General features: G+C 39.1%; 1 protein-coding gene and 1 pseudogene across 2 annotated transcripts; both read right to left on the reverse strand.

Moving 5' to 3' along the window:
- Window positions 1-43,501: 43,501 nt before the first annotated feature.
- Window positions 43,502-88,191, reverse strand: LOC127622806 (trehalase-like; annotated as a pseudogene).
- Window positions 88,192-89,952: 1,761 nt separating this feature from the next.
- LOC127623206 (probable ATP-dependent RNA helicase ddx6) lies at window positions 89,953-120,702 on the reverse strand. Of its 2 annotated transcripts, none has more exons than XM_052097535.1 (14): window positions 120,583-120,702; window positions 108,968-109,530; window positions 108,824-108,887; window positions 108,574-108,678; window positions 103,253-103,382; window positions 102,908-103,054; window positions 102,709-102,803; window positions 102,451-102,573; window positions 101,337-101,465; window positions 101,092-101,208; window positions 100,818-100,881; window positions 98,803-98,904; window positions 98,441-98,625; window positions 89,953-90,049 (listed from the first exon to the last, which is right to left on the reverse strand). In XM_052097535.1, exons 2-13 carry the CDS (start codon window positions 109,168-109,170, stop codon window positions 98,450-98,452), a joined length of 1,455 nt encoding a protein of 484 aa, XP_051953495.1. In that variant the 5' UTR covers window positions 109,171-109,530; window positions 120,583-120,702; the 3' UTR covers window positions 89,953-90,049; window positions 98,441-98,449. The 2 variants fall into 2 exon arrangements, with proteins under 2 accessions (XP_051953495.1, XP_051953494.1); XM_052097534.1 differs by lacking the exon at window positions 89,953-90,049 and adding an exon at window positions 92,468-94,146.
- Between the last annotated feature and the right edge of the window lie 19,973 nt (window positions 120,703-140,675).

Raw genomic sequence — 140,675 nt, forward strand, 5'->3', positions numbered from 1 at the left:
TTCTATATCTTTTACCCAACATCTTGTTTCATCCATATGCACAGGAATTGATGTAAACATTACCCGGCTATTCTTCCTCTTCAACATACCCCACATATCTCCAATACAAGTTTATCAACCAATAGATGAACAGAATTCCCTCCAGTAAGTCCTTTTGGCTATTTTAATTGTATACCAAGCTATTGCTTTCAGACTTTTAAACAGAGATATTTTAAAACATTATTTACAGTCATATTTCTCCTGATAAACCAGAATGCTTGATTCCGCTTCACTCTCCTGTCCATTATGGGACTCTTACCTTTTCTTTTAACTGAGCTTTTCAAAATACTACACTCTGCTGCATTTAACATAAATTTTGCAACATTTGGCATACCATCTAACTGACAATTTAATTCCCAGTTTGCCTGATCATAGCATTAGTTCCCTCCCCAATTATTTTCCATGTTAGACATATTTACATGAATAGTTCAGCAGACCGGAAAATGATCACTGCCCATTGCAAAGATGCAGACACCAGTGTAAGATGTAAGAATGAGGTCCCACCAATATTCGCAGTAATTCTGAGTTAGTTTTTTGTCCCATCATTCAAGCACAATAGTTCACGATCTGGAGAGACTGAACATGAGAGACTGAACTTCCACAGAGTCTGCCAATTTCTCATTGGCCTTTTCTCATGTTCAGAGATCCGTTCCCTCCATCAGGGAACGGAGGTTACAACAGTAACCTAGACGATTTGTATCTGAGTGATAGAGTTTACATTTGTATTTGGAAGAATAACATTATTATTATTTACATTATTATAGGTGCTGTGAAACAACGTTTAAACAACGTTGTTTATTAATTTCACAGTGTGATCAACAAATAAAATATGTGCCACCAGAAAACACCATCTCTTCTGTGTATGCAACATAATCATGGAGAGCCAGCCAGGAGAAGCTGCTGATTGGATGGCAATGTGAGAAAGACAGCTACTCCTTGAGACAACCCTAGAAAAAAAGTCTAAATCAGAAAACACTGTCAAACACAGAATAATGTACATCAACAAGGCTGAGATCAATCACATTCAAAGAAATGGAGCAACTTCAGGACTGTGTGAGCTCAGAAACCTGAGCTCATCAAAGTGTGTCTCTATCTAAAGTGCAGCAAACCAGCTGGTGAGGGATTCCAAGGCAAGCCGAGGTGAGCGCTTAAAAGGCTGGCAGAGACAACATTAGAGGAAATTGAGGATGATGAATATGTAGAACAGTATTCAGAATGTCTCAATGATCTTCTGTGTTGACAGAGTCTCTTATAAAACCCACAGAGCCAGAGGACCCACCTACAGGCCCTGATGAATTAGAGAAACTGAAAAGAGCATGTAGAGCTACAACAGGCACAGATTGATGCCTGCCGCACACTGGGAGAACAGATTGTTGTGCTGGAGGAAAGACTTAAGAGCAACAAACAATGAACAATCAGGAATGAGGCAATGAATTACGAATCTTTGGACAGATTGGAGGAGCGTAAAAAAACTGTCATATACCAGTCTTACCAATCAGTTAGAGTTAGGATTGAAAAGGGGCTACTCAGAAGCTGAAATCATTGAAGCAGTCATAAGACCGGTGAGACCATGCCTCAACCTAAGATAATTGCTTTAGATAAAAAGAGACCTCACACTCCCCACACTGAAGACCATACTAAGAGGGCATTGTGAAATAGATTCCTCATCAGACTTGCTGCACAGGCTCATGAACATCTTATAGCAACCCAAAGAGTCTGCCAAAAGTTTCTTGTTTAGGGCCATATAGCTGAGAGAGAAACTATTGTGGAAGTCTGGGGATGAAAAAGATGGAGAACATTTAGTCCCTGAACTTATTTAGCAAAATATCCTTCAGTAAGTTGAGACTGGAGTTTTAAGTGATGCAGTCAAGTTCCAGATCAAACCTTACCTTAGTGACCCTAAAGTAACAGATGGGGTGCTAATGGGAAGTTAGGTGAAGCTGATAATTTAGAACTATAAAGACAAACCAATCTGGAAAAAGCTGTAACTCAAAAGCCCCTTAAACTAAGTGAAGTCCAAGTGGTTGAGCACTCCTGTAAAGTTTGGCAGCAGTTTAGAAATGAGAGTGTGTCAGTGATTTATGTTGTTTCAGTTGGAAGTGTTTAAGTTGTGATTAAAGTTTGTTGAGTGTTCAGCCGGTTCCCGCCTCCTTGCCCATCTTGTGAACCTGTTATATTAGGCATCTCTACTGGGGCTACAGACAGAGAGGACAAACAGGGAAACAGGAGGGGACTGCTGAGCCAGGACCCTGAGTAGTCCACTCTTTCTCCAGGTCCCATCTGAGTCCAACAATGCTGCAAGTGTCCAAACCTTCGCAAGCCGAACACTGTAGTAATACAAATTATGTTTAGCCTGTCACGCATACAGCAAAGACAACATCCACCGAGAACACACCTGTAAGTTTTCTGCTACTCAGGAACCTGAGTTAAAAAGGAGGTAAGCTTAGTGATGTGGCAAAGCAGAACATGCTCATCAAGTATTTATATGTGAATTTGATTTGAACCAATATGAATGCCATAAAAATGAATGCTATAAAAATATCTGCATCAGCGCTTCAGTGGCTGGATGTGGCTAACTCCGCCGATACCCATGCAAGGTACAGTGAGTGTGTGTGACACAATGTACAGTCCCTCCAGGATTTTGCAAACTTGCGATCTCAAGAGTTATTGCAAATTCAACAATCTCCACATTATTTGCAGTAGCTTGCAATTTTTTAATTACATTTTTCAGAGGGAATCCCAACACTTCATCTTTGACAGTGGCAAACAAATGCTTGAAATGGTCTCTACATATCCACATGTACAGCTGCCATTGCATCATCTCCATAGCAACAGTGTAAGCGTTAGGGTTAGGTCAGGGTTAGGTCTCAGCTTCCTCTCCTCCACATTGTGCATTCACTTTCAAAATCCTTGTCTAAATTTTCACCGGACCGCAGACAGCACACATCACATACATCACAGCTAGTATTTAATCTTCAACCTGAGTTCTGTGAATGAGACACAGCAACCCACATTTATACAAAGAATCCCAAACATTCAATTAAAAACACAATTGTTCCGTAGTAAAATGTGATTAAAATTTGAAGTGCTTAATACAGTAGGCTATATGAATATGAAACTGGCAATTTATTCTGAAAATAACTGTTCATACATGATTTTTACTGATATAAAAAGGTCACATATATAAGCAACATATATAAAAATTGCCACTTTCATATATGTAACATATTTTTTGAAACACTCGAGGAAATAAAATTTGTACATAAATGCTCAAATATAGGAACTCTAATTTTATTTGTTCATATATGGTCATATATCAGTGTAAAGCAGTTCAATGGAAAGGAGGAGGCGAGAACTAGCCTGGCGATATAAATTATATTTTAATGAACCTGTTAGCGTTCCTGCAAAATTTGCCTAAAACGCCTAAAAAAGGCCTACCCAAATTAAATTGCATGCTGTTCTTGAACCATTTGGAGTATATGCATGCTTTTGGTCTCTTTTGAAAGGTGACACTCAGAGGTTTGTTCCTAAATAGTCAGAATCACTGTAAGTCTTACTGGTATTGAGTAATATAACTTTGAACACACTGAAAAAGGACCAAAAAAAATTCCGCCTACATTTTTTTTTGTAAACAGATGCCTACAGATAACTACAGCTGGGAGCTATTAGCTGGAAAACACAATGGGATCACAGCATGAAGCCTTACCAAACACAGTTTAAAATTTTATAACAATACCTTAGAAAATGAGTGTGTTACACATGTTTATCTAAGTGTATGTCTAGGCGCTTCTCAAAAAAGGCCACTTGGAGACTCCAAATGACCCTTTGTGACCATAGACACATAAAATGCTGCCATTCTTGAATGCTTTACTCTACAGTCATAATTTTGGGCTCTAATGAAAGGTTACACTTAGGGCTATTATATTCCTTATCCAGATTCACTGTCAATAATTGCTGACACAAAGTAACTGAAGCATAAACACATTATAGGGTTGTTTTTTTCAATTCCTGAAACCAAACTTTCTACAAAAGAGACAAAACAAGTGCTTTGGTACTAAAACACTTTAATATTTGAACTCACACTATATATATATATATATATATAAATAAAATCAATAATAAAATATATATATATATATATATATATATATATATATATATATATATATATATATATATATATATACATACACATGTATTTCAAACTATTTACAAATTATTCTTTTTTCAGAATCCAAGGGGCACATCTGGTACTAAAACAAAATTATGCGTGCTCTAAAACAGATTTCCACCTAGCTTCTGCCAGTTCTCCATCTGCCTCTCCCTCTCCCCCTCCCCTGTGCTCTGGCTCTGCCTCTCCCCCTCCCCCGTCCTCTTGTTGTTTTGCTGACAGAACCTCTCTGGGAAGGTGAAGGATCATTTTCAGATGATGGTCTGTGATATAAAACAACAAAGAAATAAGTAATTTACAAAACATTTACATTGTTTCTGTATTCACAAGCATATAAACAGAACAACATGCACACAGACAATCAGGTTATATGGTTCATGAGAGCACAAACACACACACACACACACACTCATACACACACACACACACACACTCATATATATACACACACACTCATATACACACACACACACACACACACACACTCATATATACACACACACACACACACATATACACACACACACGTGCTTGAGCCCACATAAACAAACAATCCTGCACAAGCGCACACGAAAGAAGTTAGCAGGTAACGTTACACGTAAAGAACACATACACTCGACATAAAACACCAAACACACGACATAAGCTGACAAATACACCTCAAAACAAACACATACCTCAGTATATACAGTCAAATATGTTGTATAATATAATAAAACTTACTTGTCGAGAGTGACGTCGCCACCATCCAAAAATATATCCTCTGCTACAATGGATGAAACATCGCTCTCTTCGTCAGAAATGTCATCCTCCGACTCGCCACTGTCACGGCGAGTACATTGTTCAATCACTTCTTCGAGTAAAAAGTGTGTTTTACTAGTCCTCTTTGCCATTTTACACCAGTTAGCTACTTTCTCTCGTCAACTCGTACAATGCTGTGTTTACGCACGGGCGCATGAATCACTCTGGAACATTGCGCATGGACTTCTGGCATGACCTGAGGAATAGACCCACTAAATCTGCATATCAACCTTTACAGAAATTCATTGGCTATCAGAAAAGACTGTCATTTCCATTCAATATTGCAATTGGGTCGATTTACTGTCACTCAAAGAGAGGGAGGTACCATTCTTCATCATTGCGCTCGTTGGCTATTGAAACCAAGTGACACCTATGTCATGGACCGATTGGCTCAATTTACCTGTCTATCAAAAGTTCAGGGATCAAAGGCCATTTTGATATCACATTTTCTTCAATGTTTACTTTTCAAATGAAACTAGATCATAGAATGCGTGGAAGTTGTGATAGTGCTGTCGGCTAACGCGAAATGCTACTACTATATTCCGTGGATGTTTATTGATATATAAATGTGTTATGGACTAAATACTTCATTGAATTGGATTGTATGGACCCTTTACAGTGTAACCAAACCATTTTTGTTGGAATGTAATGGATCAGTGGACTTACAGGAGGCATCATGGGTGAGTTTCTTCCAGTTTGGATTTGTTTATTTGGCTGTTGGTGGTCTGACAAAGAGACAGATTGTACCCGCTGTGTTGATTGTATCTTAAAAAGGTTTACATCGTTCGAATCACGAGTATCTCAGCTTTCCAAATATATGTATTATGTTTACTTTTTTTTTTTTGTAGTTTTATCTTTAAAAAACATAAACCTCTGAAACACAGCATGGGTCGAGTTCGGCACGTCGGATTAGTAAGTGTTAACTTCAACAAAAGACAAACACACGGACATGTCCGTAAACGATCTATCTATCTATCTATCTATCTATCTATCTATCTATCTCTCTCTCTCTCTCTCTCTCTCTCTCTCTCTCTCTCTCTCTCTCTCTCTCTCTCTCTCTCTCTCTCTCTCTCTCTCTCTCTCTCTCGTCGCACCACCGTCCACAATCAGCCTTTATCCCTCTCGGAGGCTTAATTAGCCTGATAAGGGACCAGGTGTGTATAAACACGATCCGGCCCCGCCCTCCACCCTGTCACAATCAGATTTCAATATCAGACAATGTAACAGGTATAATTATTTAATCCTCATTTGTGTTTTTAGATTACAGATTTGTTGCATGTCTATTTTAACCTTGGATATGTTTTCTTGCATTGTCTGAGCAATTTTAATACAAAAATATTTAAGGGTCTTCCAATACCCAAAGGCTTCACCTAAATTTATGTTAATTTTTGTGTAATTATTTTTCTTTATTGCTTGCTAACTGAATATTCAGTTATTGTGCACTAAACTATTTACAATGTAATTAACACAATTACAGAGGTGTACAGTATAATAATGATTTGCAAAACAACTAAATAAAATTCAGCAAATTGCATTACAGAATTTGAGAATAGCTGCTGCAAATTCAGTCATTTTGGGCTGCAAAATGTCTTTGTTATCTGAAGCGTAACCCCGGTTCCCTGGGCGGGAACGAGATGCTGCGTAATTGCTATGGTGACTCATCCTGTGTCACGTGGTCTGAAGCCCTTATACAATCCCTCTAATTTATTGGCTGATGGCGATTAAACGGCACCCCCAGGGAGCTACGTCACAAGCTCCTTAAAGGCACTCACTTCGTGCCATCGCATCAGATATTCTGCAGGAAGGCACGAGCCTCTGCATCTACTAGGGAGTATGGCAAGCTTATCTAGCATCTCGTTCCCTCTCAGGGAAACAGGGTTACACTTCATTTAACCAAGACGTTCCCTATCGAGGTCACTCGAGCTGTGTAATCACTATGGGGAACTATATAGTGTACATTCACACCATCCCAACAGAAGCTGCCAAATGTCTATGCCCTTGTGGCAAGCATATAGCGGCGCACAAGTGAGCTAAAGTGTCTGAATAAACAGAGAAAATTACGAGCTTACTCTTGTTCAGACAGAGAGAATATGGGAAGCAGGAGTCAAACCCTCATCCAAATGTATGCAGAGAGGACCTCTCAGCCACCATACAATTGTCTTCCAATGATGCACATCTAGCCAAAGCCCATGAGGATGCAATGCTCCTCGTAGAATGGGCTTGAATACCCAAAGGTGAATGTAAACTGCATGCTTCATAAGTACTCAAAATTGTATCGATGAGCAAATAAGACCGAATCACTACTGTTGCGGCCACCAAAGCACACAAACTGCTCTGACTTACGACACTGGCTAGTGTGGTCAACATAAACTCGCATTGCCCTAACTGGGCAAAGCATGTGTAATCTTTCATGCTCCTCCGACTCAAATGGGGGAGGATAGAAAGACTAAAAATCGATAGTCTGTGAGTGAACGGATGTAGACAAGACCTTGGGAAAATAGCCCAAGCTAGGTCTTAACACCACCCTTGAATACCCTACTGCAAAATCCATACATAAGGGATTGATCGACAGGGCATGCAAATCACCAACCCTTTTATACTATACCATTGCCACCAGCAGGGCCGTTTTAAGAGTCAGAAATGTATCAGTAACTGTGCCAGGGGCGAGAGGGAAAACCAGAGGTGACAGTGTAAGGTCTCGCTCGAGGCGAACAAGTCCACTTCCGCTCTGCCGAACCTTCTCCAGATTTATTTCACAATCTGAGGATGTAATGTCCATTCTCCAGGCATCAAACCCTGTCTGGACAGGAGATCCGCCCCCAAATTAAATCGGTCCAGGACATGTATGGCTCGTAGAGACAGCACATTGTTCCATGGACACAGAAGAATGCACCATGCCAGCCACAGCATGGCATGAGTGTGTACCCCTCCCTGGCGAATATCATTCTGATATTAACCGAAGGGCAGATAGAAGAGAAATGGATACATCTATACAGTCCAATTTCGCTCACTGAATGGCCTATTTCCTTTGCTACCCAGTAAAACTGTTGGCTCGCATGTAGATATATTTTATATTACGTGTGCCGAGAGTCTTTGTCATGGAGGCAGAGGCAAAACTCAAGCTGAAAATATTTAATGCCAGCGTAATTTACGGGGGAAACTGAGCTAAATTAATGTACTGAAGAAACGGGTTAGACACTAAACTGGTCCCAGCATTTAATGGGGGAACAACATGTAGTACCGGATTGCGTGAAACATCCTCACGGAATAAAAGCATTGCCTTGATCAACTCGTTCCCCAGCGCAAACCGCAGGGGGAAACACAAGGGAAATTCTAAACAGAGCCGATATTAGCTCAAAGTCCTTCTTTTTGTTTTTTTTTAATTAACATTTTTTATTGATTCAAAGAAAATAACACAACAGAGAAAACACAAAATTTTGCTACGCAACGGAACCCCTGTCAATAGGCAGAATAAACACAAACATTCATTAACAGAACTGTCTTGAAGGTGTGCTCCTCCTCAAAACAAATTCCAATTGATATAAAGCCATTCAGTTTCCTTGGACAGACACACAGGTGTTCAGTGAGCAGGCTGTTTATGAGTGCAGGAGATAACATAATCATTCCAATGTCCCGCAAAAATACTCCACAAAAACAATCTCCAGACAACAGAAGGCATAAGCACAAAGAACGAACAGATTCATCCACAACTGTCCCGAAGCAGTGTTAGTCCACAAAATAAGTTCCAGCCGCTAGGCAGACCCAACACAAAAAGAAACCAAACAGTCGTCCCGGTTCCTTGGATGGTCAAGAGTCAAATTCACTCAGAGGCCCCATACAAAATACACCATGACTTACTCAGTCCATCAACATTATAAAAGACATCCTTTGTGTGGGCATGTGGATATTTTGCAGTCATCCACAGTGTCCATTCTCAATCTGGCCAGGAACTTCAGTGTAAAAGCAAAGTTCCGTCAAAACAAAAGTTTCTTCAAGGAAATGTGTTATTCCACAAAAAAAACTAAACTTTTGCCAAGCCAAAAGAAACAAAAATTGCTCTGCGAGCAATGCGCTTCGAACGGGGAGGGGATAGAGAAAGGCAGAGGCTGCTCCTCTATTGCCTTATTCATGTGCATTCTCTCAGAATGACACAGAAAAAGACAATAAGGACAAGGGGCAAATTATTCCTTACCTTCCAACAACGAATTCATTGCATAGCGTTTTGTAATCGTGACAGCCCAAGATGCACGTGGTAACTCTTTCGCACGCTTTGTTCATCAGAAAATGGCCGCCAGAGCATGTTTGATGAGGCTTGCACTTTCGCTCAGGGGGCTCCAACTTCTCAGACACAGAGCTGAAAACCCCAAACAGCTCCCGCACATGGAGCTCCAAATCTGGAGGTCGTGGAACTAGAGCAGGTGGGGATAAGACCTTGTGGTGAGAAATTAGGAGCCTCGAAAAGTGCTGCCATCTCCCTCGGATCCCTGTAATGTTTAGAAAAACATTCATTAAAATTTACTTTGAAAATGTCTACCCTGTATAAAAACATCTTTACGTGTTTTCCTCACAAAAGGAAGAATAAAGGTCGTTTTTACAAAAAGTCATTGTTACAAACACAGGCTTAGACAAAATTGTGCACTGAAGAACAGAAAATCTGATACGATGGCACGAAGCAAGCGCCTTTATGGAGCTTGTGACGTAGCTCCCTGGGGGCATCGCTTAAGCGCCATCAGCCAATAAATTGGCATGATTGTAAAAGAGCATCAGACCACGTGACACGGAATGTGTCCAATAGCGTTTACGCATCTCGAGTGACCTCGATATGGAATCAGAAAAAAGTGCTGCGAAATCCTGTTGGGACTGGATGTATGACGTCGCCAATGGCTCTAGTTACAGAGCGATATATCTTGATATTAAAGAGAGTTTACTAAAGTCATGATGCACTCAGTTAATGTTTTACTGACTATTGCAAGGCTGTTGACTGTAGAGTACATACTCATAAGTGCTTTCAGAGTAAATGCTTATCAAATGCCTACTATCAGTAAGTAATATTGATTTGAGTGTTAGAGAGTTTACATTTGTATTTGGTAGAATAACCTTATTATTTTCCAATTTTCCTTTACATTATATGATGCATGTATGTTCTTATTAAATGCATTAATGAATTGTGAATTGAGTGAATTGTCTAATGTGAGTTTATATGCACACAGTATTTTTCACATTGATATGAAGGTATTAAACTGCCAGTAATGCTTTAACATGCTGTGAAACAAAGATTAACACATGTCCACAAATGAGTTACTAGGAGTGCTACTTGGGTGTTGAGAGATGTGTTCCTTTGATGCTCTTCAGTTTGGAGATCCAAAATGTTTCCCAAATAAACAGAAAGTCTGAGGCACTCAAAAGGAATATAAGTTTAAAAAGCCTTTATTTAAACTTGGCTATCCATTAAAAAACATATGCCAACATGTTTCGGCCTCTTTGGCCTTCCTCAGGGCAAATTCAAAATGGCAGTCCATAGACTGCATGCTATATATCTGCATATGGTCACATGACCTAGAAGTACAGGTGCTCATCTGCACATATCACCTGATAGAGAGCAATTACAACAAGTTACTTTAGATAAGACAAGTCACATTTTCGCATCAGGATAGTTTAAAATATCAATATAAATAGATACATATAGCAAGAGGTTACTTTATATAAGACAAGTTACAAAAAAAATTACATTGTAAAACATATTATATTTCATTTCATGCTCTAAAATATGTGCAGTCTCAGATGATGAATAGTTTCACACTTTCTATATTTTACCACTTTCCACATCAAGATACAATTTGAAATATCAATATAGATAGATACATATAGCAAAGCATTGACATGTGCATATAGTCAGTTACAAGAAAGGAGAAAAATCAAATTCCAAGTTTAGACCAGGGTATTGATTAGCTTTTAAAGAATAAATCCAAAAGGATTCTCTTTGTAAAATTTTTTTGAGTCTATCTCCCCCTCTTGGTGATATTTTAACATGTTCTATCCCAAAGATCTTTAGAGTCTTGCTACTTCCGTGGTTCGCCTCTTTATAATGTAGAGCCATAGGATACTGGTGGTTGCTTGTTCTTATCGCATATTTATGCTCTGCTAATCTTTCTTTAAATTTACGCTTAGTTCTTCCAATATAAAAACATCCACAAGGACATTCAAGTCTATAGACAATGAATAAATGAGTGATATACCAGAGACATTAAAATGTCTGTCAACTAACAACGAAATCATCATCAAAAGAGCAGATAAAGGAAGAGCAATGGTAGTGTGGGGCAGAGACCAATATATCACCGAGGCCATGCGTCAACTGGATAATCGTGAGTACTATCAGCCTTTACCATCTAATCCAATAGAACAAATTAAGAGTGAACTAGACGAGATGCTTAAACATGCAAAAAGTGAAGACTGGATTTCTAAAAAAGAACATGATTTCCTACAATGTAAATGCCCAAGAATTGCTTCTTTTTACATGCTTCCGAAAATACACAAGAACTTGGAGAACCCACCAGGAAGGCCAATCATAAGTGGCAATGGGTCAGTGACTGAACCGACATCCAAGTTTGTTGATTTTCATATTAAGCAATTTGTAATAGACTTGCCCTCCTTTATCCAAGACAGCACATTTGTGTTAAATAAGATCAAAGAAATGAAAAATATTGGTACTGCCTTTCTAGTGACGATGGACGTTGAGTCATTATATACAAACATTGATCACAAAGAAGGTTTAAAGGCATTGACACATTATTTGGAGAAGAGACCACCAGAACAGATGCCCCCAGCAGAGTTTATCTTGAAACTAACAGAATGGACACTAACTAACAATGTTTTCTTATTCCAAAACTAATTCTTTAAGCAGATAAAAGGTACAGCAATGGGAGCTTGCTTTGCACCAAATTATTCAAATTTGTTTATGGGTCTCTGGGAAGAAACATTTGTCTATTCGAGTTTGAATGTATATGTTAATAAGATTGTATGGTGGGGTAGGTATATTGACGACGTTCTTCTTATATGGTCTCGGTCACAGCAAGAGCTGCTACAGTTTCATACATATCTTAATAACACTAATCCCAATTTGAAGCTGAGTCTAGAGTTCTCATTAACAAATATCCATTTCCTAGATCTGGAGATATCAAAAGATGACAAAGGTGAATTGCATACGTCCGTGTTTAGAAAACCCACTGATCGGAATACCATACTGAGGGCAGAAAGCTACCATCCACCTTGGTTAATAGAGAATATCCCTTTTGGCCAATTTCAAAGGATTAAACGCATATGTGATTCTGAAGACGTGTTTGATAAAAATGCTCAAGACATGGTTCAACGGTTTAAGAAAAGAGGTTAAAAACACAAGACCCTAGATATAGCCTATAATAGAGTTAAAGAAATTAGTAAAGAACAGCTATTGGTTAAAAAACAGAGGTGACAAGAAGAGTCAAACCAAGTTTATTTTGTTACACAATACAGTAGTCAAGCTAATAAGATAAAGCAAATAATCAAGAAGAATTGGTACATAATAAAAAGTGATACCGTTTTAGAGATGTATTGCCGGAGGTACCTACTATTACCTTTAAACGAGCTCCTACTCTAAAAGATAGTCTTGTGAAAAGCTATATGCCTCCTGTACAGAATAAAACCTGGCTAGGCACAAAAAGAGGTAACTATAAGTGTGGAAACTGTAATCACTGTAGCAATATGGTCAAGACCAATATTTTTACAGATGTGACATCAAATCGTGAATACAGTATACACTCATTTATTAATTGCAATACCTCATTCGTTGTCTATAGACTTGAATGTCCTTTTCTCCTTTCTTGTAACTGACTATATGCACATGTCAATGCTTTGCTATATGTATCTATCTATATTGATATTTCAAATTGTATCTTGATGTGGAAAGTGGTAAAATATAGAAAGTGTGAAACTATTCATCATCTGAGACTGCACATATTTTAGAGCATGAAATGAAATATAATACGTTTTACAATGTAATTTTTTTTGTAACTTGTCTTATATAAAGTAACCTCTTGCTATATGTATCTATTTATATTGATATTTTAAACTATCCTGATGCGAAAATGTGACTTGTCTTATCTAAAGTAACTTGTTGTAATTGCTCTCTATCAGGTGATATGTGCAGATGAGCACCTGTGCTTCTAGGTCATGTGACCATATGCAGATATATAGCATGCAGTCTACGGACTGCCATTTTGAATTTGCCCTGAGGAAGGCCAAAGAGGCCGAAACATGTTGGCATATGTTTTTTAATGGCTAGCCAAGTTTAAATAAAGGCTTTTTAAACTTATATTCCTTTTGAGTGCCTCAGACTTTCTGTTTATTTGGGAAAGTTTAACACATGTTGTTTATTGTTTTCAGAGTGTGATCAACAAATAAAATATGTGCCACAAGAAAACACCACCTCTTCTGTGTGTACAATACATGCTTTGACTTTCTCAGCATATCGTCATGTTATTTTATTTACAATTTTGTAGTTTTGAACCACTTGTGCCTGTTTTTGTTCTGCACATCCCCCATATGCAGCACTATAATGTCCTCCACAGTTACAACAGTATGTTTTTGTCAGCATTATATTTATCATAGTAACATTTGGCACATCTCAGCTTTCCCTTGCAAACTGCTGCAACATTTCCTGTGCTCTGATATTTGAAACTGTATTCACATACCTGATAGCTTATCAAACCCAAGAACACTCGATCAGGCATTGGTCCTTGAAAATGTAGCAGCACACTAAATCCTGATTTCATGAGTTTGCCTGCCTATGTAATCTTTGAGTAATAAAAGGTAAATGTATGTGGCTTGCTGTCAGTAAAGGAGGGGCTCGAGGAAGAGGCTTGACTCGAGCTCTAAATGTACCCCCCTAAAAGATGCTTAGAATAAAAGGTCAGCAAGCATGTAGAAAGATCATAAGATAAATATTTTAGATAATATTTATAGATTATTATATCCTTTGTCGTGTATGCCACCATAACAAATAATGCTGTAGTAGAACCGTTTATTATGCCATTGTGCCGGTAGAGGGAAAAACATTGGACTGCTAATGATTATTTTAGGATAAAGCATGTGGACTGCTAATGCTTATTTAAGGGGGGAAAGCATGCAGCCAATGTTTCAGGGACATGAGTCTAGAGAAAGAGAAAACAAATATTAGTGACAAAAGGATGGCACAGCCACCGTTGCAGCCGCTGGGTCAACACAGAAGGAAAAAGCTTGCTGCATTTGTGTTGAATGGTTCTTTGTCTGCTTATGCCTTATGGCTGAGATGGAAAAGTTGAACTAGGGAATTTTTTAAATTATGATGTTGAGTAGAATTTCTGGGCCATCTGAGTAATAAATATTTGCATGCATATAAAATAAATACACCCCATTATGCTTCTAAAGATTGTGTAGTTTTAGGAACAATAATGTGAGTGACAGAAAAAAAAATATCTGGGAATAAAAGAGCTGTAGCTCCTTGCTTATCCCAATAAAGTTATACATTATGTGGCAGGGCGGAGGGTGGGGCTGGGTCGTGATTATACACACCCGGTCCCTTATCAAGCTGATTAAGCCACCAAGAGGGATAAAGGCCGATTGTGGGTGGTGGTGCTGGAGAGAGAGATTGTTTACGGACATGTCTGACATGTGTGTGTGTGTTTGTCTTTTGTTTAAGTTAAGCATTAAAATATTATTTATATTGACAAGCCGGTTCTCGCCTCCTCCTTTCCATTGAACTACGTTACACTGGTGCTGAAATCCGGGAAGGAGGAGGGATGCCCGTCGCAGAGTCCTCGACACTGCTGTCCACCCGGGGGAGTGCCGCTGCCATCCGCCAGGGGAGGGTGTAGCCTGACCACCCAGAAGCGGGTGGTCGGGCCATCCGTGAGGCGAGTGGGGACTGGACTATCCGACCGCCTGGAGCGATGGAGCCGCTGCCAGGGGCGGAGGAGTGCCCTGCCATCCCCCAGAAACGCGGAGGGGTCGATGCCAGGGGTGGAGGAGTGTCCCCAGGTGTCGTCGTGAATGCGGAGGGATGTTCTTTCCGCCGGGGTTCATGGATCTGACTCCGGTCCACCCAGGGAGGAGCGGCTGTCATCCGCCTGAGAGGGTGGAGGAGTGATCGAGGACCATGCAACGGTGTATCAGAGAACCGGCGAGTACGTTTATGTTTTGTTTTTTCATCTCTCTCTCCTCTCTCTCTCTCTCACTGCCGCTCCGCATTGGCCTTTTCCCTCTCGTTTAAATTTTACAGTGTTTTTTGGGGGTCACATTTTTGTTACAGGAAGTACCCCCCTATTTAATTATTTCTGTTTCCCTCCCCTTATCCCCTCCCTCGTCCAGGTAGACAGGGATGACCTGCCGGCAGACGGGGCAAAAGGCACGCCCCTGATGTCAAATGTTTGTTATAAATCCCCATTGTTTAGAAAGGTCCCATTGTTTAGAAAGCTTCATAATCCTATATTAATAATTAATAGTTAAGTAACCCATAAAATACAAATCTTTAAACTGTTATGATGCCGGTATGACTCTAATAAAGTGAAACATGTAAAATCAGGGTCATAGGTATTCTGGGGCCCCTGACTGCATATTTGTCAGGGCCCCTTTCCTATAAAAAAAAATTAAGTTTAGAAATAGTTCTGGGGCCCCCCGGGACCTGTGGGCCCCTAGAATCGTTACCACCTTTCACCCCACTAGCTACAGCTCTGTGTAACAGCTAGATATACGTAGGAATTAGTACCTGGATTTAACTTGAATTAGAGCAGCAATCTTCATTGTGCTGTTAATGAAATACAGAAATATAATGAGCAATGAGGTGTCAGAGAGCACACGGCAATGGATAGTACTTCTCCTTGAGAATAGTGTAGACATATGAAGTCAAGAAAAACACATTGTGATTTGACGAGCGATAGGAGCGACCAGCAGAACGCAAAAAGTGTCATCTCAATTTAATGGATGTAATTAGCCACTTTACACTGAAGAACTTATGCAACATTACATTAATTAATATTTGAACCTGATTCCCATTGGAGGAGTACATTCAGGCATGCCAACACTTTGGTAAACAGATCAACATTGTGAACCAAAACTCGGTCAACTGCGAGATGCAGCCGCTATGCTGGAGAGAATGAATGATCACCTAACATGATCGGTGAGAACTGATTAATCTAGTAAAATGAAATGTTGCTACTAGAAAAGTGAAATTGATGCAGTATGAGGGATATGATGAACGGATAATAGAGAACATTGATTGCAGAAGCCTGAAACCCCATCCGCTACTGGTTGTACAGTATTAACGACATCCTGGGATTGCAGCTTTAGGAACAATTTAATGTGAGCAAGGAAATCAAATTATATGAGAATAAAAAGTATTGCACTGCATACGGATATGCAGGGGAAATGTATTTGCGATCATAATTGAACGGATTGACTTGTGTGAGGAGTTTTCTCTGGAGCCGTGAGAGTGAGAGACTGTTGAAGCACAGTAATTAAACCACCTGTGCGGTTAAACCGGATTGAAGCACCGGAGTGTGTGGGAATAAAATGCCTCCTTAAATTGGAGCTGCAATTGGAAAGACAGGTTAGAACACATCTGTTAAAATGGCAGCTGCCGATGCTGTAAAGTATAAAAATAGAGAGCTGCTGTCGCAGCCTCTGTTGAATAATGTGATTATTTGCGATGGCGGAGCTTATCTGAAAAGGGCAAACGCTTCACAGCAGAGTAGCATCCAGGTTTCTCGCTGCATAGATCTATTGTGGGCAAGCATATATAGCGCTTTTTTAACTTAGTGGTATTCATAGAGCTTTACACTGCATCTGATTCATGACGGCAGAGCTGCCATGGAAGGCGTTACCCTGCCATTGGGCGCAACTTGGGGTTCAATGTCTTGCCCAAGGACACTTCGGCTTGTGGAGTCATGTGAGCTGGGAATCGAACCACCAACCCTGTGATTAGTGGACAACCCACTCTACCACCTGAGCCACAGCCACCCCAGGTGGAGCCAGATGCTGAAAGACTGTCGCTAGAGTCTTCTCTTCTTCTACTTCTATTTATTAGTGCATTACCACCACCAGCAGACAGCTTGGATTGTCGTGGAAATTCTTTGAAGAATCTCTCTATGATGCAAGAAAACTCTCAGAGTCCAGGGTTCCAGATGCCAAAGTTGAAGTTTATTGTGTCACCAACAAACTCGAGAAGGTCAGCTCTCCGTTCTGAATACACAGCTCTAAGTTCTCATTTATATACCTTTTAGTTATCTTTCTTTGACCCATTAATTTCTCAAGTCCACTATCTCTGACCAGTGGGCCCACACTCAGCATTTTTCTACTTCGCCACCATTATCTTTCAGGCCTTCTACTTTTTATCTAATGGTGGAAAGTCCTTCGCTTACCTATTTTTAAAAAAGGTTATCTTTCTTCCATGGAATATACTGTTATCTGTTATCTATTTTCCATAGAATGTCCTATTTCACACCTAATGTAAGGGACTTTTCCACACGTGGTCTTAATGGTGACCCAGATACACATCTGTCTCCTTTTACCTTATAATAACATTATATTGGTTACCTTCATTTGTTTACACATAATATTAATCAATTATTTTTAGAAAATATACCATAGGATCAGAAACTCAACTATTCTTAACTCTACCCCTCCCTGACTATGTCAGATCCGAAAGTTAAGCCAGCGCTGCATTTTCAGCTCCTCTGGCTTTACTCCCAGTACAGTTCAGAGAGGAAGAAGCTCACCAATAAATTGTTAATGATATAAAACACCTTAAAATCATCCTACATTTCCTATAAACTTATATATCCATAAAAAAGTATTCTTCTGCACAATCTCTGAGAGATGGGCTTCAAAGTTATCCATTTTAACAACAGTAACCTACAGTAAGTAACAACTCCTCAGATGGCATGTGCAATTGTAAATAAATAAATTTACCGTCCAAACCCCACCCACAATTAGTTTTAACCAATCATCAACACTCTTCGACCAGCTGAGTTCACCTTGGACAAGAATTTCAGAGATGAGCGCAAACAGGAGACATATCATCAAATTAACTCATTGGCAGAACAAAAACGTTACTGCATTTTGTCATACTTTTTATAAGTATAAATTAGCCTTAAGGCTCTCTTGCGTTTTAGAATTGCAATGTGTCATGAGGCATCTACAATCTTGTACTACTGCACATTTTAGATAATCTTTCAATTCCTCCATGAAACTTAGTAGTGGTACACCTGTAATGACCCCTCTCACTGCTGTGCCTGACCAAGCTAACTTGGCAGTAAGTTTTGCCATGTTCAGTGCTTAGCATTTCAATATTTGCCTGCTGAGCCTTATTGTTTGCAACAATAATCATTCTGCCACCTCAGAGAGATCTCAAGTCAAGTAATTTATATTTGTATAGCGCTTCTCACAACATACATTGTTTCAAAGCAGCATTACAGATAATCATGCTATAACAGAAAATGAAACTGTAATATCTATATAGTCTTAGAAAAATAATTGTGCATTTCTATAAAAATGTCAGTGTATATTGTATTTTAAAATAAGTAATTAAATAAGTATATAAATGTATTTTGAACTGAAGGCAACTGTGGCAAGGAACACAAAACACCATAAGATGTAGGTTGATGGAGAATAATAACCTTGGGAGAAACCATGCTCGCTGTGGGGGCCAGTTTCCCTCTGGCTAAACAGCATGAATATTTTGCCAATATTGGTTATTTATGTGTAGTGCAAGTCATGGTTTAAAATGAGTAAACCAAGTAAGTGTTAAGGGCCAATGCTTAAACAACAATAGCTTGTATGAACTGTAAGATTAATGACTAATATATTTGAGGTCCATCCTGGATTAACTGCAGAAGTTCAAATAGATGCATTGTCCTTTGATAGTTGGCTGATGTAGGCGTTTGTTGGCAATTCATTGATTGTCTATGTATTCCATTTTAAGAGTGTAGTCCATCATTAGACCAAGGTGATGGAGGCAGAAATGGTCTTATGTTTGGAGTTGGCATCAGATCATCCTCTGTGAAGTCCATCGCCATAGACTGTAGTGGATTTGGCTGGCACAGGCTGCAGTTAGTCATCATCACTTAGCGACATGTAGCAATGCGAGTCGGACACCAAGCGAGCTTGATCAGGCAGGCATCGTAAACCTCGAGACAGGGAAATAAATATTAGTGTGGATTTCATTCTATTTATTGCAGAGTTAAAACATATTAGAAGTGTTTCCGGTTCCGGCTGACCTAACTAATGGAGCATAACTATGAGATGATGGATAAATTAGGTGTATGCCTGGCTGAATAGATGAGTCTTTAATCAAGACTTAAACTGAGAGAGAAACCTATCAATTTCCCTTTTAATTATACAGTGGCCCATTAGCTGTTATGTACTGTATGTGTGCATGTGCTGATTGCTCTCTCCTCTTCCGTTCACTCTCCTGTTCTCGGGAGGACATTTTCAGACGGTCCCTTACCACACCCTCCACAGCTCATAAGGTCCCTTACCCACACTGGGCTAAATTTTCAAAGAATAGCAAGGTTAAATTAATGATCTTTTACTATCTCTCTGTGGAACCATTGGACCAGCTTAAATACGGGATGATCCTGCATTCTTACAGGACAGGTTGCAACCCTATGTGCTCTATTTTCCTGAGTTGGGGTACTCAAGTTTGGACTCGGACTCGAGACCGAGTCACAAGTCCAATTTTAATGGACTTGGACTTGTCATGGACTCAAATGCATTTTTACTCAGACTTGACTTGGACTCGAGCCTTTGGGACACTGGATTTTTTTTCATGCAATGAAATTGCATTGCATTTTTGTGATGCAATAACAAAAAATGAAATGAATGATCATCTCTGTCTGCATACAGCTGTATTAGCCACTGAAGTCATAGACATAGCTAGAGTTGTTTCACTGTGTTTAAGCATACACACACACATACACACACACACACACACACACACACACACACACACATATGCATGTGCACAGGCTCACTCATTTGTCAACCAATATGCTTGAATGTTACTACAGAGACTACTGTATAAAATTGACTAATGAGTTGGCTGGCACAACGAAAACACAAAGACGGGAATGTAGCTTATATAATAGAAACAAATCAAGGCAGTTTCACATGACATGGGACCTGACAATTGGCTAAATTGCATGTGGCATTTGTGCACAATCTGTGCACAGCAAGTTGTGGTTAAAAGCTTAAAATCAAGAACTTAATTGAGTCAAGTTACCCACATCATGTCTCTCACAGTTTACTAAAAACAGCATAATGAAAATAAGAAAATATAAAAATAGTTTTAATATTGGGTATTAGGTCATTTTAGGTGTAATGAATCCATAATAGATTGATGAATTGACTGTGTAACTTTTTAAATAGTCTGAGCATTATTGCTAAAGCAGAGAGCAACTCTAAACAGATAAATAGCACCTATTTATTATTGATTAACTCTTTTCCAAGCATTGACAAGCTGCTTAAAATGCATTCTTTTACAGCATTTGTTCACCTTTCACAACATTCAATTCTATTTTTTTGTAAACCACCAGGTAACTTATGCACATCTTTTTTAGCCTATATTTCTGACACTTTTGAAGGAGAATTCTGTTATATGTATGACTCAAATTATTATTCTCCATGTTTTTGTGGTTGAAGAGCTCAATGAAATTTTCTTTGTTTGGCATTTAAAGATTTCAGACTGATTGCAAGCCAACGTGTCTGCAGCTCAGAAGATTTTTTTTATCTTCTGCGGCAGCTGCAGCGAGATGCACACGGACGCATCAGGGATTAAGGGTACATGAGAACACTGAACTACCCTGCAGTGTGGTTTCCCGCAAATTAACTAGAAAATCATGTCCGTGACAACATGGCCCTAATATTATCAGTGGGCTTTTCCAGTGTTTTTGGATGTAGCATTTGTGGTTAAATTGTGAGACGCAACTTCTTAGCGAGTGCTAATTACTACTGTGTTGACTTATTATATGCATTTTCCCAAATCAGTCGCAGATAGAGAAAAAAGTCATACATGTAAAGCATATGCTTTCATTCTGAAACCACTTTGAAGTCTGTTCAGCAGGATACTTATCATAATATATACACTCACCTAAAGGATTATTAGGAACACCATACTAATACTGTGTTTGACCCCCTTTTGCCTTTAGAACTGCCTTAATTCTACATGGCATTGATTCAACAAGGTGCTGAAAGCATTCTTTAGAAATGTTGGCCCATATTGATAGGATAGCATCTTGCAGTTGATGGAGATTTGTGGGATGCACATCCAGGGCACGAAGCTCCCGTTCCACCACATCCCAAAGATGCTCTATTGGGTTGAGATCTGGTGACTGTGGGGGCCATTTTAGTACAGTGAACTCATTGTCATGTTCAAGAAACCAGTTTGAAATGATTCGAGCTTTGTGACATGGTGCATTATCCTGCTGGAAGTAGCCATCAGAGGATGGGTACATGGTGGCCATAAAGGGATGGACATGGTCAGAAATAATGCTCAGGTAGGCCGTGGCATTTAAACGATGCCCAATTGGCACTAAGGGGCCTAAAGTGTGCCAAGAAAACATCCCCCACACCATTACACCACCACCACCAACCTGCACAGTGGTAACAAGGCATGATGGATTCATGTTCTCATTCTGTTTACGCCAAATTCTGACTCTACCATCTGAATGTCTCAACAGAAATCGAGACTCATCAGACCAGGCAACATTTTTCCAGTCTTCAACTGTCCAATTTTGGTGAGCTCTTGCAAATTGTAGCCTCTTTTTCCTATTTGTAGTGGAGATGAGTGGTACCCGGTGGGGTCTTCTGCTGTTGTAGCCCATCCGCCTCAAGGTTGTGCGTGTTGTGGCTTCACAAATGCTTTGCTGCATACCACGGTTGTAACGAGTGGTTATTTCAGGCAAAGTTGCTCTTCTATCAGCTTGAATCAGTCGGCCCATTCTCCTCTGACCTCTAGCATCAACAAGGCATTTTCAGCCCACAGGACTGCCGCATACTGGATGTTTTTCCTTTTCACACCATTCTTTGTAAACCCTAGAAATGGTTGTGCGTGAAAATCCCAGTAACTGACCAGATTGTGAAATACTCAGACCGGCCCGTCTGGCACCAACAACCATGCCACGCTCAAAATTGCTTAAATCATCTTTCTTTCCCATTCTGACATTCAGTTTGGAGTTCAGGAGATTGTCTTGACCAGGACCACACCCCTAAATGCATTGAAGCAACTGCCATGTTATTGGTTGATTAGATAATTGCATTAATGAGAAATTGAACAGGTGTTCCTAATAATCCTTTAGGTGAGTGTATATATAATGCAACAGATGTGTTTTTGTTACATTTTATATTGTCAAACTCTTTTTCTTATTTGTGAAGTTTAAAATAAGCTTAAAATATTGAATGTTGAGTGTACGGTTTAAATTTGTATTTAGATTCATTAACAGATTCATTCAGACTCAGCCCCTTTTGGACTCTGACTCAACTTGGACACGATTGGTTAAAGACTCTGACTTGACTTGGACTGGATGAAGGTGGACTCAAACCCAACACTAAGACTTAGTATGTAGAAAAAGGAAATCCAAGGCACTCTTCTTAGGAAAATAAAGAAGCCTTTATTGGACCTGAATGACAAGTAGCCTGCACATACAGAGAAGGTCCACTGGGAGGTGGTTACAACAAAAAGAAAAAAAAAAAAAAATCACAGAAAAGGACTGAAATCTATTTCTTCATTTAAACCAGGATATACTGTGGCCTGTAATTACAGGTTTAAATGAAGAAATAGATTTCAGCCCTTTCTGTGATTTTTTTTTTTTTTTTGTAACCACCTCCCAGTGGACCTTCTCTGTATGTGCAGGCTATTTGTCATTCAGGTGTTTCCAATTAGCATCTATAAAAGAGGAAATTGTTTGTTTGGAAAATATACCCTGAAGAAGGCTGTTTGTGCTGCTACGCGTGGGTTGTATCTTTTCCCCACATGTTTTAATTATTTTTTCTATCATGATATAGCCAGTCCAATAAAGGCTTCTTTATTTTCCTAAGAAGAGTGCCTTGGATTTCCTTTTTCTACATGACATTGAACTCTCGACCCCAAAGAGCACCTTCATATACTTTTTTGAACTCCTTGAGCACCCTGGACATTTTTTTCAAGACTTAGTACTTCAGAGCTTGATTTACTAAGGAAGTCTATAGAAAATATGGTTTCTTTCACAAAGTCTTTCCAAGAATCTGGTGTATGTATCTGTAGACACAGAAATCCCTTTTCAACACACTATCTATGGTAAAGTGCAGCCTCATACAATATAAATTGCTCCTACTCCCCAGACAAATTAATCTATTTCTGTCTTATGACAGTATTTTTACAGTTCTTATAAGTCTTAATGAGGCAACAGAAAGCTGAATAGTTTTATAGTTTAAAGAATGTACACTGACAGTCAAACATTTGGACACACCTACTAATTCTTTAGAATAATTGTTTTCCACATTTTATTCAGAATAAGGATAAACCAATTGTGGCAGGGCGGAGGGTGGGGCCAGGTCAAGATCCTACACAAGCCTCCGAGAGGGATAAAGGTCGACTGCAGAGGATCGTGCGGGAGAGAGAGATTGTTTACGGACATGTCCGTCATATGTGTGTGTTTGTCTTTTGTTTAAGTTTTATATTAAAAATATTATTGACAAGCCGGTTCTCGCCTCCTCCTTTCCATTGATCCCTTTACACCCTTAAAAACTTCACAGATAGAAATATAGGAATTATGAGGTAATCAATAAACCAAAATGATCTTATATTTTAGCTCTTTAAATTGTCCTCAAAATATTATGGTTACAGACACATATCTCTTGTGACAACTTCCCTTTGTCAACTAGCCCGGTCTTCTCTCGATTTCAAATGGTTTAGAGGTAGAGGCAAATAAACAGTTTACATTCAGCAATCATCCTGCCCTGCAGCTGAGAATTCCCAATCCGCGATGGCCTCAGAATATCTATAAGGAATAAGTCTTTCTATCTCTATCTGTGATTTCAAATGTAGCCTATCTTTCTCTCCGGGCCCCGCTGCACCATTACTTCACTGATATTGTGAAAATACATCTCAGTCTTTCTCCGCTAAGCAAGGCAAATAGCATAGCAGCTTTGTGGTGCGTCAGTCTAATGGTGCTTTCTGTCACTCTGACACCACTTCATGTCTAATCTTTATTGAGTTTTATTTTCTACTACCATTAAAGTGGGGACACGTGAGCTGCAAACCAAAAAAAAAACTCCAGTGAGATTGAATTGCCTTTTTTACATGGATAAAAGCGAGAAGATGTGAATGGAAAAAGATGACTAAAGCAGAAAAAGCTGCTAAATGTGTTGTGTATGGTTGGCAGTTATTTGAACCCTGATCGGCAGCATACTTTTGCCTATGAATAACAAATGCAAACACTTCTACGGCAGTGGTAGCATGGCCCCCATCTTCAGCCATTATTCCAGAATAAAACACACATTAGCTTTCCTGCTTACTGGCCCCAGTGCTGAAGATAAATCTTTCCACATCGTATAAAATAATTTACCAACATAATTTGTACCCATGAATAATTCAGTTGCCATTCACAAGGAGTGCCTTACAATTCATAAGTTAGCCAAAGTAACGACCTCATTGTGAACATTGTGGGACAGACAATTTACGTTTAATAAAAAAAAGAAAGACTTGAATCTTCAAGGGTTTCCTGGTGTCAGGTGGGTATGTAATAGGTCAATAACACTCATTATTTCAGCTGTTAAATGCCATAAATAATGCAGTCTGCACGTGTTATATTTAAATCTCGCTATTTTGTTCCCATGATAGAGATGTTATTTCCAAAACATCTTCCTTGGAAATATGTGCTCTGAAAAGTTTGAATGTCATTAGACACTTTTCACTTAAGATATTCAAACTCCTTGTTTGAACTTGGAAACACTTCACATGGAAACAGTCGCCACTTCCAATTTTAACTGTTGAAACATACCTTTATTTACCACCCTGTCCATGGGGCTGTTGCTTGAGAAGACAGGAACCTATGATTTTCAAATAAACATAGATACAGTGTTGGGCTACTCTAAAAAAATAAAACAAGCTAAGCTGCTTACTAGCTAAGCTGAAATCTACACTTCATTACCAAGATACACTACAAGCTACATGCCAAAAAAGCTTGCTATAAGCTACTTATTTTTTTTTACCAGATGCAAAAGCATATTGTCATAGACAAAGCATCTAAAAGACTTATTCATATGACATCTATCAAAACCATGGCACAGTAAAGTGCAATAGAATATAAAGGTATGTGCATGGAAAAACAAAGTGTAAATTCATATTTATACACACTACCTATGCAAACTCATGTTGTATTTCTGTATGTAACAGAATCTTCTGCTCATAGGCCAAATTCCTTGTGTGTGTGAGCACATCTGGACAATAACCCTCACTATCAGATGGTATCATATGGTAATGCCATGGTACGTTTATATATATTTACTATATTTATGTCGGTAACAATTTATAGTAATGGTAAATATGCAGGAATTAATGCAGGAAAAATTAGTATTACTACATTAACACTTTAGTTACTACTATTAACTAATATGGAAACACGATTAACTAATAAGTAAGTAAAAGCGAACTGATGACTGTGACCCTCACATTAGAATAATGGCCAATTCCTTCATGTTTATGTGGTAACACTTGACTAATTATTATGATTTACCAAAATTATTTAAAAAACACCTTCATCAATATCAAACATGCCAAAGTTAATAATTTTTAATGAACAGAAGTGATATCACAAGGAATACACAGGTTGGGCAAATAGATCCCTATATTTCTGTAAGGTAAGCTGACTATGATTGAGACAGGGCAGAGGGCAGGGCCGGGTTTTGATTCTGCACACCCAGAGCCTTATCAGGCTAATTAAGCCTCTGACAGAGATAAAGGCTGACTGCGGATGGTGGTGCGACAGAGAGAGGTCGTTTACGGGCTTCTGACCGTCATGTGGGGGTTTGTGTCTTTTTGTTCAGTTTTATATTAAAAATATTATATATAGTGTCAAGCCGGTTCTTGCCTCCTCCTTTCCATTATATCCCTTTACAATGATACTCTACTAGACACTGTAGCCTTGATTTAGGGAGCTCTTACATTCATAATTTCCACAAAGAACACACGTGAGGCGTGTAGGATTATCCATGAATGAAGCCATCAAATGAACACAACACCACATTCCACAGATCAGAGAGATCCCCCACCGAGCCATTACATTCATAAAATGAATCCATTGTGCCTAAATTGCTGCAGGACACTGTCTCTCCCATGCCTGCTTAATCTCAAACTAGGTCTTGAAAATGACAGAGCTGACCAATAAAGATGATCCTTCTTTGTTCCACTAATGTATACCCTCTGTAAGACCAAATGGAAAAATAACACCTTGTGACCTTTTTGCATAAATCCGCAGCCATATCAGGAAACGGAGACTCGTGAAGACAGTCCCAAGGTCTGAAATCAACATGGACCTAAAACAGTGACATCTGTTTCTCCCCCGGGACACCTCCTCTCCCATCTGCATATTCCAAAGACCACGTGTATTCTACTTTTATGGTAGCTGCATTAATCACCAGTAGTTGCCTTAGATATATCTTATGTATCATGTATGTTTTAAATAACCTGTGATTCATTTTATAACTGACAAATTAATGATTATATCCTGATGTACCTTTTAAAATATGTGTAGTGATTTGTACTCACTTATAACTGACAAATCGTTGATTATAATCTTTAATCTTGTATGATTCATCTCATTAAACTAAGAATGGTAATTATTCAACTTAATAATATACCCCAACAATCAGGTTTCTCATATCATGTAATGTATTATCCAAGTTGTAAAACCAATTAATTAACCAGTATGATTTGTAACCAGGGATTTCCATGTTTTGTTACTTACACATGTTATATTCATGAAAGCATGTCACATTTTGTATGTAAATGCTTGCTTTTTTACGTAGAGAATGTTGATGACAACGAATGTCATATCTCTTGCACTGTTTTCAAGATATAAAAGTTCATGATTAAACATGCACTATTTTGAGCGGGAGTTGAAAGAATCCTCCACACAAAGGATTGTTAATCAACTTTGAAAAGGACAGACCAGTCGACCATGTGACTCTGAAAAGCCACTTCTGATTGGCTCAGGACACATTTGGGGTGCGGCCAATTTCAGTTCAAAACTTTCCTACCAAGAAAGAACCCTCGTGGATCCTTCTGCTCTTAGAATTCTATCTTGAAACCGTCTCATCTCTTCGGCTCACTTGCTTCTTCCTTATCCTCCGTGCCTTGTAGTGTCCAAGGAAAACAGTTCACACACCCAACGGGAGTCTCGAGTCCTCCTTGCAGAATGCTTTGCTTCATCCAGACAATAACTATCCGCGTTTATTACAGAGTCCAAGATATCGACGAAAACATACTTTCTACAAACGCCAAAGAACCAAGCAACACTAGGAAATGTAATACAAGGAAACGCAATGACACGCAAGTACATCTCCAGACTTTAGCTCAAAGTGCTGGTGTATTAGTTAAATACTTTGATTAATCCGATTGCAAATCAATTTAGACTCAAAAAGGATAAATGGTTCTTAACCCTCTGGGGTCTGAGGGTGTTTTGGGCCCTGGAGAAGTTTTGACATGCCTTGACAATTGTGCTTTTTTCAATTGCTTAAAAACATATTAATGGCTAAAGTCTGATAACACTGTATTCATCACAAACTGGGCTACAATAATATGTGAGCAACATGTGTGTACAGGTTTGTATTTTTGAGAAAATAACCTTTATGCATGCTTTTTGAAAAAACAAAATGTTTAATCAAAATAAGGCCATATAACACATATTAACATTTGTCCACAAGACTTTTGATAACTGGATCTTGTAGCCTAGAGTTTTTGCTACGAAATGATGTGAAAATCATCCTGATCACTCATTCATACAAAACAATATAGTAATTTAACTTTTGTAAGACAATTTTAGTGTTGAATGGTCATATGTGAGGAGGCATGAACTATCACGAATTTATGTGATTCACACCTGAGAAGACAAAAGACGCCACCCCTGGGCCTATCAATGAGGAATGTGACAAAGAGAATGAATGTGAGGAGACTTAATGATCAAAATCAAGTTTTAAGTTAAAAAAAGTAATCTGACTATATATTTTCTTTACATTACCTACACTACAGTTAAAAGAAGTCTCTTCTGCTCACCAAGACTGCATTTATTTGATTCAAAATACAGTAAAAACATTGTGTGAACTCATTTTACAATTTAAAAGAACAGTTTTCTATTTGAATATATTGTAAAATGCAATTTGTGATCAAAGCTGAATTTTCAGCATCATTACTGCAGTCTTCAGTGTCACATGATCATTCAGAAATCATTATAAGATGCTGATTTTCTTATATGGGCATATTTAAAGTGCATTTTACTCATTTAACCTGAACACATATTTGCAAGCAAAAGCTTTGTTGATGACAACGAGGCAGCATAAACACGTTAAAATATAATCTAAACATTCATATTATTTTTATATCATATTACATATCATATTTATATCATACAGCATACAATGTAAATAACAACATTTACATGTAACTAAAACTTGCCTATTAGGACATATTTCAAATGTCAATACTTTGAATCCTGTCTGTAAACAGTCCCACTAGTAAAATATGTACATGTTTATATAAAATAGCATGTCAGCTAATGAAAACTGAAGGACTTACTCATCCGAAATTGTATCCTCGGCTGGATCAAGTCACTCTTCAAAATACAAATGTTCATCTGAGTCCTGCTCTTCTTCTGAGGAAAAAGTTAACTCATCCTTACATCCAGGAGTTTACAAGCATGCAGAAAAGTTGAGTTGTGTTGTGTTTAAATTAAATCTCACAGTCGGGGGCATGTACATTTCTCTTGATCGTCTCAGTACATTAGTGTATGAATGGCGCGCTCTGCTGGTGGGTAGGATCACATTACAGATTATGAGATGGACCGGTAAAAATTGTACATCACTTTGTTTCATACAGATTACATTGCAGGAGAATATTTGTTTTAAATTTGAATTGTTTTATTTAAAAGTAGACATTTTAAGCTTTCTTTAGACATATGTTTCTCATGTTTGTGTTAGAAGAATTCACAGAGTTTAAGTTCATTTTAGTGACGTGTTTCTGAAATATGCTCGTGAACACAGAGACTGCTGAAAGCTCACCCTTTTTATATTCTTTATTTTACAAAAGCACAAGATTTTGTGTTATTGTGAGTGTACACAAATAAAAGTAGACCCTTTATAGTCTCTAATGATGTCTTACACTTATCTGTATACCCAAAAATTACAGAGTATTTTAAGTTGTTTCTGCTGTAATGACGAAAATATCCAACAGGACGCGCCGGTGCATCCGTCGACCCCAGAGGGTTAAGTTCTTGAGTTCAAAACACAGGAACACAAATGCGATCTTTGGGATCTCAAGATGTGTTTAAAGATTGAGTATTAAACTATATTTAACTTGACACAGTGACCTAAACCTGTTATGTTTATGACACAACACACCCGAGACGCGACACAAACATGTCTGACGTATGTGTAAATTGACTTGGTCCTTAAACAAGCCCTCATAATAAATTTCAAACTGATTGACAAATTCACTTGTGAAATGGATTGCTGTGAACTGTATGCCAATGATTGACTTATGATCAATAATATGTAATAAACAATACTTTGTTTTCTAAAGCCACTTTTTGTATTGTCTTATCAATGATTAACTCTTCTGCTACAGGAATGTAATGCATGTAATTATCTGAATATTTTTATTATATATATATATATATATATATATATATATATATATATATATATATATATAATTTTTTAATATTTAAATATATATATATATATATAATTTTTTAATATTTAAATATAACTATGTATAATTATATATTGATATAAATATGTATAATCATTATATATTGAATTATTTTTATATGATGGGCTTTCTCAGCAAATATTTGTATATGCTATTAATCGCGACGAATTAATCGGGACACCATGTAATTAACTTGATTAAAAATTTTCATCGATTGTCAGCCCTAATATAAATATATATATATATATATTGGTATCTAATTCCCTAATTTCATCTGTTGTTGATTGCTCAACTGGAAACATTTTAGTCTCAGATCACACCCTGGTGAGTTTAGAGGTGTTGCCATATATGGAGAAAATGTATCATATAGTTGGCGCTTTAATGTATCCTTTTTGCAAAATCCTGAATTCCAAATGTTAAAGGCTGAAATCAGTGTTCATATGGAAACCAACTGGTCCTCAGTATCCTCTTTGGATGTGGCTTGGGAGGCACTTAAGGATCGTATAGTATGCCTCATTCATCAAAAAATCCAAAGCATGAGAGCTTGTGGAGTTGGAAAGGAATATTAAAAGTGCTGAGGCAGAGCTGAAGCGCCGAATGTCATCTGATGGCCTCAGGGAATTGACCCGATTGAAACACAGATATAATACTATTTTTGATTCTGAGATAAACTGAGGAGCTTGACGAGGTACTTAAGGCCTTGCCTACAGGCAAGGCTCTGGGGCCAGATGGCTTTTCCGCTGAATTTTTTAGATCTTATGCTACAGAACTTGCTCCACTTTTGTTAGAAGTTTATACAGAATCATTAAAGAAAGGAAAGCTTCTTCCAACCATGACACAAGCCCAGATAAGTCTATTTCTTAAAAAATACAAAGTTCCAATTGAGTGTAAGAGTTATCGTCCAATTTCCATGATCCAGCTAGATATTAAAATATTGTCAAAAATTTGGGCTATCCGATTATGTAGTATGACATCTCTTATACACATATATCAGGTGGGGTTTATTTGGGACCACAGCTCTTCTCATAACATTAGGTGTTTCATCAATATAATGTGGTTAGAGGTGAAACATCAGACTCCTGTCGCTGCCATCTCTCTTGATGCCGAAAAGGCGTTTGATATGGAAGAATGGGGTTATCTTTTTAAGATTTTGGAAATATACAGGTTTGGGAATACTTTGGATTAAGTTACTTTATAGAGGCTCGGTAGCGATGGTACAAACAAATTGATTAATTTCAGATTATTTTACACTGGATAGGGGTTGCCCTCTTTCCCCATTATTGTTCTGTCTTGCTCTGGAACCATTTGCAGCCGCGATAAGAAAGGAGGATGATTTTCCAGGGGTGATGGTGGGAGGTGTGGTGAATAAGATTTTGCTACACAGATGATATATGCCTTGCCTCCACAGAATTATTATTTAATTTTATAAGGTCTCAGGATACAGAGTTAATTGGTCTAAATCCGAAGCTCTGGCTCTGACAGCATAATGCACAGTAATGGTTATCCAGCCAGGCACCTTCCAGGGGCCCAAACTGGGTATTAAATATTTGGCCATTTTATTCCAAGCAACTTTGTCTTATTTAGTTAGTTCATTTTGATCCCTCAATAAAAAGTTTCTCTAGCAATGTGGGCAGGTGGGCTTCATTACATTTATCTATGATTGGGAAGGTTAATGTTATTAAAATGAACTGTATCCCAAAATGTAACTACCTGTTACAATCTCTCCCTATAGATATCCCTGTCTTACAATTTCATAACATAGCGAAGTCCTTCATTTGGAATGGTAATTGTGTCCCAGATTAAATTTTAACAAGTTACATAGACCAATTGACAAAGGTGGGCTAGGCCTACCCAAGATTTTGTTTTATTATTATGCATTTGGTCTCAGACATTTGGCTTACAGGTCGCTTCCACCTGAGAGAGCCCCTCACTGGTTTTGTGTTGAACAGGAATTTCTTGCCCCTATTTCGCCATAGCAAAGCCTTTCTATCAAAATAATCTGAGAAGTTAAATTACACCCTGTTATCTCACATTTGCACTCAGGATGGACAAAAGTGTCCAGTGTGTTTAATTTGAACATTTATTTTAATGTTGCCTCAAGCATATGGCTGAACCCAAAATTATGCATTGATAAACCCCCTTTCTGCTGGTCAGAGTGGATTGTGAGGCGTTTTGCTACACTCAGTGACCTATATGAGAATGGAGTGTTGAGATTGTTTGAAAATTTGGTTCAACAACCCACATGGGACTGGAACCCACAATCCTCAGCTCTGAAGAATTATGCCTCTTAGTCAGATGTAGTACTTTTAATGTTGTTCTAAACATCAAATACTGTGATGCTATGAAAGGGCTCAAACTTTTAAAGTGTCTTTTGTCTTTTTTAAAGAAAGATTACCATTGACTTTAACAGAATAGCCATACTCTTGTCTACATGGGAGTTGAACCCACAATCCTCAGCTCCATAGAATTGTAATTTATCCATTATGCCTGAGTCAGATAGTACTTTTGTTGTTGTTCTTAACATTACCTTAAGTACTGTGATGCTATGAAAGGGTTCAAACTTTTCAAGCATATTGTCTTTTTTCAAAGCAATATTTCCATTGACCTTCTATCAAGAGATTATGGAAGAAAGATTGAAACTTGGTATTGGAGGAGGGAGTGTGGGCTAGGATTCTAAAAATGTCAAGTCTGTATCTAGAGATGAACGGATTTGCCTTATGCAGTTCAAGATTTTGAATATATTCTATTGGACCCCCTCTAGATTTTATAGGCTTGGTCTTAAAGACACACCCACCTGCTTGCAGTGTCAATAGGATGATGGAGACACAACACATGTTTTTTGGGGGTGCATTAAGATCCAAGGGTTTTGGTTGTGTGTTCAGAATTTTGTATGTGACATTTTAGGCACTCAGGTTTCGTTTTGCCCCAGACTCTGTATTTTGGGAGATGGGGCAGTAATCAATGTGGAGAATAAACATGTGGAGGATTGGGTCCTAACCTGTATTATGGTCACCAGCAGGGCCGACCCAAGCCTTTATGGGGCCCTAAGCAGAATTTGATTTGGGGGCCCCTCGGTGCCGCCAATATGATTGAATATGGTCAATGCTTGATTATTCGCACACTATAAATCTAACACACCCCGTATAAATTGCATTAGTTGTAGCTGTGTTGCTTACAACATACCAATGTCTGCCTGGCATGATTTTACCCTTCTACGGTTTTAAATGTAACAGTAGCACACCTATATTTACCCAATCCTGTTGATCCTCTGTTACCAGTTTTGTGTACTTCCTAGAGAACAATTTGAAGCAGAAGCTGTAGACAGTATCATTTCTTTTTGAATAAGTGAGCAGCTCCACTTACATTTTTTCCCCATTAATTAACTTTCTGTAGGTGTAGTGGAAGCTTCGGCCATCAGGTTTTTCAGGGAATGTGAAGTTTTCCTTTATAGGCAGTGGCCCTCTGCTTACCAGATCAGTCCTTTCTGAGTCAGACAGGATAGATGACAACATCAGTGGATGCACGTGCTGGGAAGTGCTCCTCACATGCAGAGGATGGACCTGATGAAAGATGAAAATAATAATAAAAGCTAGCCATGTTAGATGTCATATTAGAAGGTAATGCAACTGTCTGTCAAAAACAAAGGCATGGTTTATCCATATAAATATACTGACCTGGGATTGTTGAAAAATCATCATCAGCTGTAGCACTGGAACTTGGGGCAGGTGGAGTTGGTTGTGCCCCACGTCCAAAATATTTCAACAGTGCTCCTAGGGAAGTTTCATAAGAGTATATATTTGACAGAATATTTGACAAAATATGTTATTTTCTCAACACAAATTATTATACACAGCAGCAAGCCATCTGTACTCCTAAAACAACAACTGTTAATCTATAACTAGCTAATTGAGGCATAATGATATTTGAAATTAATAGCAAAGACCCCAAAATGGTAGACTAATGTAAATAATGTTAAGTTGTCAGTTATCAGTACAAAGTTTATGGAACAGAATCTTATTTTTATTACAAAAATATATACCCAGGAAAGTTATTTTTACACAGAAGACAAAAACTTTAATCTAAAACTTGCTAAGTAATATGTTGTACTATAATATATTAAGATGTCAAGGCTATTTACGGATGTTTAATTAAATTTTGCTAAAAAAGAAGATATGCTACATAGGCTATGTTAACTAACTAGCCAGCTAATGTTAGCTCATAACTTAACCTAGCTACTTAACATACCTTTATTGTGCTGTTTTTTCTCTTCCTCTGTTTTCTTCTTTTTCCTTTTCTTTGCACCAGAGGATATGTCCTTTTTTGTGACATTGCTGTTTTGCTGTCTGAATGTGCTTGCATCCTGCAGCCCGTTAACATAATATTGCATTTAATATTGTGTTTTTGTATAATTACCATTGTCCATTGACAGTATAATCACAAAAAAAAAAAACAATGTGCTCTTGGGGGCCCCCTGGTGGCCACCGGGGCCCTAAGCAGCCGCTTAGTTCGCGTATGCCTTGGGCCGGCTCTGGTCACCAGACAGGTGATTTTAAGGGGGTTGGAGCACCCCAGTTTCAGGAGTGGTTCTCGGAGTTTGAGAGAGTGGCAGCCTTAGAGGAGGGTTATTATAGAAGATTAGGGAATCTGAATTTTTTTGTTGGAAAATGGGGTGGATATTTAACATTCTTGGAGAGCTCTCGGGTGGAAGAGTGGAGAGAGAGAGAGGGGTAATTATCAGTGTGTGTGATTTTTATGTATAAGTATTTTTTTTCCTCTTTTTATTAGTTGGTTTTTGTTTTCTTTTGTATGTGTTCATGTAAGACCGCAGGGGTGTTTGTTGAGGTTCAGGTGGGGTTGGGGATGAGGATGGGATGGGCAGCAGGACTATTTAAAAAGTTACACAGTTAATTCATCAAGCTATTATGGACCAGTTCAAGCTGATAACACTGCGTGGACCACAAGAGACTACAGAAGCCTACAGGTGTAGATACATTATGCCTAAAATGACTTGATATCCAATATTAATGCTATTTTATGTATTTTTATTTCGATATGTTGTTTTTAGTAAACTGTGAAAGACATGACGTGGGTGACTTGACTCAATGAAGTTCTTCATTTTAAGTTTTTAACCATGATGAAACCGTAATGCGAGCATCTTCTTGGCTGCAGAAACGGCATACAAAATATTACCAGATGTCAGGTCCCGTGTCATGTGAAACTGTCTTGTAATAGTTTATTTTCTATTACATTGGGAACATACCCGTCTTTATGTTTTCGTCGTGCCAGCCACCTCTGTAGTCGATCTTATACAGTAGTCTCTGTAGTAACATTCAAGCGTATTGGTTGACTGATGAGTGTGCATGTGCACATGCGTGTGTTTGCTTCAACACAGTGAAACAACTCTTGCTACATCTACAACTTCAGGGGCTAATACAGACAGATGAATGCAGACAGAGATGTGTTCATTATTTATTTATTTTTTATTTATAAAGTTTTTTTCATTGCATCACAAATGTCATGGACTCTGAGAAGTCTGAGTAAAAATGCATCCGAGTCCGTAACAAGTCCAAGTCCATTCAAATTGGACTTGTGACTTAGACTCGAGTCCGAGTCCAAACTCAAGTACCCCAACTATACATAGTCTCATGACAACTCATAATAATTTGCTCAGATTGCAAAATCGTAAAATATCTTATGACTTTTATTCCCACTGAATCCAATCAACAAACTGGATTCAGAAATTCTAATTAATTCAATATAGGCATAACATTTTAGCTAGCCTCCTATCCAACACTTTATTTATTAAATAAAAGGAAACATCATTGAAAAGATTTGGTAACTCAAATTTGTTTACTTATGCAATACAAACTGCTGATGTATGTCAACATATGTTAACCTGTAATTAGCTTTTCTCGTCTCGTTCCTAACACAGATGTTTTCTTTCTTCTATGGTACACAACAGTGATTTTGCTGGTTAGGTTTAGGGTTTGGGCAAGGGGTTAGACTTTGAGGTTGGGTTCAGGTTTAGGTTAGGGGTTAAACTTTATTCACTAACTGCAGACATGGAAAGAGTACTAAAAAAATAATACTCAAGTAAAAGTAAAAGAGTAGCTCATTTAAAGTACTCATGAGTATTGAGTACTGAGTTGCGAAAGCCATGCCCATTTATAATAAAAACTCTATGCTGCAATTTAAAAATGTAGCACACATACCGTAATTTACATTCCTTTTCATGGCTGTTTGCCTGAAAGAATATCATTTTTAAAAAAAGGTATTTTATAGGTGTTTGTGATTGACAGCTTTTAAAATATGTCAGTTATCTATGATACTGTAAACACTACATGAATCAGATTTAAAAATATAAATAAAAGGGTCACATGATTACAGAAATGAAAAGATAAAAAAGTTCTATTCAACATCATAATGTATGAAACAATTACATAAAATCAGTTTACGTGCAGGGTCTAAATTTCCCTTCATTCCGACTGAGAGAGTCATTGTTGCCCATAAAACAACAAAACAATGCAAGGAATGCAAAAAACAAACAAAATACACACTAAAAAAGCAGGGTCACTTGGTACAAAAGAGGAGGTAGAGCAGTTGTTGGGACAGGGACCACTTCCGGCTTTAAAGAGATAGTTCACACAAAAATTGTAATTCTCTCATTATTTAGTCATCCTTATGCCATCCCGGATGTATATAACTTTCTTTCATCAGTAGATTAAAATGTACGATTTTTTTGAAGAAGTGAATGGGTGGCAAAAATTTGAAGCTCCAAAAATCACATAAAATTAGCCTAATCCATGTGACTCCAGTGATTAAATTCATGACTTCAGAAGTGTTATGATAGGTTGGTTGAGAAACAGATCAATATTTAAGTCAATTTTTGCTAGAAATTCTCATCCCTGCTCAGTCAGTCCTCCACTGCCTGTCAATGAAAAAGTAAATCTTTTATATTTTTTTATATTTTATCTAGATCAACCAATCAGTGGTTGTCTTGCTATCACGACTGATGTAATGAACACCCCTGTTCTAGATGTAGAATATAGGCTAAGTATAGAAAATTCCTCAAGAGCTTATCATCGATATCGCAGACATCTCTCTCTTTTTTTTCAGATAAACATCGAAATTGTTTTATTGCCCAGCGCTATTGATAACTTTGCATTAATCCTAGTGATAGAGAGTTAAATTACAGGCTACATTATAGACTCACATAATCTAATAAGCAGAAATATTAAATTTACCTTGATATGTTTCTTCAAATTAGAGGCAGGATTAATGCTGATATCTGGCTTGAGTAATTTAAACTCACATAACACGATAACTGGCCTTTTTCACTGCGAAAATCCCTTCCAGGTATTGAACTGTGCTTGAGGCATCCTCCACATCCATAACAGATGGCGCCAAATTTGCAGCTGCCATTCAAGTTTTTTATGTGTGGTATGATTTGACGGGAGTCAGGAGACTCTCTGGCCAATCATGTTGATAGATAAAAATAAAATCAGGACAGAGAAGTAGCGAACACAGATGGTGGGAAAATAGTGCAGTAAAAGTACAGTTACAGCACTTAAAATTAACTCAAGTAAAAGTATACAGTTTTTAAACTACTTAAAAAAAGTACATTTTTTGGGAAAAAGTAGATTATTACAGTAAAGTGAGTATTTAAAATTCATTACTATACACCCCTGACTAACTGTTTAATCATTTATTTTTCTCTGTGGGTGTAAAATTCATTCCTTTTGGAAGAGCCAACTCATTCAATTTTTTATCATTTACCAACGTCTGCTATTGTTACAACTTATCATGAAACCAGGTTGGCCTTCTCTTTAAAGTTGCCTAATTGTCTTCTGGTTTTTTATTTTCTGATTAGACAGACAGACAGACAGATAGATGACAGACAGACAGACAGACAGACAGACAGACAGACAGACAGGATGGATGGATGGATGGATGGCTGGATGGATGGATGGATGCATGCATGCTTACAGCATTTTTTTAGCCAGTGTTTCTCATGACCTGACCTCACAACACACATAAATAAAATCAGAGGGCTTGGTGATGAAAGTATCCCTAAAGGCTTAGATGTGTATATAATGAATGCCACATTTTTTATTTTAAATGCATCATCAGTTAGCATAAACCTCAAAAAGTGCTGAATCCACAACAGATTCTAACACCATGCATCTCATCTGCATCTCTCATAAATTGGGGTCAGTAACTAGTGGCTGCTGAAAGATGGCTTTGTGCTGGCATTTTACAGCAAAGAGCAGAAATAAACAACCCTCAGCTCAGGGTGGATGAGATTGGCTTTCCTCTGGAAAGGTTATGCATAAAATACCCTATTCCCAAACAACCAACACGTTTATGTGTGCAGGTAATTTAAAATACTTAGAACATCATAAGCTGAACTTTTGCATCAAAGCAAAATGAGAATCTCTTTGGTCCTGTTGTCAAATCCTTACCTATTTTGTTCAAAAATGTTTTTGTTTTAATGTAGAGACTGAGCTTTTCTTTAAGTTTACAATGCATTTCACAATATAGATTCATGACTGAGTGAGATCTATAAAATGTTATGCATAAAACTGTACAGAGACCAAAACAGTGTTCTTTGACTTACCTCTTTGCAAATAGTATCTTGCTAGGTGGAGATCAAAAGTGCGGGCGATTTTCAGGGGATGAACATTTGTCGTATGGTGGTGCTTGTTCAAAATTTAAAACATTGGATAAAAAAAACTAAGATGCAGATTTCTCCTATTATCATTACATTTAAGCCACCTCATAACAAAAATAAGTCACAACACAAAGAGTTTAAGCCACAACACCAATAAATGAAAACACATGAAAATGCTCCTGTCGATTAGGGGACAATGTCAACCTAGTGAATAATGTTTAGATCACTTTATTGGCAGTATTATTGGACAGGTCATGATAAGACATTCCCAATGTGGGAATTTATCAGCAACACATTAACACATAACTTTGCTTATCAGCAACACATTACTCCTTTTGAGATACAATGTTCAGCATTGATTTAGTTCTTGTATCTTTTAAGCCCAGAAATAGTTGTGTTCTCATTCTAATGCATGATGCACAATTTTCAAATTAGAGGCAGGATTAATGCTGATCAAGGCTTGAGCAAGATAATCTCACATGACACGATTGTGAAATTGGCCTTTTTCACTGAAAATCCCTTTCAGGTGCGGCCGAGATTCTCAGATGTTGAACTGTGCTTGAGGCATTCTCCACAGCTGGTGCCTGATCTGCAGCTGCCGTTCAAGTTTTTTTACATGTGATATGATTGGGTGGGAGTCAAGAGACTCTCCCTGGCCAATCATGTTGATAGATAAAAATAAAAATCAGGACAGGGAATTAGCGAATACAGACGGTGGGAAAATAGGACAGTGAAAGTACAGTTACAGTAGTTAAAATGTACTCAAGTAAAAGTAAAAGTACACAATTTTTTAATTACTTAAAAAAGTACAATTCCTGGGAAAAACTACGTAATTACAGTAACGTGATTTTATTTGTAATTTGTTACTTTACACCCCTGCCCACCTCCTGGGAACAGCAACAGGATGAGGGGAAGGAGAGGGTAGAGAGAGAACAAGATGGAGGGAGACAAGAGAGAGTGATAGAAAGAGAGAGGGAGGGAGACAGAACGAGAGAGGAGAGACAGAAGGGGAAAAACTCACCGGTCCCTGTACACACTGCCAGACAGTCCTCGGCCCGCTGTACTGCTTCTGTCCGTGACGCTAGGCGATGACACTGGACTCCTCAGCCGTCCCTTTCGGTTGCCTGTTGACACAGTGCTCCAACGCCAACGGATCGAGCTGTCCCTCTGCGTCGTGATCCTCAGTCAGCGGCGGTGACTCCTTGATGGCGCATCTTGCTCCAAAGTCCCGTGTTTCGGCACTAGTGTAACATAAACTGCAAAACAAACAAAGACACACACACAGCTTTTTGCATCTCTCTCTCCTTCACTGACGTCTCCGGCTCATCTTTATCCCCTTCCCGTTTGATTAGGACGATTCAGCTCCGGGCATGGTCCAAACGGCCCGGCCACGCCCACCTCCTCTTCACAAGGATGTTACGCAATATGTTAATGTTATTATGTTAATCAGTCATAATTCAATATAATTAAAACATTATTTCTATACAATTAAAATAAATGGTGAGGCTAAAAAGATTTGGCTTAATGTAAGAGTTGAGCAGATTATGTTGAAAGATGAATGCTGATGTTGTATTTGAATATTTTATGTTAATTCAGGAGTACTTATTCTGTGTTTTAGTGGATGTTGTTGTGAAGACTTTTATTATGATGGGGTGCATGGTGAAAGAAGAAGAACGGTGAAGGGTTAAGGGTTAAGAGAAGAACTGGTCAGTGTCCGAGGGTTTTATTTCACTATTCCTTCAGTCTTCTTAGGATTAAAGCCCCGAGAACACCCACAAGGAAATATTACAGTGGGTACGGAAAGTATTCAGACCCCCTTAAATTTTTCACTCTTTGTTATATTGCAGCCATTTGCTAAAATAATTTAAGTTCATTTTTTTTTCCTCATTATTGTACACACAGCACCCCATATTGACAGAAAAACACAGAATTGTTGACATTTTTGCACATTTATTAAAAAAGAAAAACTGAAATATCACATGGTCCTAAGTATTCAGACCCTTTGCTGTGACACTCATATATTTAACTCAGGTGCTGTCCATTTCTTCTGATCATCCTTGAGATGGTTCTACACCTTCAATTGAGTCCAGCTGTGTTTGATTATACTGATTGGACTTGATTAGGAAAGCCACACACCTGTCTATATAAGACCTTACAGCTCACAGTGCATGTCAGAGCAAATGAGAATCATGAGGTCAAAGGAACTGCCTGAAGAGCTCAGAGACAGAACTGTGGCAAGGCAAAAGGTTACAAAAATATTTCTGCTGCAATTAAGGTTCATAAGAGCACAGTGGCCTCCACAATCCTTAAATGGAAGACGTTTGGGAAGACCAGAACCCTTCCTAGAGCTGGCCGTCTGGCCAAACTGAGCTATCGGGGGAGAAGAGCCTTGGTGAGAGAGGTAAAGAAGAACCCAGAGATCACTGTGGCTGAGCTCCAGAGATGCAGTCGGGAGATGGGAGAAAGTTGTAGTAAGTCAACCATCACTGCAGCCATCCACCAGTCGGGGCTTTATGACAGAGTGGCCCGACGGAAGCCTCTCCTCAGTGCAAGACACATGAAAGCCTGCATGGAGTTTGCTAAAAAACACCTGAAGGACTCCAAGATGGTGATAAATAAGATTCTCTGGTCTGATGAGACCAAGATAGAACTTTTTGGCCTTAATTCTAAGCGGTATGTGTGGAGAAAACCAGGCACTGCTCATCACCTGTCCAAAACAGTCTCAACAGTGAAGCATGGTGGTGGCAGCATCATGCTGTGGGGGTGTTTTTCAGCTGCAGGGACAGGACGACTAGATGCAATCGAGGGAAAGATGAATGTGGCCAAGTACAGGGATATCCTGGACAAAAACCTTCTCCAGAGTGCTCTGGACCTCAGACTGGGCCGAAGGTTCACCTTCCAACAAGACAATGACCCTAAGCACACCGCTAAAATAACGAAGGAGTGGCTTCACAACAACTCCGTGACTGTTCTTGAATGGCCCAGCCAGAGCCCTGACTTAAACCCAATTGAGCATCTCTGGAGAGACCTGAAAATGGCTGTCCACCAACGTTTACCATCCAACCTGACAGAACTGGAGAGGATCTGCAAGGAGAAATGGCAGAGGATACCCAAATTCAGATGTGAAAAACTTGTTGCATCTTTCCCAAAAAGACTCATGGCTGTATTAGATCAAAAGGGTGCTTCTACTAAATACTGAACAAAGGGTCTGAATACTTAGGACCATGTGATATTTCAGTTTTTCTTTTTTAATAAATGTGCAAAAATGTCAACAATTCTGTGTTTTTCTGTCAATATGGGGTGCTGTGTGTACAATAATGAGGAAAAAAGATGAACTTAAATGATTTTAGCAAATGGCTGCAATATAACAAAGAGTGAAAAATTTAAGGGGGTCTGAATACTTTCCGTACCCACTGTACACTGGTGGCAATTGTGTTTTTTGTCGGATAATAGTTTCTTTTTTTAATAAACTTTTTCACTGAAGCCTCGTGCAAATGCAGTGTATACATTACTGTGAAATCAGTGGGACTTTTTGAGCGTCGCTGTGCTGTAAATTAACTTCAGTAATGTTGGAAGAGGAAGCACAAGCGCCGCGGGAGATTAGTGCTCATACCTCACGGCCATGCCGTGCACAAACCACTCCAAAGAACATTCCTCTACTGTGCCACTTCGCAATGACAGCAGTGAGTCTTTTCAGCTGTGGTCTCATCGTTATGAGGTAATTCAAGAGGCTTGCTATAAAGTTAGCAATGTTGATTTGGATGCAGTATTAGCAGAAGCGTTGCCCACTAGATTGCCACCTGAACTGTTCATTGTTTGGGACAATTTTCCATCTGAAATTCAGCGCTCTTGCTGCTGCCAAAAAACAATTGCGAGATGCTTTTGGTCAAAAGTATGTGATTGCTTCTTTTCAAAAGTTTCCAAATTCACGCCACAAATCACCTAATGAACCAATGGAAGTGTATGCTGTAGACATATGTTGACTGGTTAAAGAAGCTTTTCCAGATTTTGAACAAAACGCTTCTAAATACATGAAACTGTCAAGATTTCTGGCTGGTTTAGATCAATAACTCCAGATTAAGTGCCATGAGAAGGGAGTGAAAACTTTCAAAGATGCCTTCCAAGTCGCTACTCAAGCTGAATGGGCATGCCAGGCAGCCAGATTATTTGAGCCATATCCATCTAAAATGGATGGCATTGCAGTCACATGCAGCCTGTAGCTGAAATGGTCAGACTGTAGTGCGGGTCATGAATCCAACAAACAGTCCTTTTGTACTTTAACCAGGTATGTAACTGGGACAGTTCACTCCAATAAACCAGGATGATGTCATTAAATTCTCCACTGCTGTAATGTGTCCACCCCTTCTACACAGGTGCCACCTCTTCCATTTGAGATTCAAAATGGGAATCTGTCTGAGCCTCAGGTGAATGAACTACACACTCTGTTGCATGAGTATGGTGATGTGTTTAGTAAGAGTCCTACAGATTTTGGTAGAAAAAACATAGTCAAACACGAAATCAATACTGACAATGCAATTCCCATTCAAAAAAGAGCCTACCGTACTTCTCCTCAAATGCAAGATGTGATTCAGTCTCATGTGGATGACATGTTGGCAAAAGGTATTGTGGAAGATAGTCGTAGCCCTTGGGCTGCGCCTGTTGTTATGGTTCGGAAAAAAGATGGCACCTGGCACTTTTGCATAGATTATAGTCATAGCCACTGCATGTTCTAACTCAAAAAGGAAAGCTGTTTGTTTGGACTGCTGTAGAACAGGGAGCTATCAATTCTCTGCAAAATGCACTTACTAACACTCCAATTCTTACTTTCCTGTGTTTTTCAAAGGAGTTTTTACTCTTCACTGACACTTCCAACACAGCTGTCGGATGACTTCTGTCCCAGATGATTGATGACCACATAGAAAGTGTCATCGCGTATGGCAGTCACATTCTGACACCTAGTGAGAAACGATGGTCAACATACGACAGGGAGTTGTGTGCTATTTTTTGGTCCATTATTCACTTCCGTCAGTATCAGATGGGTCATTCTTTTCAAATCATTACCGATGATAAGCTCATGCTTAGTCTGAGATAAATGGTTTTGGATGGTGATCCAATAGGTCGCTGAGCAAGGTGTGCTCTTGACCTCTATAACTTGACCATTGAGTACAGACATGGTCACAAACATGCCAATGCTGATGCTGTGTCTTATCAGCCTGACAGGGAGGGTAACATTTCAAATTACATTGAAATCAAGCATGTTCACTTAGTTACTGCTTCGATGTAGACTGAGGTAGTCGAATCGCATCCTACTTCTATAATGGCTAATTATTATAATTCTTAACATCTGTCTCCACATCTGTCTTCATGTTCATATACAAGCAAATTCGTGAGTGGTGGTGGTGTAGTGGTCTAAGCACATAACTGGTAATCTGATAATCAGAAGGACGCTGGTTCAAGCCCCACAGCCACCACCATTGTGTCCTTGAGCAAGGCACTTAACTCCAGGTTGCTCCAGGGGGATTGTCCCTGTAATAAGGGCTTGGATAAAAGCGTCTGCCAAATACATAAATGTAAATTCCTGAGTACGAGATAGTGTAATTTATTGTTGAGAACAGAGAGGAGTAATGCCAAATGAGTAAAAAGAAAACAAAACTGACACATTCAAAGTGTAAAAGTTTCATATTGTTTGAAATTCTGAATCTTGTTTTCTCTGTATGTGAGTGTTTTAGTTTGAAATGACAAATGTCTGGATAGCATATTTTGTTATAGATGTGTTGTTTCTGTTCTGTTTATTTCAGGAAACGAGGATGTTTTTTTCACAAGGGGTAAGTAGTGTAAGAGTTGAGCAACTATGTTGAAAGATGAATGCTTATGTTATATTTGAATATTTGATGTTAATTCAGCAGTGTCTATTCTGTTGTAGAGAATGTTGTTGTGAATACATTTATGATGGGGAGTATGGTGAAGGAGATGAGAGGAAAAAGAAAAAAACGAAAGAAAAAGAATGGTGAATGGTTATGAGAAGAACTCGTCAGTGTCTGAGGGTTTTGTTCCCAAGAACACCCACATATATAGAATATATAGAATTTATTACACTAACATAATTTGTGTTCTCCATTGAAGAAAAAAAAGTAATATGGGTTTGGAACATGAGGTGAGTAAATGATGATCAAGTTTACATTTTTGGGTGAACTATTGCTATTCATTGTTACTTTTCTCATTTCTTGCATATTTGGCCATGAGGTAATACAAACATGAAAAGTAGTCAGATTACACATTGTATTGCACTCTTTGTTGTATTCCAATTTGTTCATGAGAAAATGTGTTTCATCAAGTCACTTTTGGTGCAATAATCAGTCTGAAATAGCTAGTCTTCTTTTTCTTGTCTAATTTAATTTGGGGAAAATTTTTAAATAATCCTATATATTAATTTGAAAAATACTGAATTTTAATTGAATCATCAAGTGTATTGAATTTGATTTTGCAAAAATCGAAACCCAAAAATTCACACCCCTACTTTAAATCATTTGATCTTTAGAAACCAATAAATAGCCAACAACCAGCCAACCATCAACCATCAGCCAAAAATTGTACTATGCCATTAAGTCATTTTCTTTGTGTGTGTGTCTTAATGAACATACCATTGTGTTAGCACCAAAATTAGTGAACTCATAAGGTAGGACAAGGTTAACTCCCAGGCATCCCTTCTGTAGACATTTAATCAATAAGAGTGAATCAACAGTATCTAAGTCTTATTTGAGTGATACGGTCTCCTGCTCATTTGATCAAATGTTTTGTTTTGAATAAACCAATTCAATTTCATGGCTGACTCGATTTTGTCAATGGTGGCAAGGTGTGATTAATTGGGTTTCCAGCTCATTCTATATGTGAGGCCCACAACGTAACCCAACACACAGAACAGTGATCTCATCAGCGCTTTTATTTGGGCATGCCTGCACGAATCGCCAGCATACAATGCTGTTTATGCAAAATAATAATTGAGATGTCATGTTGAGCTTGTTGTCTGTCACACTGATGCTACTTTCAATGGTAAACAGCAGATTTTATTTCTGCGTTGCAAAGGTGATTAAGCAGGGTTTGGTGATTTTTAGGTGTGCATGGAGTGGTTTTGGTTTGACTGCTCTCATTACGAATGTACATAAGTGCATTCAGCTATTAAATAATATCTGATATCTAAAACAGGAGAGATGGTGAGATGTGGCTGTGTGGTCATAAAAGACAAGCTGCAAACTGGAACAGACTTTATGCACAAAGTCAAAAGTCTGGCTACACAAGACTAGGCGATTAATGGAATTTGCATATTCAAACTGCTTGAGGACGAGAGGAAAGTTGAGAGGAATGATGAGATACAGTAGGAGGAGAGAGGAGTATCAAGGAGGTTATTCCTTCATGGATACATGCACCTTTTATTCTGCAAGGCCCCACACTCCCAATCCTTCATTGCCAACGTCAAACACATTTATGCACTTCCTTCACTGCTTATTAATTTTACTTTCTTGTTTTCAATTTTCCCCATCACTCTCAATCACCTCTTTATTATACTTATTCAGAAGAAAAGAAAAGGAAATAAGCGATTAGAAAATGGAAAGTAGAGATTAGAGTGATGAAAGGGGTCAAGATGAATAGAGAAGAGACAAGATGAGAAGAATAGAGAAGAGACAAAAGAAAAAGAGTAGAGACAAGATGAGATCAGATGAGATGAGACAAGAGGAAAAAGTAAAGAGAAAAGAAGAGATGAGATGAAAAGAAACAAATGCAAAAGTAAAGAAAGAAAAGACTATTAGATTGGATAAGATGAGATGAGAAGAGCAGGGACAAATGGAAAAAGGAGTGAAGATGAGAAACAAGGTGAGATAACAAAGAGAAGAGGCCAGATGAGATGATACAAATGGAAATGAAAAGATATACATGGAGGAGAGGAGTGACTAGATGAAAAGAAATGCAAGAAAAGAAAAAAGGAATGTAGAGGAGAAACAAGATGAGATTAGATGAGACAAGACAGGAGAGAAAGAAAAGGATGAGAAGAAATAAGAAAGAGACTAGAAAAGAAACAGAAAAAAGAAAACCAAGAGAAAAGACACATGGAAAAGAAGGTATATAAGAAAAGAAAAGGACTCAAGAGTGCACTGTGTACATGAGCAGAGGTACTGAGTCATGCTCACGATTTCATCAGTGTGTCCTCTCTTTACAGGGACACCTGGCATTTGTTGTCTGTGCATTACTCACACTCTCACAAACACTTAAATATGTGCTTGAACAAATGAAAGATGTTTTGAGTGTAGCTATCTTTTATGTGAAACACTTTTAGCCCTACACTGTAAGACTGACAGACATGCAGAGTGTCAATTGCTGCAATTATAAAAAGACACAAGCACAGAAGATTTCATGGTCCTCCATTAACGGTCTGTCAGGAGGAACAAAGATTTCTGCTCCTGCAGAATGAACTTCAACTTCTGAATGAAGTTACACAACATGGGATGCTTGTGTTCGAACAAGACTTTTGATTGCTCAACCAACAGCATTCCAGCATAAAAAAAAACACATGCTGGTCAACCTGCTTCACCAGCTAACTTTTTGCTGGTGAACAACATTGCTTTGCTGGTCCACCAGCTAGACCAACAGCAAACCAGCACTAACAAGCATAAAGCAGCATAGACTAGCATAAGTATTGCATGGTCAGGGTACATCGATTATAACGATATCAGCAATAGATGGTAAAATGTGTTTGAAAACAATGTGGTGAAAGTGGTGTAGCCTGATGGTTATATATCTAGGTTAGTAGCTGAAAAATAGTAGATTCAAATGCAAGAAAGGTTTATTCCTGAACCATCACCATTGTGCCATTAAATAAGACACCTCAGGTCACTGAAGAAACATTAGTCCTGCAACAAGTGTATTCTGGATAAAACCATCAGCTTGAGAACAGAATGTGAATTTTGCTCAAAGCTGGTCTATTGAAGGTTTGGTTAGTACAAGTCTCATCCTCAAGACCTTCTATTGCCGACAACAAGTCAAATCTGTTTACCTTTTTTACTCAGAGATTATATGGACATGCAATTCAGTTGGTTATGCTGCTAATTTAGCTGGTTGTGTAATGAAGTCTTGCTGGTTATGGTAGTTATGGTAGTTAAGAAGTCTGGTGTGGACACCAGCACACCACCTTGGCTAGCATCCATAACAATATATGGTGGTGACAATCTATGCAGGTCCAGACTGATCTTATTGTAAATTCATCAACAGTAGGCCAAAAGTTCTTCAGCTGAAAACAGTTTGTGATTATTGAAAATTGAACTACTGCCCCCAGTGGCCGAAGCTGGAAGTGTTGTTGTTGAATATATAGGCAGCTCCACAGAGTGGCGTCAAAAGGGAGTTGCATTTTATTTGTAAATTACGTTTATATATATATATAACAGCAAGGGCGAAAAGAGTACAGTAAAAGTAACTGTCCTAAAAACTACAAAAGTAAGAGTAAAAGAGTAGCTCATTTAAAAGGACTCATGAGTAGTGAGTATTGAGTATTGATTTGTGAAAGCTATGCCCATTTATAATAAAAACTATGCTGCAGTTTAAAAATGTAGCACACATATTGTAATTTACATTCCCTTTCATGGCTGTTTTCCATAATTCCATAATTATATGGATTACTTATATGCTGCCTTGATGTGCTTTTTGGAGCGTCAAATATGGCAGCCATTCACTTGTATTGTATGGACCGACAGAGCTGAAATCTTCTAAAATTCTTAATTTGTGTTGTGCTGAAGAAAGTAAGTAATACACATCTGGTATGGCATGTGTGTGAGTAAATGATGAGAGAATTTTCATTTTTGACTGAATTATTTCTTTAAGTAGCACATGGGGGACCACATTTTACTCCTTTTGAGATACAATTTTCCACATTGATTTAGTTCTTGTATCTTATAAACCCATCAATAGTTGTGTTCTCATTCTAATGCATGCAGGTTGATGCTTTTCTATCAGGCATTAGAAAAATCTTGATAAAGGCTAAGCATAATTATAAATTATTTTATCATCTCTACTTTCCAAGTAATTTATTATACAAATGAACACAAATCTCTACATCAGGGGTCGGTATTATTATTATTATTATAAACTAACAATATTATTAAAAAATATCACTGTTTTATTCCATTACATTAATACTTTTAAAGCTACTTAAGTTATTCAGCCAAAAGTAGTGAGTGGTTTTCTCATTTCCTTGTTATTATTGTTTGAATAATTGCCTTTATATGACATAGCCTACTAGACAGTGCTCAATTCGGTTACATGCACACTTCAAGTCCTACACACTTTTTGTCCCACTATTTAAGTTCACTTTAGACCACACTGACTGCATTTACATTAATGCCTCATCAAAATGGGTATTGGCAGAATTATAAAGTGTATTTTCTACACTTTATAATTACCCGCATTAGCACACTTGGAGCACGCGCATGTAAAGCGTACAAACATTAGCCGCCTGTCAATCAAACAGCACGCAGCTACAGACGTCAGGAAATAAAAAGTTTATATTTTATCTAGATCAACCAACCTGTGGTGGTCTTGCTATCACGATCGATGTAATGAACACCCCTGTTCTAGATGTAGAATATAGGCTAAGTATAGAAAATTACTCAAAAGTGTATCATCTATAACGAGGACATCTCTCTTTTTTGCAGATAAACTTCAAGATTGTTTTATCACCCAGCCCTACTGAAAACATTGCCTTAATATCTCACATCAAACCCAATAATCTCAGTGATAGATAGCTAAATTGCAGGCTATGTTATAGACACAGAATCTAGTGAACAGAAATATGAAATTTACCTCAATATGTTTCTTAAAATTAGAGGCAGGATTAATGCTGATATCTGGCTTGAGCAAGCTAAACTCACATGAGCCAATATATTTTTCCCTGCAAATAGCCCTTTTAGGTACTGCCCTGATGTTCAGATGTTGAAATGTTTTTGAGGCATCCTCCACATCCATTTCAGTTAGCGGCAATCTACAGCTGCCATTCAAGTGTTTTTACGTGTGATTTGACGGGAGTCAGGAGACTCTCCCTAGCCAATCATTTTGAAAGATACAAATAAAATCAGGACAGGGAAGTAGCGAACACAGACAGTGGGGAAATAGTGCAGTAAAAGTACAGCACTTCAAATGTGAAAGTAAATGTATACCATTTATAAACTACTTAAAAAAAGTAAAATTCCTTGGAAAAATTGTTAATTACAGTAACGTATCTGTAATTTGTTACTTTACACCCCTGGTCAACATGAATGCATATTTACTAACTCTACCCCTTCATCCAAACCACAACCCTAAACCTAAGTAAGTGGAATAAATATGTAATTTTATAACGAAAATGCAACATCTGAATTGTGCTTTTCATTGTTTATGTGAATGTTATAACTTCCTTGTTTCCATGGGACTAGAATGTTCATGTCTCTGGGATTGCTTGCAACAAAATCAGGTTGCTGCATGAAAAGGTAAACACATTTCAATTGATGAAAAGATGTCTGGTGGTAGATGGCATTTGGGAGTAATTTGTCAGAATGTGATTGATTTTAGAGTAACAGAACTTACAGTAGCACTGTGTCGATTTTCTGTAGGATCATGTTGGAAGGTCTATACAGGGCAGTAGGGCTGCAACTAACGATTATTTTAATAATCGATTAATCTAATGATTATTGCAACTATAATTTGACTATTTGAAGATAAAAAGCGATAAGCTTAAAAGGTTGTATTAAAAAAGCTTACTAACAAAAAAGAGGACAAAATCATCTTTTTAATATACCACTAAATGACATTCACTGAATTAAAAGGAAGAAAAAAATACTTAAATAAAAAAAAATCAGTAAAGAAATTCACTGCAAAAAAAAATCAAATTATCATCAAGTGATTTTGTCTTGATTTCCATTTAAATCGGTCTAAAAATCCTTAAACAAGATACATTTAATTGAGAAGCAACATCTAAGATATTTAAACTTGCTTTAAGAGAATGTATCTTAAATATAAGTGTAAGACAATATAAGATCTAAAAGCAAGTCTAAATATCTTATATGCTGTTTCTCAGTTGAATGCATCTTTTTTTAAAGGATTTTAAGATATTTAAAATATATGTATTTAAAATGTTATATTCAACATACTCACTTTAAATTGATGTATGTTTTTTTAAAGGAGTTTTAGATATTTATATTGTAAAACAAGCCAAAACAAAAACAAATCAAAAACATATTTTGTTGCAGTGTATAATGGGGTGAAGACTTCCTCTCTCACCTTTCTGTTCACTTCAATCCATCTTTAACTCACAAAAATACAAACTCACACTTATTAATAAAGCTGCATATTGCCATGATAAGAAATGCACAGCGACACATATATTATGATTCAATAAGTCACGAGCCATCACGTTATAATCTAGCTGCAGCGAGCACATGGATGAGCGTCCCCATGACAGAGTGTGCATCACCCAGGTGCAGTTTCAAATCTCCGCCTTAGATCAGGACATTTGTGCAACTCATAAAAGAGGCACTGACCACACAGAGAAATGACAGTTTAGGAGTTTGAAGTTATTTACATGATCTGCTTCTGGATTATTTGAACATTAATAAAGCTATAACACATTAAATGTAACTGCATTTAAGATGTAACACAGGGATGTTTCCTTTAAAGATGCTTGAGCACAAGTTTTGCTTCAGTGGAGCGGCAACCTATTCCATAACAAGAGTGCTTCTGTATTTACTTATTTTGTATTTTTTTATAATTCCCTCATAATTTGCGATCTACATCACCTGAAGCTGTTTGGATAGTTTAGAGTGCATCTTTACTGTGAGCTGTGTAATTCTTCCTCTCCTCAGTCAGGCACGAACTACAGTGCTGCTCTTGCGCATCATCAATAGAGTTTCATATGATCTCATGTTACATTAAATGAGATCAAACGACTATTCGACAATGGAATTTTTTTCGACGTTGTCGATAACATCAACTAACCGTTTCAGGGGCAGCTAAGTATTATGTTATGAAAGGACTTGTGTTACCTGAGCTAATTTTATGAATACTAAAGTTTAATTAACATCACACATGGCATGTTATTTTTAATATATGGGATCATTTACGTTAGAACAAAGGCTATATTCAGTGTCATCACATTCAGTTCCGGAAAAGTCCATTTAGAGCCAGTCAGGAGGGGCTGACAGAGTCTTGGTTTCAACAGACATCCTGGACTCCTGCCAGATATTTGAAAAAAGGACATTTCTTTTAAGCAGTTTCCAGCTGCCCTCCAGACAACCCAGGCCATCGGCGATCATAACAACATGTGGAGGTGACACCGCTGTTATTTAAAGAAGGAAAAGTAGGCTGTGAAAGTATGTCTCCGCACTCCTGGTTGATTTCCTGGGCACCTGTGAGGCCAGCTGGTGGGAAGGTTTGACTGAAGACAGCTGATAATCCCATAGAAGGGCTGATTCCAAGATTGAGTCTACCGATAAACTCACCATGCCATCACTCCAGGCCAGTGACAGCCACAGATGCAAAGACAAACTGCTGGCAGGTCTATCGATGGTTCCTGTGCTGCATCTTTTGATTTGAACTTCACATTTCTTAATGAACACTTGTAGCCACTGTTGCCAGCTTGAAATAATGAATGTAAAAGTAACATAATGAGCCTACAGTGAGTCCAGTCTGGCACAACACAAAAGGTCAGCTTCAATAATGAAACACCCTTTAAAATCGGCATCTACAGTGCACAGAAAAAGACCTTGAACTTTATACTGCAGTAAACAGGCCAGGCAGTACCACACTGTGCAAGTTTTCTTTTTTTAAATATTCCATCCAGGACACAAGACCCTTATTTTCCTAAGTTTTCAAAACGTTTAAGGCAGCGCTTCAGTAGCACTTCATCAAATCATAGTAGGGGTATAATGCATGGATCTTTTCCCACGCTGGCATAGAGCCAAGATGTTCTCAGGTGCATTATAATGAGAAGAGAATTTGAAACCAGCCAAACAATATTTATGTGTACCCGCTGTGCTCTTTATCGTGCCCTGTCCAGCTGCGAACGAGAGCACGTGACCACGTTTAAATCAATAATGCACATTCACTTTCCACACCGTTATCCGCAACCCCATTTCTCCTCATCCCCGCCGCTGTCTTACTGAGCTGTCAGATGAGTGGCAGCTGGGGCGGTCTTTCTCTCCCATTGCATGCAGCTAGTAAGGTGTGTGCTTGGCTCTTGAAAACACACTTGAGCAAGAGTTTACATGAGCATAGCAATGAAGATGGCAAATGAGGCAGGGAACATTTTGACAATGTGAACAGTGTGTGTTCACGACCATACACTGCCTCGCCTTGGGTGTTTTGTATGCAGGTTGCATCATTTTATTTTCACTGTTTAATTATTTATTTACTTATTTATTTGTTTCTGACAGAAGTAAAAAGTTCTGAGTTTGGTTATTTTTTTTAAAGAGCACGTGAGCTCTCAAAGAATAGCCCAAAGCCCTATTCGGACAGTTATTGTTACTCAGTGTAACGTCTGTAAAAGTACATTTTCATGGCTCCGCTTTGATAAAACTCATGCATTTGGATCACATGATTTTTATGTGATTTGTTGATCACATGATTAGCCTAAAGTTGCGCTTGTTATATGGAAAATTCATCAATCCACAAACTGTGTCCTTTGGAATTACGCTAAAGAGAAAATTAAAATATTAAAGCATGATGGAACCATGCTTCGAAGCGCTGCTGACATTTACAGTGTACATTTTCATATACGGCACAAGCCAAAATCCTTGCGAAGAGCAATTAAACAAATCAAGAAACTGTAGGGACACGACTGTTTATCAACACAAGCCAAATTCGTTACCCACATCTCTTCAGTTGTGCGCTCTCTCCTAAGCGCACGCAAGGAGAGATAATAGCCACAAATATCAAGGACAGTAAAGATAGTTAAAATGAAATTTTAGGAGCTATATTTTGTATATATATTTTATCTATCAAAATGATGGCCATAATTTGGAATTATCTGTCAGTGTTTAAAATGTGGTGGTGGAAATCAATGGAATAAAATATTGACCTTGCAACTTTTCTGGGACTAGTCAACCTATATAAACGTGTAGTCATGCAAACCCTATGTATAAAGGTATATAGTAGATGTTTCTATATTAAAATGTTAAATATTAAAATTTTATTACATTGCTGTCATAATAATGGACCATTTCAAATGTTTACGTGATCTGGCGCTCGTTTTTTCTTTCCCTTCTACTCAAAAGTTCCTATTCACTCTGGTGGAGTGGCAACATAATTTTATTATTGTGAATTATGAAAAAAAAATTCTGTTACACAATCCTCCAATTTTCACAACTTTCCGTTACCGCCAGGGCTTTTACCATGCGCAGCGCAAACGTACGACACTTAGCAGTGGTCAAAAAGGATTTCCAAAACCACTTTAGGATTATAAACTCAGAGAAGTGGATTCAGACAGTAATTACATTTCCACACGGTAGGTAATTCCTCTGGGAATTTTCTCACGGGAGGTGGGCGAAAAACACTGACATTTCTGATTTGGATGGCAATAAAATCACTGACTACCCCCTGTAAATGCTGGAATTACCTCACATCCCCATGTTAAATAATTGCCATTCGAATAGGGTTTGTGTCTTTTTATTGGCAGAGGACCATGGGCAAAACATTACCAAATTTTGTTTAAAAGGAATCACTCAGTAGTGTTTTGTTTATCATATTTTAGTTCAAATCGCAAATACAATATTTGTCTAAATAACTGCAATATGACTTTTTGTTTTTGTCATGCAGCCCTAGTTGTCGTGAATCGTGACAGATGGCATCGCAACCAACCCGATCAAACTGTGAATTGGGCAACAGTACGTCAAAAATTCTGATCCTGAAATCGGTATGGGTTTAACAAAATTAGAATCACTGCCCCCAATGACCGAAGCTGGAAGTGTTGTTGTACGTATGAGCATGTGTGAGGTCCAGTTACACAGAGAGTGGTGCCAAATGCAAGTTGTATTTTTAGTTGTAGATGATGTAATACTGTCAACAGAAATGCACATTTTATTAATTCTACCCCCTAACCCAAACCCAACCGTAAACAGTCAGTGACTAAACATCAGTGGAGTGAAAATGCAAACTCCACATTATGCCCACCAGTGTTAATGTGAACATGATTACTTCCTGGTTTCCATTGGACCAGAACCCAAGTCTCTAAGGCTACTCACACAACATGCTATCAGTTACACCACAGAAAAATAAAAACACTTTTTAATTGAAGTGTCTGATCGTGGAGGTAGCTTCTCATTAATTCGGCTGAATGGGGTCAATTTCAGAAAACCAGAACATTCAGTAGCAACATTTTAATTTCCTATGTGTTAATTTTGTCATGATGGTAGTCTTTGATGACAGAAATACATTTTTTAGGAAATCTATTCTTTTAAATTATAATTTAAGTTATACTCCTGCATGGAGGCCTAATAATATCCAGAATCCAAAAATGGAACAGCCTTCTGAACACGCCATATAAGCAAGAATCTGAAAATGAATTAAAGCATAGGCAGATCATCATATTTGACATTTATTGACATTTATTATCAAAGACAATGTTGTCACAGCTTTCTGAACCTGTGGAGGTGTGAAAAGGAAACGCGAGAGGAATTCCCTCTCACCACATTGTAAACCATCTCGCTATAAGACAAGATGTGCATGGGGTTCTTGTTATGAGAGCAGCATTAGGAGATGCTCCACTTGTTTGATGTATGCATACTTAAATGTGCACTCAGTAATTCTAATCCAATGCACTTTTTGTGAAATTCTGCAAATATCTCCTCACAGTCTGCAAGCTGTCTGTTCTGTGGGTGGGCTGGAAAAATACCTAAAATTTGAACACAGCCCTGGCTCTGTAAATGGGACAAAAAGAAAGTGGATTGGACCGATCCACACAACACTACTCCAGCCAATCAGCAACAGGGGTGGTTCCTGAACGTGCACAGGATGGGGAGTGGGGGCAGAGCGAGAGGGAAATTCATTAGAAGAGCAATATCAAATCTGGCTGATGCAAACTTTCTAAACTCCAAGGAGGACAAATGGCTGATAAACAAAGGTCTGATGAATATAAACTAAAAAAGAAGGATTTGAGAAGTCTAGGGCTAGGAGCCGCATCAACATCGGCGAAGCTTTTCAGTGGTGGAGAGACCTCTGAGAGGTAAAAGGAATTAATTTGCATGCATGAATTTGGGGGCAGAGCTTCCAAAGGAGCACTGAAGGGAGGGCTGTGTTTGTTTTGGCAGGTGAGTTTGAATATCAACAGTGTTTCTCAGCAATCACTGAGTGTACCTTTAACAACCCTGTGCTCCACCTGCTATAGAGACACGCTCCATAATGCAGCAGTCAGTGTAATGACAAATGGGGCTCAGGCTCAGAGCTCAGAGTTCCATCACATATGGTGGAGGGAGAGTGTTTGGGTGTAAGCACAAGTATGGAGGAAGCAGGTGTCGTGCACTTAATGTTAGAAGTCTGTTTTCATTTCTGTGAACTTTAGGTCTTCAGTATGCTAGTGCACTCTTTAAATTGAGAAAACAAATTTTAGCAGATACTGTATATGCAAAATGATTTAACCCTCCTATTTTTTTGGTCTCGTTTGACAACCATTATAATTGAGATAAATGACAAATAACTAGATTATTTTTCTGAATAAAATTCTCCACCATTAAAACCATTATACAACGTCTAGTTGTAGCCGCTGACAAATGCTATTGTAAGGAATTAGCTTTAATAAGGAAATTATGATTAATTCACTTATTGGAGTTAGGGTTAGGGTTATTATTCTCATGGTTTATTGAAAATAATAGTACACATATTTAGGTACAACTTTAAAGCGAAATCTTTTAAAACAGGGATGAGATTATTTATCAAAATATACTGCAGTCAAATTACCTTTGAATACAGACAAACTATATTGCTATTCTAAACATAAAACTAATCTAACACATACAAAATGAAACAGGTTGGTGAGTAGTGACAGAAAGTGAAGTAAATGATCAATACAGAGAAAATGAACTTTATGGAGTCTGTTGACAATGCCTTAAGAACCTACTTTAGTCTAAACCGATTTGCAATCGGATTAACCAAATGATTAATTAATACACCAGCACTTTGAGAAAAAGTCTGGAGATGTGTTTGCGTGTCATTGCGTTTCCTTGCATTGCGTTCTTTGTGTTGCTTGGTTCTTTGTCGAAAGTTCATTCCGTCAATGTTTTGGACTCAATGAGAACCAATCAGAAGTGGTCAAACTCCCGCTCAAAAATAGTGCATGCTTAATCATGAACTTTTATATCTTGACATGGTATTTGTTGTCATCAGCATTCTGTACGTAAACAAGCAAGCATTTACATACTAAATATGACATTCTTTCATGAATATTATAGTGTAAGTAACAAAACATGGAAATCCCTGGTTACAAATCATACTGGTTAATTGGTTGGTTTACAACATGGATAATACATTACGCGTTATGAGAAACCTGATTGTCGAGGTATTATATCAAGTTGAATAGTTCCCATTCTTAGTTGAATGAGAGGAATCATACCTGATTAAAGATTAAAATCATCGATTTGTCAGTTATAAGTAATTACACTTGACAGTAGGTACATCGAAAAGTACATTGGCTATAATCATTAATTTGTCAGTTATACAAGCGATCACAAGTCATAGAGTCATTTTCAGAATGATGTAACAAGGCTAGGTGTGGTGTGTATTTTATAGGGTTAAATCACAAGTACTGGGACTGGGATGAGGATCTCACAAGGAAACCTTTCAAAGAAATTTCAGAAGGTCATGCTGAGGGTTTAAGTTTGTGGAACAAAGAAGGATATTTTTTATTGGTCAGTTCTGTCATTACAAACCCTAGTTTGAAATTAAGCAGGCATGGGAGAGTCTGTCCACTTCAGCAATGTAGGTGCCATAGATTTGTATTTATGACTCTCCAATGGCTCGTGGGGGATCTCTCTGATCTGTGGAATGTGATGTTGTGTTCATTTGATGGCTTTGTTTGTGGATAATCCTACAACAACCAATTACTTATTTGTGCAAATTGTGTGCTAGCCTTGTGCTAGTTGTGTGTGGACTGTTAGCAACTTTAATGTGCCTCATTGTACAACATAAGTGTAACACAAAAGGAAATTTTTTTATTAATATTATGGTCTGTCTTTTCAATACAATTGGAGTTGATAGAGATTAACTGTAGTTATATTCTAAGGTAAATGATTTTGGCTTTGGTGATAAACAATCCAAAATGTAAAAAATGTTCTATGGAAACTCTTAATGTCCGTTGCACGTTCATGAGCACTTAGAGAAAGGTCGTTTAAAGTTTCTTGTGTGCGTAGCGCTAAAAACAATGTTTTTATGTGAATGTGTAATTTATTTTTTTGCAAAACTATGATATGCTAGTTTCTATTGCTAGTCAGTGACAAGCAGTATAAGGAGGAGAGACTTATATACATTTTATTGGACAAAACATTGTATACATCTCATGAGAAAAAGATTTCAATAATATTTTTGGTCAATTGTTAGTCCAATGATTTTGGGACAGGTAAAGATACATTATAAATACATCATAGATTTGGTACCAGAACTAAATATTTTAACTTTGTCAAGACCATCAATACAAACAAAATAAAAAATCAAAAGCTTGTAAATAATTGTTAAAGAGGAATAAAATGTAAAACAAATTGTTCCTTTCAATGGAAGCACAGCGTAGTTCTAGCGGGAAGACTAGCAGCTGTACATCATTGCACCATTAGCTGTTAATTCCCAGCCAATCACATGTAAGCCAGCTCAAAATATCCCATGTATTATTTATTATACCATTTTGTAAATGCCTCTTTGGGTGGAATCAAAAACACGCTGATTTCGTGCATTTCTCTTTAAATGCAAATGAGCTGCTGCTCCCCAACCCCTTTCCGGAAGAGGGCTGTGCCTTTACAGCTCACGCTTCAGATATTACAGCAAAAACAAATCAGAACCAATATGACTGACAGCGTAAATACCGGAGTTCAGCCATATCTGTATGAATATATATATAGTCTCTGTGAATACAATCAGAAACAATGGTAACTTAAGATGCATTAGCCGTGGAATCAGCTATCAAGCACATTCGGAAAAGCTATTTGCAAACATTCACAAAATATAATGCGCGATTCTGGAACCTGAACAGTTGGTAATGATCCATGCTTGAGAATCTAAATTTTTGAAGATCCTGATTTATATTGACACTCATTCATAAAGCAGTCCGGTGTGAAACTATTCTAGGCATCATGCTCTATTCTCTAAACACACAAGCTTCCCTGCCTAAAGAAACTCGACAGGATCAGATATATTTGCACATCGTTCTCTGGTCAGTTTGGGTGTCATAATGCGATCTCCTGTCCTTATTAGGCCACAACTTTGCCATGCGCATCATTCCTCAAGGCCGCTCCTTCGTTAACTGCCTCCACACTAGCTCATTCTGTAGACAACCTCTCCTTCATATCAGATGTGTTTGCGTGTCATTGTGTTTCCTTGCGTTGCGTTCTTTGTGTTGCTTGGTTCTTTGTCGAAAGTTCATTCCGTCAATGTTTTGGACTCCCCAAAGGTTTGACCAAACTCTTACCCGCCAGTTCTCTGATACGCCATAGCTTGTTCCTCGGCCACTCCTCCACCCTCTATCGGACGACAGCCGCGCCTCTCCGGACGGATCAGAGGCAGACCTCCAGCACCTGGCGGACGGAACGCCCCGCCTCGTTCTCGGGGAACAGAAGGGATCTCCCCGCCCCTGGCAGCGGTTCTCCCGCTCCAGGCGGCCGGTAGAGAGCCCCTCCCTGCTCGCGGTCAGCGGTCTCATACCCCACCGCATTTCAGCAGCTGGTAGAGAATTCCTCCGCCCCTGGCAGCAGCCCTGACTGCTCCAGGTGGTCTGTTTAGGAGCCCCTTCTCCCCTTGCGGTCGGTGGCCATCGTCCTCTTTCAGGCAGCTGGGCTCCTCGTCCCCCGGCAGATGGCCGCGGCTGCTCCGTTGGGGTGGACGGTAATGGCGAGAACTCTACTACGGCGTATCCCTCCTCCTTCCCGGGTTTCCGGCACCAGTGTGAAGTGATCAATGGAAAGGAGGAGGCGAGAACTGGCTTTTCAACATAAATAATATTTTTATAATAAACTGAAACAAAGGACACAAACACACATGACGGACATGTCCGTAAACTATCTCTCTCTCTCGCACGATCCTCTGCAGTCGATCTTTATCCCTCACGGAGGCTTGATTAGCCTAATACGGGACCGGGTGTGTAGGATCATGACCCGGCCCCACCCTCCGCCCTGCCACAGAGGTATTCTGGAATCCACAGTCAAGATGCTTGGCTACTGGTCTTCCTAATCCTACCTGAAATATAGTCGACCTAACCATAATCATCAAACAAGATCTAATCTGGTGGTGGTTGGTGGCTCTCTCCCAGCACATCCTTCCCTACACAACGATTCAATTCAAGCACGCCCACTGTTTGCAAGGATAGCACATAACTATATCTACCCTCCTCACCAGGGCTTCCATAATCTCAAGCATGGTTCCTTTGCATAGGTAATGCACAAGCCAGCCGCCCTCGCTGGAAATCTCACACAACATCAGGGTATTGCACAACAACATTGTCATTATTGTATGGCTTTATGTATGCTGTTCACCTTGGCAAAGATAACCATTAAACAACGGCCACCCTCGTTCGAGGGCTTGAGCCTCATGGAATATCTTTCTACGAAGGTGTAAGATTATATATGCAGAAGAACTGAAACAACATATATCTCATATATATATATATATATATATATATATATATATATATATATATATATATATATATATATCAAATAACGTGGGTAATCCGATAGCATATTGATGTAGACTCAAAGAAGGATGAAATGGTTCTTAAGGTATTGTCAACAGACTCCGTAAAGTTAATCTTCACTATTTATTTCACTTTCTGTCACTTTTCACCAACCTGTCTCATGTATATATGTGTTAGATTAGATTTATGTTTAGAATAGTAATAAAGTTGGTCTGTGTTCAAAGATGATTTGACTGTGGTATATTTTAATACAGGTATGTAATCTCTTTGGTTAATAAACAATCTCACTCCAATAATTGAATTAATCATAATTCGCTTATTAAAGCTAATTCCATACAGTATAAATTGTGAGCTGATACAACTAGACGTTGCATTACGATTTCAATGGTGGAGAATCTATTCAAGACAAATAATCAAATTATTTGTCATTTATCTAATTTATAATGGTTGTTAAACACGACTAATTCCATTATACATTTCATTACCTAATAAAGGTACAACAAGGACAGTTTATACTAGTGCATAACTCACATATTTTTAGACCCTAAATTCCCTCCTAAATATCGCATTTCCTAAATACCCTACATAACTGACATCTCTAAATTATATATGTAATACCCTACACATATTATGGTGTGAGAATGCGGGCATTTTAACTGATTGAGTTAAACCGTTTGTTTAATGGAGTCTTGAAAAAAATTAAAATAATAATTTACATTTCAAAGGAATTTGCAAAAGCTTTGGCCTGGTTACTGGATTACAGCATCCAGTGTTTGTGAGGCTATGTTTGAAGCGTTGACCCATACAAATATAGCCAATCTGTACTGAGTTGTGACATTAAACACAGGTGTAGGAAGCTCACCCAGGTTCTGCTGCTATCCACGGCCACCTGCATAAGGTCGGCTAATAGAGGATTTAGGAAGAAGGATTAGTAACCATTTGGCATTAGTGTATTCATAGGGTCATATTTACTTACAGGGACTCTGGGTAGAAGTTCTCCTGCCAAGGCCTTGGAATCCACCACCTGGTGGAATAACCTTTTTTATAAACCCCATAGTTGGTCAAACATGGAGGGCCATGCAATTCATCTTCTTGTGCAGTGTAAACTCATTAAGAGTAATTCATTTAACTGCATGAATAATATAGTCCTGACTGACCCCGAACAGCCACACAGCTCCTCATAGACTGCCCAATCCAGATTCACAAATTTAAGCAACCTAGACAGGTGCCTCAACTCAAACAACAGCTGCTCCTCCATATTTTCCAAAAACTTCACAAAACCAAAGTTCCAGACTTGTAAACCACCTCACCCAAACAAAGACATGTTTGCCCTCAAGCTCACCTTAATTTACCTGAATGAAATATCACAGACAATAAATGATGGGATGTCAACTGGCACAGCACATCACAGACTCCCCTGAGAGGGGAGCTCCAAGCAAAAAGTGTTTCACTTAAGTTTGACAGCCTACTCAAAAGTTTTTGCACGACTTTTACTTGTTTAGTTACACTCACAACCTCCTTAAGCTGTTTTTTCCCACCCTCTCATTCCCACTTATATACAAATATTAGCCCACGCCAGCTCACTGCACTTTTGGAGCTTTAAGTTCTAGCATCGGTGCTAAAGTGAGGCAAGAGCTTTACAAATGTTTCCATCAGCCTTCCTCTCACCAAATGTACGTGTTCCACCCACTGCAAATGTGTGCAATGTTTCATCTGAAATACTGTATTTTGGACCACTTGCACCCTTACTTTGGGCATATGTGAGCAAATGTGATGTAACAGTTGCATGAAAATGAGTGAGCATGTTAATATTGCATGCCTGTATTAGTCAACCTTTCTGAATCCCTGAGGGGACTTCCAGCAGCTCATCATACCAACCATGAAGAAGCTGTCTTGAGTTTTCCAGGGATCATGTGAAGTACAATTTGGTGACTCCTGCCAGAACACCGGGAAATCAGTTCTGCCTAAAGCTTTCTCTCCATAACCTTGCAGACAGAGGTATATCCTCCCCCTTCAAAGTCAGAGCTGACGCCGGGAAAAACATTACCATTTCTGTCCAAATCCATTATATTGTTGGAACACCAGCCAAAGTGACACTGAGAAAAGAACTCATAAGTAGTAAATGAAAATGCAGTTGCTCTAGTCCTCAGGCATGCACTGTCTCAACCACTAAATCACAGACAGATAGAAAATACTTCAACTTAAACAGTACTGTATGCAGGCAGACTGCAGACATATCAGTTGGCATTGAGACAAACTTGATTTTGGCAATATCACTTGAAACAATACCATATTTTACTGCAAGATCACATTTTAATTATAAAAGTCTTGGTTATCTCAAATGACTCCTGGCAACAGGAAATTACATCAGATAAGGCTAATTAAAGCAACCCATTTTGAGTGCAAAGGTGCAAACATTCTGAAGATAGTAATCTCAGACTCCCTGACTTGATATTAAATTTGGTTTCTCAAGAATGTAATCTGGAGACAGAAAAAATAAGAAATGAGGCCTTGGAGTATTTTTGCTCATACTGTACAATGAAGGCCAAATGGATGATTTTAAACAGAGAGACTAATATGTATAGTTTCCTCTTCACCATTTCTCCATCAAGGGTAAGACCTCCAATTGATGAAGCTCAAAGGATTTGGAGAGGAGGAAGGCTACTTGTAGAAAGAAGAGGAGATTATCACATATCTGGTACTGATTAAAACATAATCAAAGAGTGAAGGTGGGTGAGCTCCCTGTCTTGTGGTTAAATGAACAGTCTCTTTTCTCTCCCCTCTTTCTCTATTTGACACTTTCGGACTCTCTGATGCTCATCATCTGGATGATGTTGAGAGGACTCTTGAGGATTTGTGTGCTGTGTAGTGTTGACGGAACAACTACTCTATCATGTTAATCAAGCCCATGAGAATGCAGCAGGTCTCTGATAGTTAGAGGGGCTCTTGACTCACAACTTTTAGCTCACTGCTGAGGAAATCTGCATTTGAAATGAGAGTGATAAAATGAGAGGGAGATCAAGAGAAAGCTAGATGTTTCTCTGATGCCTAAATGTATTTTCCATTTATCATGAAATAATAATTTAGGACTGAGTCAAGCAACACAATTTTCATTGTCTATGTTTAGAATTTGGGGTTTGTCAAAACTTTAAATGCAAATATATTACACTTCGGCATTTAAATTCTCCCACTCTGTTTGTGCTAAGGACATAGATTATTGTTCATAGTTTATAGGTTAGAAAAAAAAAACAGTCACTTAGACTTAGATTGAAGGAGGGACCTGAGGCAGTTCTAGGGACTACAATATCCAACCCGGTCTCATGACAAGTTGTAATAATGGTATGAGATGGTGAAATTGTATGAGTTGGCTCCAAAATGTATGAATTTCAAGATTTTACCTAAATTTAACCCCTAACCCACAACTAATCTTTACACAAACCCTCAACCTAACCATGATTTTAAAGGCAAAATAACTTGTGTGTAACATGGAAGAAAGTAAATGGGGTTTGAAACAAGACGACGGAAGCTTATTTCAAGTTATTGACAAACAATAGTCATTCAGTAGTTCACATGTTAATGTAACCTGCTTTGAGGATAGTGTAAATCTGTGTGGCTCACTGTCCTGGGTGAAGGACTTGAGGCTCGAGGCTTGACCTGAGCTCGAATACCCCCGAACTTTGAAGATTGGAGGAGAAGGGGAGGTGGAGGGAAGACTCAACGCCACAAAGAGGTAAGCAGCTGTTTATATACGCTTACTCTGACAATGTGATTGGTCAGATTAAATGCTTGCTCCTCCCGAACCTAGATTATAAAACTCAATTTCAGTAGTTAGCAAGCTAATGTAACCCTGCTTTGAGAATAGTGTAAACGTGTATGGCTTGCTGTCCTGGGCGAAGGGGATTGCTTTCTGGTGTGATATGGGCAGATGTGTCAAAGAAGATTGAATCGAGCAGGGCCGCTAGCTGAGGCAGCCTTGCGCTAGGGTCCACATTGGGGGAAAAGAAACTGGGAGGTCTAGGATAGCAGGATATTGGAGAGTGAATGCAGGTTGAAGCACTGAAGGGACAGTGGCGATATCGGCCGCAGGGAAATGTGCTGGAGGGACTTGGGGGACACCCCGCGGTAGGGCAGGGTCGTCCCAGACAGAGGCATAAATCCTAGCCTTCCAGATTGACCTTAAGTCTCCCTCCAGGGGAGGTTATGTTTGAATTAAATTGATAGGTTCAGAGTTGCAGGCTTATGGTGAAATGTTTAGGGAAGACCTGAAATGACACGATTTTGTCGATCACTAGGTGAGTAATGGTTTGTTTAGTATGAGTGGAAAAATGCAGGTTACAGGGTCATGGATGCTTAGATGCATGATTTGAAAGACGTGCTGTCTTTGTCTACACAAAGTGGATTTAGAGGTTTTTTTGATTAGGATCCTCTGTTATGGAGATAGTGTGCTGGTGATTGAAAGGGCTGGATGGGAGTGGGCAGATTGAAAATGTAAATCGAATGTCCTCTTTGTATTGGTCTGATTCTCGTAATGATTTACTCTGTTGCGTATCCTGCATCCTACAAGCGTAAGATTTGCATGGCAATTTGAATGGGGGTCATCTCGTGTTCGAACGGAATAGACCTCACAGCGATACAAATGGGAGAGCCCATGGCCTGGACATGGTGACTCTCTCTGCATTCGAATGGGAGAGCCCTTGCTGTGATTGGAACGAGAGAGCCCATGGACTGTTGAGAGAGAATTTAGACTTCTCTAAAGACACCATGGTAGCACTGCATGAACAAATCATTAGCACTGTTTGCAGTGTAGTGGGATTTGTCGCATGGTCAGAATGAAGCCACAGTTGCGGCACTTGGATGGAGCATTGTCACTGACTCAGAACACAATCAATGAATAGAGCATGCCCTAAATTAGCTGCGCGGCGAGTTAATGAGGCTGACATGACTCACCTGTGCAGTAGAACCAGATTCAAATGCTGAGGTGGTTGAAATGGTGGTGTAATTAAATAGTTAAACTTTGTTTCTCTCACTTAAAGCTGTAATAGAGCTTGTGTGGTATGAAGTCAGGGCAGCACCTGTTCGTGTAGGCAGCTTGCATGCTGGACCGCTGCGGGAGGAATGTTTAGATAAGAGAACATATGAGAAGTCGTAAGGAGCTCTTTTACATGTATACAGCACCGAAGTTGTCAGCATGCGGAGGCGGTCTCATACAATGGGCTGCTTCGGGAGGAAAGTTTCGATAAGAGAAAATATGAGCAGTCATTGGCATTGTAAAGCAATTCGCAAACAATTATTTAGAACACTACAGCAATCGCAAAGCAATGCCCTAGATATAACCCACAAAACTTTAGCTTCATATCTCAGCAGAGCAAAGCATCAGCATCACATACATTTTCTTTTATCTGGTGGGCATCTAGAGGGGGTTATGAGGCAGCTCACCACTCAATCAGTACAACAGTAGAGCACAACAAGGGTATTGGCTCCGATCAAAGAAAAGTTGCTGAATAATTGAGTATGTTTATGCTGTTTCTCATAAAAGAGAGCTCCTGCTAATCTAGATCACATTTGATGGATCATATCAGCTCAAACTCTCTGTCTCACTTTTTTATTCACCTTTTTCCTACCACCATCCCCTGCCTGCATCAATGTTGTAGTGTGTTGGGATGTAGCTTGCCAAATCCTTCTCTTTAGATCAATGTGAAATGTGCAATTTTTTCATGTTGAAATACTTACTTCTATCTCAATTTTATGTACATTTTTGGCTTAAGCTTGGGGCAGGACTAGTGTTGTCAAAAATACCAGTACCCCGGTACCAAGTAAGTACTCAAACCAAAAATTATTTACGATACCAGAATTTCTGAAGGTACCGGGGTACCGAGTACTGGGTCTACCGTACCCATGCAGAGGCGGGAACTTTCGAACGCTCACAACAAGCAAAAGATTGCGGCAAGCAAAGCTGCTGCGGAGTCTCAACTGAATCATGTCTAAATGAAAAGTGGAAAAAGCCAGGTTTGGAAATTATTTACATTTATGCATTTGGCAGACACTTTTATCCAAAGCGACTTACAGAGCCCTTATTACAGGGACAATCCCCCTGGAGCAACCTGGAGTTAAGTGCCTTGCTCAAGGACACAATGGTGGTGGCTGTGGGGCTCGAACCAGCGTCCTTCTGATTACCAGATTACTAGTTATGTGCTTAGACCACTACACCACCACTCCATTTGAGGCTGATGTAAAGGGAAACGTCACAGATCAGCAAAAACCTGTTTGTAAACGCTGCTTTCGCAATTTTATGATGAAAGGAGGAAACACGTCAAACTTAATAAAGACAGACACACGGATTTATTCAAGCAAATAAAGCAGGTGAGTTGAAAAGCATATTATCATTTGCATTAGGGCTGAAACGTTTAGTCGACATTATCGACATCGTCGAAAATACAAAATTGATGAGAAAAATTTTCTTGTTGAATAGTCATTTGATCTCATTTAACGTAACATGAAATCACATTAAGCTATAACGATATCGTGTGAGAGCAGCAGCTCACTCCTTATGGAGGAAGAATTACACAGATCAGTCCAGATGCACTCTGAACTTTCACAGTTTATTTTATGTAGATCCCAAAGTATTAGGGAATGTCCATCTAAACCTTTGGTGAAAGAGTTTTTATGCCTCTTTTAATCTTTAAATCTGTCACAATTTGTTTTTAGCCCTACTCATAATTTGTGGCACATATTGGACCTGGTGTTGTCACATGGTTTTCCCGTAACAAATCTGAGAGTGATTGATGCTGCTGTTTCAGAACATTTGCCAATTGTGTTTGAATCTGACTGTGTTTCTCGTTTCATTCAACCTTGCACTACCAGTTTATTTTCAAAGTACTATCAAGCTAACTTCTCAGATGCTGTCTTCTTTGACAAATTGAACACCGAAGAGATGGTGGAGTGTTTTACTAAATCCTGCTCCAGTTCTGTAGACTTTGTTGCTTCCCTTAAGCCCAGGAAAGCTAAGAGTAAGGGCACTGCCCAGCCTTGGTTAAATAATAACACCCACTCTCTTAGCGAAAGTGGAAAAGAGACAAACTCCAAGTATCGTATGTTTAACTGCGTGCTTAACTAGTTACCAAAAATCAGTAAAAGAGACTAAGTCTAAATTCCTCTCCAAACTCATCACTGAAAATGCTAACCGACTGAGAATGCTGTTTAAGACAATTGATTCAGAGCTAAATAATAAAGTCTTGGAGATCAAGGCTTCCAGTAAGCCAATAACAATTGATCCCCCCTTGATTTGTTCTCCAACAGATTCACTAACTTGTTTTCAACCAGTTACCTCTGCTCAGCTAGCTGATATTGTTTCCAAGGCTAAATACTTCAGCTGTGAGTCCGATGTCGTCGCAACTCGACTTTTCAAGGAAGTGTTTGTAACCTTGACCCCGGCTGTAACAGCTGTAACAGTTATCTAGCAAATGGAAATGTTCCTGCTAGTTTTAAACATGCTATGGTTCACCTTCTGCGGCTCTGTCTCCAGAGCCTTCCATGGCTCCGCCACCTGAGCCTTCCAAGGCCCCGTCTTCCACGGCTCCGCCACCAGAGCTTTCCACAGCTCAGCCTTCCACAGCTCCGCCCAGGCCTCCTGACCCAGTCCCTGTCCTGTGGCCACCTCCCAGGCTGTCAGAAAGATCCAGTGCTGATCGTACCAATCAGATTCTAGTTTTGATCACTTAGACTGGGAGATGTTTCAGTCCACCACTGATTCTAGTTTTGATCACTTAGACTGGGAGATGTTTCAGTCCACCACTGATTCTAGTTTTGATCACTTAGACTGGGAGATGTTTCAGTCCACCTCTGATGAAGACATCGAGGTCTACGCTGATACCGTAACGTGTTTCATCAGGAAGTGCATAGATGATGTAGTGCCGACCAAAACAAAACAGATCAACCCTAGCCAGAAACCGTGGATTAATAACGATGTTCGTGCAGCTCTTAACGTGCGGACATCTGCTTTTAATTCTGGGAATGTGGAGGAGCATAAACAAACCAGTTATGCCCTCCACCAAACTATTAGAGCAGCCAAACGCCAGTACAGGTACAAGATTGAAGGACAGTTCAACACCACTGACTCTAGAAGCATTTGGCATGGAATTCATATCATCACAGACTTCAAAGGGAATAAAAACTCTGACATGAACACTGCTGCCTCTCTCCCTGATGAGCTTAATACTTTTTATGCTCATTTCGAGGGAAATAACACCGCCCTAGTAGAGAGAGCGCTCGTGGCAGAAGATACAGAGGTTAGTTCACTCTCCGTCTCTGTAGCGGATGTAACCAATCCTTATTTCCCTCTCATTGTCTGTGGTCCCCACATGCTTTAAAATGTCCGCCATTGTGCCTGTACCAAAGCAATTCAAAATCACTTGCTTGACCATCATCATCAGCAAATGCTTTGAGAGACTAATCAGAGATTATGCAACAATCTATTATTAGGTGAACATACATCCTCTTTTTTTGGACCTGAAAAAAGCAGCCAGATGTTATTTCAAAATTGCCTCTAAATGTCCAGGAGATATTTGAAGAGCAACCTCTGAATGAGACCTGTAAAGCTGGCACTTGCGTGCCAATGGCAAAAAAAGTCTAAAAATACAATGTACGAGAACAAAGGCGATGGGAAAAACAAGCCCTGAGCCTCTGTTCATATACAGTATTATCCATACTAAATATTATGTGACAAAAGCACAAAACTTCAGCCCAAGGAGAGTTTGTCAAAAAAAAAAAGATCTTTAGGAAAGTAGGCTAAAGAGGATTGAAATGTGTGAAGTAGAATGATATGATAGAATAATGTTTTATATTATTTATTGAATTATTAATGTTGATGGTGTCTGAACATTTCTGTTATGATTTTATGTTGTATGTATTTATGTAACTATTCATTAAATGTATTTAATTAAAAAATTTATTAAATAATAACTGTTGTGCCAATTTTGTTATTATTTTTATTTGTTGAAAGTAACATAAGAGAAAGACTGAGGAATACTAAAGTGGTAAGGGCATAACTCCAAAAAATGGAAGAGGTAAAAGCGGTGGAATGAGATCCCGGGTCAGACCCAAGGTATTCATTGAAAGGGTTAGATAAAGATTTTTAGGTGGCATTTTAAAAATGTATAATTAATAATATCTAATGTTTCTGGAAATCTCCTGTATGTTGTGACCTGTTAATGGGTATTTTATACTGAAAACTTGAATTACATTGGAATTTAAAAAGCATTCTCAATCAATTCTGAATGGTGTACAACCATTTTTTGTTTTGCCCATCTACTTTAAAGCAATAGCAATGGCAAAGTGGCCTTCAGAATATCAGTGCTTCCATTTCACAGTCAATTTAAATGCCTCAAAAAGAGAGAAGCCAGCAGACACTATGCATGGTCATTGGCCAGCCGCTAACACTAACATATTGATATTTTTAAAAATGAACTAACAGATGATGATTGCACTAACAAACTTAGAACACTGGTCCTTGGGTGAGCAAATGCAGATTAAAAGCTATCTGAAAAACCCTCAAATTATTTTCCAGATCGATATTGGCTTTATTTAGATTAAAATTGGTTTTCTAGAATCTAGTTTTTCCAGCCATTATCTCTTCTCTAATTTTCTATTGTGATGAACACAAAATGATGTGGAGGCAACGGCCAATCGATACAGCTCTGCCTGATCTCTCTACTCTAATGAGGTTTATATGAACTCATAATGGTCAAAGCACTTACACCAGGGACAAACGCCAGAGCCAGTGATCAAATGAACCTCCACACTGAGGTATGTTTACACAGGACTGTATCGAGCAGAATATGTACCACAGCTCTAATGTATTCATGCCTGAAGAGATACCTATTGATTAGATTATCCGGTTGAGAAATATAGCCAGAAATGCTGTATTTCAAATGGATGCCCCAAGTAAAATTGTATTTTGGCAACCCCACAAAATATTATGGATGTTAAAATAAAATGCAAGGTTTCTGAATAAAACAGCCTATATTATTAGAATTATAAGTAGTGGATAATGTACAGTCAGCCGAATGTTATAGCAAAATAAACCTGGCAGGGTGATCAGGACAAGAAGGCGTGGGTGGGGGTATTGTATCACTTTTGTTTTGTGATAAAAAAAAACAGCTGACTACATTATCATGCTTATTTATTTGTGGTTAGTAGCCATATAATAAATAAATGGATGTAAAATATTGATTCACGTTCAAATTATGTGGAAAGAAAGAAATTGCTGAATGGTTAAATTCCACTTTGGGCATGCATCCAAGTTCTGTTGGGTTTTATTGAGTAAAATAACCATCTGATCCCTCATTATGCATCTAATTACAATACTTCTTGCAATACTTACAATACTTCTTTATTCACAAGTAAATAAATAAATGGACACGAAACATTGATTTGAGTTTAACTTATTTTATTAGCTTACTAAGAAGTAGGAAAGATGACTTACAATACCCAGATGACTGGTCTGATATGATTTAATCCAAGGGTCACCGCTACCTATATGCATATTATGCCGTATTCGAAGGGCACCATCTTACCCTTGGGGGGGTACCAGAAACTCTACCGGCTGTCCTTCCTCGCATGTTATACATTATTGAAGGACCTGATAGCAGTTGCTGATCACATTCGATCGCCTAGCAGCCCACACCAAGTCAGATTATCACCTTGTGCACAGGTCTCGGGTTCCACCTCATGGATTTTGCAGATAAACTACATGACAATCTTGGCTAAATTAGGACAATTGGTAACCCTCTTCAGGGATAATTTGTCACTGACCCAATCATTCATGCAACAAGTGTAACCAGACTACAGGTATGTGACTGAGATTAGACACCATTATAATTAGGCCTACTACATTGTTATATTAGAATTTAATATGAACATAAGTATTTATATTAAATGTGTATATTATATATAAATATTTAGGAATATATTTCAAGTATCAGAAATAGTGTTTTAAATAGTTAATTCAATGTATTTATTTGTTTGAGATGCCTCCGTCTTGGTGTGTGAGATGGGAGTTGGTGCCCAACGCAAGGGGTTACACAAACTTTTTGATGTCAAGGACCCCCAAATATGATGATCGCCTTGCGATGGACCCCCTTATTAAAATATCAAGGCAATTTTATCATGTATAAGAACCATATACTGCTCAAGGAAAATAGTGTGATATTATGAGTACAACATGTTGTTTGCCAGCTTAAATAATTGACTTTTATATTGTTATTGTACTAAAACCAAAAGAAAAAGTTAAAATGTTATCTGGAAAATATTACCTTTGCATTAATCAACAGCACTGTTTTCTATTATTAAAACAATGTTAGAGGTACTATATTTATTTGAAGAAAAAACTTTTTAGTTTATTTTTAAAATAAAAATGGTTCCAAAGCAGCTTTACAGAAAACAATTGATTCATAACCAACCCCCAGTGAGCAAGATAAGGGCAACATTATTAATCTCATGATTTTTGCCAGTCTTTAGAAAGCAGAAGGAAATGGTAATAATGTCAAATTTGTCAACATTTTACTTTATAAAAGTTTTCTCAAATATTTTTCTCTGAAATTTTCCATCAACTCCCAGTTTGAAAACCCCAGCCCTACACAACCAAAGACTGTTTTGCCAGAGACTGATTTTGTATTATAAAATGAATGGGTGAAGTCTGAACACCCAATATGGAGGGTGGAGAAAAAGATGTCCTGCCTTAGGGGAAAAGGGAATATCACATTTTATATACAGACATCATCAGTTAACTTGAGAACATGCATGTGTGGCGATCAAAACGAGGACAGACAATACGCAGACTACGCCACCCTGGGAATTTCACCCAGGGAATGATTTTACTACCTAATTGCAATGGTATTGATACAATTAAGGACACACAGGTACATGTACAATTCAGCCAAAGACGACGTTCAATTTTGAAGAAAAACCATTTATTTCAATCATTTAAAACCATTTAAAACACAATCATCTCTCGGGGAAGAGAGCACAAAAAGGAAATAAACAAAAAAAAAGAAAAATATATATATATAATTTATAATTGCTGAGGCTTACCGATGGAGGAGAAAAGGAGTCAAAGGCAGTAGAAAAATCCCAAAGAAAGTTCCCCTAGTAAACACACAACCACACCACAGTGAACACAAAGGAAAACAAGAAAGGCGACACAGCACACCAGAAGGGGACGCTATCACCCAGACACCAGCACCACCATCAGCTCTCAGCCACTGTAACGGAAACACACACGCAATTAACAAATATTCACCAAAAAAAGGAATAAGGAAAATCAATATATAATCTTTAAATGAAAAGAACTAACAAACTAATCACGAGATAAACACAATATAAACTGCCAAAACCAGCAATGGTTATAAAGAGGCAGTATAAAAAAGGAAATATATATATATATATATGTAGATACATATAAATTCAATAATCAGCAACAAAAGAAATCAAACAAGGGAAAAATACAACTTTAATCTAATTTGAAATCAAAACAAATAGAAAAAAAAAAAACTTCTTAAATCAGCAAAATTATAATATAAAGCCCCAACCCCTTGAGCTATCTTCAAACATCATAAAAACACTGACCCACATGAAACAAATGGCACATATTTTTAGCCATGCAGCCTTAATTGCCCAGTGGTTATAATGGCAAGACCAGAGCACAGCAATCTGCTCCAGTTGCTGGTACAATGTTCAATGCATGCGCATGAAGCAAACAGCGGTGCAGGCGTAAAGCAAACAGCAGTGCAGGCATACAGCAGTGCAGGCAAAACAGCAATGCAGGCATACAGCAGTGCGGGCAACACAGCGATGCAGGCATACAGCAGTGCAGGCAAAACAGCAATGCAGGCATACAGCAGTGCGGGCAACATAGCGATGCAGGCATACAGCAGTGCAGGCAAAACAGCGATGCAGGCATACAGCAGTGCGGGCAACATAGCGATGCAGGCATACAGCAGTGCGGGCAACACAGCGATGCAGGCATACAGCAGTGCAGGCAAAACAGCAGTTAGCGAATCAATACTGTGTGGCTGGCGCCGATCTCCAGCTAAACTGGCCTCATTTCTGTTATTTACACAAAAATATTTACCATTAACCCCAATTAATAAAAGAAAAATAAATGAGTCACACGCCATTTGGCATACATACCGATCAAGCAGCATTCATTTATACCCAAGGGAAACAGCTTGACGCGGGCCAACGGCACCGATAATGCAGCAAATCAGTTCGTTGAATGTGCTGAACAGCAAGATTGGCCCTTCAACCGGAGATCTGAGCGTTCAACACATAGTAACCATAACAGCAGATAATAACTGATATTCCCGTAGAGACAGCGAAGCCGCTACCCTACCTGTTAGCGCAGCAGAACACACGGAGAGAGCGACCCGGAAGCACAACACCTCTTCAGTCACCAACGAGCAAGAGAGGGCGTTAGAAGGACTAATCGCTATATTTATAGGACGGAGCCTCGCACGGGCATTGGTCAAATGTACGCCAGCTCATTATACTTTAACTCATACTGCTACACATGCGCATTAGCTGGACCGGCCTGAAAAAATAGCAATTTTTGGCATGATCTGAGCTAAAGAAGCACAATTAATGATACTATTGTTGTAAGATTTCAAGAGCGATTTGAATTTTTTTTTCTTTATCTTAATCTTGACCAATTGTTTGAAGATTTTGGTCTTTCCCCAATCAAGTAGAGAGGAGCTGTATGTTTACCCTGCTGTATATATTTGGATGATTGCTGCCCAGCAGAGTTCCCAAGATGACTGCTGAATGGATTGACATGCCTTGAAATGGGACTTTGTGATCTGCATGTAGGGAGTGGTGGCCCCTGAATGTAGCAAATGTTTTGAACTCATTAGTCAACTCTTTTTTGCCTCCTTTCTTTATCCATTTTGGCTGATCTACTGATTGAAAGAGGTGGCAGGGTAAGTGGGTGCCCAGCAAAGGATAAGACAGGGATTACTTCCTGTAGCAGAGACCTAAGACACTATACTGTATGTAATGAGATGCCCATGTGGAGGTGTAGGACAAAGATAATAGAGAAAGAAGACAAAAAAAGAAAGAGTGAGAACTGGTAGAGATCAGCTCTTAATCAAGAACCTTGATCCTTCAAAGATTTCAGATTGTACACCCCCTCACACCCACTTGGCCACTGCAGGAAGCACTTCAGTGGCTTAAATGGGTCAATTTTCTTCCTTTGTTGTAGTCAAACTATAACTAAGAACTTAATGCATGATGTTTTATAAGCCACATTTTTAGGGAAGTAAAAACCATATTTATAAAATGGATAGTTACAGCTCTAAATTCTGATGGCACAGTCTTATATTTGCCATCGGAATATCAGCCAATTTAATTGATAAAATGACAGTTATGCATTGCCTCTTGTGGCTTATTGCTTTAGCAACCCCTTTGCGAAAGCATCCATTGAAAAACCTCACTGCCTGGGTTGACTGTGTGTAAATGGTTTAGAATGCAGCAAATCAGTTCGTTGAATTTTTCCACCATATTTTAAACAGTCAGCCCATCCAAATGGTCCCAGGTCTGTTTAACATCTGCAGTGATGCGGTGACATTACCAATTGATGATTGGCTCTTTTATTTAGAAGGTGGGACTTATTCCGCCATATCGGTGTTTGACAGATGACGTAAAGCGAAGTGCATTATTGTGCATTTTTGAGATATTGTGGTTGGAAATTGTTCTTTGATCTATGATCTATGATCAGACACGTCTCAGAGAGCACAGATGACAGCAAATTAGGAATGCTAATGTCAGCGGCCATGACACTGAATGAGCAATCGTTGTTATATTTCAGGGGTCGGGAACCTATGGCTCGTGAGCCACAAGTGGCTCTTGGTTAAAAATCAAGTGGCTTGCCGGGTCTCTCACCAAATTTTACAGCCTACTTCTGGTGGACAAGGTTTGAAATGTACTCCAGACAAATGCAGATTTTTCATGCTAAATATTTTGCTGATGTACAAGCCACTGTGGAAGCTGACCTGAAAGACTTGTCGGAGAGATATATAACAAGAAATTAGACACAAAGACACGCGTTTGAAGAAACGTGATTATATTTCGAAGAACAGACGAAAGAAAAGCCGCCGTTGCGCGTCTGATTTGATATATGTGCGCGCAGTGAGCTCTGAGTGCAATGAAAGCGCTTCTCCAACACATGAACATTCATAGAGTTCTGGGACTCGTTTCCCAATAAATAATGATCTTAGCTGTTAAGAGCATTTTCTATGAGCGATTTTATGAAGTTTGGTTATTTTTTTATGTGCAACCAGGGTGTGATATAGCACCCACAAAATGTGACGAGGCTCAATCCAGTTCGAGAGCTCCTCTCCAAATGCATTTCATACACGAGTAATTTTGCTCATCTAACAACAAAAGGTGTCTCGGAGTGACACGTGACAAGAAATGCTGACGTGTTTGAAGAAACACACTATTATATTTTTAAGAACAGACAAAAGAAAAGCCATCAATGCTCGTGTCTGATTCACCGTTCAGAGGTGCAACGGGACCCTGTCACATGGAACAAGTGCACGTAAAGAGTTATCATTCCTTTTTCTCAGATTCATTCAACTGAAAACTGTTTGCAAGTATAATGTAGTCTATGAGAATACTGTAAATGATCTCCGATCATCTCGTGAGTAACTGCGAGTTTAGTTCACTCTTACACATTGTGAACGCAACTCTGCAGGTACAGTAATATATACAGGTATCTTTGTATTTAAAAAAACAAAGACGAAAGTGAGTAAATCAAAAGGTAATACAAGACACGTTAGGCAGCATAAATGTGACCAAAATGGAAAACAAACACATTCGATAAAAGCACACATTTGGCAGCATTTTTGGGAACACAAGAATTTTAGGCTTATTTATTATGATTATTATAATTATCTTTACATTTCTAATTTTCTCCTGTTGCCGCATACTGATATTTGCGTGATGGCAAATGGAGCTGTTGGAGATGGTAAATGTTTGGATTTGGGTTGTTGGTTATATATAAGATTTTTTTATCACTTAGTTTCAATAAATTAATTTAATTTATAAAGCAAAATCAATAAAGCAAAAATATTTACCGACTTGGGGATTGATCATATAATCGGATATTGATATTTGAAATGCAATTATCATTCAAATGTTTTTGACATATCACCCAGCCCAAAAGGGAAGTAAAATTAAGCATTTTTATGGAGACCCGCACAAACACGTGTACTCATTTTCATATTGCAACATGTTACCAATTAATATTTGCATATTTGTTTGTTTTTGAGTAGTCTATGGGCAAGATAAAGTTTTTCAATAAATACAGTGTTTAAGTAAATTATTCATTTGTGCTATGGCTCTTTCGAAAAAATCCATCAACCAAAAATAATAAAATTGGCTCCTTAGTGAAAAAAAGGTTCCTGACCCCTGTTATAGTTCAGAAGGGCAAACAGTGGAAGTTATCCAATTATGCAAGATACAAAAAAAAACTGCAAAGCTGCAAAGTCACTTTTGTCATCTGCCACCGTGACCACAATTGGACTTTTGAAGCTGAAATAATGAGTGGAGTGGATTATACATTCTCTTTCAATCAGCAAGAGAGGAACAACATGGATGTTATTATGCCATCTTTCTTGGCAAGGAGGATGGATTGTATAAGTCACAGTCAGGTAAAATGGAGAAGGCTACTAACCTTACATTAGGTAAGACACAAAGTTTTATTTTCACAACTTGTAAATTAACTTTCTAATAGCAATTAGCCGTGGGATCTGTGCCGATCGGGTTCAATCAGGTCTGTGTGTCCCGGCCGAGTCCGGGTCCAGATTTAAAAAAATAGACTGGTCCGAGTCGGTTCTGGGTAGTACATTTATGGCATTTTTTGGTTCTGCACGGGTCCAGGTCCAAAATTTAAAATAATAGACAGGTCTGGGTCAGTTCCGGATAGCAAATTTCCGGGTCTCTTCGGGTTCGGGCACACATTTTTGGACCCATGATGACCTCTAGCTCATATATGCGTGTATGGATACACCCGTATTAGAATATACTGTAATCTTGGATGTACCACTGCACACATTGGCCTTCTGACTTCTGTAGCAGCATTAAATAAATGTTTTAACTAGTTTAAGTGTAATATGATGAGTATGGAACATGAAGCTTGAGTCACTACCCACTGCCATTGTATTGAAACGAGGGACTGGGACAATCTTTTAAAAGAGACAATCCCAAAGTGATTTAGAACGCCAACCAAGCAGACTACTCTGGTGAAGATGTTTCATGGTTAATCGAACTGTTTGTGCTATTTCAGCGCGGAGTATAAATAGGTAGTGAGATAAATAAAAACCCTTCAGGCATTGTTCAGTTCCTGCTGTGCAATATCGATGAGCAATCCCCACAGAACAGTAATCACTTCCTCTCAACTCCTTTCATATGTCCCTCTGGGAAATATATATATATATATATATATATGACAGGACACTCATTCAAGATTTGGCTACTCTGACCTTCACACACACTAGCTGACAGAGGAAAGGTAACCATACAGCCAAGAGATTACAAATGAAAGCAAATGTCAACACTCACACTCATATATGTACACTATATGGCCAAAGGTATATGGACAACTGAACACCACACCCATATGTGCTTATTGAGCATTTAATTTCAAAACCATTGGCATTAATAAAAGTTGGTACTCCCGGACAGCAGCAACAAGATTTTCCAATAGATGTTGGAAGACGGCTGGAAATTTGAAACATATGAACATTGAAAAACATTCAGATGCCATCAGTGCATTTGATCACTCTCATACAGTACATACAAACAGTTACGATTTGTGACTTTAACAGAACATTTTTAATGACTTTATTCCTTGTTCACAGCATGAGCAAAGTTCTGATTAGCAATAAACCATCTAATTGGATTAAAGCAAATTAGCATTTGCAATGTCAGCTCAGTTTTAGTCATGACAATAATCTTCTGATCCGGGAACTGCAGAAACATTAATTACTAAAGACAATGAACCAAAAAAAAATAACATTGTGTCCACAATTTTTGGCTGGTTTATCAGCCACAGGTGGTTTATTATTATACATCTGGGTGAATCTCTTGAAAACATGTACAATTAATATTTTACCTCAAAATCAAGAGAGAAAAAGCCATTACATTTAGCATAAATACATTGTAGGCTACTATAGACAAGGGTAATGGGATTTTTTATTTTTTCAAGACAAAAAGTCAGCACACCACAGCTCCAAGGAATAATAAACCAGTAGGTGGGATTATGCTAAATTGTTTATTCATTGGATCTGTGGTGTGCTGACTTTTTTCTTTAAAAAGCTTAAACTGAAGCATATTACTATTTTTTGAACGGTGACATTATTTTCATGACAATTAGCAAATTTTCAGACAAAATTTTAATTACCATAATGCATCCAGACATTTTATATTTGAGTTATATAATATTATATTCTCAGTGGTATATCTAATTACAATGTATTTTTTTACTGTAAAATCTCTGTAGTACAATTATTTTCTTCATTTCAATCAGCATGCATCTCTAGACAATATATAACAAACACTACCATGATGTACAAATACTTTACATTTTTTATTTTGTCTTCACAGTAATGAGAAGGGTGACAGTAAAGCTTATTTAGCATGGTAATTGAAAAAGGAGTTGAAGAAACAAAGTGCCTTATTGTAATAAAAATATTGTATTTATTTTTGTAAAAACATTTTGTTTGTTTTTTACTTAATTGTACTTAAATGGGTTAAAAAAGGTGATAAGATATCTTATTCACTTTTTATTTTGGGATGAAATCTGTCCTTCTGTACAGGCACAAAGAAAATCCAGTTTCCCAGGATCAGGATCACAACAGAGTCTACTCGGAACGCTAGCACTCAGGAAACACCTTACAGAGCACAGCTGATCACAGTACTGGTTCAGCAGCTGCAGAGCAATGCCATTGGTCCATCCAAATTGAGAAAATCAAGAATTGAGGAACAAGAGTCGGTCACCCTATTGGTGCTTCATGAGAATGAACAATTTCTAATAAAACTGGATTTTAGAAACTGGTGTGGTGTTTGCTTTTGCAGAACTTGCAACCACCCACAACAAGCAAGCATTGTGGCAGTCAGGGCATTGCTCTGCGGTTGCTAGTGTTCTTTGTGGTTGCTAGGACATTATTAGGTGATTGGCGTTCACTTGATTGTAAGGACCTACAGAGCTGAAATCTTCACAAATCTTCATTTGTGTTCAGCTGAAGAAAGTCATACACATCTGGGATGGCATGAGGGTGAGTAAATAAGAGAATTTTCGTTTTTGGGTAAACTATACCTTTAAAAGCCCATTCCATTAAAGTGCAACACTTCAGATATAAATATTTGTCATTACTCTGAGCTTGAAATTGCATGCTCTGGTCTCAAATAATTTGTCTCTTCCTTCTTTATATTGGTCCTTTAGGGTCTCAGAGGAAATGAGATTCTACATTTCAAGAATGGTTCTGCTGGTTTGAGAAACTCTAATTTATCCCTAATTTATCCAGAGATTAAAATGTCTCAGAAGAGCAGTGCTCAGCGTTGGACTTTGAATATGTAAATATGAACAGACCATTAATACCTGAACTTCATACTCGCCACCTCCTCCAGGCTTTCAAATACCTTGACACCATACGGTCACAAGGATACAGGCAGAAGATTAAGGGTGAGCAAGAGAGAGAGAGAGAGTTTAGTCAATTTTTATCAATTTCTGAAGGCTTCTAAAAGTGTCAAATGTATTCTTATTTTTCCCTGTCTGCTGCCTTTGAAATCCCATGATAGTCACTAGCAAAGAGCTTGAGACTGTGCATACAATCTTCTGGAAGTCAACCTACGAATTGACTACCGTTCTCTCTGTACATTACACTGAAATCTGAGAAAGAAATTTCCATTGCATTTAACTAGTGCAGAAAGTAAATGGAACTCAAAACGTTATGTGCAATGGACTTCACCTTCTCAAACATGGCCTCATATTTGACATATGCCTTCTAGTTGGTCTGAATCCACCATTGGGCCAAATCAGGCCAGCTCTTTAGTGTGGGCTGAATCGAGCCCAGAAGAGAAGAGATGATTGATGGGGTGAGAAGTCTGTGGGTAATTTAAATGGTAAATCACCAACTACTGAGCATCATTAATCACATCTTAATAGCCACTTCAAAAACTCAAAGACAAAATGTGACAGCAAGTAAATTGAATTTTGACAGGAATAATGTGATTTAGCCAGCACATTTAACACAATTAAGTCTCATGTGCTCTTATTTATAGCAGCTGAGGTGTAAAATGTGTATTTGATGCTGAAGTATATGATATCTGCCAGCTTGTGCTTTTGGATAACCAGTAAACCACTGGACTAAGTTATATTGTCAAGGAATATAGTCTACAAGGAACCGCAGATCATGCTGGGTATGCCAAGAGACACATAATATTCAATGAGAAAACAATGTAACTGGGTTTGGGCACAATTTTATCCAGTGTGAATTGATTGGATTAACAAAAGTGGGTGTTCCATAACACACTGGAGCTAGACCTAAATGTAAGTTTACATGGATTGTGGAGGACTACTCACCTCCTGAAATACCCCACCCATTTTTGAGGAGGCTATTTAACTGGAACATAAAGGCCTCAAGAGCATCCCAACATATCCCATGGTGATGCTAAAGGTTGCCTAAAAACAATGCCTAAATAGCTATATGGCTGTTGGTTAACATTAATATTGATTCTTTCTGCATTCATACTTTTAGCCGGCATGCTTACTAGCAATGCATTCATTTTATTTTCCCCTCGCAAAATATTTCTCCCAACACTACAGTGGTCAAAACTATGTAGCACACACGCTTTTGATACATAAAGTGCCACATTGTGCTGCTGCTGTCAGTTTAAAAAGTTTGAGTAAATCTATCTAAGGCTAAAACTATAATGGTGTCCCACTAGGACATGGCTTGTAAAATCAGGACTATCCAGATTTTATTGGGACATCTGATCAACCTAAGTGACCTAGGTCAGGGGTTTGAAATATGATGATCCCTTAGCGAGGGATAACGATCCATTTATACTGTGTGAAAAAATTAGTAAGCATGGTAGTTAAATGATTGGAAATTATTTAAATAAATTAATAAATAAATATTTAATATAAAAATCCAACAGAAATCTTACTACCACACCTGGAGTCGCAAGTTCGAATCCAGGGCGTACTGAGTGACTCCAGTCAGGCTTCCTAAGCAACCAATTGGCCCGGTTGATAGGGTGGGTAGAGTCACGTTGGGGTAACCTCCTCCTGGTCGCTATAATGTGGTTCTCGCTCTTGGTGGGGTGTGTGGCGAGCTGTGCGTGGTTGCCGCGGAAAATAGCATGAAGCCTCCACATGCGCTAGGTCTCCACGGTAACGCTCAACAAGCCACGTGATAAAATACACGGATTGACTGTCTCAGACATGGAGGCAACAGAGATTCGTCCTCCACCACTCGGATTGTGGCGAGTCACTATGCCACCACGAGGACTTAAGAGTGCATTGGGAATTTCAAATTGGAGAAAAGGAGAAAAAAAAACATCCAAAAGAAACAAATAAAATATTATCTGGAAAATATTTACTTTGTATTAAGTTGACCACACATCTTTTTCTACCCAGTGATAATGTTACAAATAAAAATAAAAAACAATTATCTGAAGTCCTAAGAAAACAGAATGAAATAATAACATCAAATATGATAAATGTTTACTTCTTTATCCTATATTTGCACTTTTTGTTCTCAGAAATTTCCTGTGGAACACACTCCCTTGCAGTCCCCGGACCGCAGCTTGAAAACCCCTGACCTAGGTGTCCTCAGCCAAAACCAAAACATTTTAATAAGACATTAAGAAAAATTACAAAGGCAAACATTTGTCTTTGAAATAATGTTCACCAATGAATATTGGGGACATGAGATCATCCATTCATTGGAAATTGATTGGCCGTTACATTTTAGAATGGAGCCATGTTTTTGTGAGGGACCTTAAAAGTAAAAGGGATGTGTGACATAAGGCAAAAATTCATTTCAGAGGTGAAATTAATTACAATTTGGTATAATATTACGAAGACAAACTTTTTTTTATTTCCTTTGGAATAATGTGAATCTAATGAATTGCACACAGGACTGTAAAGTGTAATGGGAAGTGTGGTAAGGAGACCTTATACCCTCTATAATCATGTGTCAAGGAGGTCAGGCATTAGACATGACCCTCTACTGCCCACTCTCACTCTGAGTGGGAATCCCATTAGGATAGTCCAGACCTCCACTATTCTAAACACACACAGACAGACAGACAGACAGAGAGAGAAGACTTTAATCAGGGAAGGTTTTTTATTTTTTTATTTTTTTTAATCTATAATATTGTGCATAGAGTGCCATCTGCTGTTGAGCAAAGAGCTTTGCTTCAGTTACACCATTGCTACCTCCCGCTGTTTGCAAAATCTCACATTTCCTGTGAAACCTATATATAAAATGTTCCTGGTTATTTAAGGTGCTTTGCAAATTAACTGGGAAAGAAACTGGGAAGTGAACAGGAGTGTTGCTCAAGAGGGCTTATTAGACAAATAAATTACAATTTATTTTTCACCAAGTGTGTAAGAAAGGTGCTAATTAAAGCAGCATTAGGTCACACGATGAGATATCTGGAGTCTGTCTATACTACTAAAGTGTGAGGAAGCATTGCACATGTTGTATAAAGTCTAGGGGTCCAGTCCATGGAAAAGAGCACAATAAAGTTTCAGGAGCAGGGTCTCACACACACACGCACACACACTGCCTGACTCCTCAATATTCAGCCTATTACAAGACTACTTGCCAAAATAAATAAATGCACAAGAAACAATGATTTCAGATGAAATTATTTTATTAGCTTACTTGTAGAGATCACAAAGTGATCTGAGAAGCAGGAGAGGCTCGCAGAACACGGATGAGCGGTTGTTACAGAGCAATATCTGACCACTGGATGGCGCTATTGACCAATCAGAAAGAGTTGGGGAGAGCTGTGTAATATACAAGTATATTATTAGGTTATTAGGACAGACTCATGCTTTGGTACTGTACAGCCTGATCTGCCATCTCAGGTCAAGATTAACAGCGTGCCCAGAGAGGTGCCATTTTAGATGGGTAGAAGGCCAAGTGTCGATTCTTGTTTACTAGACTGAAATCAAACCAGCCTCCTTTCTCCGTGTCCCACAGTAAATTTTCAGCTGTCTTAATTCTAGCAGAAAGTGCCTGCTCATATTCCACTGCCTTGTGCTCATTTCCTACAGGAAACAGTTGGGTCAGACAATGACACATGGTGAGTTTAAAAGCATAAAAACAACATTGAACACATACCACAACCGTACAATGTTACAATGTAACAGAGCTTAGGATATATCCTAAAGTGCTTATTAACATACAATACAACAAGCCGTATTCTTCAGAGGCTCTCATGATCACAATATATACACATGTATAGATTCTTCTTTTCTAATCACACACACACACACACACACACACACACACACACACACACACACACACACACACCACTAAGCCACAGTTACAACTAGACCTTTATATTTTGCTTCAAAATTTATGTGTTAAATATTACAATAAAATAAGGGGTAATCTGTGTTTTATCTCCATTACCCAGAATCCTGTGGAAAGATGCCAATAGATGCTCATTGCGACAGATAATGGCATGGATATCAACATGCAGGATGGAGCTGGTCTGTGTGTCAAGCAGGGTGCCATTTCTTCAGCCCGTGCGGTCAATATAACAACGAGAAGAGAAATCCCAGCCTGACTTCACTCCAGTTTTCGGTTCTATCCTCCAGTGTGTTTGCAATACACAAACATATTCATGCACATAAATGTCACACAGTGAAGCTGATGAATATCTAAGTCAACGTTTATCTACCAACTCATCTTAAAAGGGCCATATTGCTATTGTAACACTTTTGTACAAATGTTATGTACTTATATTCCAAAAAGTTTATTTAATTGCAATAAGGTTTCATTTCTTAATAATATAGTCACAAGTGAAGAGAACATGACCCAAATAGACACATTTAAAAGAATATATCTTGTGGACACAGATGTTTTTGAAAAAAACATTGAAATTAATTAAATTTGGCATGTGTCCTCAGAATATCATGTTGTCCATGTGTACTTGACTTCTGTTAAATTTGGATGTTGTGCAAAAGAAAAATACACAATTACTCATTATGGACCACACCCAAAAATGTATTTGCTTAAATATTTGGCCAAATTTCATGTGAATCAAACGGCCTATGACAGGTCTGAAAAAAAGTAGGTTTTTCAATTGAAATCAAAGTGGTAGAAATTGTTAACACTTTACAACCTTTTTATTAAATGAACATTAAACAAGTTTAATAAGTGCTGTCCATTGTTAGTTCATGTTAACACACAACATTATTGTAGTGTTACCATTTCATTTTACATGACCCTTAGAATTGAAATTTTTTGTTTGTTTTTGTTACTGAACCTTTAAAGCTTATACATGGAAATTACCTTTATTATGACTGGCCAAACCTTTTTGCTGGTGAAATAAAGCGCTCACCAAGCTTGTTTATAAAACCCCATATATATTGATGGCTATGTTAATGTACTCATGGTTGTGACATTATGGCCATACCACAGTTTGATTTATTATAAAGTTTCCATAAATGGTCTGGGTCAACTAGGATGGTAGCAGTGTGTTGTGAATGTTGTAATACATCTACATTGTATATTGAACTTTTGAAAATCATGCGTTACATTATTTGACCCTTTTAGGGTTCATGTAAGGATAAGATTTTTGATAAGTCATCGTTTGCTGGTTTGAACTTCATAAAAGGTGTTGATTCTTGAATCAAAGGTGCTGCTTAAATCACTGCTTAATTTTGGAATCTATAAAAGCACCTTGATTCATACCTGTCGACAGGGGATTGTAACAGTATTTCTTATTATATTATTCCTCTGGAGAATGCCTTTTCAATTTGCCTGGAATAAAATACTTATTTAAAGTAACTGCTAAGGTCAGTATTATTAGCCCTCTTAAGAAATTATCTGTTTGATTGACTACGGAACCAACCACTGTTATACAATGACTTGCCTAATTAACCCCCCAAGCCTTTAAATTGCACTTCAATCCGAGGATTAGTATCTTGCAAAACAACTAGTGAAGTAATATAAAACTGTCATCATGGCAGAGAAAAAAGAAATTTGTTTAGACTTGAAAAAAAGAATTGTTAATGCTCAAAGCAGGAGAAGGATATACACGTTTATCAAAGCTTTTTCAGGTGTAAAGAACTGCCGTGAGAAGTATTATCAAGAAGTTTGAAGAGACCCACACAGTGGACAACAAGACTGGCAGAGGCAGAAAGTGAAAGATTTCAAAAACCTTGGAAAGAAAACTGGTGAGAGAGGTTTCTAAAACCCAAGAACAACTGCAAAGACACTAGTGAATGATTTGGCCAAGTCTGGGATTGATGTCTCAACGAAGACAGTCACTAGAGCCCTGCCAAGGAATGGACTGCAAGGTTGCAGACCAAGAAAAACTCCACTTCTGAAGAAGAGACAACTCCAAGCTAGACTGAAGTTTGCCAAGGACAACCTAGAGAAAAATGATGCATACTGGAAACGTGTCCTTTGGTCAGATGAGACAGAACTAGAGCTCTTTGGCCATAGAGATGTTGCCTATGTTTGGAGAAAGAAGGAAGAGGCGCTCAACCCAAAGAACATCGTTCCCACAGTGAAACATGGCGGTGGGAGTATAATGCTGTGGGGATGTTTAAGTGTGTCTGGAACTGGGAATCTCATCAGGGTCGAAGGAATAATGAAAAAGGAAGACTAAGAGAAGATTTTGAAAGACAACCTCAGGCAATCTGCAACAAAACTAGGTTTGGGTCGACATTTCGTTTTCCAGCATGATAAGACCCAAAGCATACCTCACTTCGGGTGAAAAACTACCACCAAACAAGCAAAGTGAATGTACTTGACTGGCCTACACAAAGCCCAGACTTGAATCCCATAGAAAATCTGTGGGTCACTCTGAAGACTAGAGTCCATGCCAGGAGACCAACAAATCTGGAGGAGCTTGAGAGATTTGCTAAGGAGGAATGGGCTGCACCACCTAAGGAGAAATGCCTAAAACTTGTTGAGAACTACAACAAAGACTAAATGCTGTTATCATGCACTTTTGACTATTACCATCACAGGGCTAATAATTTTGACCTGTAGACTTGTTTTATTCTTGGTTATAATTTTGTTTCTACTTGTATTATAAACACTAAGTTGCCTAAATAAACTATTATGTTTAGAAATGCCATGTTGAATAAAACTTTGCTCCATTAAACAGCACTTGGAAATTATTTGAAAAATAACTAATTATTTCATAGGGGGCTAATAATTTTGTCTTCAACTGTAGGTAATCACAATGCAAGTGGATGCGAATCAAAATTTTGAAGCCCCAAAATCCACATAAAAGGAACATAAATGCACTCCAGCCGACTCTAGTGGTTAAATCCATATCTTCAGAATAGATCTGATAGGAGTGTTAGCTGAAATATTCTTCTACAAACCTTTGTGTTCAGCAGATGAAAGAAAGTCATTCACATCTTGGATGCCATGAGTAGAAGTAACTCATGAGAGAATACATTTTTGGGCGAATTAACCCTTTAAGTAGGCTATTTATGCATCTTGTATGCCTTCTATTTTATATTGTTTTTAATAAACAGATATTATGTCCTGACTGTATTACATTTATGAGAATCTAATGTGAATCCATCATTGAAAACAATGAAAATTACAAATAAACTCAAAAGTAAAACGTATAATTGCATTACAGCAGCCTTATGATAATTCAATTGTTTTACAAGTCATGTAAATTGGGCAAAAATGTGCTTAAAGGGATATTTCACCCCCAAATTTTTAATTCTATCACCATTTACTCACCCTCATGTCATTCCAAACCTGAATGCCTTTCTTCTGTGACTCACAAAAGAAATTAGGCAGCATGTTACCCTCAGGTCACCATTCATTTTAACAAAAAAAAAATACAAAATGCAATGTCATTGATTAAAATGAGGTTAACATTCTCTTTGTGTTCCATGGAAGAAAGGAAGTCATACAGGTTGAAAGCACAGGGTAAATGATGAATTGTCCCCTTTAAATATCATCAAAATAATAAAACATTTTTAATAATAATACATACAAAATCACAACGATCATAACACTAGGATTAATTTCCTTTATGAAATTCACAAAGTACAGCGTTTAATAATAAGAGGATGTACCTGGGCCCACCTGCATGTACATTGTAACGATTTAGGATATGCTTCACTCACCTCCACAGCAAGAGAGTGATTCTGCATCCAAAAGCTGTAGTCTTTCTCTAGTGCTGGCAAAACTTGCCTAAACACACACAGACAGACAGACAAGCGCATGCAGCACAGAGGCGATGAAAGCAGATCTGCACAACACCTCAATATTCAAGAAACCTGTGGGAGAGCAATTTTGTAGAGAAGTTTACCTAAGGAAGTCTTTGTATCTGGTGACCTCATAGAAGCTTTCCACCATTATGGGAAGGAATGGAGGTTGACTAAGCCACTCGTAATAAATTCAGCGTGTTTGGGACAAAGCCGAATGGAAATGAAGGAACAGAGAATTAAAGAACAAGGTAGCTTTTCACCGCTTGAGACATTTTGTACCAGAAAGCAACATTTAGAAAACATATTGATATTGATTGATAGCATAACATGTAAAAGGACTCATTTGGAAATAAGCCCACCTTTCCACCAAGTACATGAATTTCAGGATCATTCCTCAAGCAGTTCCAGTCATCTCAGACAAAAGGAGACCATTACCCAATGCGAGTCACTGAAAAACAAAAACTTGATTCTTACATTTTCTGAAGAAAATATGAGTGTTGATTGCCACTGTACATGTCTGGTTGGTTGCTAGGCCAATAAGTAACCAGTTTGCAATTACCTACATCAAAAGTACCCACCTTCAAGTCTTAATGACATTCTCGGGATAAGCCTGGGGTCCAGTCTTCAATGCAAGTCTATGGGACTTCCACACCTTGTCAAACCAAGGAGCAGGGAGCACTGCCCTCCACAGACACGCTTTTGCGCTCAAGACTGGACCGAGCACAACAGAATGCAGCGATCTAAAAACGGGTATTTCACAGTTTCAAACTACATTTAACTTGACACAGCATCCTAAAAACACAGCTATAAATACAAGCGAAACACAAAGCAACCAAAGTGAGATGCTCCAAAGTATATACAGTTCATCCGGGAAAGTATTCACAGCGCTTCACTTTTTCCACATTTTGTTATGTTACAGCCTTATTCCAAAATGGATTAAATTTTCCTCAAAATTCTACAAACAATACCCCATAATGACAATGTGAAAGAAGTTTGTTTGAAATCTTTGCACATTTATTATAAAAAATAAAATTAAAAAAAACCAAGCAGTTTGGCACCAATTACAGCCTCAAGTCTTTTTGAGTATGACTCCAATTAAGTTGTAGAAACATCTCAAGGATGATCGGTGGAAACACATTGGTGGAATGACCTTCCCAACTCCATCCAGTAGTTGGAAAATATACAGTAGTTTCTGAAATTTGGTTTGATTTGACATGGAATAACCCTTATAACATTCTTCCGATGGAACTGTACTTTGTAGCATGTCCTGGCTCCATATAATGAAAGTAAATGGGGACTGGGGCTGTCAAGGTCCAACAAATAAATAAAATCCCCATGAAAGTTTCATAATAGTGATCATCACATCAAAACTTGTTTCATGTGTCTCATCTCGTGTCAAATATGGTCATTGGAATGACACCAAACATGGCTTTATGACGCACCATATTAGTTTATATTATAGGAGAAATTGAATGAGATTTGATGTAGTTACGGTGGAAGGGAAGATTTTCAGTGGATAACGACTAAGACTTTGCAGTATACAGCATACATCTTATGGACTTCTTGTACGGTACTTTGACGGTGCTTCTTTGCCATTTTTAGAGCTTGAAAGTCCCAGTGTATATTTACTTCCATTCAGAATTTCTTTCATACATGACTATTCCTCTAAAATCCTGTGCATCAAGTTGACAATCCATTAATGCACACAAAGTGTTGTCTTAGAATGCCAGTCTGTAGGGGTCCACATCTCTTCAAAGTATACATGTAACTCAGTGGTAAGATCTGCCATTTCCCCTGCTTACCTGTAGAGGTTGTTGTGGAGGCTTTTGCTCATATCACATGAAATCAACAGACTGCAAGCCTACAGCTTTTTCTAGACATCAGAAGAAACCAAATATCTCAGACTCACCAGGAACTGCAGTCAGCTTCATATCTACAAAGTACTTTTGATCATCAATGAGTTTAGCCATTTGCACCCATCTCAGGACTTCTCCAGTGCAGTAGATCTGAAACAAGTCATGCAACATACAGACACTGTTGGTAACAGGGCAGTTTGTTTGTGACCACATCTTGAACGGTGCTCACAGGTAGATCAATATTTTTCCCCTTTACAGTTTTGCTTTCATAAAAGGTTCAAAGCTCATTGATTCAATGAGTAATTGCCAAGTTCAGCAATAATGAGAATCCCATCTGATAGCTGTTAAGAGTCTTTTATAATGCAGAGAGGACTATCTTCAAAGCTAGTCATACATCATAAGGTAATTCACAAGAAATACTATTAAATTGACATAATCCAAGCACCAAAACCTGTCAGAACCTGTTATGCAAGTTAGAATAACTCTAAATGTTGAGCTGAATTTATGAAAACCTTGCATTAATGTTTAAATATTAACTTCCTAGTGGATATTTCAAGAAAGCTTCTAATTTCAGTTACAAAGACCACTTTGCTGTCGCAAGGTGCTGGGAGTGTATTTCCATATGAGATAAGGATGGATGAAATGATCTGCATTATATGTCAGTGCATTTTGCTGATTAAGTTATGGTTATCGAGGAACAGTGCAGCCTCTGTGAGAACTCTTTACATATTAATCAGTGGGTAAAAAGTCTATGGCACTAGTAGTAAACATTTTCCCATATCAAGTTGTAAAGATTAATATTATATATGCACATCACATGAGATTTCAATTGGGAAAAGTCATTCAAGTATTAAATCAAAACTTGCAGTTGAATATCTTTAAGATATTAAAAAGGCATTTGGGGCATCTCAGACCCCAAGTGGAACATGAGGATTTAAAAATATTGTACAATTCTTTATACTATCAACACATTAAATTTGTAAGGGGAAGAAAAAAAAAGAAATTCACTTTCTGATGCGTCAACACTGCTGACATGATACCACCTTGCAAATTTAGGTAAACAAAAAGAAACACACTTTAGTGGAAGTTCAGTGAGCTTTATTTTTAAACGAAAACCATCACAGATGTTAACAATTGCATTTACACATCACAAAACCTCAATCTTTAAAATGTAGCATCACTGAGAACAATGCCAATTGAAATTGCCCAATTTCAAAAAGAAAAACTTTAACTTTTGAGATCGCTTAAATTTGGTTGGTCATTTAATAACGCAATAGCCAACAGATGTTCACTTAAAGAAAAAAAAAAAATCCCAAATCTAAGGGTAAAGTTTAGAGATTTAATTTTCCTTAACCAGAACTATGGAATTGTTGACTTCAATTTTTGATTAGCCAATTCTCCCCCACCAACCCACCAACCCAGGCTGATGTATCCAAACATTCCAACGCTGAACAGGCCGATTACAGTAAACCGGCTAAGTGTCCAGAATTAGGAAATGGATACAGCAGGGCAGCAAAACACCCCCCCCCCAAAAAAAAGCTGAAGAATGAGTGGATTTTGATGAGAAAATGTTTGTATCCTTCAGATAATTACTGGTTTTAATCAGGATTGGTGAGATGTTCTCCACCTCATTCTTCTACCAAAAAGAAATAACCAAAACCCCAACCACTGTAGTAAAGACCACAGCACATCCAAATCACATGCTGCCATGCAACAAGTCAGGAATTAACTGTGATTTTCACAGCAAGTGATTAACAAACACCAGGCTGCTGCCAAAGAGCCCATTACCTCATATGCTCCTCTCTAGAGCAGATCTCCCATTTAATTACCCCCAAAAGAAGCCAAGATGACTAGAAAGGTGGGGCATCTGTGCACACAGCAATAGAGAAAAGGATACAAGCTTAGAATCAAGCAGTGTTACTTTGAAAGTGTTGTGAATTCTGGAGTAAAATGATAAGGGGTCTACAGACACCACAGTAACCAAGTCATGCTCATTTGTTAAGCACAACCTTTAACGTAAATGTATTTGGAAAAACTCTTGTGGCACTTCCCAGTAGACATTACTGATCAATTTAAAAAGAAACATCTCACCTGCATTTGATTTTGAAATGTGGACACGTTAATCCGTAAATTAAAATTCATGTCAGGTCAATTCTGTGCCAATTCTTACAGAGCAAAATTGCATTGTCAGGTCAATTCTGTGCCAATTATCACAAAAAGCAAAATTGCATTCCTCCCAACCTCCTACCTACCCTATAAAGATATAACCCTTAAACTTAACGGGTCAAAAACTTATCCAAAAGCAGCAGAAGTGCTAAAGTACCTCAAGCCAGTCAATCCCCAGCTAAAAAAAAAAAAAAACACTTTCAAAATTCTTGAAAGGCTCTTAGTGTTTGGGGAGATACATATTCTGCTGAAAAAAAAAAAAAAAAAAAAACATTTGGTTGTCAGCACCCATGAAATACCCATGTTAAATACCAATGTTAAATACCCATGTCCCAGCCACTGTATTTCCTTAACTCGCCACAGTATTTCCTTAACTTCGCTTCCACACACTCATCCCCCAAAAAATCAAATAGCAATTACCTGTTCACGGTCAGTCTTAACACCTCTATCCAAACCGAGCAAGCGCCTTCAGCACAAGTTCGGTCCGCATTATTGCCCAACCCCTGAACTAGAGTTCAAATATAAGTGCAGCCCACAATGCAAAGGTTTAGATTCTGTAAAGTCTGTGCAGCATCTTATTGTGAAAAAGGACAAACTGTGCACTAGATCCCTTTGCCGCTATATTGTTAGTCCATTGTTCATAATTCATCCATTTTGTTTTACATATATTTTTCCAATGGGAAATGTCCAAGTCTTTCAACCACCCCATCCCCCACCCAAAGGTCTTTTTAATGTCATCATGTCCTAGTGCCAACAGCCTAGGGGACCCTGCAGAGTGCCTCGTAAGTCAGTGTTACAAACAAAAGGCTGGAAAGCAAATAAGCCTCATGTTTTCATTCTTAAATGAGGCCGATTGAGCTACTCAAGTCAGGAACTGTCAACACTGGGTAAAGGATGAGTTAATTTATAATACACAAGAGCAAATTTGAACTGCACCCACCTGCTCAAATTATATTTGAGAGTCTACAAGCTTATACCCAAACAGACTCTTGAACAGAATTTTAGGATTAAAAAAAAACAAAACTGGAGTCCAATTTTTCTTAACAAGGTGGTGCACTGGTATAAACTTGGCTTAACTTCTTTCCCAAGAGGGGGAAAAATGGGGATAAGCAAAATAGTGCCACCCAGTGCTGACAGAATCCTGGATTTAAAAGCTCTTTTCAACATTCTTCTCTAATGGTCATCCAGCCTTGTTGGCTTGTTTAAAACAATCCATAAAAAAAATAAAAAAAAAATATTTACAATGTGCCTGGAAACTGCACTGAATAAAAATAGGAAAAAAAAAAAAAAGGGGGGGGGGAAATGTATCCACATTCATCTGAAGGGAGATTCCTCATGGCCAAAAGAAAAGGCTGGTCCAAGTCTGGTCAAGTCTCTTAGTGTTGGCCCACTGAAGACAGAGGAGGAAAGAGTTATGGGTCTCTAGAGTCATGGCATGTTCTGTGAGCAGATGAAGGAAAAAGCCATTGAGAGATTGCAGGACCTTTGAAAGCTTGCCACCTTATCACTGCTGTCATTATCTTCACTGATATAATCTCAGTTCCCCAGGAGATTTTCTGTTCACACCAGTCAAGTACGCCAGAGGCCGCACAACAATACATGCTGCCCCTACTAGTCTTGCGGTTTAAGTTCTTTTTAATAAAATCTCCACAAAATATCTCAAGGTTGCAAATGCAAAATGGATCTTCTGATGTTAAATGGCAGAAGGCTGACATGAGATGAGATCTAGTCTCCCAAAAAAAAGAAAAAAAGGGGTTATTACTTTTTGAACAAGTTAAACTGCTTAAGGCACTTGTTACAAATGAAGATGCATAGGGATAGAGAGCAGGGTGAGCATGTGCTTGCAGTCAATATAGTCGTCACTTTATTCCTCGGTTGCTAATTCAGATCCTCTTGTCCCCTCTTTCCCTCCTCATAAATGATTTGAAGTCTTCAGGGTGAAAAAAATGGTGTAACAGTCTGTATTAGGCCATGAGTTCATCCCAATTATTGGGCCGTCGCAATGTCACATTCCTTGTGGTGGCACCAGACAGGAGAAAAAAAAAAAAAAAAAGGGTTGGAGGGGACAAACGATTGGTGATCTGGAAAAAAAAAAAAAAAAAAAAAAAAAGTCAAACATAAATTTTTAGAAACAAACTTTAAAAATCAATAGCATTTATGAAAGCTTCTACATGCACAATCACACACACACACCGATTATGCTCAGGCAAAAAAGGGGTATGTGGTCATGTAAACACCTTAATCCTCTGGGGTCTGAGGGTGTTTTGGGCCTTGGAGAAGTTGACATGTGCTTATTTCAGTTGCTTAAAAACATATTAATGGCTAACGTCTGATAACACTGTATTCAGCACAAACTGGGCTACAATAATATGTGAGCAACATGTATGTACAGGTTTGTATTTTTGAGAAAACATTTAGTTTTTTCAAAAACCATGCATAAAAGGTTAAGTAATCAAAATAAGGTCATATAACACATACTAAACATTTGTTTACAAGCCTTTTGAGAACTAGATCTTGTAATCTAGAGTTTTTGCTACAAAATGATGTGAAAATCATCCTGATCACTCATTCATACAAAACAATATAGTAATTTAAGTTTTGCAAGACAATATTGGTGTTAGAAAGGTCATATGCGAGGAGGCGTGAACTACAATGAATATTGATGTGATTCACACCTGAGAAGACAAAAGACGCCACCCCTGGGCCTATCAATGAGGAATGTGACAAAGAGAATGAATGTGAGGAGACAATGATCAAAATTTTCTTTAGATAAAGACTTCTTTTTAACTGTTGTGTAGGTCTAAAATTAAGTCTCTTCTGCTCACTAAGACTGCATTTATTTGATCCAAAATACAGTAAAAACATTGTGTGAACTCATTTTACAATTTAAAAGAACAGTTGTTTTCTATTTGAATATATTGCAAAAATGTAATTTGTGATCAAAGCTTAATTTTCAGCATCATTACTGCAGTCTTCAGTGTCACATGATCATTCAGAAATCATAATACGGTGATTTTCTAATATGGGCATATTTACATCACATTTGACACATTTACACCCGAACACATTTTTGCAAGCACAAGCTTTGTTGATAATGATGATGATAATAAATAATAATAATAATAATAATAATAATAATAATAATAATAAGGCAGCATAAACACTAGTTAAAATATAATCTAAACATTCATATTACATATCATACAGCATACAATTTAAATACCTGCTTTAGCCAAAACATTTAAAAATGTAACTAAATCTTGCTTATTAGGACATATTTAAATGTCAATACCCTGAATCCTGGTTGGCAAGTCTGGAAACAGTCCCACTAGTAAAATATGTACATGTTTATATAAAATATCATGTCAACTAATTAAAACTAAATGACTTACTCATCCGAAATTGTATCCTCAGCTGGATCAAGTCACTCTTCAAAATACAAACAATCATCGGAGTCCCTCTCTAATTCTGATGCAATTGTTAAATCTTCTTTAACATCCAGGAGTTCTCACTTGTGTTTCGAGCTGTCTTCCAAATGCGCAGAAAAATTAACGAACTACTTGTTTTTAAGGCATAGCACATTAGCGTGCTCACATTAGAGATAAATTAGCAGAGCCAGGAAAACTGTATAGCGCTTTGTTTCATATAGATTACATTGCAGAAGGATATTTTTTACATTTGAATTGTTTTATTTAAAATGTAGACATTTTAAGCTTTCTTTAGACATACGTTTCATGTTTATGTGATAAGTATTCAGAGTTTGTTCATTTTTGTGACGCGTTTCAGAAATATGCTTGCAAACCCAGAGAATGCTGAAAGCTAACCCTTTTTATTTTTTCTTTATTTTACAATGCACAAGGATTTGTTGTATTGTGAGTGTACACAAATAAAAGTAGACACTTTATAGTCTCTAACGATCCCTTACACTTATCTGTATGCCCAAAAATCATGGAGAAGTTTGTTGTTTCAGCTGTAATGATGAAAAAAAACCAGCAGGACGGGCCGGCGCATCTGTCGACCCCAGAGGGTTAAACATATGCGCACACTGAATAAGGCAGAGCGCCTGAAAAGGTGCTTTCATGCATGCATAAAAATTGGGGTAATGGGTAAAATAAAAAAAACATCATGTGCCGATCTGGGGCCTCTACCATGAAGCTCGTGGAACAAACTCCGGGTTAAAGTATTGTTTAGAGTTGACGAAACCAAACAAATCAGGCTTAATTGGTGCCATGATGCTGCTCAATCTCAGTCAACTCCGGCTTTGATCCAGAGTTTTAGATTACAAGCCCAATCCTGAAAGTTGGGACAGTATGAAAAATGCAAATACAAACAAAAAGGAATGATTTGTTAATTATATTCACCCTTTGCTATATTTAATGCACCACAACTACACATTATATGATGTTTTACTCCGTGAATTTCATTGATCGATTTTTTAAATGCACAGTAATTTCAAATCAGTAATTGCAACATGCTCCAAAAAAGTTGGGACAGTTGAATGTTTACCACTGTGAAACATTTCTTCTAATAACACTTAAGCATTTGGGCACTGAAGACACAAGTTTAAGTTTAGAAAGTGGAATTTTCCACCATTCATCCATTATGAAGGTCTTTAGCTGCACAATTGTACAGGGTCTTCATTACCGGATGTTGTGCTTCATAATGCACCACACATTCTCAACTGGAGACTACAGGCAGGGCAATCTAAAACCTGCACGCTCTGCTTACACAGCCATGCAATTAGACCGGACGCCAATAACCACTTGGATGGTCCTTTTCCTTTGATCTGGAGAACACAAATGGCAAAAAATAAATAAATAAATAAAAAGTTCCACTGTTCTACTTTCCATCTAAGATGAGATGGAGACCAGATTATTTGGCAGCGCTTCTGGACAGTGTTGATGTATGGCTTCTGCTTTGCATACTGAAGTCTTAACTTGCATCTGTGGATGCAGCAGCGAGTGGTGTTGACTAACAAAGGTTTACTGAAGTTAGTCCCATGTTCATGATATCCATTAGAGATGAATGCTGTTTTTTTAAGACAGTGACGTCTGAGGGATCAGAGATCACATGCATTCAGAAGTGGTTTTCATCTTGCCCTTTACACACTGAGAATTGACCGGATTCCTTGAATCTTTTAACTAGATTGTGCACTGTAGATGGTGAAATGCCCCAAATCCTTCCAATTTGTCTTTAGGGAACATGGTTCTCAAAGTGCTGGATTATTTGCTGAAGAATCTGTTGGCAAATTGACAAGTCTCAAATGATCCTTGTTCTTGAAGGACTAGGCTGTTTTTGGAAGATCTTTATACAATATGACACAATGGCCTCACCTGTTTAACATCTCCTGTTTCACATCGCCTTTTTAAAATGAGTCAAATTGTTATTAGTCTTAAATTGCACGTCTCAACTTTTTTTGGAGCGTGTTGCAATCTTCTGATTTGAAATTACTGTACATTTAAAAAAAAAAAAAAAATTCACAATGTTAAACATCATATGTGTAGTTGTAGTGCTTTCAATATAGCAAAGGGTGAATATAATTAACAAATCATTCCTTTTTGTTTGTATTTGCATTTTTCATACTGTCCCAACTTTTTTGGAAGGTAGTTCACGCTTCGTGACCTTGAGGACTGCTGGAAATTTTTTTTGAATGCGAAATATAAATATATAAAACAGCTGATATTTCAATGCATAAGTGAATTCATATACGTCCACAACAAGAACACGAACAAATAGCTTGTTATATTACGTTTATTTTCATTGATGTTACATATTTTATGGCTAGAGTAGGTTAAACAATAATTGCGTATTTAAATAAAATATAAAACTCCATCTATATTGAAATAATTGATCAGAGTTGATAGTGGCTTTTCTAAGAAACTTTTTTTGTAAAATGCTCTTCAAGCGACATGTGGGAGTGACTTCATTGTGTCAGATGTCACTACTCACAGCTGATCGTTTCAGCATTTGTTAGCGATCTGTAACCCAGAACAAAACCTGCAACAGAGCAGCTTAGCCGTGGAGCGCAAGTTGCTATGGTGATGAACACCGGTAAAAGCTGACCAACCTTCATGGTACCCAAAACCTAAGGTTAATGCAAACTAATCTGAAACATACCTGGCTAGCCACCAAAACCAGCTTCCTGCTACAGGCCTCAGGTTGTTTAAAAAGCTTATGATCTTACCCCAATAAGAGAGCACCATTTAAGATGTTTACATGACCACAGATGTTGACAATTTGCACATAATAGGACTAAGATAAAGCATGTAAACGCACTCTGTGAAACATCTGTTAAAGAGCAGACCTTAAAAAGACACACGTGTAAGAAATGTTTCATGCACTGAAGCTTGTAAGCCATAGTCTGACTGTATTTACCTCTTCTGCTCACAGTTTAACCTCCTCCCCACTCTCACTGTGGTACTCGGCCACATATAGACTCTTGTCAATACTGCTGGGAATGGGCTTGATCTCAGTACCCAGCTGTTCTTCAATACCTTTCAGGTTAAAGCGGTCATCATATGTGATCAAGTTAATGGCGAGACCAAAGTGTCCGAATCGACCTATGGGGAGAAGAGAAAGCAAATGTCATGAACACTGCTGCCTTATTAAAAGCATGCTTGCCAAATCATGGCATTTCTAAATCTGAACATCCTCTCATTGCAGGGCAGAGACTGAAACTAAACTACATGGAAGTGTGTGCATGATAGGATGCTGAGGTCACAGAGTTTCCAACTCACCAGATCTGCCAATGCGATGGAGGTACGTCTCCCCAAGTTTGGGAAAATCAAAGTTGATCACAACATTCACAGCTTGTATATCAATTCCTCTTGTGAAGAGATCTACACAAAGAGAAACATTTCAAGCATGTACAAAACAAATGGTGATTGAAGGTAAAGGTTTAGCAAATGAGTAATGTTTACAAGAACGTTTACAAATTTCTTCTGCAGAAGACAAATATTTTTAAAAGAATATCTCAGATCTGCTGTCCATACAATACAAGTGAATGGTGACCAAGTGAACTCCAAAAAGCACAAAGGCAGCAGCATAAAAGTAATCAATAAGACTCCAGTAGATTAATCCATTTATTTAGAATTCAATTGATTTGGGATAAAAACAAATCAGAATATCTTTTCAATATAAATCTTGACAGCAGTCTCGGCGATCATGATTTCAAGCTTTTTTTCCATGCATGCGTCAAGCACTAGGAAGTGTAATAAAGCTTGAAATCATGATTGTACTTTGAGAATGCAAATGGTAAAAAAGGGCGTATTTTGGTCTGTTCGCACCCAAAACCAATTGGATCCCTACAGAAGACATTGATTAAACCACTGGAATAATATGGATTACTTGTAAGCTGCCTTAATGGAGCTTTAAAATCTTGGTCACCATTAACTTGCATTGTATATGCAGTGCATCTGGAAAGTATTCACCACGCTTCACTTTTTCCACATTTTGTTATGTTACAGCCTTCTTCAATTCATATAAACAATAATTCTATTGTACAATCTAATAAATCTAAATTCTACAAACAATACCCCATAATGACAACGTGAAGTTTGAAATATTTGCAAATTTATTACAAAAAAATAAATAAATAAATAAATAATCACATGTACATAAGTATTTACAGCCTTTGCTCAATACTTTGTTGAAGCACTTTTGGCACCAATTACAGCCTCAAGTCTTTTTGAGAATGATGCTACAAACTTGGCACACCTATTTTTGGGCAGTTTCTCCCATTCTTCTTTGCAGGACCTCTCTTTGCAGGGAGCATCGGTGCACTGCCATTTTTTCTCCAGAGATGTTCAATCGGGTTCAAGTCTGGGCCACTCAAGGACATTCACAGAGTTGTCCCGTAGCCACTCCTTTGTTATCTTGGCTGTGTGCTTAGAGTAGTTGTTCTGTTGGAAGATGAGCCTTCGCCCCAGTCTGAGGTCCAGAGCGCTCTGGAGCCAGTTTTCATCAAGGATGTCTCTTTACATTGCTGCATTCATCTTTCCCTCGATCCTGACAAGTCTCCCAGTTCCTGCTGCTGAAAAACATCTCCACAGCACGATGCTGCCACCACCATGCTTCACTGTAGGGATGGTATTGGCCAGGTGATGAGCGGTGCCAGGTATCCTCTAGACATGACACTTGACATTCAGGCCCAAGGATGACCAGTGAAAACAGGATGCACCCGAGCTCAAATTTGAGTGTCATGGCAAAGGCTGTGAATACTTGTGTACATGTGATTGTTTTCATTTTTTATTTTGAATAAATGTGCAAATATTTCAAACAAACTTCTTTCACGTTGTCATTATGGGGTATTGTTTGTAGAATTTAATCCATTTTGGAATAAGGCTGTAACATAACAAAATGTGGAAAAAGTGAAGCGCTGTGAATATTTTCCGGATGCACTTGAACGGAGTATATACACAAAAAAACTTTTTATTTGTGTTAAGCAGAAGAAAGTCATACACATCTGGGATGGCATGAGGGTGAGTAAATAAGAATTTTTATTTTGGGTAAAAGATTCCTTTCAGGGGCAAAATGGTATTTCTGCAGCCGTTTTTCTCAAAACAGGATTAGGGGAATCAAATTCAGTTTCAATTTTCCTTTACAATTATTGACTGTTTGACATTTTTTAAATATAGTTAAAATCCATTTAAAACCAGCACAATCCAATAAAATATAGGTCAGAGACTGTGCCTTTATTTACTGAAGGCTGCGTGTAATACAGAAGTAAAAAAAGACTTATTACTGCTCTTACCAGTGCAGACAAGATTTCGACATAAGCCGTTTCTGAAATCATGGAACACACGGTTTCTGTGTTCCTAAAGAAAGTGAAAACATGCATTAGCAAAACAACAATATGCAAAAACTAAAATGCTGAAATTCTGGATGTTAAAATGAAGGATTAATCAAGACCAAATTTATGGAAATTATATTTAAATTGAACATGCTAGAGAAAATCAAACACTTGCTCCATTACTACATTTTGCCAACGGCAGTGAGCCAACACGGCAGACACACTTCACACCCACCTGTCTCATCTTGGCATGAATGTAGAAACAGGAGTATCCAAGCTGAGAGATCTTCTTGGCCAGGAGCTCCACTCGCTGGGATGAATTGCAGAAGATTATAGACTGATTGATCTGGAGCTAAAAACAATAATAATAAAAAAAACTAAAACATTAAAGAGGCTGATTGTACAGATTCTGTAGTCTACAGTGGGGAAGACATTTACAGATTTGAATAGCAGCAGTTAAATGATGAAAAAGGCTATTACCCTGGAGAAGAGAGTATTAAGGCAATGGACTTTCTGCCTTTCAGTCACATAGGCATAATACTGGGTAACCCCCTTCAGGGTCAGCTCCTCCATCAGGTTTATCTCATAGGGCTTCTGCAGATGGGAATTCTGTGGTTGAGGGCACAAATACAATATTTGGGGGTCCTTTCTGAACACTGAGAACACAACCGATGTTAAAATGACATAAAATGAACATTGTAGGTTTTCTGCATTTTCAAGCTAAATGATGCAATTAAAAGGGGATGCGTGTAATGGTTTCGATGGTTAAATGCTTTTTGTCGAAGCTTAAAGGGATCGTTCACCCAAAAATGAAAATTCTCATTTACTCACCCTCATGCCATCCCAGATGCGTATTCTGCGGAACACAAGTTCATTTTTAAAAGATAATCTCAGCTCTGAAGGCCCTCACAATGCAAGTGAAAGGTGATCGGGCATTTGTAGCTCCAAAAATCAGATAAAGGAAACATGTACTCCATACACCCCAGTGGGTTAATCCATATCTTCAGAAGCGATATAACAGGTGTGGGTGAGAAAACGGATAAAAATGTAAGTCCTTTTTTGCACCACATGTGATTTTCAAGTGTGATAGTGGAGATTTAGTTTCATTTACACATCTGAAATTAAAGTGGATATGTAGAGAGAAAAAGGACATAAATTTGACATATGCATTACTTTTGTTTCCTTTGTGATTTTTGGAGCTACCAAAAAAAAAAAAAAAAAAAAAAAAAAAAAAGTCTGATCACCATTCACTTTCAGAGACATTTTTCTGAAAATATGATTGTATTCTGCTGAGGAAAGAAAATTATACACATCTGGGATGGCATGAGGGTTATCATTGAGAGTTAATGAGAAGAGAATTATAATTTTTGGGTGAACTATCCCTTTAATATGCAGGGACAACTATTAAGAAGTAATTTGTATGTTGATTGTAAACCTTGTGGCGCTACCAAAACATTGCTCCATTTGAGCAATCCAACAGAGCAACGTATGGAATGAGTTTGAGGCATGACTCAATCAACCGTCACACACTTAACTCTGCATAACAATTTATAAAAACTAAAAATCGCTTCACTATCTGAATCAGCAGGCTTACCATGAATTTCTGCACACTTAAAGGGAAGGTGGCAGAGTACAGCAGAATTTGCCTTTGCTTGGCCAAATAGCTCAGAATTTCCTCCATCATCTGTACAAAGTCCTGTGACAGGAGCTTATCTGCCTATATAGCAACAAATGGATTGAAAAAAAACAATCATGATAAACTACATATATACACAATTGCCATACCACAAGCTCTGAGGTATTTAGAGTAACTGCAACCTCACTTGATAAATTAAACCACAATCTTACACACCTCATCCAACACGATCATCTGTACTTGACTGACTTTGGCCACCCCCTTTTTGATGAGGTCTAAAATTCTTCCTGGAGTGGCAATGACAACATGCACTACATAAAACAGGGAAAATGTAATCCATTAGATCCAGGGCTTTTGAAGAGAATAAAACGGCTCAAATAATTAAAACCCCTTCCCCCAATTTATGTTCACACACCTGTTTCGTCGAGTCTCATGATGTCATCACGGAGGTTGGTTCCACCTGTAGTTGCCATGACCTTGACCCCGCCCATGTGTTTGCTGACCTGGATCGAGATCTGACTCACCTGCAGAGCCAGTTCTCTAGTGGGCACAATGACCAATGCTGCAAAAGTCACAAGTGTTCAGTTGCTTAGCCCATGAAGCCACTTAAAGAACAAGTGAAATCATTCATGAAAATCTAAAAACAAAAAAGGTAAATAAACACAGCTGCAGTCTGTTATGAAACCCAAGGATTCACAACATCTTGAAGACGCCCAACCCAATACCCCTCCATTAGTCAGGTCAAGCAAGTTAAGTTAACCTTGTATGCTGTCTTTCTTCAAGTCAATGCGTTCAAGTAAGGGAATAAGGTAGGCGCCACTTTTTCCTGTGCCGTTCTTGGCTCTGGCCAGAATGTCCCTCCCAGACAATGCAATGGGAATGCTCTCCTCCTGCAGGAATGAGTGGGAACACAGTAATGAGCAGATGGGCCAGATTAGACACTGTTATACAGGAGATACTGAATGGTCACTGACAGATAAGAAGGTCTGAAGAGTCTGAAGCCAGTTTCTCAAAGAGAAATAATCAATTAAATGTGTTAGTTTAAAAAGCTAATTTCAAAACAATTCCTTAATGCTTAGCTGCTTATTTTTGGCAACAAGCTTGTTTTTCCATTGATGAAGATGAATATTCAATAGTAGTAGTACAGCTGAAGAAACAAATGCAAAAACTTCATTATAGAACATGTTTCATCAGTGCATGATTTTTGGAGGGTCTAGATTTTCCAGTTTCCAAACAAGGAGAGTTTAAAAAGACAATTTAAAAAAAAGGCAGAAATGTGAAGCATATAATTTTATAAAAGCACTTACATTAATTATGTTAACACACATTTTGTTTGTTTTGTGGCCATTCTTTTGAAAAAGTGAGTATTGTAAAGTTCAAAAATTGGCCCCATTCACTTCCATTGTAAGTGCTTCACTGTAACCCAGATATTTTCTTTTTTTTTTTCTTGAAAAAATGAGGTGCAAGTCAAAAAGTAATTGTGGCAATCAATATTATGCCATACATGTTGCCGATTGAGCTTAACTTGCATTGAACCCAGACCATTACTTTAAAAGTGAACTCAAATGACTTTCGTCTGTGTAACAAGATATTTTGAAGGATGTGTGAAGTGTTTTTTCCCCATACAATGTCAGTCAATGGCATCAAAAACTTTCAAGCTGCAAAAAAGACAGCATCAAAACAATCTATACGACTTGAATGGTGTAATCCATGTCTTGTGAAATTAGTTTTTTTCTCCTCTCAATTTGGAATGCCCAATTCCCACTACTTAATAGGTACTCGTGGTGGAGCAGTTACTCACCTCAATACGGGTAGCGGAGGACAAGTCTCAGTTGCCTCCGCTTCTGAGACGGTCAATCCACTCATCTAATCATGTGGCTCGTCGTGCATGACACCATAGAGACTCCACATGTGGAGACTCCACAATCCACATACAATTTACCACATGCCCCATTGAGAGCGAGAACCACCAATCATGAACAAGGAGGTTACCCAATGCTACTCTACCCTCCCTAGCAACCGGGCCAATTTGGTTGCTTAGGAGACCTGGCTGGATTCAAACTCACGACTCCTGGGGTGGTAGTCAGCATCAATACTCGCCGAGCTACCCAGGCCCCACTGTGATCGTTTTGGTTGGGAAATAGATACAAATTAAGTCCTTATTCATAAATCTTGACATCAGCAGTCTCCTTGTGTCTCTTCAACACACTTCCTCACACTTGACATGTGCAGATCGCTGTACACACACACACACCTGGGTGTTTTGAACAGCTGTTCAGACACAAGTTAAAATGGATTTGCAGTTTTTTGGTAACTTTTAGAATGCACCACAGTTGACAAAATGTTGAAGGTAAACACTAGAAAATGTAAAAAGCGACTGATGTAAAATGTCAGTTTGACCGTACGCAGCAAAGCATCACCATCTCGAAGCCTACACGGTGTTCCAATAGGATGTCAAGATTTATAATGAATAAAGCCATTCATTTTACGAAAAGACTTTTAGGAGCTTGACGTTTTAGACAAGATGTTAATGAATAATCAATGATAATTTGTCATTAATAATTTGATCGATTAAGCATATCAATCATCAATTTCAACATAAATGTGCTCAGTAATTCTGTCAGCAGAGAGAAAAGATGGTCTATACAGTCATCCGCCACTAGAGGGCACACTGTCACTTATGCGCTGCTTGTCACTCAGTGTCAGCAACACAGATGAAGTGGGCTCATAATCACACCAGTGTTTCCCCTATATGCATTTTGCTGTGGCGCTGTGCCACTGCTGAATGAGGTGCCACTGTTGGGATTTCACATGGTTAATTTAACATTCTTGATGCAACAATGGTTGCCAGCCCCAGTCAGCTGTGTACTTTCTACACTGCAAAAGGGGCCCAATCACACCACCCCCCTCCCCTGTGTCAAACTCACTTCATTTCAAGAGACAGGGGATCACAACGTTTCACTAAATCAGTTAGCGCCATCATTGTGAATATTAATGAGCCTTCCCCTGTCATCTGTACATTTCAGAGAGCATTTTGCTCTCTTCAAAAGCAGAATGAAACAGTGCTACACCGGTCAGTTATCAACACGCCTTAATCATAGCAGCACGAGCGCAGAGTAGGTGCGGTAATTTGCGGACTGGTCTCAACTGCACAGACTTTATTTTTTTTTTTAAACGCGCCCATGAACTAGTGAGATGCGCAGCGGGGATCACGAAACTTGTTTGAATGCGATACAGAATTGTCTGTTGCAAAACTCTTATGTCTCTATGATGAAACTGGTTTAAAACAAAACAGCCAGTGATGGGCACAATTACAAGAAAATGTATTTTAAATAAAAATTCTAAATACCTCAGTATTTGATATTCTGATACATTTCAATCTGTGTGGACAATTTATCAAAATAAAAGTATTTTGTATCTTGAAAATACACAAAATAGATTTGAAATACATTAAAATTGGCCATTCAATGAAGTATCATTATTAGGCTGAAATCTATCTGGACCTATTCTGAACACAAAAGAACATTTTGGTGTACAACTGCTTAGAAAATTAATTTCAACTTCAGTGCAAAATACCAAATAGCAGCCATTTCTTATTATTTCTGGCCAGGTTACACTGCAGCCTGCCTTTACTTGTGGTGAACCCTATTAAGTGAATAACGTTTAAAACAATGGGTACTTTTATTGCTATCTAGCAATGAGTAATGCTTTACACAATTGACTAGCTACTAGATACACAAGCAGTTGCTAACACCAACAACCGATCAGCTAGCAAGACTGACTAGCTAGAGCTAATGTCCAGTGCTAGTGCCAACACCATTTTCCCCTTGCCCGTGCTCTTTTATTCCTTCATATTAACTGAAGGCAAATCTTAATGAGGTTCATTATAGCTTGCTAGATAACGATCTAGCTAACGATACCTAGTGAACTCGCCAACAACAGTTAGACTAGATCAATAGCTGGCTGTTGACTAGTTTTGATTTCCTCACTGTTGAAACACATTGCATTGGCTGGCGAGAAGTATCATAGCTACCATAATATTTTAAATGGAAATTAACAGTAGCCAGCAATTATTGTTGTTTGCAACAAGTAGAATCGACCATCACATCCTCACCTCATCTTATGCTGCATTCCATTAATCTCAGAAAGTCGGATTTTCCAACGTCCTTCTAGGAAAAGAGCAATGGAATTCCAACTTGGAAACTCGTGTGGAAACTTTCAACAAGTGCCCTTCAGCTGGAGTCAGAAATATCGTAATTACGAGTTCCGTGCACATGAATGACCCTGCAAAGTCGCATTAACGAGTGGCAAACTTAGAATTCTAGATGATAGAGTTTCCGAGTTGGGACATTGGAAGGGGCGTGTCGACATGAATGATGATGAAAAGCAATGATTTTGCTAAAGGATTTCAACTTCTATAATTAATTTAAATTATATTTATTTGTTATACATGACGTCAACTAATTACTCACCTTCAAATTTGTTTTGTAGAGAAGATAGATAAGATATCCCCATGTCATGAAAGAGTGAACAAAACTAATTTATTCACACATGTATTTTTGAACACCACATATTAATTGCAACAATTTTTTTACCAGTTTCATTTGAATTTTTAATTCAAATAAATACAAAATAAAAGTTCAAACTCTGAAATCAAGGAATCTTGCTTTATTGTGTAGGTTTCACCCTAACCCTGCTTAAAAGGTGCAATAAGTAACATCTTTCATGTAATATGCGCCTTTTTGGCCAATGTGTGAATAGCTTTTAAAGCAACTTAAAAAAAATTAGCCATTCCCGGACTTCCTAGGTTGCCTATTAAAGGTTGTAGACCGATTTTCATGGCGGGCCACTTTTGCCGGGGAAATCCAAAGGATGTGATGTTTATGCACACTCCCAAGAGCCTTGCCTCAGTGCTGCTTCTGCTATTCAACAGAATCAACAAACTGAAACACTAGGTAACATCCGGATCCCAGCACAACACGGACTCCTACACAAACTCAGTAAGCCTAAAAAAAAAACATTTATCTACTGAATTCCATCTGGTGAAGCAGGAACGTAATCGTGGTCCAGTGAAAACTAGTGAACGTCAGCAGGGCATTTGATTCCTCGAGGGACCTTTGTTCAGTTTTGAGGATCAAAACGACCCTCAATTGGTGTTCTTCTAATTGGACAGGTAAGCTTACATAACTGCAAAGCATGTAAAATATAGTGCCATAAGGATTTATCGGTGTAATTCTAGATAACTTGATCTTGCCTGCTAATGCTGACGAACTGCAAGGTACATTGCTTTGTAACTTTAAAATAATTTAAACGATCTTCTCTTTATGCTAAATGTCAGTGTTAATCTGTAATTATTCAGCAAGGTAAACTTCAATGACACATGAAATTAATGATAGACAATGTTCAAGATAATGCAAAAAGACCCATTCATTAGTGTAACATAACTTGGTTATAAAGAAAATACACATTCTATTATTATAAAACAATATATCAATCTCTGTTGTGATGGAATACTGAATTGTCTCAACATTTATAATGTAGTCTATTTTATAAACAGCTACAGTCATCATCCACCAAATTTAGCTAACAGCCATTGATAAAGCTGGCTAGCTAGCTAATGTGACATTGACTGCATTCATATGATAGACTCTGTATCATGCACAGAATAGTGCTTACTTGGAACGGTCTCGCATAGCCAGACCTATATCCACACTTTGTTTTAGCCCTGTTCTAGCACTGGAGAGTCAAATATAATATGCAGTCTCAAAGTTTCTAGTAAAATGGTCATAACTGTGTAATTTTAATTATGCTACCTCATCTGTCAGCATGATTCCGGTGAATCACATTCAGTCTCTTTGTTTTGGTCGATGCTCGTGTCCCTATGGAGTGTGCACGTGTGATCGAGAGCAAGAGGCACCTGGCTGTAGTTCATTTAACAGGCACAGGTGTCATTAATAATAAGGGTTTCTGAATCTTACATACGGCACCTTTAAAGAAAATTACCCTATAGTACCCACCTAGTGTCCAACCAGTGCTCATACGAGGTATGAACTTAGTGGAAATATTTTTTCGGCCTCTTACCTGTATAGGTGATGGTTTCTCCCAGCCCATCTCAAAGATGCCCATAAGCAGCTCACGTTTCAGGCAGTAATCTTCAAACTCATTTCCCTTGGTTGATGTCACATCCTGTAAATGACACAATGAATGCTTGAGTACCAGACTGCAACAACACATTAAAAAAAAAAAAAAAAAAAGGATTCTGGTTCATAAACCATCATCGGATCATGTTTTGTATATCTGAAACAAGTATATCTATTAAAAATGGACTTACTGAGGTTCTCATGCGCATATCCTTTGGAGGAAGCTTTAGGTTCTTCTTCCAGTCGTCCCCAGCCCTAACAGGGAAAACATACACTACGTTATGTAAATTAACTTGCCACTTACGTATATGTGCATTGACACTGCAAGGACTTACTTGATGATGGTGTTAGCGGTGGGTGCAAGCTGGGAGTTACCATTGTTGACTGTGCTGGAGGCCTTGACCTGGGCAGGCTGTGTTGTTTGGGAACCCCCTCCACCACCTCCAGGCCCCCCTGCTGGCTTCACCAAGCCTCGCATTTGACCATTCTGATTTGACAGTCCCAGAATAACTGGATTCTCCACTCTGGCTGTACTCATGACTTAAATATTCTCTCTCTGCCAAACAGTGAGTGACAATGCCAATAGATGTGATAATACTTTATCCTGATGCGCTTGCAAAACAATTTGCAAGTCGTCCTCCCCACAGCTTTCTCAGTGTCCAAAGCACAAAAAAAGTATCTTGTGGAGCATCTTAATATGAATGTCACTCAAGCAACAGGTCACAGATATTATAAGCGGGAAGATTAGCTTCATTTATCCTTCCACAAATTAATGAATCCCTCCTCTGCAAAGGTTTCACAGACCAGGGGCCAGAAAGCCAGAGTAAGTCTCTTCAAATCTTTTGTCCATTCCTTTATCATCTATAAATCAACATCAGCGATTTCAAAGGTTTTCCACCTGTGTGTGAGAGGAAAAACTGTTTTTTTTAAGATGCTTTCCAAGTTGTGTTTATAAAGTGCTTTGCAGATGACATGCGTACATAATCACTCACATTCAGATGAATGGAGAAATAATAAAATTGTCCAAGAAAAATATTAAGTGACCAAAAACAAAATAAAATCCAAAAAGGAGGGAAGGGTTCAAATTAAATGCTTGAGGAAAAGCCCTAGTAAACAGGTGTGCTGTGGGATAACCTACTTTTTAAAAGAGCTACTGGTAATAGAATAAAATTATGGTAGGTTGTGTGGGAGTGAGTTAATCAGCTTGGGAATTGCAGTTGGATGATCTAATTATGGGCATATTATGGAGAAAGAGAATCTTAAAAATAAATGTCAAGTTACCGTCCACTTTTTGCAATGTTCTGTTATCAGCAAAGTGTAAATGTGCAAAAAACTTTAAGTTGGAGTTTGCTGCTAGTTTCCATTCAACTGGCATTTTAAGGATAAAATAGTGTGCATGATGACATCAACCTTAATTAAGAGAAATTGCATATGTTTAGGTTCAACGCAAAAGACATCTGCCATTGGGACGTTTCAATAGAGTTTTGTGTATAGTAATGTCAAAAGCGCCAGTCCCTTCAGTACCAAATCGAGATAGAAAAAAAAAAAAATTTAAAATAATTCACGATACCAGTGTTTCTACAATACTGGCAGTTCTGAGCACAGACTTCATTCGATACAACTGTCAGACTGACACACGGCTGCTTCCAAATGCTCACGCTTAGGAGTGTGCACTCTTACTCCTTTTACCATTAAGTGTGACACTTGCCTAGTGTGACACTTGCCTAGTGTGACTATTAAGTTGTCAGCTAACGACCCTGCATCAGTGTGGAGTGGCCTGAAACAACTTACTAATTACAGGACTCCTACCCCCAACCCTGTGGCGGACCAACGACTGGCTGACGACCTGAATGTGTTTTACTGCAGATTTGAAAGGCCCGATTTCACACCCCACATGCACTCGGACCTTCAATTCACACCTCCTGCAACCCCCCTCCTCCCCCCTCCTGCTACACTACCTGCACTCAAGATCTGTGAGGACGATGTGTGCCGTGTCTTTCGGAAGCAAAGGACAAGGAAGGCTCCAGGACCAGATGGCATCTCACCAGCTTGCCTTCGTTCCTGTGCTAACCAACTGGCCCCCATCTTCACTCAGATCTTCAATAGATCACTGGAGCAGTGTGAAGTCCCATGCTGCTTCAAACGCACAGTTATTATACCAGTCCCTAAGAAACCTAAAATCACAGGACTTAATGACTACAGACCTGTCGCCCTGACATCTGTGGTCATGAAGTCATTTGAGAGACTGGTGTTGGCCCACCTGAAGGACATCACTGGACCCTTTCTACATCCCCTTCAATTTGCTTATCGAGCAAACAGGTCTGTGGATGATGCAGTCAACATGGGTTTGCATCATAACCTGCAACATCTGGACAGACCGGGGACATACGTAAGGATCCTTTTTGTGGACTTCAGCTCGGCTTTCAACACAATCATACCAGATATACTCCGGACTAAGTTAAACCAACTCCCTGTTCCCACCTCTACCTGTCAGTGGATTACCAGCTTTCTGACGGACAGGCAGCAGCTTGTGAGGCAGGGAAAATTCACTTCCACCACCTGCACATCAGCACTGGTGCCCCCCAGGGATGTGTGCGCTCCCCACTTCTCTTCTCCCTGTACACCAATGACTGCACCACCAAGGACCCCTCTGTCAGGCTCCTGAAGTTTGCAGACGACACCACTGTCATCGGCCTCATCCGAGATGATGATGAGTCTGCATATAGAAAGGAGGTTGAACGGCTGGCTTTCTGGTGCAGTCAAAACAACCTGGAGCTGAACACGCTCAAAACAGTGGAGATGATTGTGGACTTTAGGAGGAACACCCCAACATTGTCCCCCCTCACCATTCTAAACAGCACTGTGGCAGCAGTGGAGTCATTCAGGTTCCTGGGCACTACCATCTCACAGGACCTGAAGTGGGAGATACACATCGACTCCATTGTGAAAAAGGCCCAGCAGAGGTTGTACTTCCTTCGCCAGCTGAGGAAGTTCAACCTGCCACCAGTGCTGCTGAAACAGTTCTACTCAGCAGTCATTGAGTCTGTCCTCTGCACTTCAATAACTGTCTGGTTTGGTGCAGCAACGCAATCAGACATCAGAAGACTACAAAGGACAGTTCGGTCTGCTGAGAGGATTATTGGTTGCCCCCTGCCCCCCCTTCAAGAACTATATACTTCCAGAGTGAGGAAAAGGGCTGGTAAAATCACTCTGGACATCACTCACCCTGCCCACTACCTTTTTGAACTGTTGCCTTCTGGCCGGCGCTTCAGAGCTCTGAACACCAGAACCGTCAGACACAGGAACAGTTTTTTCCCTCAGGCCATCCATCTAATGAACAATTAAATTGCCCCATTGAGCAATAATTATGTGCAATACGCAGTTTAATTTTAATTTATATTATCCAACATATCCACTTCTGCCATTACTTACATTGCTCTGTACATAATATACAGGTTTTGTTCTTTACATAACAGATTGTATTAGATTTGCACTACGTGTGTGTATGTACGTATATGTATAATTATTTTGTGTTCTTTTTTGTTTTTAATTACCTATGTCTTGCTGCTGTTTTTGGTATTGTTTGTATTGTTGTTGACTGGAAGCTCCTGTCACCTAGACAAATTCCTTGTATGTGTAAGCATACTTGGCAATAAAGCTGATTCTGATTATTACACTGCAAAAGGCAGCAATCTTAGTATGCATGAGCTGCATGCTTCAAATGAATGTATAAAGCCGACCGCTCATACACTGGAAACTTCAGACATTGAGAATCTTTCACATTGTATGGGAGATGACAAAGCAGAGCACTAATCCACTGTGAAACATGCATTACATGACTAAATATTTATAGAATTAAAAAAACAAAAACACACCATTTGAGCTTTAACAATCACACTAGGCCATGTAGCAAACCGTTTATCCAGACAAGTGAAATTTCCATCAAATACACGAGTCAAAATAAAAGCATGATTTACAATAAAAGCTAGACATCAGAAATTGAAAAAGAAAAACATTACAACCATTTAGTAAAATGTAATAGTCACCATAGTAACAATAAAAAGAATTATGATAAATACAAAAATAAGCAATACATCACAAGCAAGAGTTCTGTTGTACTGAATAAAAGTTCAAATTTAATTTTGAAAATGTTTCCATTTTCACTTGCTAAAGTTAATTTGATTAGACACCATTTTGATGACGACATTAAACTTTAAAACATGGAATTCTAAAAAAGGAAGTGGATTTAAAAAAAAATATATATATATATATATAACAGATTTCTGAAGGGCCCTTAAAAACACTTAATGCATACTAAATTGAGAAACATTTGAAATCAACATACATTTCTTGTCATTTATTATTTACATTGAAATGTAACTTTAAAAAGGCTAAAAGGCATGCATTCAATAGCACATTAGCATATTTTTTGCTGTGGAATCAATATTGTTATAGAGAACCATGAAATGTAACTGGTATCTGTACAGTCTACTAACATTTTGGTATGGGGACAACTAATTGTGTATATCACAAATTTTGCACGTTACGGAATCCCCAAAATCGAAAGTATTGAGACGATTATTGAAACTGGCCAGCTGTCATTTTAATTCCACAAATAATTGCAATAAAAAAGGACATATCAGAAGACGACATAGAAATGAATAAACTCGTCTGTATCTGGGATTATTAGAAGAAATGTATTGGAATACCTAGCAAAATAAAACAGAACTGGTGGCATTAGTAAGCCTGTAAATAGATAACATTCTTGAATTAAAAATATGGACAATTTGTTCACGTTGTCATTTTATTTGTCCCTCCGGAATATATGTCGTGAAACACAGGGCTGCAGTGCCGGAAGTGTCATACGCTCCATTCCAAAACTTAGTGAGCTGCCTTGCTGACACCTGCCTGCATATGCAGCCGATTCTGGCAGCATCTTAGCTGAAATGGAGCCTCATAAGAGACCGATTTGGAACGCTCTACATAGGCAGTTCCACGCATCATTTAAATAGAGCCCCTTATGCGCAGAACATGGGGAAACTTGACTTGTAATTGATTTCAATACACGTGATGTGAGAGAAACCATGCAATCTTCTAATGAGCATAAATATGCAGAGCAAACACACATTTTGGGTAAATTGCAAGGGATTCGTATAACCAGGGCGTTTTGGTGAAAGATGCTCCGGCACTGGAACACGCAGTCTGTAAAGAGTCTGAACATTACCTTTTATATTGATGTTAAGGATTAATAGATAATTGTCATTAATAATTTTATCAATTAAGCTTATTGATTCAATCTTCAATTAATTTAAAAACAAATGTGTTCAGCAAACATGGTAACAGACGTTGATAAGACGTCTATACAGTCATCCACCGATAGAGGGCGCATTGCCGCTTGCACTGTATGCGGCATGTTAAGCGGTATATTATGTACCGTTTACATATATGATTTCACATAAAGTAAAAAACATTTATCCAAAAGGTCCAAAATATCTCACGATCCACGATGCAAAGTTTTAATGAACTCCCATATACATCTTCTCTACAAGTTATTAAAAATAATTTATTAACAGTAACTATTCAAATTCATACAAAAGTCTAAATGTTTAAAATACACTAAAACTAAGAATATTGTAAGATTAAAATGCCAATACTTACATTTCTTAAGTGTATTAAAATACACACACACACACACACACACACACACACACACACGTATTTAGTCAGCCACCAATTGTGCAAGTTCTCCCACTTAAAAAGATGAGGCCTGTCATTGGTACACTTCAACTATGAGAGACAACATAAGAAAAAAATTCCAGAAAATCACATTGTAGGATTTTTAATTAATTTATTTGCAAATTATGGGGGAGAATAAGTATTTGGTCACCTACAAACAAGCAAGATTTCTGGCTCTCACAGACCTCCTCTGTCCTCCACTCGTTACCTGTATTAATGGCACCTGTTTGAACTTGTTATCAGTATAAAAGACACCTGTCCACAACCTCAAACAGTCACACTCCAAACTCCACTATGGCCAAGACCAAAGAGCTGTCAAAGGACACCAGAAGGACACTCATCATGTTTGGAGGAGAAAGAATGCCGAGTTGCATCCAAAGAACACCATACCTACCGTGAAGCGTGGGGGTGGAAACATCATGCTTTGGGGCTGTTTTTCTGCAAAGGGACCAGGACGACTGATCCGTGTAAAGGAAAGAACGAATGGGTCTGTAAGGCGGGTGCCAGTGAGTCTGGGCTACTCCGAGAAAACAAAAGGCTCTCATGAGAATATCTGAACTCTCTCTCGCAGATGTAACAGCAACATCCGAGATGCAACAAACTGTGTAGCTAACACCTCCCTTCTAAAGTCTCTTCATCTCACTCCTCCTCCTCACTTAAAGCTCACTAAAAACCTATGCAATGTGAAGTGTGTACAAAAAAGTAACTATAACATGTTTGGTATCATTTAAAGTCTCTCAGTGCGCCTGGTAAACTGGTCTCATCCTCCCAGCCATAATGAAAAGCAAAAATAAATTATAAAATATGAGAACTGTGGTGTGCCCCTTAAAGGTGTGCCCTCCCCCAGATCCTCCATACCTCCTGTATGTAAATCTACAAGAACCCCCTCAACAGGGGACCAAAATCTAATTATAATGGCAGACACCACCATTTGGTAATTTTAATATATTTTAAAATTAATATACATTTAATTATCTGGGTATTTAAGGAGATGTAACACATTGCTCATGGAGTCTGTAGTGAGATTTCCCACACGATCGCTGTGTGTAGTTCTTGTTGCCAGGTAAATGTGTCTATAAATTCCTCAATTTCTGAATGGCTGTTATTATACTTGATTGATGATTTCACTCTATGAATTGGATTTTGAATTATTGTTCCATTTACCTGGTCAATAAATTGTAAACATTTGATTTATTCTGACTGACTCTGAAATTGCTTTTCCCAAACAGATTGAACGATACGTATGTTCCCGCAAGTCTGCGTCAGATTATTGACGACTAATATTTGGCATTGATTCAAGTGTACCTGGTTTGCAAGGACAAAAAGGGAATTTCCGTTTAGAACAGCAAACGCTGCTTGACCAATCTAAATTCGGGTGTGTCTTACCTCTGTTTTAATTTGATGTTTCTCCAGATAACTGTACGTGGGAAACCACGCATGGCCAATCCAAAGCCATTACAAGAGAAGTTATGTTGGTCAACTTACATCTGTGTGGCCGTGACCTCTACTGAAGAAAACGTTAAGTTACATTCAAGTGTATGCAATTCCATGGGGCTATACTGAAGTATCTTTGATTGTGTGAACTTGAACGTGACCGATCTCAGGTATATAGCAATTACCTCTGTTTGATGATCCAATACTGGCCGCTTGTGATCGTGAGACCCGCGGTGTAGAGAAAAACATGCGAGGACCTCAAAGCGACATAGTTTCTTAATCTAAACGGGTAAAATATAGTTAAAGGAGTTAAAAGAATAATCAAACATGAAATAACGAGGTAATACATAAGAGAAAATGTATTTCATTTAATATTGTTGTGTTGCGTAACAAGAAAGACAGTAACACGCAGAGACCTTCACCCGTATTATTGGAGACCGTCATTGGACCGATAAACGGGCTTACATGGCCATGTATCGTGAGATTTTGAGTGAAAACCTTCTTCCATCAGCAAGTGCATTGAAGACGAAACGTGGCTGGGTCTTTCAGCATGACAATGATCCCAAACACACCGTATGGGCAACGAAGGAGTGGCTTCGTAAGAAGCATTTCAAGGTCCTGGAGTGGCCTAGCCAATCTCCAGGTCTCAACCCCATAGAAAATCTTTGGAGGAAGTTGAAAGTCCATTTTGCCCAGCGACAGCCCCAAAACATCACTGCTCTAGATGAGATCTGCATGGAGGAATGGGCCAAAATACCAGCAACAGTGTGTGAAAACCTTGTGAAGACATACAGAAAACGTTTGACCTCTGTCATTGCCAACAAAGGGTATAACAAAGTATTGAGATAAACTTTTGTAGGTGAAGAAATACCTACTTTCCCCCATAATTTGCAAATAAATTCATTAAAAATCCTACCATGTGATTTTCTTTCCTCATTTTGTCTCTCATAGTTGAAGTGTACCTATGATGAAAATTACAGGCCTCTCATTTTTTTTTAAGTGGGAGAACATACACAATTGGTGGCTGACTAAATACTTTTTTGACCCACTGAATACACACACACACACACACACACACACATTAATTGGAGTCCTAGAAAGTATGTTTTGTGGTTAATACTAACAATTATTTGATTAATTTATTGTTAATTTCCACAACAATCATTTATGAAAAGGCTGAAAATTGACAGCCTTAAATATGTTTGTGCAGTATACCAGCACAAATGAAATAAAAACAAATTTTAAACTGTACGATATCATCTTGTTAATTTCAGTAATATATTAAAGTATGCTGCCATTAGCAAAATATAATGTGAGAGATTTGAGATTAAATAAAATCTATTTCAATAGAAGTCTCAATATGGCCAAGTGTGATCATTAAACAGCAAAAGGATGTCATTTACTGAAATGCGCAATATGTAAAGATTTTCCATGTAATATTCGCCCTTTTTTGCCAATGTGTTAACGGCTTGTAACGCAACTTAAAACATGAGCCTTTCCCGGACTTCCTAGGTTGCCTATTAAAGGTTGTAGACTGATATTCATGCGAAGGGGGCGGGCCACTTTTGCCGGGAAAATCCAAAGGATGTGACATTTATGCACGCTCCCGAGAACCTTGCCTCAGTGCTTCTCTTCTGCTATTCAGTGACAACAAACAGTCTGCAACACTAGGTAATTTTACCTTAGAGATGGAACCCAGCAAACGGCCAACTCCCAACACAACACCAACTCCTACACAAACTCAGTAAGCCTAAAAAAAAAAAAAAAAAAAAGCCCACGAGATTAACACGAGATGATGAAAGAGAACAATAGGTTACTGGCCAAGGAGGAACGTGATCGTGGTTGAGCGAAAACTAGAGTGAACATCAGCAAGGCATTGGTTTCCTGGAGGGAACTCAATTCGGGTTTGGGGATCAAAACAGACCCTGAATTGGCATTCTTCTTATTGGACAGGTAAACTTACAAAACTGCAAAGCATGTGAAATATAGTGCCATAAGGACTGATCCATGTAATTTTAGCTAAACTACAATGACACTTGAAATTAGTGATAGACAAAGTTCAAGATAATGCAAAAAGACCCATTCATTAGTGTAACATAACTTGGTTATAAAGAAAATACACATTCTATTATTATAAAACAATATATCAATCTCTGTTGTGATGGAATACTGAATTGTCTCAACATTTATAATGTAGTCTATTTTATAAACAGCTACAGTCATCATCCACCAAATTTAGCTAACAGCCATTGATAAAGCTGGCTAGCTAGCTAATGTGACATTGACTGCATTCATATGATAGACTCTGTATCATGCACAGAATAGTGCTTACTTGGAACGGTCTTGCATAGCCAGACCTATATCCACACTTTGTTTTAGCCCTGTTCTAGCACTGGAGAGTCAAATATAATATGCAGTCTCAAAGTTTGTAATAAAACAATCATAACTGTAATTTTAATTATGCTACCTCATCTGTCAGTATGATGCCAGTGAATCAAATTGTCTCTTTGTACGTTACGTCATTGCTTTGGTCGATGCTCACTCACTCACGTCCCTATGGAGTGTGCACAAGAGCGAGCACGAGCAACAGGTAGCTGGCTGCAGTTCACTTTTGAACTTCAAAAGGTATTTCAAAATAAAAGTCATGCTGAAATGAGAACTTTAACTGGATGCTTGAAATTGAAGACATTACAACAGAAAACTGTATAAAACTACTATTACTACTGTATAAAAGTGAAATATTCAAAGTAGTAGCGATTACTCAATTACAATAATATAAAATGGTTATATTATTATATCTAATCAATATCACAAAAGCTGAATACCAGTACTAAATATCAGCATGTTGCAATTCAGCCATGGCAGCCTCAGGTAATCAAAATGTTTCATTTAATGTTTTCATTACTGTAAAGATCTGTTGTGCATCTTTTTACCAAAAATAATTATAATAATTTATAAATTATATTTTAATTTGATCATAGATGTACATGCACGTCATGTGGAGGGCGATGCGGTGCTTGACGTCTCAACTAAACTTATGTGAAATGCGCTTTACAATGACGAAAGAACACCATTGAAACTCAATGATTATTCCTTATACAAGTCTTTCCTGATAAAAGCCATGATCAAAAGTTTAAATAGGCTACTGTTGGAAAATTATACTGTAGATCTACTTTGTGTTTATAATCCTTCTACTGAAGTCAGTAGATTTGTAGCCATGCAAGTTAATGAAGGAGAAGGTAAGGACATTATTGAAACTCTTTTTAAAATTCAACAAATTTGTGAAACACAAACAAGCCTCACCAAAACACACTTTATTTTGCAGCTAATTCTGCAAAATTGTAAACTTGAATCACTAAAATTGCTGGAATAGGTGCTTTTAGCTTATTCTTTAAAAAAAAAATAAATAAATAAATTCCTGTACCAGTGATTCGCCCCTCATGAGTTTGTATCCCGTTTGTTTGTTCGGCCAATTAATTGTTAGTTCCCCCTTGTGTAAAATGCAAAAACCAACTGACAGCTTTGTCAATGGACAGAATTTCAGATGTCGGATTTGTTTAGTAATACGAGTAGTTATTGTAAAATGTGTTCATTTCAGCAATTTTGGTGTCATTGAGTTGTAATACAACATACATATGCATTATCTTGCTCTGTATCCTATATTTAGATAAAGGCCATTGAGAAACCCCTATTATTTCACAACTAAAGTAAAGTTGAATAGTAAGTAAGAGGAGAAAAATTAGATTAGCAGTATTTACCGCCAGTGAAATAAACTTTTAAAACACACTGAGAAAAAGCCTTGCTCTGGCAGAGGTGACAAGGCTGTTTGAGCAGCAAAAATAAAATAAAAAAACCTCACCCTGCAAAGCATTTCAAATAAAGATAATAAAGCCGTCCCAAACAGTCCCATTTAAGAGGAATACATGGATTAAGACAAATTTTAAAGTCTCTATTAATTGTCACGTCTAAACTAATGATAGCAGAAGCTTGCACAATGTCAACACGACAGGCTTTATTGCTAAGCAGAACGGCCAGTAACAATTTACCCGCACTTATTCAAGTATTTCTTAAAGAATTGCTTTAATAAAATAAGTTTGATTGTGTTGCTGTGAAACAGGTGCAGCAGCTCTTAGACTAAACAGCTGTGAAATCATGTTACGTTTAAAAGGCAGAGCAGATTAAATGTAGCTACAGTTAACAGAAGGTCTGCCGTTCAAAGAACTCGCTTTCAAACCACAGAAACCCAATTTTAGTCTTTCAATACTGATAATATTATTAAATAATACATTTTAACGTCTTGTTTCCACTCGTGAATTTCGCTGGTATACCTAGCAGACGCTAGCAACGCAGCTAAAGCATACGGCTTAATATTCGTCACATTTAAAAGATACATAACTAAATTATAAATAAACAGATTAACACCTTTCAAGGGTTTTTTTTCTTTGACAATTAAATCGTTAAACATATCAGAAAAAAATCCTGTCAGTGCTCGAGCTGGTTAGCTCGTGTCCGTCCTCGCGAGTCCACACACAGGCCGCAAGCGCATTACATCTAGCAAAGATTCGCAATTACGCTCAAAACAATTAACATTATTATTATGAACAGTCAAATAACATTTCTCGCTGTTTAAAACCACAACGTAAATGTTGCAACTGGACCAAGACAGAGCGACAGCAGACACGAATATGTAAACACCGCCACAAAGCACCTAAAAACCAAGGTAAAATGTCACTAAACAATACGTAATACATATCGTTGACTTTATAGGTAGGCTACTCACCGGCTGTGGCTGAGTATATCTCTCTGTGTGTTTGTCTATGTGAGTTTTAGGTGTAGAGTTGTGGCATATTTGGGGGGGTGTAAAGCGAGTGCGTAAGATGGCTCCCAGTCACCTTTAAACCCTCCCAGAATCAGTCACATGAGAGTCCTGTCTAATCCACAAAAACACCATCAATACCTGGCTTTATTTATTAGATTTAAAATTATTGTAATGCCTTAAATGTGTTTAAATAAATGTAAAATAATAAAAAATATATATATATATATATATATATAATTTTTTTTTATTTTACATTTATTACATTTATTATTAATTATTTTTTATTTTACATATATATATATATATATATATATATATATATATATATATATATATATATATATATATATATATATTCTTACATGCATTCTTACCGCAAGTCTGTTTTTGTGTTAGCTCTCATTGCAGAAAATGCAAACAATACGGTTACTCACGTAACCCCGGTTCTCTGAAACATTGAGTGGAGAGATCCAATGGGGAAGGGCATCTGTACCTGACCTCTGCAGAAGCATCCAATTGCACCAAGTCTGGCTAGACAGACAAAAGCATGTGACCTATGCTCAGTAAGAACCCACCCCCTTACCTAGGAGCATATAACGACCTGCACACGCTGCTGCTGCTCCTCAGTAAATACATTCGCTTCTCGTGCAGCAGGCGGGGCAAGCTTGGTGGATCTCTCCACTCGATGTTTCAGAGAACCGGGGTTACGTGAGTAACCTATTGTTCTCTTTCCTCATCTCGTGTTCAAGATCCATGTATGGGAGACATTGACAGCTCCCCGATTGCACAATACACTCACAGTGAGGTCCTGCAAGCCAGTTAAGGGAACGGTCACCCCAAAGAGGTGATGCTTCACACGTCCCATAATCACACACACATGGCAACCCTGAAGCACTCAAGTGAGAACTGTGTACAGGTAGAGCATAAATAACATGTTAGTGGCACAAACATAAAAATCAGCCCAGCAGCATACAGTAAAGACAACACCCAGGAAGGAATGTTAATGCATGGGTATGCATGTATATATATATATATATATAAATAAAGAAAAGGAGCTAACAGGGGAGGGGCTATGAAGAACCCACCCCCAAGACAGAATGAGCTACTGGGGTCCTGGTAACATCCAGCCGGTAGTAACGTACAAAAGTATGGGGAGAAGCCCAGATGGCAGCAGAACAGATGTCCTGCAATGAAACTCCCCTGAACAGAGCCCAAGATGGAGTGGGCTCTGATGCCTTCAGGAGGCAGCACTCCCCTAGATTCATAAGCCAAAATTATAATTTCCACAAGCCAATGCGAGAGGCATTGCTTAGAAATGGGATTCCTGAGTGAGGGGGCCAAGAGATAAAGAGCTGATTACTCTTCCGAAAAGCACTGGTCCTATCCAAGTATGTCCGCAGGGCACGGACCGGACCGGACACAGACCATTCAGTCTCTGAGCCTCCACAGATGAAAAATTAGGAGGGTGAAAAGGGGAAAGCTCCATTACCTCACACCAGAATGCTGGGAAGCATTTTGGCATAAAGGCCAGGTTAGGCTTAAGGAAAACCTTATCTCCACTAAGAGAGAATTTAGTGCACGAGGAATGAACAGAGAGTGCATGCAGATCACTTACACGTTTAGCTGATGCTAAGGCCAGGAGCAACGCTGTCTTGAAAGACAGCAATTTTAGGGAAATGCTTCCCATGGGCTCAAAAGGCAGCTGACATAAAGCCTCCAGCATCACAGAGAGGTCCCACTCAGGAACAGTTCTCCTAGTAACTGGGAGAGAACGGCAGGCACCTTCATAAATCTACGAATGAGGGGGTGTTGCCCTGCCGTTGAGCCATCAAACCCAAAATGACAAGCGGAAATAGCCGCCAGGAAGACCTTAATAGTGGAAAAAGACCTGCATTTATCCATAAGGTCTTGTAAAAAACACAAAATATCAGAGACTGAACACTGATATGATGTGGAACCACACCCATCACACCACCTTTGAAACACTTGCCACTTACAGTCATATAGGGACCTTGTGGAGGAGGCCCTAGCATTCTGTATAGTGGCAACTACCCATGAGGGGAGCCCCATCAAGCTTAAATTTGTCCTCTCAAAAGAACTGACAGTTTGTACAGGAGTATTTATACTGTTATATACAATGTTGTGATCATGAGTTTTCCAAAAGTATATTTTAACATTCAAATTTAACAATTTACACCAAGAAATATTTAGCCAACGTAGGCAATGATATGATGATGCATTATTACACATTTACTTCCAACAAATAAATGTGATATTTTCTTACCAAAATTAAATCCTATTTGGTAACACTTTCACCCTGTATAATGCATTATGTTATGTTATTCATGGATGCTCTTGACTAGTTATTAACTGCAGGGTATTATCATTATTATTATTATTATTATTATTACTACTACTACTACTATTAGAAGCCCCATCAGTCAACTTCTAATAACTAGTCAAGTGCATCTACAAGTGCATCATATAATTCATTATCAGTAACAGTCACATCTATAATAATATATGACTGTTGATAAAGTGAGTCAGAAAGCATTGTGTGTGTGTGTTTATGAGTTTAGTCATAAAGCATTAAATGTAGTAGAATTCAATATGAATGTGCTCATAATACATATATACATATTTGTGGTCTTCATAGAAAATTTAACCAAATAGCAAAAAGAGAAACAAAAGGTAAATAAGTTGCAAACTAAGCAGTCCCCCTGTAATTAGTGCATCATTGTGTCAGTAGTTGGAAACAAGCCTTTGTAAACCTGCATGAGAATTTCTGTTTTCCTACAGCTCCAAATCTTTTCTCCACATTCACAAACTTTAACGTTATATCTTGCAGACTATAAAGGCTAATAGGACTTACAAAACCACAGACATTTTAGTCCAGATTGCACAGTGCAGGATATCTTCAAATTCAACACGAGCAGAGCCAAATTACAGCCCAATTTCTAACTTCCTAATGCTAATGTTATTCAATGAATGTGGCTGCTCATTAGTTCAATTTGTTCTAAAAACTTCTAATGATGTATACCTTAGCTAACATAATAATTCCTAGGGAAGTACGTTATTGCAATGAAAGTGGAATTACCTTGTCTTGTTGCATCTGGTTGATGTTTTGTTCAGCAACACCTCACTTTCATGGAGAAAACCCCACAGACCAACATGTTGGTGTGGCGTTTGCTCATCCATTCCATTTCCCGCTGCAGTGACCGAACAGTTAAAGGGGTCATATAATGCCATTTTTGTACAAGTAAATATGAATCTTTAGGGTCTAAATGAAAACTTTGTAATATACTTTTATTAAAAATTCTCATTAGTATTTTAAGAAAACACAAATTTTACCTGCTCAAAAACAGCTCTGTTTTCAGCACGCGCTTCAGAGCATATGACTTTAAATGATAATGAGCTTTGGTCACCCGCCTCGCTCTGGAGTTATTCTCCGTATAACTGTTTTTTTGACATTAGTTCTTAATCAGTAACATACAAGTAAACCAGGTGTAACTTAAGTGTTACCATGTTAACTGTAACACCTGCGTACACAGTTTTTAATAACACAATAACAATAACGTGTTGTTCATTATAAACGTGGGATTATGAATTATATTGAGAACGTCGTAACGTTATGGAAAACATGCCGTAATGTACCCTGAGTGTAAACATTAGCCACATTCATTGTGAAGCATGCAAGCGATTTGCAAAGATTAATATAAAGGTTAATAAAACCTTACACTTACTTCTTCTGGAGGTGCAGAGGGAATATAAATAGTTGGTACCGAATCTTTTTTCAGCAGCAGCTTCTTAGCAAAACCAGCTTTATACTGACCCTCGTTTATAAAGCAGTCTGGTGAAAAATTATTCGCGCAAACATGAACGCATTGACGTTGCTCGTGGGGAATATTCTCATCGTAAACAAAACTCAGCCACTGCGTCTTCAGCGGTTCAGATTTAGGAACATCAAAATGACTGCTGTGTTCGTTATTACACCGAAGAACAGAACACTACAATCGCACATTCTGCTCCAGTGTATCAACAATGATGACGGACTATGATTGACAGCTCGCTCACGAGCGAGGGCGGGTCTGTGTTGAAACACTGCTGTCAATCAACAATCCTGGGAGGGGCGTCCGACCGTGTGACGTCACACGGTCGAACGGCTCGATTTGAGGCAGGGGAAAATATATAAGGAGATTAAAACAAAAACACTGGATGGATTTTTATCATAATAGGATGGTTGTGTACAGGCACAGCCAACACACATTTCAGTACAATCAACTTGAAAAAGTGCATGTACCATTATATGACCCCTTTAAGAGAGGCATAACAATAACAGGTTAAGCTGACGTTACATCAAAGACTCTCTTGAAGCTAGGCTACTTACTAGTCTATATGCTAATGTTAACATTGACTCAATCATGCCTGTTAGCTAAAGATAGGCATCTCCGTTGCCCATGGACCACGTCGACCAAAGGTAACAAAAAGCACAATCATAAAACCGTTATCTACAAACCTTAAATCTACGAGCAAAGACATCTAATACTATAAAGTTACATTAGAAGTATCATGCTAATTTAACCCAGCTGAATTTAATGTTACCTCTCGGTGGTATAGTTGATCACTGAACCGTGGCCTACGGACAACTGGCTAGATATGCCGCCTTCCAGGTGTTTAAAATTATCTCTTAATTACGAGATCTTTTCTCAATATTACGAGATCCGGATCTCAAAATTACGAGATCTTTTCTCAATATTACGAGATCAGGATCTTGTAATTACGAGATCTTTTCTCAATATTATGAGATAAGGTGTCTAAATTTTTTTTCTATGGTGAATGTAATACGCTTCCGTAGATACCAGCTGACAAGCAGGCATAATTTAATTAGGTAAAAATGTTTGGGGTTCACTAATTGGAAAATGTATGTCTTCTTTTGATTAAAAGTGGACTGCCACATGCTAGTATCTCTCAAATAGTAAAAACATTCATTTTGCTCTTCTTTTGGGCATCTATACTTTTTTCTGTAAGTGTTGAAGAGGTTTGCTGTGCACAAGGTTGGAATCCTTTGATAGGGACACCTGTGATGATCCGAAGTTGTTAATTAATTGAATTAAGTGGCTGGAAGATTCTTCACTGACCAAATAGAATAACAGAGACTCACATGTAGCCAAGGGCATAGATTTGGCTTGAACATCGGGGGGTTACAGTGTGAAGAATATACATGTTTCCATTGATCATGGTATAAATAGGAGAGTGTCACGAACGCCGGTGAAGGCGCCTCCTCAACCGGTCACTGGAGATCTGACTCACCCGAGTTTTAACCCTGAACTACATTTCCCATAAGCCCGCATACCTGGTCCGATTACCCCACAGCTGTTCCCTATCACATCCACTCTATTTAAGCCACGCTTGTTTGTTCATCATTGCGAAGTCTTGTTACTATTATCCTTACTTGATCTCCTGTGTATTGACCTTGCCTGTATTTACTACTACGTTTGTCTGCCGCCTGCCCTTTGTTGTATTAACACCTGTTTACCTGATTCTGACGTTTGCTGCCTGCCCCGATCCTCTGCCTGTCTGACCACGAACTCTGTTACCCCCTATATTCCTGTCTGCTCGTTCCTTGAACCTTGCCTGTATTGACCTGAACCCTGTTACCCAATAAAAACCGCATATGGATCCCAACCAGCCTGAGTCCTCGTCACAGAAGACTTACCGCCACTTACCGATCCAGCGGTCTTTTCCCGAGTGTCTGAAGAACTCTCCGCTTAAGCAAACCAGCTGGCCTCCCATCAACATCAGCTGGGCCGACTCACTTCGTTGATGGAGGAAGTAATGAGGGCCATCCAGGGTCTGCACCAGCCCGCACCACTGCCCGTGCCGCAGCGCCTCCCACCAGCCAAGCGCCCGCTGCTCAGCCTTTCCTAGGCACACCCGCCGCCCACCGACTAGCATTGCCCGAGAAATTTGAGGGTAACTCCTCCAAATGCAAGGGGTTCGTGATAAAGAGCTCCAACGCTTCCTGGGATTCACCAACTTCTACCGAAGATGCATTCGGAACTACAGCACCGTCGCTGCACCACTCACCTCCATGGTAAAGGCAGGCCATACCAAGCTTCACTGGACCACTGTCGCACTTCAGGCTTTCGACCAATTGAAGGATCGCTTTACCTCCGCCCCAATCCTGCACCACCCAGATCCCAACACCCCTTTTGTGGTGGAGGTCGACGCGTCTAATACCGGCATTGGCGCCATCCTCTCCCAATGCCAAGGAAGCCCTCCCAAGCTGTTTCCATGCGCCTTCTACTCTCGCAAACTCTCGCAGGCTGAACAGAATCAAGGCCGACTCGCTCTCCCAACAGCACGATTCCACTCATCAGCACCCCATCTCCGAACACATCATCTCACCCACACTCATCCTAGCCCCGGTCCAGTGGGACATATTGATAGAAATCTCCCAAGCCCATGCGACTAATCCACCACCGCCCGGTTGTCCGCCCAATCGGACCTTCGTACCCCCGGGCCTGCGGGAGAGGGTAATTCATTGGGTGCACTCCTCCATGAGCTCGGGGCGTCCTGGTATTTCCTCCACGGTACACCTGCTGAGAAACCGATGCTGGTGGGAAACGCTGCAGACCAATGCTGCCACCTTCGTGAATGGGTGTCAAACCTGCCACATGGCCAAGACCCCGAAACAACCCCCGGCAGGTCTGCTCCAACCTCTGCCCATACCACTACAACCATGGTCCCACATCGTCATCGACTTCGTGACTGATCTACCGGTCTCTCAGGGGTACACTACCATTCTAACCGTCGTTAACCGGTTTTCAAAGGCATGCTGCTTAATTCCACTAACAAAGCTCCCATCAGCTCTCGAAACCGCGGAGCGCCTTTTCCACTATGTCTTCCGATACTACGGGCTCCCCGAGGACATCGTCTTGGATCGAGGACCCCAATTCACCTCCAGGGTCTGGGCAGCCTTCTGCCACTTACTAAATATCAACATCAGCCTCACTTCTGGATATCATCCCCAGTCGAATGGTCCGGTAGAGCGACTGAACCAGGAGATCATCAAATTCCTACGCATGTATTGCCAAGAAAACCAAACCGACTGGAGCTGTTTCCTTCCCTGGGCCGAGTACGCACAAAACTCTATCCTCAAGCCCTCCACTAACTTAACCCCCTTCCAGTGCGTACTGGGGTAACAACCTCCTCTGTTCCCCTGGTCAGGCTAACCTTCGGAAGTGCCCGCAGTGAACAGCTGGCTTCAACGTAGCGAGGCCATATGGAACCAGGCCCACGTCCACCTCCAACGAGCCATAAGGAGATCAAGGGAACAAGCGGACCGACATCGTCGTCCCTGTCCCAACTACATCCAGGTCAGTGGGTGTGGCTCTCGACACGTGATCTTCGCCTCCGCCTACCCTGCAAGAAGCTCAGCCCCAGGTATGTGGGTCCCTTCAAGATCATAAAGAGAATCAACTCTGTGTCATTTCGCCTCCAACTGCCCTCTAATTATCATATTTCCCCTACCTTTCATGTCATTGTTGAAACCTGCCGGTGGCCCGTGGTCTGAGGAGGAGGAAGTGAACCCCGGCCCCCCTCCCATGCTCGTGGACGGTGGAGAAGCATTCTTGGTGCGAGCTCTTCTGGACTCCAGACGTCAGCGGGGCCCAATAAATACCTGGTGGACTGGGAGGGGTACGGTCTGGAGGAGAGGTCCTGGGTCGGAGCGAACGACATCCTCGACCCCAACCTTATCTCAGAGTTTCACAGGACCAACCCGGATAAACCGGCCCCTCGACCCCGAGGTAGACCCCGATGTCGGTCGCACCCTCGTTTCAGGAGCCGCTCACAGGAGGGGGGCTCTGTCACAAATGCCGGTGAATGCGCCTCCTCAACTGGTCACCGGAGATCTGACTCACCCGAGTTTTAACCCTGAACTACATTTCCCATAAGCCTGCATACCTGGTCCGATTACCCCACAGCTGTTCCCTATCACATCCACTCTATTTAAGCCACGCTTGTTTGTTCATCATTGCAAAGTCTTGTTTGCCCCGGCTAAATTTCCGAGTGTTACTATTATCCTTACTTCTGATCTCCTGTGTATTGACCTTGCCTGTATTTACTACTACGTATGTCTGCTGCCTGCCCTTTGTTGTATTAACGCCTGTTTTCCTGATTCTGACATTTGCTGCCTGCCCCAATCCTCTGCCTGTCTGACCACGAACTCTGTTATCTCCTATATTCCTGTCTGCTCGTTCCTTGAACCTTGCCTGTATTGACCTGAACCCTGTTACCCAATAAAAACCGCATATGGATCCCAACCAGCCTGAGTCCTTGTCACAGAGAGTGTGTACTTGCTTGTTTTTTTATTGGGGGGAATCTACGCCACTGCATGTAGCCATACAATAAAGTCAGTCAACAGACCTTTTTCAGACTGTGGTAATGCGTTTCTGCCTTATTTAGGAGAGTAAATCTAGCAAACTTTTGTATACGATGTGTTTATAACAATATGCGTTGTGGTATATTACCCTGAAATTTGTTTTAAAAACGAATTACCACAGCCGCGAGGGGTTTCGATTACAGCTGCTGAGAGAGTGACAGTAAATGTGTTGCCTTCTCCCATCTTAATCCACCACTCTCTATTTTTTTTCTTCTGGAAAGTCATTTAAATGTAATAGTGAATTTTTTTCTTTTGGTCTTGGAACAAATAGGTTAGTGAAAATATTATTTGCTGTGGTCTCCCATTCACCACTGTCGAAGTTTACCCTGTAATCATTTACTTCCGTTTTACCAAAACCCAGAGTAGGTTTCAAATGGGGGGTTTTTATCAGTCATAATAATGAAATCTATCATCAAGTTCCTGTTTGGATTCAAATGTTTATCTAGACTCCATTATATAGGTTGGTATCACTGATCTTTATATATAAATGGATTGCTCATAGTATTCTAAACTGCCAGCAGTAGGTGAAGTCACCGTAAGTGCTCTGGCGGCCATCTTACTATTCCCTACTGACAGAGGGCATCGACCGCCAACTATAGGATGTGGCAAAAGTGCCCACAGGTTGTAATCTATATAGACTATGTACCTATTAAGCACAAATTAGTTATTTTCCCCATGTAGAGCGGGCATAACAATCATAATCTTTAATAATCAACAGCAAAATACAACATCAAAGTGTATAAATGACCTTTTTAAAAGCAAAAGTATCCAATAGCAACGTCTGAGATGGTTACAGGATGCAACTTTCTCTGGCTTCATAGTTTAAACCTGCTGATGCTCATTGACCCCACCCATGGGTTTGACTTTACTTTGCTTAAATGAGTTGACATTTACAATATAGTGTACTGTACAAAATTGTTCATAATGCTGACAAATTATATATACATCTGTATAATTTGTCAACATTAACTCTTTTTTTGACTAGACTATATAGTAAATATGAAGTCATTTAAGCAAAGTGACATCAGTTCTGGGAGGGGGAGAGGTGCATGCACATCAACAGGTTCTAAAGTTATAATCACTGAGATCAGAAAACGACTAGCTTTGTGTTGATATTGTAACTAAACAGTACCTCTTCAAAATAAATAAAAATGTAGTATAGTATACACTCACCTAAAGGATTATTAGGAACACCTGTTCAATTTCTCATTAATGCAATTATCTAATCAACCAATCACATGGCAGTTGCTTCAATGCATTTAGGGGTGTGGTCCTGGTCAAGACAATCTCCTGAACTCCAAACTGAATGTCAGAATGGGAAAGAAAGGTGATTTAAGCAATTTTGAGCGTGGCATGGTTGTTGGTGCCAGACGGGCCGGTCTGAGTATTTCACAATCTGGTCAGTTACTGGGATTTTCACGCACAACCATTTCTAGGGTTTACAAAGAATGGTGTGAAAAGGGAAAAACATACAGTATGCGGCTGTCCTGTGGGCGAAAATGCCTTGTTGATGCTAGACGTCAGAGGAGAATGGGCCGACTGATTCAAGCTGATAGAAGAGCAACTTTGCCTGAAATAACCACTCGTTACAACCGAGGTATGCAGCAAAGCATTTGTGAAGCCACAACACGCACAACCTTGAGGTGGATGGGCTACAACAGCAGAAGACCTCACCGGGTACCACTCATCTCCACTACAAATAGGAAAAAGAGGCTACAATTTGCAAGAGCTCACCAAAATTGGACAGTTGAAGACTGGAAAAATGTTGCCTGGTCTGATGAGTCTCGACTTCTGTTGAGACATTCAGATGGTAGAGTCAGAATTTGGCGTAAACAGAATGAGAACATGGATCCATCATGCCTTGTTACCACTGTGCAGGCTGGTGGTGGTGGTGTAATGGTGTGGGATGTTTTCTTGGCACACTTTAGGCCCCTTAGTGCCAATTGGGCATTGTTTAAATGCCACGGCCTACCTGAGCATTGTTTCTGACCATGTCCATCCCTTTATGGCCACCATGTACCCATCCTCTGATGGCTACTTCCAGCAGGATAATGCACCATGTCACAAAGCTCGAATCATTTCAAATTGGTTTCTTGAACATGACAATGAGTTCACTGTATGTGATGGCCAGGAATTAAGCCACACAATTCTTATATATTCATATTTGCAGTTTATTAGTAAATAAAAAGGACATTACTATATTGGTTTGGTTAAGATCTTTTATTTTTCATTATACCAAGTCCGTGCATGGGCTTAGTTATTTGGCTTAAGGTTAGAACATTAAACCAGTTAAAATTCCTCTTTGGCTAAAATATGATTTGTAAAAACATGGTTCAAGTTGTTAATTCATTTTATAATTAAGATGACTTGAAATATTTGGTACCTGGTGTGTTGTGGGAATGGACCAGTCTAGTGACAAAGAGATTCAAACAGGAAGTTGATCTGTTTTATGGGAATTCTAAAGGAAATGAGACTGTACCAACTTTGATGCATTAGAGGGGACATAGGAAAATGTAATGTCTTGATTAATGTGATTTTTGGTTTAATATAGTTATTTTGTCATGGCTCTAAATTTAGTTAAATGTATTGTGTTTATTGCAAGGTTTGTGTTGGTATTGTTGTGAACAGTTGTATGGGTTTGTTCCCCCTTTGTTTGTTTTCATGGTGCTGGCCACTTCTTATAAATTCAGTGTATGGTTTATCTAGAAGGGAGTGACTTATTGTATCCTGGGAAAGGTGGTGTTGAATTTTGTCCTCTGTCAGTTTGAGAGGATAAGCCCAATTATGTCTTCTGTCAACCCTGGATATTACCTGTGATGTAATCTGGAGGATTTTTTTTTTCTTTCCTCTTTAATGAGGTTCGATCACTTCTTATCTTGCGTAAGCAAGATTTAATAAACTGTCACAATTGAAGACTGCTTCGCTCCTTGTTTTTTGGCAATGGACTCATTTTTTTGTGGTGATTTGCTAATACTCATGGCAGATCCGTCACAACTGGTGTCAGAAGTGGGATGCCATTAGGAGCCATAGTGAGGTTTTTTTTGGCCTGTGACTACACACCTGGATTTTTTTTTTTGTTTGTTTGTTTTTTTTTTGTTCCCTGCCCTTATTAAAGGATGGGGCCGAAGAGAGTTCTGGCGGAGCAAGCTAAGGAAGTTACTGAGGGAGCAACAGGAGGACGGGACAGTGCTGAGAAGGAGTTGGGTAACCTTTCTCAAGATGTTTCTCTCCAAGAGCTAAAAGATCTGTTCCAGACACACATTTACATGCAACAGGCACGAGAAAGCCGAATGGAGCAAGAAGCAGCTCGTCAGGAAGGGCGATGGAAGACACTTCACCAACAGTTTAGCCAGCTTCAACAAGAAGTGCATGTCCGTACTGCTCCTGTACCTAATCCAGGACTCGGCACTAGTAGTCATGATGGCCCTGTTTCTCCTCCTTCCATCCGTCAAGCTTCTCAAAACTTCCTGCAGAGTTCTAGTAGCGGACAGCCAGCAGCATCACCAATTCTTCATCACAATGTCTACTCCAGGTTAGGACATTCAGCTGTACAAAAGGAGCCACACCTGCAACAGCTGTCAGAGGTAGATGACATAGAGCACTATCTCACTACATTTGAAAGGATAGCTGTGGCATGTCGGTGGCCGACAACCGACTGGGCAGTTAGACTAGTGCCCCTACTGACAGGTAAAGCTAGGAGTGCCTATGTACATATGGACATTATTGAATCTCTCGACTACCAGAAAGTCAAAACAGCCATACTTAGTAAATATGACATTAACTCTGAAAGCTTTCGTCTGCAGTTCAGGTCTTCCGAGGTGAGGAAGGATGAAAACCCAAAAGAGCTATATGTGAGATTGAAAGAACTGTATCACAAATGGGTTCAACCCCAGAATCGAACCAAGGACGACATTGGTGAAGTAATTGTGCTGGAACAATTTCTGTGTATGCTAGCCCCCGATCTGCAAATATGGATTAAAGAACATGATCCAAAAACTGCTTCTGAGGCTGCAGCTTTGGCGGATGTCTTCCTGTCAGCTCGACGGAAGAATCAAGAGTGGACTTACAACCAGTGGCGGGGATTCAAAGAACCAAAAAGTCAAGCGAAAATGTCCCAGGGCGGGAATAAGACCGCAAGTGAGGGTAAGTCTGTGGGTGATTGGTGTGGTCCTGTCATTCAAAGCCCTAGCCAGAGGTTTACTAGCAGGAAGAGTGTTGTGTGTCATCAATGTGGACAGGAGGGTCACATTAAACCTAGGTGTCCCAACAATCCTTCTACCAATGCTTATTTGTGTTGTGTGCCACGACCTGTCCACGCTGAGCAGAGAGATGTCCCCTTGCATTATGCGGCTGTAGTCCTTAATGGTCAGGAAGTATGGGCCTTAGTGGACACAGGTAACATGCAGTCATTGGTTCGCACAGATTTAGTTTCAGAGAGTCTCAGAAATTCTGTTTCAAAGGTGCCTACACGTTGTATTCATGGAGATGAGAAATGTTATTCTACAGCAGATGTTCATGTATAAGTGCAAGGACAGGTTTATTTGCTGAATGTTGGTCTGGTAGATGATCTTCCATACTCAATGCTTTTAGGCCAAGATTTACCAGTGTTGTTTGATTTGTTCCCTGGTAGGCATGAATGTAATATGGCTGAAACACGGTCTATGGTTAGGAAGAGAGAGCAAGATGTCCAGTATGTAAGTGCATTGCCTTTTTTTGATTCTGATTTAGATGATCAACCAGGAAAATCCCGTAAACTGAAGAGGAAAAAGAGAAAGGAAAAATGTAACTTTGTTGCAAATAGTATTGAAGAACCCCTCTCTGAACAGCTTGAATCACATTTTGTGGTCCTGCAAGATATAGGCCTATTGCAACAGGATGATTTAGAGATTGGGCCAGTGTACAGAGAGGTACAAAGGTTCCATAGTCAGGGAAGTCCAGAAGGCCATGAGAGTAAATGGTTTTTACAAAATGGAGTGATGTATAGATGGCAGGGTGCAGAGGCCAAGATGGTTGTGCCCCAGAAGGCAAGAGATTTGGTGCTTCAGCTAGGCCATTCGGTCCCATGGGCAGGTCATTTAGGGAGACAAAAGACCATAGCTCGTATTGGCCGTCATTTCTTTTGGCCCAATTTGAGAAAGGATGTGGGTGACTTTTGTAGGAGTTGCCCTGAGTGCCAATATACCACTAGTAGACATCCCCCTAAAGCTCCTTTAGAACCACTACCTGTTATAGGCATACCATTTGAACAGCTGGGAATGGATGTGGAAGGGCCCCTTGAGCGTAGTAAAACCGGGAACCGGTACATGTTGGTTATTAATGATTATGCCACTAGGTATCCGGAGGTTTTTCCCCTTAAGAAAGTAACAGCCAGGAATGTAACTCTTTGCCTTGTTCAACTGTTTGCTAGAGTGGGTTTCCCTAAGGCCATAGTGACTGATCAGGGGTCTAACTTCATGTCTAAACTATTAAAACAAGTGTATCAGTTGTTAGGTATAAAGGGCATAAGGACTACACCCTACCATCCACAGACAGATGCGCTGGTTGAAAGATTCAATCAGACCCTTAAGCAAATGCTACGCAAATTTGTTAATGGGGTCAATTGGGACCAGTGGCTCCCTTATCTGTTATTTGCATGCAGGGAAGTACCGCAGGCTTCCTTGGGGTTTCCTCCTTTTGAACTGCTGTATGGCCGGGATGTCCGAGGACCCCTGGCCCTTCTGGAGGAAACCTGGAAAGGCGACCACAGGATCACTGGCTCCCAGAATGTTGTTTCCTATGTCCTCCAAATGAGGGAAAGGCTTGAGAGTATGACACAACTTGCTCACAGGAACTTGATCGAATCTCAAAGTCGACAGCAAACCTGGTATGGCAAAAAGGCCAGAGCCAGAAGTTTTCAGCCAGGAGCCAAGGTATTGGTGATGCTGCCTAGTGACAACAGTAAGCTACTGGCTAAATGGCAAGGACCTTTTTTAGGTGATTCGGAAGTTGGGGTCTACCACCTATGAGATTGCCTTACCAGGGCAGAGCCTATCCAAACGGGTACTCCATATTAACTTATTAAAAGCATGGCATGAGAGGTCAGATACCGGAGTGGAGGTCCTAATGCTTCGCTGGGTGGAAGATGAAGAGGAGGTTTGTGAACAGTATCTGCCCATTCCTTCTAATGTTACTTTGGACTTTCGGCATCTGTCATTACATCAACAGGCTGGCGTTCAAGGTCTCTGTAGCCCAGAGGTGTTTAAAGAGACTCCTGGAAGAACTAGTTTGGTTCAGCACGACATAGTACTTTGTGATGGAGTAGTACCTCGACGAAGGAGTTATCGTGTGCCTGAACGGCTCTTGACTTCTCTAAAAGAGGAATTGGATCAAATGTTGACTATGAACATCATTGAACCCTCTCGAAGTGATTGGTGTAGTCCTGTGGTGTTGGTTCCCAAGAAGGATGGCAGTCTCCGTTTTTGTGTGGACTTCCGTTATCTTAATTCCATCTCTAGATTCGACTCCTATCCAACACCCAGGATTGATGAACTGATTGATCGCCTAGGACAAGCTAAATGGATAACCACTATTGACCTATGTAAAGGTTATTGGCAAGTACCCTTGACTGTCTAGTCAAAAGAACTGACTGCATTCCGCACTCCCTGGGGGCTCTGCCACGTAGAATTAAGCCAGTTCTGAAAGCGAAAGGGGGTCAAACACAGTATTAGTATGGTGTTCCTAATCCTTTAGGTGAGTGTATATACACACAATGTTAATATGCAGTATGCAGTATATACATGAATTTACCTTTAATTAATGGAATTACCCATGCATTTGCATTCATTTCTGGAATATGTACATACCAGCTTGTGAGCATTTAATTATTTCAACAATCCCCTGATCTATTAAATCATAATCAGAAATAGGTTTATTGACATATGCACACTTAAGGAAATCATACATATATATTTGTTCAATAACAGAAGCTTCCAAGTACACACAAAAATGGACTTAAACTGAACAATACAATACGATATGTGGAGACAAATCTGCTAATGGATTTAACAACAATCCCACAGCAAGGCAATTTAAATTAGCTTTCAAAAGAATGGTAGCAAGAAATGCCATCAGAGCTAGTGGCAACTGTTCTCCACTGGATAGCACAGTGGTACTGGAGGCAACACCTTCTGATATGCTGGCAGTGACATTCAGCCTGAAACAGAAGACACAGAGAAAAACATCACTGTAAGTCTTCCCAGCTTGTCTATGTTCAAAGAGGCTGTGGTGGGGTACATAGCAGGCTTTGCAGTTAAAACAAATATGAAGAAGATTCAGTGCACTACCTGCACTCAGTGTCGAGAGCTCTTCCCAAGATGAACACACTGATCGACAAGAAGTCCAGAGGTGGAATTATAAGACCATCAGACAGCGTCCTGAAAGTCTGCAAGACAGCTGAGACATTTCTTCAACAGCACACACTCTCAAGGCCCATCTCTGTCCCCACAAAGGTTCTGGAACTCCATGGTGGTTCTGCATTCAAGGAAGTTGAGGCAAACATGTTCAACCTAGAAACATACAACAATCACATCTTCATACTCAAAGTGCATTGCAGAAAGCTGCACAAACATCAGATTCCAGTTCATTGCCAAAGAAACATATGCTGCATTAGAGCCCGAAGCCATTTGTTTTGAGAATAATGGCTGGCTGATGAAGTTATTGGCTGGCTAGCTGGCTCAGCCAAAACCTAAATGGCTGCTGCAGCCACCAAACTTTTCATAGCTGCAAATGGCTGAAGCTGCCACTTCACGTCTACAGATGTCTATGTTATACTGATTTACTAGATCTCAATATTTCCAAGCAATGCATGGCTTACACTATATTTCTACAAAATGCAATACAATGTAATAAAGAAAACACCAGATTTTACTTTCACAACGTATGTACATATTTATTTTGTAGTCTGTATGCTACTAAACATTTTCAAATAGCCTACAATGTGTTGTGTTTAGGCTAAATGTATGTAGGCTAAGTTGTATACAATAACTTGGCATTATCATGGATGAAGCTTATCATATTACACCTTGAAGGAGCAAGTGATGATCGTTTGCCATTGAGCAGTAGGCCAGTAGAACTAAATATGCATTCCACCGGCACACTACCTGCGTGACAGCAGAGATCACGGAGAAGTATGTTGATTAAGAACGCAAACTTTTTTTGAATTTATGAGAAATTGTAACGAACTCTAATTCCCAAGTTCACTCCACCCCCTCTAGCTCTCACACTCGTTCCCAATCACCAGAATATTGGTTCACCTGCACTGTTCATTTCCTCTGTTTATTCTTGACTTTCTCCACTGGCTTCGCCAACTCTAGTGTTTGCTAGCTTCCCAGTTTACCCACTGTTCTGTCTTTGATTCTGATCTCCGACCTATGCATTCCCTTTCTCGGATTTACCCCTTTGTACTTCTGCCTGTCTGTGAATAAAGCCGTTTTCCCACATTGGGACTATCTCGTCTTGAATACGTGATCAGAATAACCAACCTAAAAAAAAAAGGGAATTTATTCACAATGGATTCCGCGGAGAACCTTCAAGGCTCACTAGAGCGGATTTGTGCGGCGATTTCTGCCCAAGGATCTACTGTTGGGAGACACGATCAAGCACTTACAACCCAGGGGCAGCAGATCCAAGAGATACTTCAAACGGTACATGCTCTTTCAGATCAATTGAATCCTGTCCCACCTGTACCCGTCCCTGAACTCGCAGATGCTCCCAACGTGTTACCGAGCGCCGCGAGTTTTCAACCTCCCGAGAGGTTTGATGGGTCTTCTGACTCTTGCCAGGGCTTTTTGATGCAGTGCAGTGTCTACATGAAATATCACCCCCTGTTACGCTCCGACAGTGAGAGAATTAATTTTTTGATTTCGCTCCTCACTGGCAGAGCGCGGCAATGGGACACCGCGTTGTGGACAGCTGATAGCCCCCTTCTGGCTTCCTATGATCAATTCTGTCACCAGATTGCCGTAGTATTTGATCATCCTGCAGCTGGTAGAGATCTGGGCAGCCCTCTCGTGTTTTTGAAACAGGCGTCACGCACTGCAGCCGATTATGCCCTTGATTTCCGCACCCTTGCCGCGGGTAGCGGGTGGAGCGACCCCACTCTTCTGACTGTCTACCGCCTGGGCTTGAGTAGTCAACTGCAAATGGAGCTAGCCTGTCAGGGAGAATCATTGTCTTTGGAGAATTATATTCAACTCTCCATTACAGTTGATAATCTCCTACGTGATCGCGCTTTTAGAAGTTCCTTGGTCATCCAAGAACGTACTGTGGGTTCCAACCCATCTCAACCCCCACCTCTCGAAAGCTCTTCCAGTCCTGAACCTATGCAGCTAGGTCGTGCTCCATTAACCCCTGCAGAGCGTACTAGACGTTTGACACAGCGCCTCTGTTTGTACTGTGGCAAGCCGGGTCATCGTATTGCCTCGTGCCCGGTCTGTCCTCAGCCTTCTCTCTCCAGAAGCCAGGTTAGAACGTCAGTCATTCTTAGCATTACCCAGAAACAAGTCTGCCTCCCTGTGGTTTTGACCCTTAACGATGTCTCCTTTTCTGCCCCAGCCCTAGTTGATTCTGGGGCGGCGGGGAATTTTTTGGACGATAGCTTGGCCCAAAGACTTGGTATCCCACTTAGTCCGGTTGAACCACCTCTCAAAGTCAATTCGTTGGATGGAGCACCTCTCGGATCGGGATTTATTTCCTACAGAACTATGCCATTGTCCCTTCAAGTTGGCTTGTTCCACAAGGAAATCATTCAGTTTTTTATTGTTCGATCACCTAGAGACCCAGTACTTTTGGGTCACCCCTGGCTATCTCTTCATGACCCCCACATTTCCTAGCGCACAGGGGAGCTGTTGAGCTGGAGTAACCATTGTCTGTCTCACTGTATTCACCTACCGGTTTGCTCAACCTCTGTAGAGAGCCCCGAAGTGAGATCTCCTGTCTCCATTCCCTCTGAGTATTCTTCTTATGCTGATGTGTTTGAAAGGACCCAGGTTAATCTCCCTCCACATCGTAGTGTGGATTGCGCCATCGATCTTCTTCCGGGATCCCCGCTCCCTAAGAGCAGAGTATACCCCTTAACGCTGCCTGATACCAAGGCTATGGAGGACTACATCGACGAGGCTCTCAGTCTCGGCATAATTCGACCGTCCACCTCCCCGGTAGCGTCTGGTTTTTTCTTCGTAGACAAGAAGGATGGCGGGCTTCGTCCCTGCATTGATTTCCGTGCCTTAAATAAGGTAACAGTAAAGTTCGCCTATCCCTTGCCTCTTATCCAGCCAGCCCTTGAGCAAGTCAGCAAAGCCAAGTTTTTTACTAAGCTTGACCTCAGGAGCGCGTACAACCTTGTGCGCATTCGTAAGGGGGACGAGTGGAAAACTGCGTTCATCACCACCAGGGGGCACTACGAATACTTAGTTATGCCGTACGGCCTCACCAACTCTCCTTCGGTGTTTCAGTCCTTTATGAACGAGATCTTCCATGACATGTTGGACCAATTCCTCGTCATCTACATCGATGATTTGTTGATTCACTCCTCTACACTGTCGTAACACACTAACCACGTCTCGAGGGTGCTGCAGAGACTTCGAGAACACGATTTATTTGTTAAGGCAGAGAGGTGTGCCTTTCATCGTCCCTCCGTCTCCTTTCTGGGTTATGTCTTGTCCGCAGGAACGATGAGGATGGAAACTAACAAGGTAGCTGCAGTCCTGCTCTGGCCGGAACCTAGGACGCTGAAGGAGCTCCAACGGTTTCTGGGTTTCGCCAACTACTACAGACGCTTTATCCGAAACTTCGGGAGGATTGCCGCACCTCTCACTGCGCTGACACGAGGCAACCCGAGGTCCCTCACATGGAGCACTCCTGCTCAACAAGCCTTCCAAGCGTTCAAGGACGCCTTTACTAGTTCCCCTGTTCTCCAACAGCCCGATCCCACTCTCCCTTTCGTGGTGGAGGTGGACGCCTCTGAGGTGGGGGTACTCTCGCAGCGACACGGGACTCCCACTAAACTGTACCCTTGTGCCTTCTACTCCCATAAACTGTCATCCCCTGAGCAGAACTATGACGTCGGGAATAGAGAGTTGCTAGCCATTAAACTAGCCTTAGAGGAATGGCGTAATTGGTTGGAGGGTTCTATGTTCCCTTTGTGGTCTTCACCGACCACAAGAACCTGGAGTACATTCGTTCAGCCAAGAGGTTGAACCCCAGACAGGCCAGGTGGGCCATGTTCTTCACTCGTTTTAACTTTTCGGTAACCTTTCGCCCAGGCTCCAAGAACACCAAGGCTGACGCTCTCTCCAGACTTTTCAGCGATGGCTCTAAACCTTCGGAGCCAGAGACTATTCTCCCCACGTCATGCATTGTAGCCCCCGTTAGGTGGGAATTGACAGAGGCCATCCTACGGGCTCAAGGTAACGAACCCGCGCCTCCTCAAACCCCCCCAACAAGATGTATGTACCTAACGTTATTCGCCCTCAGCTCATGCAGTGGGTCCATACTTCCCTTTGTTCCGGCCATCCGGGTATCACCCGTTCTACTGAGCTGCTCACAAAGAAGTTTTGGTGGCCCTTGCTTA

This window comes from Xyrauchen texanus, chromosome 29, assembly GCF_025860055.1.
Source record: "Xyrauchen texanus isolate HMW12.3.18 chromosome 29, RBS_HiC_50CHRs, whole genome shotgun sequence".
NCBI classification, from domain to species: Eukaryota; Metazoa; Chordata; class Actinopteri; order Cypriniformes; family Catostomidae; genus Xyrauchen; species Xyrauchen texanus.

What these genes read in the sequence shown, in the direction of transcription:
- LOC127623206 (XM_052097535.1), bottom strand. Translation starts at nt 109,170, where the DNA reads ATGAGTACAGCCAGAGTGGAGAATCCAGTTATTCTGGGACTGTCAAAT. An exon ending in ACCGCTAACACCATCATCAA is followed by an intron (nt 108,888 to 108,967) that starts GTAAGTCCTTGC and finishes TTTCCCTGTTAG; the next exon opens with GGCTGGGGACGACTGGAAGA. An exon ending in TAAGTGTGCAGAAATTCATG is followed by an intron (nt 101,466 to 102,450) that starts GTAAGCCTGCTG and finishes CCTCAACCACAG; the next exon opens with AATTCCCATCTGCAGAAGCC.